Source organism: Macaca mulatta, chromosome 3 (assembly GCF_049350105.2).
Source record: "Macaca mulatta isolate MMU2019108-1 chromosome 3, T2T-MMU8v2.0, whole genome shotgun sequence".
Classification (NCBI taxonomy): Eukaryota; Metazoa; Chordata; class Mammalia; order Primates; family Cercopithecidae; genus Macaca; species Macaca mulatta.
The window spans coordinates 189,691,384-189,818,022 of record NC_133408.1 but is presented as its reverse complement, the minus strand read 5'-3'; the positions used below and the strand labels follow the sequence as shown (position 1 = coordinate 189,818,022).

The 126,639-nt window shown below is 50.1% G+C and overlaps 6 protein-coding genes and 3 long non-coding RNA genes across 50 annotated transcripts in view; 3 read left to right on the top strand and 6 right to left on the bottom strand.

Annotated features, from left to right (window-relative positions):
• Positions 1-18,749: 18,749 nt before the first annotated feature.
• LOC713120 (uncharacterized) lies at positions 18,750-30,948 on the bottom strand. Of its 9 annotated transcripts, none has more exons than XM_028846457.2 (4): positions 26,160-26,649; positions 23,000-23,904; positions 22,703-22,846; positions 18,750-21,344 (listed from the first exon to the last, which is right to left on the bottom strand). In XM_028846457.2, exon 2 carries the CDS (start codon positions 23,874-23,876, stop codon positions 23,265-23,267), a length of 612 nt encoding a protein of 203 aa, XP_028702290.1. In that variant the 5' UTR covers positions 23,877-23,904; positions 26,160-26,649; the 3' UTR covers positions 18,750-21,344; positions 22,703-22,846; positions 23,000-23,264. The 9 variants fall into 9 exon arrangements, with proteins under 9 accessions (XP_028702290.1, XP_028702289.1, XP_014990750.2 ...); XM_028846456.2 differs by having other exon boundaries at positions 25,999-26,194; XM_015135264.3 differs by having other exon boundaries at positions 26,036-26,194.
• A 2,187-nt stretch (positions 30,949-33,135) lies between these two features.
• ZNF775 (zinc finger protein 775) lies at positions 33,136-52,406 on the bottom strand. Of its 4 annotated transcripts, XM_077997702.1 has the most exons (4): positions 51,876-52,041; positions 43,908-43,987; positions 35,693-35,887; positions 33,136-35,260 (listed from the first exon to the last, which is right to left on the bottom strand). In XM_077997702.1, the coding sequence occupies exon 4, from the start codon at positions 35,244-35,246 to the stop codon at positions 33,678-33,680; it is 1,569 nt and encodes a 522-aa protein (XP_077853828.1). In that variant the 5' UTR covers positions 35,247-35,260; positions 35,693-35,887; positions 43,908-43,987; positions 51,876-52,041; the 3' UTR covers positions 33,136-33,677. The 4 variants fall into 4 exon arrangements, with proteins under 4 accessions (XP_077853828.1, XP_014990749.3, XP_028702282.2 ...); XM_015135263.3 differs by lacking the exons at positions 35,693-35,887; positions 51,876-52,041 and adding an exon at positions 52,344-52,406; XM_028846449.2 differs by lacking the exon at positions 35,693-35,887 and having other exon boundaries at positions 51,876-52,040.
• A 5,349-nt stretch (positions 52,407-57,755) lies between these two features.
• REPIN1 (replication initiator 1) lies at positions 57,756-62,971 on the bottom strand. Of its 25 annotated transcripts, none has more exons than XM_077997691.1 (4): positions 62,759-62,971; positions 61,925-62,122; positions 60,891-61,035; positions 57,756-60,547 (listed from the first exon to the last, which is right to left on the bottom strand). In XM_077997691.1, the coding sequence occupies exon 4, from the start codon at positions 60,531-60,533 to the stop codon at positions 58,830-58,832; it is 1,704 nt and encodes a 567-aa protein (XP_077853817.1). In that variant the 5' UTR covers positions 60,534-60,547; positions 60,891-61,035; positions 61,925-62,122; positions 62,759-62,971; the 3' UTR covers positions 57,756-58,829. The 25 variants fall into 25 exon arrangements, with proteins under 25 accessions (XP_077853817.1, XP_077853824.1, XP_077853818.1 ...); XM_077997698.1 differs by having other exon boundaries at positions 57,756-60,544; XM_077997692.1 differs by having other exon boundaries at positions 60,891-61,081; positions 62,779-62,971.
• Positions 62,972-83,122: 20,151 nt separating this feature from the next.
• Positions 83,123-87,743, bottom strand: LOC144340019 (uncharacterized). Its single transcript, XR_013415711.1, has 2 exons — positions 87,635-87,743; positions 83,123-85,763 (listed from the first exon to the last, which is right to left on the bottom strand). It is a non-coding gene; the product is annotated as an uncharacterized LOC144340019 (long non-coding RNA).
• Positions 85,763-89,650, top strand: RARRES2 (retinoic acid receptor responder 2). Of its 4 annotated transcripts, none has more exons than XM_077994993.1 (6): positions 85,763-86,053; positions 87,312-87,505; positions 87,734-87,838; positions 88,863-88,958; positions 89,227-89,353; positions 89,529-89,650. In XM_077994993.1, exons 2-5 carry the CDS (start codon positions 87,332-87,334, stop codon positions 89,341-89,343), a joined length of 492 nt encoding a protein of 163 aa, XP_077851119.1. In that variant the 5' UTR covers positions 85,763-86,053; positions 87,312-87,331; the 3' UTR covers positions 89,344-89,353; positions 89,529-89,650.
• Positions 89,651-89,796: 146 nt separating this feature from the next.
• Positions 89,797-105,101, bottom strand: LRRC61 (leucine rich repeat containing 61). Of its 4 annotated transcripts, none has more exons than XM_028844911.2 (4): positions 104,728-105,101; positions 103,622-103,682; positions 102,034-102,203; positions 89,797-91,240 (listed from the first exon to the last, which is right to left on the bottom strand). In XM_028844911.2, the coding sequence occupies exon 4, from the start codon at positions 91,079-91,081 to the stop codon at positions 90,302-90,304; it is 780 nt and encodes a 259-aa protein (XP_028700744.2). In that variant the 5' UTR covers positions 91,082-91,240; positions 102,034-102,203; positions 103,622-103,682; positions 104,728-105,101; the 3' UTR covers positions 89,797-90,301.
• Positions 96,682-97,775, bottom strand: ZBED10 (Putative protein ZBED10P). The gene is given in 4 exon segments (XM_077997706.1): positions 96,682-96,942; positions 96,944-97,100; positions 97,103-97,190; positions 97,192-97,775. Coding segments are annotated over 4 exon segments (708 nt in total). The 5' UTR covers positions 97,543-97,775; the 3' UTR covers positions 96,682-96,830.
• Positions 104,564-124,820, top strand: LOC114677066 (uncharacterized). Its single transcript, XR_013415710.1, has 4 exons — positions 104,564-104,819; positions 109,686-109,774; positions 112,387-112,505; positions 124,574-124,820. It is a non-coding gene; the product is annotated as an uncharacterized LOC114677066 (long non-coding RNA).
• A 1,566-nt stretch (positions 124,821-126,386) lies between these two features.
• Positions 126,387-126,639, top strand: part of LOC106997731 (uncharacterized) — a 4,437-nt gene continuing 4,184 nt past the window's right edge. The window contains exon 1 of the long non-coding RNA XR_001443931.3: positions 126,387-126,550. This is a non-coding gene — a long non-coding RNA (uncharacterized LOC106997731). The remainder of the gene's footprint in view (positions 126,551-126,639) is intronic.

The following is a 126,639-nucleotide window of genomic DNA, read 5'->3' as shown; positions in this document are numbered from 1 at the left end:
GTTGCAGTGAGCTGTGTTTGCGCCACTGCACTCCAGTCTGGGCAACAGAGTAAGATCCCTATCTCAAAAAAAAATGTATCTCAAGACTTGTTCACTTCAAGAAAATTTTAGAGTAGCCCAATCCCCTGAGGAAATTGGAACCAAGGGACAAAGGGTCATATCTCCTTTTTGGCTTCTCTGCAGATATGGTTCTTATCTGAGAATCATATAAACTGTTCCCAATGGGCAGAGCAACGGCACAGCCAGGAGTGTCTGGGGAAACTGCACCGTCCTGAGCTCCCTCCCAAGTCATCTGTGTCTGGGTTCTCTGCTTATGCCCCACAAATAACTCGTCCAAGTAGGACATTCGAACAGGCACCCCAGACGCAGAATGTGATCGGCACCACAGCTCAGCACATGACCTGGCTTTTTCTCTTCATCTTCATCCTTGTATATGTCTAAAGAGAAACGTTTGGGTGGGAGGAAATGACATTTGAGTTCATTAATTCAAAACACTGGTGGTAAGATGATTTATTCCAGGAACTTCAGTTCTGGATTTCATCAAATAAACTCAGGGGCTCAGCAGAAGAAAGTGACCGTCTTGTGAGTTCACTGAGCTCTGTCTCCGGAACAGAACCCCAAGGAGTCGTACACAAGAGCAGCAAAGTGCAGGCTGCCCACTGCACCTGCGCCAAGGGGAAGGCATGGTCTCTGCAGGCACCTGCCTCCTACCCCAGCAGCCGCACGTTGCTGCCAGCACCTGGGGACTGCTGCCTCAGATGGAGAAGCTGGAACTCGGATCCTAGACTTTTCCCCTGGGGGAATGCGATGATGGTTCCTAAACTTCACAGGTGCAGGCACGGTTCAAACCCCCACTTTGCCCTTCCTAACTGCCTGAACTTGAGCAAGTGACCTCCTCCCCCAAGTGCTTCAGGTTCCTGATCTGTAGAAGGAAGACCGTAACGATAATGGTCTTGTGGAGTAGGGTGAGGATTAAATAATCTCTCTCCAGTGGGGACTGTTTATTATATCATACCCCATGCACCTCAGGGACAGAAAATGGGGTTAGGGGGCAGGACATGGTGGTGCACACCTGTGGTCCCAGCTGCTCTGGAGACTGAGGCAGGAGGATCACTTGAGCCCAGGAGGTCGAGGCTGCAGTGAGCCGTGATTGCACCACCGCACTCCAGCCTGGGTGACCAAGGAAGACCCTGTCTCCAAAAGAAAATTCGGTTGGAGTTAGTATCTCCCCTTGCTCCTCACTATGGCTTTCAGGTCATACCTCTTTTGGGAACTAGTAAGCCTCTTCGAGTGTTAGCTGCTGGTCACTTCCGTTCATGCTTCGGGGTATGGGCATCCAGCTCAGTCCCCTCCTCTGTCCCCAGGCTTTGCCCCAAGACATGCCGGGTGTATTTGTTCCCCGTTGCTGCATAATAAACCGCCACAGACAGTGGCTTCAACAACACAGACTTACTCTCTTAGCGTTCTGGAAGTCCGGAGTCTGAAATGAACCTACAGGGCTAAAATCAAGGTGTCCACAGGGCAGGTTCCTTCTGGAGGCTGCAAGGGAGAATCTCACTGTTCCTTGTCTCCTTCAGCGTGAGATAGAGAGAGAAAGAGGGAGAGGAGGGGGGTTGGTGAGGTACAAGGTGCCACACACTTTTAAATGACCAGATCTCGTGTGAACTCAGAGTGAGAGCTCACTCATCACCAAGAGGATGGCCCAAGCCATTCATGAGGGATCTGCCCCCATAGCCCAAACACCTCCCATCAGGCACCTCCAACACTGCGGATTACATTTCATTCAACACGAGATTTGGGCAGGGACAAATATTCAAACTACATCAGATATTAAGGTCCCCAAACCTTCACTTTAGACTCAGCTGCTTTCCTTCAGCTTCTAGGGCAGCCTGCAGAGGGCAAGTGCCTTTACTCTGAGAGCAGCTGGGTAAGAACGCTGCCTTCTCTGACTGCACTGAGCACCAGCCCCCCATTCACCAGGCATCCCACCCTCTGCCTCCCAACAACTGCTTTATGTAGGCCCAGGGGCTGGGCCTGGCTTTTCTACACCACCCTTGGGAGTCCTTCCCATCTTTAAGGATTTTCTGAAAGGTCAAGCCTGGCTGCACTGGGGAAGGGAAGGCAGAAGCCACAGCCCCTCCCAGCCGGCAGCCTGGGCAGCAAGTGGAGGAGGTAGAGCACTTTCCTCTCTCTCTGGAGCTGAGGAATGTTCAGAAAATGGGCCTGGGGGTCCTTTCCAGGTTGCTCAGGAAGGGGTCTAGGGATGTATCTGAGAGGACAGGGGTTTGGGTAGGCACCCAGGCCAGGCCTCCAAAGCCGCAGTGCCCTGGCCCTGAGAGCTTGCCTGCCAGTGATTTCTACCTTGGCTGGAATGTACTTTGCCGTTCCCTCTGTAGACACTTCCTTGGGCAGGTGCGGCCATCTGGTTTACTCCACAGGAGGTGGGAGTGACAGCAGCAAATAAAGAAGACAGGAGGAAGGCAGCCAAGGGGTGCGTGAGTGAACACAAACAGCAGGAGGGCACTTTGCCCAGTGTGGCTTCTGAATCATGCCTCTGAAAGTCCCTGTGTGTGCACACACAGTGCTTATGTTTCTGTGCATGTGTCTGTGCAGAGTGTGGTTGGGGGTCGGAGGGGTACCTGTGAATTCCTTAGAGAATCCTGGAGGGTGGGATTCTACGGGACCTGCAAGCAAGTCCATTGGGTTCCAAATGTTTTCCGCAGGTTCTGGTGGGCGCCCCCGGACACCCAAGGGGCGGGCCCAGGAAAGAAGGTTGCTGGGGAGAGGGAGACCCATCCCATGCTGCAGCTGAAACACTCCTGGGGTGATCCATGGGTCTTCCCGGTGACATTTTGAAAAAATAAGATTTTACTTTCATTAAAAAAAAAACTTTGGAAGTAGTGACTTCCCATCCAACCTCCTCATTCTTCAGTGAAGAAACTGTAGCCCACAGGAAGGAAGTGACTTCCCCAAGTTCATGAAGGAACCAGCTGGGGGAGAGTCTCAGGCCTCCTGACTCCAAAGTGGGTGCCATCCGTAGTTTATCTTTCATCTCTCAGCCTGCAGGGCTGTGGAGGTACAGGTGGCTGGAGGGTGTGCTCTGCCCAGCCTCACCCTGGTGAGGACCAAGTGTCCTGGTTCTGAGGAACACAAGGCAAAGCCTCCCACTTCTAAAGTCTCTTCTTGTTTCCTGACCTGCCACACTGGTCAGGCCTCTGGTGAAAGGCATTCAAGGCCCTGTCAGCACCCTCATGTGACCTGGGCGCCCCAATATGCGTGGAGCTGTTGACACCACTTACCACTGCTTGGCCTGGAGAAGTTCTCATCAGCCCTACAGGGACATGGGACAGCGGGATACATAAGTTGTTGTGGATGGAGGATGGAAGATTGGCCCCATTAGCATCAAGAGCGTGCAGCTGCAGCGTCAGGTCACCTGACAGGCAGCCAGGTGGTGAGAGTTGGGAGCCCTGCTGGGCACTGATGCAGCCCATGCTGCAGGGCTGAGAGCCCTTCCTGCCTCAGGTGTGGCCCCCCACTAGGAGGATTTGCCCAGCGAAGGGCAGAGTGGGCCCACACACCTGGCGGGAAGGGCAGAGAGACACCATGGTTGGGAAAGGCAGAGGGTATAGCCCCCAGGGAACAAATCAGCAACATGAGGAGTCACCAAAGATGCCGAGTACTTTAGGCAGACACTGCAAAGTCAGGGATCGGTGTGAGCCATACACACACACACATTGCCATCATAACGGTTCCTCCCCCCACCACCACCACGTTCTCCCTGACGGGGCAGGAGGAGGCCCCAGCGCACAACTATTTCAGAGACACCTGTGCCTGTGCTTAAGCCCCAGCTGCTTTAGAATGAGACACAGCGGACAATGACTGCATAATTCCCCCTCCCCCACCCACCCACCCACCCACACACACACACACACACACACACACACCTTGAAATTGAGGAGAAGGGTCTGTCCTTGGGGAGACAATCAAGTGGCATTCAACATGGCAAAGGGAATGTTCTATTGATAAAACTACCTTCTCCTCCCAGCAAGTGAAGGGGCCGAGCCATCACCGGGGGCAGATCCAGGATTTCTGGAGCTTGAAGCTTATAGAACTTGAGGGGGGCCTCTTTTTCAAAAGATACGAAAATGGAAGTACTAAATTAGTGACCTTGTATCTATTGATTTCTTTTTAACCAGTAAGGCTTCACATCTCAAATTTTCCAAATTGAGTCCTCTTATTTTAATCACTTTGTTACTAATAATAATCTCCACACCTATTGAATTTCAAGTGCTACCAGCAGTGCTGATTTCCCTTTCTCTTTTATAAGATTGGGATTCACCATATATATCATAATATGCAGAATACATGAAGAATAACTCCATATCAAAAAGTCCTACACATTTAAACATGCAAAATCATTTTACACATAAGGTATTCAAGGTTATCCAAAACAGATAACATTGACTCCTTTCACAACATCTGTGCCTCTGGGTAAGATTGGCAAGAACTGTGTTCTTGGCAAGATACTATAAGCTATATTTCTGGAAAACATTAAGCAGGTTTATTTTTCCGAAAAAAGAGGTTCCCTGCCTTCCCATTGAATAGGTGTGGCCAAAATTAATCACTTAACTTCAATTCATATTGCTACGAGGCCAGGCAAGTGGCTTATGCCTGTAATCCCAGTACTTTGGGAGGCCAAAGTGGGCGGCCTAGGTCAGGAGTTCAAGACCAGCCTGGCCAACATGGTGAAATGCCATCTCTACTAAAAAAAAAAAAAAAAAAAAAAAAAAAAAAATTGCTGGGCGTGATGGTGAGCACCTGTAGTCCCAGCTACTCAGGAGACTGAGGCAGGAGAATCGCTTGAACCCGGGAGGTGAAGGCTGCAGTGAGTAGAGATCATGCCACTGCATTCCACATTCCAGCCTGGGTGACAGAGCCAGACTCCATATCTCTCTCTCTCTCTCTCTCTCTCTCTCTCTATATATATATATATATATATGTGTGTGTGTGTGTGTGTGTGTGTGTGTGTGTGTGTGTGTGTGTGTGTACATATACCTGAGACTGGGTAATTTATAAAGAACAGAAATGTATTTTCTCCTAATTCTGAAGGCTGGGAAGTCCAAGATCAAGGCGCCAACAGATTCAGTCTCTGGTGAGGGCTGCCCTCTGCTTCCAAGATGGCGCCTTCTTGTTGCGTTCTCACATGGAAGGGCAAAAAGAAGCCTAGCTAGTTCCCTCCAGCCCTTTCGTAAGGTTGCTAATCCCATTCATGAGGGCTTTGCCCTCAGGACTTAATCACCTCCTAAAGTTCCCACCTCTTAATACTGTTGCATTGAGGATTAAGTTTCAACATGAATTTTGGAAGGCACACAAGCATTCAAATCATAGCAGATGGTAAATGTTATGTTACGTGTATTTTACCACAGTCTCTAAAAAGAAAGAAAGAGCCCGGGCGTGGTGGTTCACACCTGTAATCCCAGCACTTTGGGAGGCTGAGGTGGGCGGATCACGAGGTCAGAAGATCGAGACCATCCTGGCTAACATGGTGAAACTCCGTCTCTACTAAAAATAGAAGAAAAAAAAATTAGCGGGGCATAGTGGCAGGAGCCTGTAATTTCAGCTACTCGGGAGGCTGAGGTAGGAGACTGGTGTGAACCTGGGAGGTGGAGCTTGCCGTGAGGTGAGATCCAGCCTGGGTGATCCAGTGAGACTCTGTCTGGAAAAGGAAGGAAGGAAGGAAGGAAGGAAGGAAGGAAGGAAGGAAGGAAGGAAGGAAGGAAGGAAGGAAGGAAGGAAGGAAGGAAGGAGAAAGAAAGAGAGGGAAAGAAAGAAAGAAGGAAAGAAAGAAAGAAGGAAAGAAAAAGAAAGAAAGAAAGAAAGAAAGAAAGAAAGAAAGAAAGAAAGAAAGAAAGAAAGAAAGAAAGAAAGAAAGAAAGAAAGAGAGAGAGAGAGAAAGAAAGAGAGAGAGAGAGAGAGAGAGAGAGAGAGAGAGAGAGGGAGGGAGGGAGGGGAAAGAAAGAAAGAGAGGCATAAGGAACCCCCAGTTACCTCTCATCCAGCTTCTAAATTGTCAAGGCATGGTCAATCTTGTCTTATCTGCCCCTCACCCACACTTTTCCAGAAAGAAGACCCAGAGGATTCCACGCCTGCCTGGAAACCATGACCAGTCTCCACTGGAAGTTGAAGTTAATGCTGCATGTCTTCATACAACCTCTAGCCATTTCTAGTGTCCCTCAGAATTTTTCCAAATTCAGGCAAACACAGAAATTACTTTCAAAAATTCAGCAGAGCAGTCACTTAGCCTTAATTCAGAGGATTCTGTTACAGATGGGCATCAGCATCTGAAATGCTGGCATGAGCTGGGCATTCCCTACCTGCACCCCCAATTTAGTATCCAAGCAACTGAGAGATCAGGTGAAGATAACAGTCATTTTAAAGAGCTGGAATGCTCAAAAAATATTTATATTATTTTTCCTTTTAAAAGCATTTAGTTCAAAACAACAGCAAAGACCATCAAAGCATCCCCATTTAGAACTGTCATTCTGGAGAGTCAAACGCTGGCACATGTCAAACTGTGAAAAGACATGGGGGAATTTTAAATGCATATTATGAAGTGAAAGGAGCCAGTCCAAATAGGCTACATACCATATGACTCCAACTCTAGAACATTCTGGAAAAGGCAAAACCATGGAGACAGTAAAAACATCAGTGGTTCCCAGGGGTTTTGGTAGAGGGAGGGATAAATAGGTGGAGCAAGGAGGAGTTTTAGGGCAGTGGAAAGACTGTACAGTGGATACGTGTCATTATACATTTGTCCAAGCCCATAGAATATACAACACCGAGAGTGAGCCCTAATGGAAACTATGAACTTAGGGTGATAATGATGTGTCAATGCAGATTCATCGATTGTATGAAGTGTACCACTCTGATAGTGGGGGAAGCGATGCTTGTGGGGACACAGAGTATATGAGAAATTGCTGTACTTTCTGCTCAAGTTTGCTGTGAACCTAAAACTGCTCTAAAAAATAAAGTCTATTTTTTAACAACAGTTGGTTCATACTCAACTATCCAATGGACAGCAAAGAGGTGTTTGATGCAATTCTATTTATTCAGTATTATTTGGAAAACCTTTCATGTTTTCTAGTGAATATAGAAAAGTAGGTTGTCCCCTGACTGGGGCAGTGAAGAAGAAAAGAAAAAAGAAGAATAAAAGAAAAGTGGATTCATCCTCCCATCAATTCAACCACAAAAAGTTATTTGGATCAATTATCTCATTAGTTTGCCTTTCCCAATCTTTCTTTTTTGAAAAGAGACAGGGTCTCACTCTGTTGCCCAAGCTGGAGTGCAGTGAAGTGATCATAGCTCACCGCAGCCTCGAACTTCTGAACTCAAGCAATCCTCTCATCTCAGCATCCCAAGTAGCTGAGACTACAAGCACGCACCACCACACCCAGCTAATGCCTTTCTCAATATTGAGGGGACTATTTTGAAATCACCCCATATATAAATTAAGCAAGCTGTGCTCTTAGCCTCTCCCCCTTCTCAGCCATCATGATCTCTTGGGCCAAAGGAAATAGCCCAAAACCAAAACTTCATTTCAACCAAAAACATTTCCTCTCCTCCCCGCAACACATTTGCTTTCTTAGGAGTATTAGGAGAGAAATTTTCAAAAGGAACAAAAAGATCATATACAAACATATATTAACTTGTCATGGGAAAGTTCTAGCATATGATGATCGTAGAGCAAAGTGCAATGAACGTTCCCTATCACCCCCCTTTGAAATTATCAACACAGAGTCAGTGCTGTTTCAACTCTACCCCACCCTCACCCACACCCCAGATGATTCTGAAGCAAATCCCAGAGAGCATTTCATTTAGTACATATCTCTGAAGGATAAGGGTCCTCGTATTTACATAAGTACAGCATAATTATAACTAAGAAAAATTAATAATCCTGGCCAGGCGCAGTGGCTCACACCTGTAATCCCAGCACTTTGGGAGGCCGAGGTGGGCGGATCACCTGACCTCAGGAGTTCAAGAACAGCCTGGCCAACATGGTGAAACCCCGTCTCCACTAAAAATACAAAAATTAGCCGAGCATGGTGGTGGGCACCTGTAACAGCAACTACTCGGGAGGCTGAGGCAGGAGAATCGCTTGAACCCGGGAGGTGGAGGTTGCAGTGAGCAGAGATCACGCCATTGCACTCCAGCCTGGGTGACAGAGTGAGTCCCTGTCTCAAAAAAAAAAAAAAAAAAAAAAAAAAAAAAAAAAAAATTAACAATTCTGTAATATCAAGCATCCCATTGGCTTTCAAATTTCCCCAGTAAACATATACATTTGAAACATGTACTTACAGATGAAAGCAACCAGGGCTTTTCAGCTGGCGTCTTCGGCTTCCCGCTGCCTCTCCACGGGGCCTCTCTCCTCCTGCAGTCCACTGGGAGTTGGTGCCTCACCTGAGTGATGCATACCCTGTTCGGTATCGTAGGTCTTAGTGAGCAAGTTTCCACTGCTGGCGTTTGGGCTAATTCTCGTTAGAAAGTTACCCTACGTTTTCTTCTTATTTCGTCTTTAAACCAGGAAAGAAACACATTTCTTTTTATGTTTTTTTTTTGTTTTTTTTTTTGTTTTTTTTTTTGTTTTTGAGACGGAGTCTCGCTCTGTCGCCCAGGCTGGAGTGCAGTGGCCGGATCTCAGCTCACTGCAAGCTCCGCCTCCCGGGTTTACGCCATTCTCCTGCCTCAGCCTCCCGAGTAGCTGGGACTACAGGCGCCCGCCATCTCCCCCCGGCTAGTTTTTTGTATTTTTTAGTAGAGACGAGGTTTCGCCGTGTTAGCCAGGATGGTCTCGATCTCCTGACCTCGTGATCCGCCCGTCTCGGCCTCCCAAAGTGCTGGGATTACAGGCTTGAGCCACCGCGCCCGGCCTATTTTTTTTTTTTTTTCTTTTTTTTTTTGAGAAGGAGTCTTGCAGTGTTGCGCAGGCTGGAGTGGAGTGACGCGATTTCGGTTTACTAAAACCTCCACCTCCTGGGTTCAAGCAATTCTCCTGCCTCAGCCTCCTGAGTAGCTGGGTAGCTGGGATTACAGGCGCCCGCCACCACGCCTGGCTCATTTTTGGTATTTTAGGAGAGACAGGGTTTCTCCATTTTGGTCAGGCTGGTCTCGAACTCCCGATTTCAGGTAATGCACCTGCTTCGGCCTCCCAAAATTCTGGGATTACAGGCGTGAGCCACCGCTCCCGGCCCGAGAAACGCCATTTCTAACTGCATTCCTTCCACCTTCTTGTCTCCTCTACCTCAGCTGTCAACCTTCCTTTCATCTCTAACAGGACCATTTATTTTTATGACTCTGCTTTTCGGACTCACTTCTTTAGGGCAGTCCGAAAAGCTCATGGTTCTAGACATTAATTCATTCGACAAATATTAACTGGACGCCTACGTGGTCCCTGACTTGCATTCTAACATCAATGCAGCCCCTGAGGGCACTGGAGAAACTGCCCTGGCTGCGGGTATCTCAACGTCAGATCTCAAAATGTGCACTAGAGGGCGCCGCTCTCCTCCCGGCACCTGTGAAAGTGGTACAGCCGCGCACCTCTGGTAACAGGAAGCCGTTAGGTCCTCTCCATCTACCCGCGCGGTCTAACAAATGAAGAATCTCACACAATCCGCACTTTTAAAATGAAATAAATTCCATCATTGGAAGCACAAACAAAGAGGGAGAGACAAACATGGCATAATTGCCCCAAACAGGTCCATTTTCCATTAGAGATGACAAGCAAAGGGCCTAGTTTACGAGTTTGGTAAAATTATGAAAAGGTTAAAGGTTGTTTTCATCCCAAAATACCAAAAGGAAACTGCAAAATCAAAATCAATGAATCTGAAACTCGTGTCTACAAAGTGCAGCTTATCAACTTTGCTGTTAAATGTAGTCCCAAATATTTCAGTACATTTGAAAAATTCATCGGTTTCATTTGCTCACATTATAAAAGTTCCTGAGAAGGCCCCATAATGGCCAAGGAAACAGAACCAGTTAATGGAGCAAACTTTTCTTTTGGCACCTGAAATGTGCCCGGTTTTGTTCTGGGCAGTGGAGAGACAAGGAAGGTCCCACTGTCCTGGACACTCGCGTTTGAAGTGCGAGATCCTGAATAAGCAAACATGTAAATGAACAAGGCAACGTTCGTCATCAATGTTCAGGGAGAAATAAAACTGGGCAACGTGCAATAGAGGGCTGGTTATTTAGAGATGGGTCTGACCAAGGCCCCAGAAGATGACAGCTGTGTTGATACCTAAGTGACAAGAGGGAGCCCTGGGAAGCTCTGAGAACAGAATATTCCAGAATATTCCATGCAGAGGGAACAAGGCAAAGGCACTACCCATGACAGCGTGTGAGTTTCTAAAGGAAAAAGAAGAGCAGGAAAGATACAGTATGACAAGGAAAGAAAGAAATGGACAGGAGCAGAGAACAGAGGTAATCATGGAAACCTGGGTGGTTTGCTTTTTGTTTTGTTTTCTTTGTTTTGGGTTCTGTTTTTTAACTAAATTTAATCGAATTATAGCTGTAGCAGAACGAGCCACGGACAAAACTCCTCTGACACCGGATTAAAGAAGGAAGAGGTTTTTATTCGGCCGGGAGCGTTGGCAGACTCGTGTCTTAAGAGCCCAGCTCCCCAAGAAAGAAATACTTGGCCTTTTTAAAGACTTACTACTTTAAGGGGCCCACGTGAAAGGGTTGTGATAAATCGAGCAAGCGTGGGAAACGGGACTGGGGGCTACATGCATCAGCTAACAGAACAGAAAGTTTTACAATGCTTTTTTTCATACAGTGTCTGGAATTTACAGATAACACAGGTAGTTTAGGCCAGGGGTTGATGTTATTATTATTACTTTGTTTAACTTCTAGGGCCGGGTGATGGTGCCAAGGTTGTCTGGCTATTTATCTTACTTGTGTTTCTTTCTCTCTTTACTCCTGTCTTGTGAACTAGGCAAGGTGGGGGGAGGAGGGCAGCAGGAGTAGTAGTGGTCTCCTTCCTTATAGTAAATGCTTTTTTTTAATCTCTTGAGATAATCATGTTGTCTCCTCCACTAATCTGCTGAAGTGGTACATTTCTTTAATAGATTGTCTGATGTTGAATCAACCTTTTGTTTGTGCGGTAACACCTTCCTTCCTGGTCATGTTATTTTTTTTTTTTTTTTTTTTTTTTTTTTTTTTTTTTGAGACAGGTTGTTGCTCTGTTGCCCAGGCTGGAGTGCAGTGGCGCGATCTTGGCTCACTGCAACCTCTGCCTCCCAGGTTCAAGCGATTCTCCTGCCTCAGCCTCCCGAGTAGCTAGGACTACAAGCATGCACCACTATGCCCAGCTAATTTTTGTATTTTTAGTAGAGACAGGGTTTTGCCATGTTGGCCAGGCTGGTCTCCAACTCCTGACCTCAAGGGATCCACCCTCTTCAACCTCCCAAAGTGTGGGATTACAGGCATGAGCCACCATGCCCAGCCATGCTATACTTTTAAATACATTTCTAGGTTTAATCTGCTAATATTTTATTTTGAATTTGTGCAATTCTGTTCCTAAGTGAGACTGGCTGAAAATTTCCCCACGTGGTGCTGTTCTGTTCTGGTTTCATCTTCAACATTTTACTAATCTACCTCATTAAATGAGTTTGGATGTGTTTTTCCCCCTGCTCACTGGAACCGTTTGTACATGAAAGCTTATCTTTTCATTAAAGGTGGGCAAACCTTCTCAGTAAAACTCTCTGGGCCTCCTATCTTAATTAACTTGAGGGAATGAAGGTTATATTTTTGACCACTGATTCAAGTACTCTAATGCTTACAGGTATATTCAGATTGGTTTAAGTTTCTTTAGTAATTTATATTTTTCTAGAAAATAATCCATTTCATATAAATGTAAAATAGTCATAAATTGTTTATAGTATTTTATCATGATTTTTCAAAGTCTCTATTGTATCCATGGTTATCATCTTCTTTTCATTCCTAGCATTGTTTATGTGTGACTTCTCTTTTTTCTTTTTGCAGAGGTCTGTTTTATTTGTCTTTTTGAAGAACCAGTTTTGGTTTTACTGAGTCTCTTTAATATTATTTTTGTTTTGTAGTCCATTAATTTTTATCCTTATCTTTTTTCCTTCTTTGGCTATATATTCTGTTATTTTTCTAACTTCTTAAGTTGAATTTTTTTTTTTTAAAGAGACAGCATCTCACTCTGTCATCCAGGCCACAGTGCAATGGTGCAAACATAGCCTCGAACTCCTGGGCTCAAGGGATCTTCCGAGTAGCTAGGACTACAGGTGCATGCCACCATGCCCAGCTAATTTTTAAAAAAATTTTTTGGCTGGGCGCGGTGTCTCACGCCTGTAATCCCAGCACTTTGGGAGGCCGAGGCGGCGGATCACAAGGTCAGGAGATCGAGACCACGGTAAAACCCCGTCTCTACTAAAAATACAAAAAATTAGCCGGGTGCGGTGGCGGATGCCTGTAGTCCCAGCTACTTAGGAGGCTGAGGCAGGAGAATGGCGTGAACCCAGGAGGCAGAGCTTGCAGTGAGCCAAGATTGCGCCCCTGCACTCCAGCCTGGGCAACAGAGCAAGACTCTGTCTCAAAAAAAAAAAAAAATTTTAGAGATGGGATCTTGCTACGTTGCTCAGGCTGGTCTCAAACTCCTGGATTCAAGCAATCCTCCTGCCTTGGCCTCCCAAAGTGCTGGGATTACAGATGTGAACCATTCCACCATGCCTGGCCTTAAATTGAACTCTTGACTTTTTGATTTTCAAAACATCTTCTTTTCTGATGAATACATTTAAAGCTAAACGTTTCCTCTAATTGATTTTAGTTGTATCCACAAGTTTTGAAATGTAGTATTTCACAGTAGTCATTAATTCATAAATATTTCATTATTTCCATTGCAATTTTTTCTTTGATTTGAATTATTAATAAATATGTTTTCAAAATCCCTGAATATACCAGCATGGGCAACAAAGTGAGAACCTATCTCTAAAGGAAAAAAAAGTTTTAATTAGCTGGGCCCGGTGGCACATGCCTGTAGTCTTAGCTACTTGGGAGACTGAGGTAGGAGGATCCCTTGAGCCCAGGAGTTTGAGGCTGCAGTGAGCCATGATGACACCACTACACCGCTCCAGCCTGGGTGGCAGAGTGTGACCCCATCTCAAAAAAAAGAAAAAGAAAGAAAAAAACCCTGAATGTATAGACACTTTTATTTGCTGTCTTTTGTTAATGACTTCTATTGCATTGCATTCACAGAATGTGACCTACCAGTGATGTGTAGTATCTGTTGGGACTTGCCTTATTGCCTAAAATAGGACCGCCATATTAACTGGCCCTGTTTCTTGATTTTCTCTTATTGTAAAATGTCTTGAATATGCTCCAACAACGACCAAGAAAACAGTCCCATTTTATAATACTCTCCAGGCACGAAGGTATTTATAAATACCTTCCCACCAGGGGGAGGCAATATGGAGCCTCAGGAGCTCCAGAAGTGGTATTTTGGTTGTCCAAGAGTCCAACTCTATGCCCGGAACAAGAATCCCATCAAGACAACCTTCATGCAACCAGGCCAGCCATCTCTTCATTGGGAGCTCACCGTGTCAGACACTGGGGGCCTCAGGCCTGCAAGATCACGTCCACACCCTCAAGTTACACATGTGAAAGTGAACCAGAAAATGATGCACAAATATGATTTGTCATTGATTGGAGATCAAGCCAAAAACACATGAGAAACTAATCTCAAGAAAATGGGAAAAAAGGGAACACAGGGCATGCAGGATAATTTACCAAATGACAAGTTTGCACAGCAAAGTGTGGGCTCTGAGCAGAGAGAAACCATAGTGTAGTAGCGAGGCAAGCCAGAGAGTGCCCCGGGCCTGATCGTAGACATCCCCTCTGAGAATAACGCTCACCATGCCCTTGTGAATAAGTCCCTGGGATTGATGCTTGGGACCTCTGTCACTCGGGCCATAGCTGTGGGACCAGGGCATGTGCCCCAGCCTAGGGAAGCCACCTCGAGGTTCACAGATGACACAAGCAGAGCCAGGAGAAAGGATTCTGCCTAAGAGATTCCTTAAACAAGACTGTGAGCAGCCACAGTACAACCTCCCTAGGGGTCCTTATGCATGCGGCGTAAGGAGAGGCGCCTGCAGAGAGCAGAGTGCTGAGGAAGCTAGAGGAAGAAGAAGGTAATTCCTATGGAAAGGTTCATGGCTGCTGGGTGTGGCGTTCTACACCTGTAATCCCAGCACTGTGGGAGGCTGAGGCAGTGGATCACTTGAGGTCAGGAGTTCAAGACCAGCCTGGCCAACATGGTGAAACCCCACCTCTACTAAGAATACAAAAATTAGCCGGGTGTGGTGGCAGGTGCCTGTGTAATCCCACCTACTCAGGAGGCTGAGCAGGAGAATCACTTGAACCCAGGAGGTAGAGGTTGCAGTGAGCCGAAATCACACCACTGCACTCCAGCCTGGGTGACAGAGCGAGACTCTGTCTTTAAAAAAAAAAAAAGTTAGTGGCTGAGACCCCCATAACAAAAGCCAGGTCAACAAGAGAACAGCATACAAATGTATTTACTATAAATTTCATGTGACACAGGAACCTTCAGAAATAAAGACCCAAAGAAACAGGGGAAACTGTCTTCATGCATAGTCATGCAGACATGGGATTGGAGGATAAGAGGGTGTGACTTATGCTAATAAACTGGGGGACTTAGCAAGGCCTGTTTATTCAGATTCTTCCTGGGGTCTCTGTAGGACACTCCTTTTCTCCAGGGATAGGGAGGATGCTTCTGGAATGAGGGTCTTATGACCTGCTTTAGAGAAAGATCCGAGAATTCTTCTATGGTCTGCTTCGGGGGAGACAGGCGAGGGGAAGGGGAATGTCGCCTTCCTGCTTCTGCTGTTTTCTTGATGCCAAGGTGCTATATTTTGGGGTGGCAAGTCCTGAACCCTGTTAAAGCCAAGAGCAATGGCAGAAAGGAGAAGAACAGGCATTGGCCACGTGCAGCAGACCCCATCGGCGAGCACCAGGCCAGAGGTGGGAAAAGCAGCAGCCAGTGTATCCGGCGTTGCCAGCCTGAAATACGGTTTTCACGATCTCATACAGAACCCTCCCCAGCCCCTGGGACTATATATAGTCCATTCTCCCTCCAGGATCCCCACATACTTCCTCCTGCTCCGTAATTTCCGGGAGCGCTCACATGCAGCGGAAGCTGTCACCTCCGTCCATCAGCCAGCGCCTCTCCCACCTCTCAGGATGCCTGTGCACCATCATGTCACCCTCTCCAGAAGACGCTCTCATCCCACACATCGACAGAGTTTTCACTACTCCTATAAACTCAGGTTCTCCTGAACCCACATGCTTTAAACCCAATCTCAGGGGAGGGGACCCTGCCATCCCCCAGCAGGTTTCCATGTGCCAGGGGAAGGATCAGCTCAGCCCCTCCCCACAGAGAGATTTTCAGGTCCTTCCCACACCCCAGAGGCCCCTGTCCCTGATGCTCTGCCTTACAACAGCCTTTTGACAGTGATTGTTATGAAACAGGAGAGCAAACACACCAGCCTGAAGTGTCTGTGTTTGAGATGATTTCCAAGTCCAAGGCCAGTGCAAGAGTAGCAGTGTGTATTTGTTTAGCATTGGTTTAACTGCAAAGGCCTGATGACCTTCCAGAAACAAAGAAGTTCCGCTCCAAGGGGACTTTCTGTGTCTGCTGCTAGAAACCGCTAGCAACTGCAGTTCTCCTGCTTGAAGAAAAAAAAAAAATCCAGTGTCAGTTCACCAAGCATCTGTACAGAGCAGAGATGGTGGTAGCCTAGCAGAGAGCAAAGCCTGAGTCACAGGAATGGTGGCAAGCCCAGAGGAGCAGGAGCAGTGTCCCAGGGACCTCTCCAGCCTACCCTGTGAGGCCTGGCCACTCAGCCGAGCTAGGGGGCCACCACCCAAAAGAGGCCCACACAAGCAGTCAGGGAAGCATCAGAGAAGAACCTGAGGTTGGCCAGTGCACCCCATTCATTTCATGTATCAGAAACTGAGCCTCGAGATGGTAAGGACCTTGGCCAAAGACACGTGATCAGACTAGACCCCAACCCTTGACCTGTGAATTTGACTCTTGTCCCATGTTTCCAGTGGAGAGGGGCTTCAGTGCAGCTGGTGAGGGCCACCAGCATTTAGGTCCTCTGACCTGGCCTCTCACCAAGGAGATGGTCACCTCCAGTCCGTTCATCCAGCAGCAGCTCATTGAAGGCTCAGAGGTAACCAGTGTCATAAAGAACTGCCAAAGAAAGGGGCGGGTCATGATCTACTGTGTGCAAGATGCTTTCAGCTTGTGTTCTTCAAAGACCTTGCCTTAGGGTGGGGATCCTAGACGTAGAGCCTGAGACAGGATTCTTGTTCAGGCAGGGAGGGTAAGAATGGTCAGGGAAGGGCTCTAGAGAGGGAGAGTGGCAGGAAGCAGCACAGGGCAGAGACAGAAGCCAACAATGTTCCCCCGGGAGAGGAGATTCAGTCTGATCCCTTTGTGTGGGCAGTCATTTGCCAGGGGCAGCCCCCAGGCTGGGCAGCTGTAGGCCATCAGCAGCCCACACTCACAACCACTGGAAGGTGGCTGGGCTGGGGCTCTGAGAGCATCACAGCAGGTGTCTCCACCATGGGCATGATGAGAAAGGTGAGGCTCAGATGTTAAAGAGGGTTGGGCACAGTGGCTCACGCCTGTAATCCCAGCACTTTGGGAGGCCGAGGTAGGTGAATCGCCTGAGGTCAGGAGTTCAAGACCAGCCTGACCAACATGGCAAAATTCCATCTCTACTGAAAGTACAAAAATTAGCCAGGTGTGGTAGCATGTACCTATAATCCCAGCTACTCGGGAGGCTGAGGTAGGAGAATCACTTGAACCCGGGAGGCAGAGGTTGCAGCGAACCGAGATAGTGCCACTGCACTCCAGCCTGGGTGACAAAGTGAGACTCCACCTCAAAAAAAAAAAAAAAAAGTTAAGGAGGCCTTAAGGAGGGTGGAGATGGAAACCGGGAGAGGGTTCCCAGACAGCGGGTGGAAGAGCCATGCTGTGCAAGCCGCCTGCTTCTGTGCCCAGGACTGGCCTTTCCCCTGGTGTTTCCCTCCTGGACTGCGTCTGTACTCCAGGAAATTTCTATACAGCCAGGCTGGGCAGGCCAGGTCAGGATGGGCCCTGCTGATGGGTGCGCCAGTCCTGGAGGGTGGGGGTGGCGGTGGCTGGTATCTGGGCCCCGAGACCTTGTCTCTACACCCCAGGAGCTTGCCTAAAAGGAAACCCCCATCATTGTCCTCCCGGCAAGCAGCAGGGCCAATGGAATGTCTGAATCAAAGGCCCTCCTTGAAGGGCAATGGCAAAGTGGCACTGGGTGTGACAGCAGATGCTGACCGCCTGGGATCTTGCGCACATGCAGTTTCTGATTAGAGTCTGGGGTGGGAATTGCAATTGTCGTTAATAACTCCCAGGTGACACCAACGCTGCTGGCCTGGCCTCTCCCTGCACCACCTCCACCCCGTCCCCGTAGCAAGAGTGTGGGTCTGCTGCCTGGAGTCCATCGACCTGTCTTCTCGTCTCTGGTTTTCCTCTGCTGAACAAAACCTTCCCGCTCTCAGCACGTGGACTCTAGGTGCAGCCGAGCCCCCTCGGCCATGGGTGTGCGTGTGACAAGGCCTTTCAGAACCCTGCACTCCCCTGGTCACCGAGACGGGTCTAGCAGTGGGCACTAACCCAATTCAGGCCAGCAAGAGTAGGCCCTCCGCTGTCTCAGATCCATTAGAGAAGGACTGAAGCTGCCAGGCAGAAGGCTGAGCTGCCGGCTGCTTCTTCCTGGCTGGGTCCGTGTGACCATCGAGTCACTGTACTTTTCATTTAGACGAGCTCATCATTTCCTTTTTTGAAATCTGAGTTGAACACAGAGCCCTGCCTGATTCACTCCCAACATCACCCACCCATGTTTCAAAGGCACAGTCCCTAAGTTCCTTACTCGAAGGACCCTCCTGGCTGACAAAGGCCATGGAAGAAGTCAGAGTCAGAGGGTGCAGCACAGGGTCATGGTGCCGAAGGGAGCCCACCGCACTCCAGCCAGGCATTCCATTGACAGGAGGGAAGTTACTTACCCAGGTCTCATGGCCACCTGGCAGCAGGCAGGACAGAGGGTCAGCTGTCCAGAGCGCTCTGCGAGAGGCGGACTGCAGCCAGGTCCTGCTTGGGGGTGGGGGGGCCAAAGAGGGACAGTAGAGTCTCTGTGCTGCGCTGTGCACTTGCATCCTTTACACATCTACTTGTTCACTCCTCACAACTCCATAAGGAAGAGAAGCAGGAGGGGGACTAACATCAGGAGGGGTGTGTGTTTGGCTGAGACCTCCCGTTGGAGATGGACCAGCACAGAGGCCTGGTCTCCTGACTCAAGTACTCTTAGCGGTCCACTGCTCAGGCACTGAGGGAACTGTCAGATGCTTCTCAGCAAGTCTGGCCTCACCGTGGGCTGAGCAGGCAGCAAGGGCTGCAGCCCCTGTATCTGTTAGTCAGATGCAAAGAGAAGTCACTGTGCAGGTGCCGGAAGCCTACAGCAGCTCATCACTGAGGCTTTCATGTGTGTCTTCTAGGGTCTTTGGTTACCAGGCAACCTTGAAACACAATTCCTCAAGAGATGATGGAGGCAGAGACAGAGGCCACCACTCTGCTCCCCACTAAGCCCCAAATGACCACTCCTTACACTAGCTGATGTCGAGAGAACATTTATTTCACTCAGGCAGCTCCCGCAGGCGTCAGCGACCTGTAGAAATATCCAGGCTGGACGACCACTTCTGTGCACTCCTGCAGAGCCGAGGGGAGGGGTCCCTGATGCTCCCACTGCCCCAAGGAGATAAGAGCCTGAGGCCTCCGACATCCACTTTTGGCCCAGGGGAGCCAGCCCACAGCCCAATAAAAGGCACCCTCGAGTTAACTCACATACCCTCTCCCCACGTGCACTGCCCATTACCGGCCACCGACAAGCTCCGGCACTTGAGGCAGTCGACAAGTGTTTCCTGAGAGTTAGAAGCCCAGTTCGGTGCTAGACCCTGGTAGGGCTCAAGAGGAAATGACAGTCCCCTGCCCTCAGGGAGCTCACTGTCTAGTTGGGGACTCAAAACACACAGGAGACTGGAGCATCTGTGGGACAGCACGCAGTTTGGGGGCGGGGGCTCACACAGGGCCTGTTCGGAGAGGGAAGGATGAATGTGGGCTGGGTTGTTTGGGAAGCCGGGCCCCGTGGATCAGAAGGGCTTAGCTGGGTAGAGAAGAGGAAAGGGGACATGTCCGAGCAATACAGGGGAAGGCACAGAGGCAGGAATGAGCACAGCACAGTGATGGGCAGAGGGGGACACAAACGGCACCATTAGCAGAGAAGGAGTGTGTGTGGAGGTTTCCTCTAGGTCAGCCAAGGATCAGAGCCGGATTGGAAGCTCCTGGGGCTGGGAGCACCTTCTCATTCTCGGATCTCCCCCTGAGCATTCCGCTATTCCAGGGTGAGGCATACAGTAGGATGTAAGAATGTATGATCCAAACGGCATCGAAGACAGCAAGACTCCAGTGCAGGAATCCACAGGCTGCCCTCCAACCACCCTGACCCAAACCCATCCCAGCCCTGGTCAGTTTTGCCTTTTCTGATGTTCATTCTGGGGAAGCAAGTGAGAACTTGTGGCTTCCAGGCTGACTGGTTCAGGTGTGAAGATGGGAGGAGTCCTCTCCCTGCTGCCAGCCTGGGCCCTGTTCCCTTCAACTGCACTGCTGCACACTCAGAGAACACACAGAAAGCCCCTCCACCGACCTCTCCCCCTGCCCAGAGCCACAGGCACCAGGAGCGAGGCCCTCATCCTCTTCCTCCCCAGCCCACTGGGTTGAACACTTGGCCAGCTGGGAGGCACCGGCTGACTGGGCTTGGTTGGTGGAAGCAGGATTCTTTCTCCCTGGGGCAGACTCGGACCAAACTCAAACTCCCACCAGCGTCCACAGCAGTCCAGCTTCCCCTGAGACCACACAGTGAAATCAGAGCCCAGGCCAGGAGCAAAGGGCTCCTTTATGGAAGCCAGCTGCCAGTCAGGCAAAACAAGAAACACAAAACCAGAAGAGAAAATCTAGCCCAAGGGACCTCTGCCAATGTCTGGGGAAGGGAAATGAGGTTCCAGAAACCTGATGCATCATTCTTTAGGTCTGGGAGAAGGGACTGACTAAAAAGGTCTCCTCCTCGGAATTCTTTATTCCTGAACAAGGGAAGGAGGCTTGGCCAGGGGGAGGGAGGGGCACTACTTGTACAGTGGCCTTGACTCGGGGCTCAATGTGTGACAGGTAAGGAAAGGGCAGCAGGTGAAGTCCTCAGGGCTGAGGAGTCCAGGGATGGGTTTCATTCAGGGAGTCCAGTGGCTCCTGAAATTGCCTGGGGTTTTTGAGTCTATGTCAGTTACCTGTCTTCCTAGGGAAGGTCCGTAACCTTCATCAGATTTTCCAAGGGCTTCGCGTCTGCACCGCTCAGAAAGGAAAATGGGCCGGGCGCGGTGGCTCAAGCCTGTAATCCCAGCACTTTGGGAGGCCGAGACGGGCGGATCACGAGGTCAGGAGATCAAGACCATCCTGGCTAACACGGTGAAACCCCGTCTCTACTAAAAAATACAAAAATCTAGCCGGCCGAGGTGGCGGGCGCCTGTAGTCCCAGCTACTCGGGAGGCTGAGGCAGGAGAATGGCGTGAACCCGGGAGGCGGAGCTTGCAGTGAGCTGAGATCCGGCCACTGCACTCCAGCCTGGGCCACAGAGCGAGACTCTGCCTCAAAAAAAAAAAAAAAAAAAAAAAAAAAGAAAGGAAAATGAAGCCTGCAGGTTTCATTCACATCTGGCAGAAGGTTTTGCCTCTAGAACCAGGTCGGCCACCAACTTGCTGTGTTAGCTTAGACCAGTCACTTCCTGTCTCTGAACTCTAGCCAAGTGGTGGACCAGGTGGGAGCAGAGAAGCCAGCTCTCCACACAAGCAACATCCTACCACCAGTGGCAGACAGTGGGGGCCTGTGACCAGGCAGCCAGGATGAGGTCTGCCCCAGCTGCGATTCCCACCAGGCCTGGGGAATCTGTCCACCAGAGCTTGGAATCTGCCACCAATTCCAGTCTCCAACCAGTCACCTCCACTGGTCACCGCAGTGCACCTCTTGAGGCAGGTCTTCTTACTGGATGTGCCCTCATGCCCAGGTGCAGTGCCAGCCAGGCCCCCGCAGCACCCCATTCCTGGTCTCCATGTCCAGATGGGTCCTGCACCTACCGGGTCATAGGATCCTGCCCACTCCGCATCTGTCCACAAAAACAAAGAGATCAGGATCAGGTGTGGTGCCATGACATGGCCCTGCCCAGCCACCCCTCTGGGGCTAGGAGGGAGCGATCAGCTGGCCTACCCTGAATCTGTCCTAGGGCTTGAATGAATGCTCTTTGTCCCCTACCCAGCACTGCAAGGATTACTAATCCCATTTACAGATGAGACACCTTGGGTTCAGGGCATTTTGGTGACTGACTCCAGGTGTCCCAAGTCCCTGTTTAATTTCATCTTTGCCACCAATGCTAGTCTACAGCACCTGGGAGTAGAAGGGAGAGGACAAACAGTCTCTGAGGAGCCATAGCCACACAGCACCGAGGACAGGCAGAGGGGGGCAGTGGGGAGGGACAAGTCTCCAGCACCCAGCACAGGACTGAACATGCAGGTCCGCTCGAAGACCCAGCTCCCTTCCTCCCAAACCACTCCCAAGGATGCCATGTCCCCTTCAAAAACCCATACCACCCCTGACACCCCTGCCCCAGCTCCTATCACGTGGCCCCAAATCCTCCCTGCTCCATCGTCCACTTTTTAGCAGTGGAGCTAAAAGGTTCTGGGATTCAGAAACCAAAACAAAGCCCTGGTTTCCACCCACTGTACCAGTAAGTACCAACTGTGGTGTAGGCAAGCTTGGCAAACCTGTTTCCTCATCTGCCAAAAGGCTGAAGAGGCCTGTGCCTCAGAGCGCCAGCTTGGAATCACAGGTCCTGGCTGCCCTCTTTCTCATTGCCAGAACTTGGCCAGGCCTCTTAGCTGGGGGCCTCATGTTCTCTTGCCCAGATGACCCAAGCCCCTCGAGGCTCCAGATCTTCCCACATCAGTCTGCCCTCACAGTGCCGCTGATTCTCCTCCTAAAGCCTAAGTCTGAGATCATAGCACTCATCTCTTTAAAAATCTCAGGGTCCCCGCCCCCTGACCACGAAGTCCTCTGTAGGGCAAACCTCCCCTTGGGACACCTGGAGTCAGTCACCTTGACTGACACCGCCTTGAAAACACCCTTCTACACACTTGCTCTTCCTAGAACAATTTTATTTGTCCCCATGACCTGGTTCAAAGCCATCAAACTCCCCTGGGTGACAAAGAGAAGCCAGTCACCCTTCTCGGTCTCACCCCAGAGCACTTTGTAGGTTGGCCCCACATCACACACCGAGTGTAAGCACCCCGTGACAGGGCCTGCGGTCCTCATGTGTGTCTCTGGGAGAGCCCCGCGTGGCACAGTCACTGGCACATGGTGTGGCAGAATCAACTAAGGCTCTGTGCACCAGTGACCTCACCCTCTCTCATCCAGTAGCTGCAATATATCCCAGCGAGGAAGAGCCCCTCATCTATATCCCCAACTTACAGATGAGCAAACTGAAACATGAAGTGAAATGACATCTCAAGGACAGCAGAGAGTGTGTACAGGAGCCAGGAGGCCTGGGGGCTGAGGTTGGGCGTGGGGATTGTGGAAAGTGGCCCTCTCCAAGTCTCTTTCAACTCTGACATTCTGGGGATGAAGATCCGGTAAGCAGCTTGTCACAGAGAAACCTACAGCCCAGGACCCAGACCGCCCCACCTGCCATCAAGAATTAACACCACCCACCCCACCCCCACCACCCCCAGCCCTGAGAGGGGCTCTGGCCAGCCCCGCAGGTCTCACCTGCTCTAGGCCGGATGGGCCAGAGAAGGAGAACCATGGCAGGAGACCGAAGCAGCTGTGCGCAGCCAGCCAGACGGTCCCGAGGGAGGAACGCAAGGGGGCGGCCGGAGCCTGGCGGCGGCCCACACCTTCAAGAGCCCAAGCCAACGCTGCCCCTCTCCCGGGATCCCATCCAGAGAGGGAGCTGCGGCCCAGGGCCATCTCCAGGGGTCGGGGACGCACGTGCGGGGCAGGAAGCAGCAGTCGGCAGCAGGCCCCGGGCGCATCATAGCACGCGTCCTAAGTGGGCCGCCTGGCCCTCGGGCCCGTGGCCGTGGCTGCGCTGATGGGTCTTGAGCGAGCCCTCGCGCGCGAAGCTCTTGCCGCAGCGGGGGCAGAAGTAGGGCCGCCGCTCCCCGAAAACGCCGGGGCGGCGCGGGTGGGGCGCGGGCATGCGCGCGTGGGTGCGCTGGTGGTTGAGCAGGAAGCGCGACTCGCGGAAGCAGCGGCCGCACTGCGCACACTGGTGCGGCTTCTCGCCGCTGTGGATACGCTGGTGCGTGAGCAGGTTCTGCTTGAGACTGAAGCAGCGGCCGCACTCGGGGCAGGGAAAGGGCCGCTCCCCGGTGTGCGTGCGCTGGTGCACCTCGAGGTTGTGCTTGACGCTGAAGGCCTTGCCGCACTCGGGGCACACGAAGGCAGCCGCGCGGCCCGACCCGGCGTGTGCCTTCTGGTGCCGCACCAGGCTGGGCTGCTGCGAGAAGGTCTGGCCGCACAGCAGGCAGCGGTACGGCTGCTCCTCCGCAGGGTGGTGGATGACCAGGCCTCGCTCGTCCCCCAGACCCTCCTCCCCGTCCCCCGCAGGGGACCCGCCCCCGGAGGACGCCAGCTCGGTCATGGGCACTTCCAGCTGCAATCACCAGTCCCTAGGGAGACAGAAGCGGGGGGGGGGGGGAGAGAGGGGTCGGGGGACCCGAGAGTTAGCCAACCCCCAACCTCACCTCCCACAACCTCCACCTTTCGCCCCGTTTTGTTTAAGCTCAAGTTCCCCTGCTGGGAATTGGTGTTCTTCCTCCACTGCCTTTTAAGTACGGCCTACACTCCTTTCAGGCCCTTCCCAAGGGCACCTTCTCCTAGAAGCCTTCCCCGACCTTTCCACCCCAGGCTTACACCGTGTGACACAACCATGTGGCCCTCACTCATCACACTGCACAAGGGTCAGTCATGCCACCTCTGTCCCCCGACTCCCAGCACCTTAAGGACAGAGCTGCCTTCTTTCAACCCCAGCACCTAGCAGCATGTCAGCCAGCCACACAAGACACTGGACAGATGGTGATGAGTTTCAGTTAGGAGTTTCAGTTTCAGTTTCAGCTAGGATTTTCAGTTACCTTCGTCTAGATATGTCTTATCCCTCCAACCAGATCTCAAGGACAGAGGGAGGTAGGGAAGTGCACCCCAAACTTGGAGAAAAGGGTGGGATTATCAGTGATTTAGAGATATTTTTGCGAAGCTTAAAACAGGAAACAAAAACACAACCCTGTAAACTTGAAAGTGACCTCAGTTAACATTAAAGGCAGCAGCTCTTTGTTTATCAAAATGAGGCATGTGTTCAAAAGGTTTCCAAGTCACTGAACCAGGGTGTGGGCTCCCAGGGGGACTGGTCTCAGTGTGATTCCTCTTGGTATCCTCACAGCAAAGCCTGACCCAGGGCTGAGCAGCACACTCAGTGCCCAGCCAACACCCCCAAACCCAGCTCCCTTCATGCTGGTTCTCCAAAGGATCCTCTTCCCAGGGTACTGTATTCCTCTTAAATTGTTTCCCATTGTCCTCACAACAGCCCTGAGAAAGGGGCGGAGCAGGGTTATTGAGCCCCACTTTAAAGTTGGGGAAACTGAGGCTCAGTGAGGTCAACATACTTGCCAAGGTCACAGAGCAAGGGGAGCCTGGACTAGGCCTTAAGTCTCCTGCCTCACTGTTGAAAGCTCTTTTCAATGTACTAGCTGCTCAACAACTAAACACTCCTCAAAACACACACACACCCACCCCCCACTGCCACCATCCCAGCTGTCACAGAGCCATGCATTCCAAAGGGCCACTTCTCCTGTAGAGGTACTGTCTACCGCCACTACTCCCACGAACCCCCACCCCCACCCCGCAAAACTTGGGCTCCTGCAGAGCCCCAAGGCCTGCCTCATCCATTCTCCCCAACCCCATCAGGGAAGCGGACTGAGTGTTCCACTGGACCTCCCCGAAGGCCTCTCTTCACTTCCAGCCTCAGCCAACCTATCTGCAGAGTGAGGTCTCAGAGCCACCTCCTCTGTCTTCCCTACCCTCGAGGCCAGGGTGGAACTGACACCCTGGGGAAGGAGACAAGTCCTACTTGCAAGAGACCCCACCCACAAGTCTTTTCCACAGGCAACTGCACTGACATTTGCAAAGACAAATCATCAAAGTCCCCTTGGCCAATCTCAGCCTGGCCCTGTGACTGGGCAGCCTCCTCACTCTCCCCAGTTATACCCCTGACTGAGGCCCCGCCTGCACGTCGAGAGGCCCCCCGTCTCTCCCCCAAGTTCTTTCATCCCATGCCACACTCACAGCCCAGTTGAGCCCCTGCTCCTCCGGTCTCCGGCCGCAGCTCTTTTCTCTACAGTCTGTGCTGCTCAACGCAAATACGGTAACTCTCCCGCAGCGACTCCCGTGCCCCTTCTCCCCGCCCCCATAAAGACAGCAAGCCTCCCGCGACGTTGCTTTTATCAAATAGCTGCATTAATCGGGAGAGCTGACCCCACCCCACCCGACCTCACACACAACCTTGCCAACTTCTGCGGCCTGAGCAACCCTGGAGAAATATGGTAAACTCTGCGTCGCAACCCCACCCCCACGAAAATACGTAGGCCTCCACCCTGCTGCCGCAACCCACCCCGCCCGACTGCAAGCCCCAGCTCCCGGAGGGAATGAATGCAGCCCACCCCCAGTGGCCGCAGCGCCCCCCGCGGAACCACGCAACCCTGGATAAATACGTAATTAAGTCGCGGCGCTCCCACTCCCGGAAAGGACCTGCGCGGGACCCAGCAAATACGGTAGCGCGCCCGCAGTGACCCGCCCTCGAGGGTCCGGCTCTGGCCTCGGTAAATACGGTAACCTCTCGCCGCGGCCCCAGCGCGGCCCCGCGCGGACTCACATGGCGCCGCCTCCCGAGCCCTCCGTCTCCGCTGCAGCGCCGCAGTCGCCGGCGTCGCTGCAGCCGCACAGCAGCCCCGTGAGGCTGGGAGGTCTAACTCTCCGGCAGCCCGGCTGGCGGAAAACGAGGCTGCTAGCGCTGCGCCCGCGCCTGAGCGGCGACCATGCGGGGGCCGGTTCCTGGGCCTGAACGTCCGATCCGCCGATCCAGACATTCCCCCTTTCGGGATTCTCTGAGGCCCGCATTCGGCCTCATCCCTAAATAGGCACCATCCCTATTTTCCTAATCCCAAGGCCAGGCCCACAAACCGCCCCCAGCGACCAGGAAAGAGGGTCGGACGGAGACGCCGGCCTTTCCGCGAGTAATATGGACTGAGCGCCGGAGCCCGGCGGCGGAGCGGCCCGGGGCGAGGGTTTCAGGACTGGAGACAACAGTCAAAGGGGCCGAATCGGGGAGCTGCCCTCGCTGACAGTTTTGCTGAAGTCTGTCTGACTGTATGGCCTGGGTTATATCACTAAGAGTGACCAGAGGGAAAGGAAGAAGACATCTGGTCCCTACTGACCACACCTCCTCAGAACGGAACCCGCAGTCAAGCCAGAGATATCCCATAGAAGAGCAACTTAGAATGTCTGAAGTAGCAGCGGGTGTGAGAGGGCAGAACCAAATTACAGCTTCCAGCTGCCATTTAATGATAATGTCCCTTAGTTGGACATAACTTGCCTTTTACAAAGCCCTTTTCCATGTATGATCTCGTGGAGACCTTCCAATAACCATGTGCACCCTAGCTTGTGTGGGTATAGCTTGTGTGGGTATTAATATTATCCCATTTTATAGATAGGAAAATAAAATTGAAACACAGAGTGGCTTCCTCCAACACCCACAGCTCTAAGTAGCAGAGCCCAGATGGGGACACGGCACCGTGACCCAGCTTGAGTTCCACTGCACCGCCCTGGGACTGAGACACTCAGACATAAATAGGGTGTGACAACAGGGAAGTAAACACCTGGGCCCCAGTGAGAACGTGCCTGACGGTGTACATTTGACAGACAAAGAAACAGAGGCCTGAGAGGAAAAGCGATTTTAAAAGTCACAAGTGGTAGAAGAACATTAAATTGGCTTTTTTCTCTGTGGCCTTTTTGTAGCTGCCAGGTGGAGAAAAGTGACTCTCCAAGTCCCAGGCAGGGATCCTTGCAGCAGACAGTGGATGTGGCAGTTGGAGTGGCGCTGTCCCTGATGGAGGGTGTTGAGAGACGCGGGCCTCCCGATATCATGAGGGCCCCCTCTGCAGCTCTGTAGGTGCCCACTGTGCCTTCTGGAGCCTAGGAACTGGAGAATTCCAGGTGGGAGCCCCTAGGCTGTAAAATCAGCCCCTTCCCCCAACACCAGGCGGGGAGGCCAGGCCTGCCTGCTTTCACAGCTCACTCGGAGAACCAGTCTGCCCCACCCGGCCCCACTCGTCTGCTTGTGGCCTCTGGAGAACCCGCTCCTACCCCAACCCCCACCCCATCCCTTCACTGCTCCTGGAGACACCTCACTGCTGGATGTGGGACTTTTGGAGTTCCTCGTCCCAAGGAAATTGGTATTTTAAACAGAGACAACAGGAAGGGAATACTGGAAAGACAAACGAGTCCATAAGGCAGATGTTGAGTTCCCACACATTGACACCAGCACCCCAGGTGCTCATGACCAACCCCACCTGTGCCTCCACTCAAAGCACATCAACACTGCCCTGCTCTCCAGCCCCTGCTGTCACCTGCCAGAGCTCCCAGTGTTCATCTCCTCTGCAGACCAAAGAGAAATGGGGACACTTGGTGAAGACCATGTTTTTCAAAAGCAAAATCAATAATATGCCTGAGGATGTCTCCCATATTTTTAGCAGCATTTTCTAGGTAAGCTGAACCAAAATAGAAAGGAAAAGAACACAGCTAGGGGATGGGGGTGGACACAGACACAGGCAATACCACCTCAAACCTGCCGTGTCTCAACAGGGAAGCTAAGGCCCAAAGGGCTCCCAGAGGCCTCCATTCTCTGCTCTGCCACTGTAGTTTGAGCTTAGGCACTTCACTTCTGTAGTTTCGTGCACACACACCCCCCTCCTGTCTCCCCCAAGGTTCCCCATCACCCCATTCTTAGGGGCTGCGGTGAGCACGATGGAGTGCCAATATGGAAATACCCTGCAAACACAGCCTTGCTTCATGCTTCCTCATACAGGCAGCGCAGTGGCTGGCACAGGGATCACCACTATCCTGACAGGTCCACGTGGCAGCTGGACTCTGGACCTTAACAAAGACCTGGAACACCCACAACCAAGGCGTCCTGGAGAACAGCAGACCCGGCTCCCGTGTGGGTAGACGCGTAGCTCATGGCTCCTGTAGAGCATGGGTAGATGTGTAGTTCAGGTGAACCCTGTCCCAGACTCTGCACTGTAGTCACTCTGGGGCACAACAGGTGGACAAACAGATCACCCCATGGGCCTCCTCAGGGCAGCTCCAGACCCTGCTCCCCTCATCCTCCAGCTCCTCCTGTGGGGCTGCGTCCCCAGGGCTTCCTCACTCAGTAGGGCAACCATCTCCCCCTTGAAAAGCCTCTCCCATCTCCCCAGGACTGGACATCAGTCTGATCTCTCTCTCTCTAAAGCACCTTATGCTGATCCCAGATTTGGAATTTAGCACACTTTTGTTTTCCCCACCAGGTTATGAACTTCAAAGGGCAGGGACTATTTTAGCGTCTCTGTGTCCCACACATCCAGCGTATAATAGGTCCTCAGTCAATGTCTGTTTAATGAACGTACGCTCCTCTGCAAGCTACTGATAGCTAAGGCTGCGCAGAGAGAAAAGATGGCCCTAAGGGTTTGGAGGAGAAGGAGTGCTGATGCAATGTGAGGAATGAGGAGGTACAGGCAAAGCTGCCGCCCCAGCCACAACTGTGAGGGCTGAGTGGCTCTGCAGAGACCTGGATGAAGATGTGAGGCTCAGCGTGAGGCCTCATCTGCTCCAAAGTTCTCTTTCCTTGGAATTAAAACCCAGTATGTGACCTATGACATCAATTCAAACCCTTAAACTTGCAGCAGGCCTGCTTCACACTGGGGATGGTTAATTCTTTGTGTGGGTTAAGCTAAACAAGGGAAAACCCTTTTTTCCCTTTCCATGGGCACAATTGCTCTGCAAGTAACCACTCTCGTTTATTAAAACAACAATAGCTACCGTTTATTGAGTGATTGCTGTGTGCCAGGCACTATACCCCCATGCTTTACATAAGTTACTTGCCCAAGGACCTATGGTTTAAATGACAAAGCCAGAATTGAACCCCAGAACTATCTGGCTCTCACCTAGGTGGTGAGCTGAGGGGAGAAGGTGAAGGGAAAAGAAACAATGTTTCTAGTTTCTTATCAATAGGAGTGTCATCCTATCATCCCTGGGGCTGTGCTGCCTGGTAGCTACCTGGGGCTATTTAAATTAATTAAAATTGAATAAAGTTCAGTTTCTCAGCCGCACCAGCCACATTTAAATTCTCAATAGCCATATGTGGCTAGTGGCTATGGTCTGGACAGCACAGAAATAGAGCGCTGTCATCATCTCGAAAAGTTCTCTGTTGAACAGCCTGTTTAGGACACCTCCTCCAAACCCAGTCAACCCAAGAGGCTGTTCTCTTTTTAACCTAAGGGATAACTTAAGGGAGTCCCTCTCTCACTGCCCCTGCCACAATCCAGGAAGAACAGTGATAGTGAGAACACGCTATTTTTGGCCCCAATACTCCTCCTCCTGCCTAAAGGCCAAAGATATTTCTTTACCAAATTCAAACCACTTAAAAATAATAACAAAAGGTTTCAGGAGCATCCCCCACTCCCACCAGTTTCCCTCTGCCAAGTCCCTGAGGGGCCTGTGCTATTGCATGGCTGAGCGGCCGCCTCTGGTCACTGCAGTCTACCCTCTGTCAGGCACCTCCCCTGGGGCTGGGCAGTGGGACACCAAACCCTCTCAATGAGGCTGACCGCCTTACCGGACGACTTGAAGCACGTGTCCCTTGCCAAAAAACAACCATTTTCTGAGAACTTACACCATTTTTCTTAGCTCCAGACTTGCTCCTAACAAAGAAATACAAGGATGACGTAGGCAGTTCCAGAAGCCCCAACATCACGAAGCTCACCTGGCTCCCCATGCCAGCCACTGCACTGCCTGTACGAAGCAGCGTGGCTGCGTTTGCAGGATGTTTCCACATCTGTGACCACGTGGCCACAGATCCCCACTGCAGACCTGCACTTACCTGGCCTTGGACAGGATACAAAGCTCTGCACTTACCTGGCCATAGACCTGATCTAAATCCTTTTAAGTCTTGATTTGTTTACTCATGGCTGTTTTCTGTTCCCTTGGCAACCACCTTAATCTCAGCATGCTCCAGAGTATTTTGGATTGTAACCCACTAGGATAACAAACCTGACCGTCTTGTCTTGGACTTAATGACAATGCCTCCTCCTAAATATCCTGTGACCCAGGTTTATCATTTTAAAATGAAAGAGAACGAAAACTGAGGAGGACAGTAGCACCCCATCCTTGCAGAAGGCTGCAGTGTGACAGCAGAAGCAGCTTGTGCTAACAGGAGGCCTGGGATCTCTGTCAATTTGCAACAGGACCTGGTGGACAGGTCACACTATCCCCACCCCCACCCTCCTTTCCCATGTATTACTGCCCTGCCTGACTCATGGTACGATTAAATGAGATAATGGATTAGAAAGCCTTGCTAAGAGAGCTGGGGCTGGGAACCATTTTTTAAAGAGTTGAACATAAAAAAAAAAAAAGAGTTGAACATAAAGGTCCCAAGTCGCCGGGCGCGGTGGCTCAAGCCTGTAATCCCAGCACTTTGGGAGGCCGAGGCGGGTGGATCACGAGGTCAGGAGATCGAGACTATCCTGGCTAACATGGTGAAACCCCGTCTCTACTAAAAATACAAAAAACTAGCCGGGGGTGGTGGCGGGCGCCTGTAGTCTCAGCTACTTGGGAGGCTGAGGCGGGAGAATGGCGTGAACCCGGGAGGCGGAGCTTGCAGTGAGCCGAGATCACGCCACTGCACTCCAGCCTGGGAGACACAGCGAGACTCCGTCTCAAAAAAAAAAAAAAAAATAAATAAATAAATAAATAAATAAATAAAGGTCCCAAGTCCTGTGCGTATCAAAATGATTTTCCACGAAGGTCCTTGAGCTCTTCAAGGGTAGGGGCTGTGTCATGGGCAGCATCCCAGAATGATACCTGGCACACAGCAGGCTTGTTTAATGAATGAATGCTGTGAAGTCCCGGCCTGGTCAGTGAGTCATATACCTCAGTCATTCTTTGCCTGAGGGATTTGACCCTGTCCCCTTTGTGACCCAAAGCACCCATTTGTGGGAGGTTCAGTCACCTGGGATCAGCGAGCAGGCATTCTCATGAATTGGTGCTGGAGAAAAAAGCTGCAATTAGGCCTCATTTTTTTTAACCCCAAGTCCTACCAGCAAAGCTATTTGACTTTTTTGATCATTAAACAAGCCACTTATGGAAAATAACACGTTCTGTTGTAAAGATGCTCCTGCAGGACTGATCTCGTCAGCATCTGCTCACATGTGCCCTCGGGCACCTGATTCACAGGGACCCAGTGTTTCTCTAACCCAGGAATGAAAGACAGGACTCAGTGAGGCCTGAAGTGGGTGGGCTTGCTCAACGTGATTTCAGAATTTGGCAAGTGGCAGAGAGAAAAAAGCAAATGACTCCTGAACCGCCCCCCTGGTTAAAGCAGGGTTTGAGGAGCTGCAAGGCAGTCAAGCACTCCCTGGTGCAGTGCAGGGTGGAAGGGGAGTTCCAGGAGAGAGGCAGGACATGAGAGTCAGGGGAGCCCCTAGGGCTGGTGTCAGGTGGAGGGTGCCCAGGAAAACCCTTCTGGTTTGGTTTCCCGTGGTCCTAAGTGCTGAATGCTCAAGCAGGTGGTAGCAACCCTGGCGTACAACACCCCGTGTGATTTCACACTGCATGGTTTGTGATCAAAGAACTGCTCGGGGATGCAGCAGCCCTGGCCGAGTGCTAACCATCATCGGCACTGTTACCCTGGTAAGCCGTAACAGTCAGGGCGGCCCTCCTGGTCCACCCATCACCTTCATATGTCCTTCCGTAGATCTACAACTGGAGTTTTTTCCAGATATAGAGGATTAAAGAACAGTGACCAGAAGCCAGGCTGAACGGTGGCAGCTCCCAGAAGATGACACTTCCCTGCATACAGAGAAGGATCTGGGCTGTGAGAAGTGGGCAGGTGTACTTCTTCCTTCTCCAGAGCCATGGTGGGGTGGTTTCTTCCTCCTACCTCCCAGCTACCCAACCCTGGCACCCCAACACCCATCACCACCCTCTCCAATTCCCTCCTCTCCTCTGGGAAGATACCATCTGCGGCCACAGCCTGGGCTGGAGCCCTGGGCTCTTCTGTCAGCACCAGGGGCTCAGACAACCCTGCTTTGGAAGTGTGTAAGGGGTGACCTCTTGGGGCAGGAGGCCGAGGAGGGTTTGTGGGAAGAGACACTAAACTGACTTGGAGAGGGGAAGAAGGAAAACACCCCTGGCGAGATCTGGGCATGGGGAGTGCTGTGCTCCTAGCCTTGGGCAAATGGATCTCTGAGCACACACAGACCCGGGCTTCAGCTTCAGCCAGGGTGGTTCAGAAAGACAAGTGAGACCATGTGGAATATTCCATCCATTTTCTCTTCTGCAACACCAGACTGATAAGGATCCAAGCCAGTCAAGTCAGCCAGCCCACTTCAGACATGCCCCAGACAGGAGTGGGAGCAGCGTGTCTGGCTCTCTCCTGCACAGCTACCTCCTCAGGTAGCCAAGCCTCAGCAGAGCCCACCCGGCTCGTGCCTGCCTGACCATCACACGCACACCAGTTCTACAGTCGGGCCCAACCACACACACACCTTGGGCAGGGGGCAGGCAGGGATGGAGAAGGACATAAAACCACTCACTCCTTCCAAAAATATTTATTGGATTCCTACGACGTGCCACCTCTGGCCCTAGTGCTGGGAATATGGTTGGCTCTCCCTCGCCACAGCTTCTGGCTCCCATCCTTGGTATCACCGAGTCTTGGCAACTCTCCTACAGGGGCAGCCCCTGGCCATCCTGAAGCGTGGGCAGGACCGGCTGGTGCTGCAGCTGACTAGTCCAGACCTCAGCCACTTCACACCAGGAGACTTTCCCAGCGTCCCCAACAGGCCCCTCACTCGCTGCTTGAAGCCTGGGGTCCAACCTCTGAAGAGGGTGGTCACATCCGGGCCCGCAGTGAGGAACTCGGATCTTCCCTCCTCCTCCTCCCTCAACCCACGCTGGGACCTTTCCCAGCACCCTCTTGGGCCCTTCTAGAACTATTCTCAGCCCTTCAGCGCCTTGAGGAATCTACCGGTCCTGCTATGGGGAGTTCTAAGAGCCAGCAATCCTGGCCACACCCACTCCCCACACACACCCCACAAACATCCCCCGCACCACCACGGGTCCGCTGAGGTCCCGTCCACTAGCGCGCCTCCTCCTTGGGGCTGCATGCAGGGGCCGCGCGATGTACACGCTGGTGCTTGAGCAGATGCTGCTTCTGGCTGAAGCCGCGGCCGCAGGCGGGACACAGGTAGGGCCGCTCGCCTGTGTGGTTGCGCCGGTGCCGCGTCAGATTGGGCTTCTGGCTGAAGCGGCGGCCGCACTCGGGGCACGGGTAGGGCCGCTCGCCAGTGTGGATGCGCTGGTGGATGGTGAGCGCCGACCACCACGAGAAGCTCTTGCCGCACTCGTTGCAGATGAACTGGCGCGGCTCGCCAGGCCCGGTGAGGCCCGCGCGTCCCCGGCCCCACAGCGCGTCCCGGGCCCCTGGGGACCGTTGGGAGCTCCGCGGCCGCGCGGCCAAGCCTGGGATGGCCTCGGCCTGCAGCTGGTCACCCGGTTCCCCGGCCGGAACGGCGGGCTCAGCGGCAGCGTGGGCGCGCTGGTGGGCGCGCAGTGCGGCGCGGCTGCGGCAGCTTTTACCGCAGCTGGGGCAGGGCGCGGCCTGGGCGCCAGGCAGGTGCGTGCGCAGGTGCTTGAGCAGGTGCTGCTTCTGGCGGAAGCCGCGGCCGCAGTGCGGGCAGGGGTGCGGGCGCTCGCCCGTGTGGTTGCGCAGGTGCCTTGTCAGGTTGGGCTTCTGGCTGAAGCGGCGGCCGCACTCGGGGCACGCATAGGGCCGCTCGCCAGTGTGGATGCGCTGGTGGATGTTCAGCGACGACCACCAGGTGAAGCTCTTGCCACACTCGTTGCAGATGAACTGGCGCGGCTCGCCCGGCCCCGAGGGGCCGGAGACCGCGGTCCGGGCCCCAGGCTGGCCCCACCAGCCCTGGCAGAGCCCCAGCCAGGCCCACTCGGGGCGCCCCCGCGGCGGCCCCGGCCGCAGGCGACAGGCCCTGCGCGCCGCCGCGTCCCGAAGCAGCTCGTGCAGGCCGGCGCGGGAGCCCTGGCGGTCCCGGGCGTGCGCGCGCTGGTGGATGCGGAGGCCCACCTGGTGACGGAAGCAACGCTCGCACTCGGGGCACGAGTGGGTGGCGGGCCGGGAGTGGGTCTTCTGGTGCTTCAGCAGGTGCTGCTTCTGGCTGAAGCGCCGCGCGCACTCGGGGCAGCAGAAGGGTCGCTCACCAGTGTGGTGCCGCTGGTGGCGCGCCAGGTTCGGCTTCTGGCTGAAGCTCTTGCCACACTTGCCGCAGAGGTACGGCTTCTCCCCGGTGTGGGTGCGCTGGTGGATTTTCAGGGACGACCACCAGCTGAACCTCTTCCCGCAGTCCAGGCACACAAAGTGACCCTCGCCGGCGGAAAGCGAGGGGCTCAGGGGACCGGAGGCTGACCCGGGAGCCCGGCCTGCCAGCCCCGCATCATGCTCAGTGGGAGGGGCCCACCTTGGACTCCCAGACTCCTCCTGTCCCCCCAGGGCTCGAGGCCGCCCCATGGTCTGGCATGGCGGGAGGCCCGGGTGCTGCTGGAAGATGTTCTCCTTGTCCTTCTCCGCAAGCATAACCTGCGGTGCCAGTATCTGCAGCAGCCGCTCCGGCTTCTCCTGCTTGACCTTCATCACCAGCCCAGCTCCTGCCAGAGGCAAGCAGGAGAGAGGAGGGAGAAAGGTCACTGCTGCTCCGCTAGGTGGGATGGAGAGAAGGAGCGAGAGGGAAGGGGTGTGGGAAGGCAGAGAAGGGCTGAAAAGAGAGCACGAGAAAAGGCAGAAGGGAAAGATTTTAAAACGAACAGAAGAAAACAGGGCAAGAGAAGAAAAAAGAGTAAGGAAGGCAGAAAGGACAACAAGGGCAGGTTAAGATATAGAAAGGAGTGAAGGAGAAAAATACAAGAAAGGAATCATAAATGAATTACTCGAGTGCCCAGGTCACAGGATCCCTGAGACGCTGGCTGCTCTACCTTCTCCACCCTGAGGCCCAGGAGATGCAGAGAAGGTTAAAGAAACCAATCCAGTGAAATCTGCTGACCCAAGGGGCAAGGAGAAAGTGGCCAAGCTGCAAAACATACCATTATTTTTCTAAGAGGATCCATGTGCTGGAAGCTTTCTAAGCAAAGGCATGCCCAGTCCTCAGTGGTCAGGGAGACCAAACCCTGGGTCACTGCATCACCGTCTATACCGGCGGGGCCCCTGCTCCAAGGCAGAAGCCATGGTGGGGGAACACTTCACCTGCTGGGACCTTGGCTGTCTGGCAATTCATCTTCCTTCAACAAAACCAAGAACAAGAAAGTAGGCCAGAAAGAAAGACCTCAGCATCCAAAAGAGGTGTCGCCTTGCCTTTGTGTTAAACCTAATCCACTTTGCTCTCGAGGGTCCCACACCCATTGCTCCCAGCCCACATCTTGGGCCATACACAAGTCTACAGAGGCAGTTTGTTTTCCTAGCTCAGAATAAGAAGCCATAAGGAAACCGTTTGCCACAGACACTAAAGAATGCTTACTGTGTGATTCCATTTATGTGAAGAGGAGAAGCCGGCAAAATGAAACCAAGAGTTAGAAGTCAGGATAATGCCCTATTACAGAGGGCACTGTGGGTGGAAGGCAGCATGGGCTCTGAGGTTCTGGCAATGTTCTCCATTGATGTGGGTGCTAGTTACAGGGGAATGTGTGCTGTACAAGAATTTATAGAGCTTGTGATCTATGCACATTTCCAAAAAGGTTTACATGTAATAAAAAGTAGGTGGAATAAAACAGCTGTGAACAAAGAAAAGAGAAAAATCTTTAAACAGATGTCAATGTTACAAAGACAACAAAATAACCCCAAAGGAGGTAGAAGAACAGCATTAATAAAGATAAAAACAGATTATAGATAACGGACATGTAGCTGCAAAAAGGATTCTGAAAATCCCCAAATACTATATATGGACTTTATATAAATAAATTTGAAAATCTATATAAAATAGAAGATTTTGCAAGAAAACGTAAATTAAAACTGACCCAAGAGTAGGTGGAAAATCTGACGACATAAATGACTAAAAGAGCCTGAGAACATCTCAGTCTACCTCAAAAATGGGTAACAGGCTCTGTAACTGTATAAACAGGTGCTGCTAAAGCCTCAAGGGAAGGACCATGTACACCTTATATAAACTACTACAATGAATAGGAGCAAAGGGAAAGAGAAATCTACAAGGTTAGCATAACTCCAGTATCAACCCAAGACAAGAATGGAGGTGGGCAAAAGGTTTATCATTCTTTGAACAGAGACACAAACATTAGCAAAGCAAGTTCAGTGGTATTAAAATAATAACATACCCTAACCTTGCTGAGATTTTCCCCAGGAAAGCAAACATGGCCCAATATAATTTATAATGTTACCTTATTAAAAGTGAAAAAACTCCGAATAGATGTGAAAAAGTCATACGATAAAATTGAACATTATTTCTAGAGGAAAGGTTCGAAGGAGGGAGAAGGTAGAGGAGGAGGAAGATGAGAGGGAGGGAGGAGGGTAGGAGAGAGAGGGAGGGAGAGAGAGACAGAGAGAGAGAGAGAGAGAAGAAAGCTCCTAGCAAACTAAGAATAGAGGAAACTAAGTTGACAAAGAATCAAAGAATGTACTCTAGAAATTACAGCAAACATTATAACCAAAGGCAAAAGATTAGAAGCCCATTACAGTCAGCAACAACATGCAATGCTCACCATCCCTGAAATCAGTTGGCTGTCCTTGAGGAACTAGCCAAGGCAGAGGGGAAAACAAAGAGAAATGCATCAACACGGGAAAGGAGAGGAAACTGCCATTTGCTTATGATTATTAACAACCTGGAATGTGCAAGGGAATCCACTGAGAAATAGAAATAAGAGTTCAGCAAGATTGCCTGGTACAAAACCATACAAAAATCACTTTTTAAAAAATGTCAACACAAGTAACTAGGAATATACCTAATAAACATGCAAAACTTATATAAAGAAAACTTTTAAACTTTACTAAAGAGATAAAACTAAATGAAAGGAGCAATATATCATATTCTTAGATGAGGAGCTAAGATGTTCTTCACTCTGAAATAATGTTTAAATTCAGTGTAATCCGATTTAAGTAAATTGTAACATATATCATCTATACAAATTGCCCAGAAAATCCTAAAAATGAACAAAGACGACTTTGGCTTATATGACATTAAAAGCAAAAATGCTACTACCCTACACATATGAATGGCTAGAATTGAATAGAATAGAATGAATGGCTGGGCACGGTGGCTCATGTGTGTAATCCCAGCACTTTGGGAGGCCGAGGCGGGTGGATCACCTGAGGTCAGGAATTCAAGACCAGCCTGGCCAACATGGTGAAACCCCATCTCTACTAAAAATACAAAAAATTAGCCAGGGCACGTGGTGGCAGGCACCTGTAATCCCAGCTACTCAGAAGGCTGAGGGAGGAGAATCACTTGAACCCGGCAGCAAGCTGAGATCACACCATTGCTCTACAGCCTGGGCAACAAGAGCAAAACTCTGTCTCAAAAAAAATAAAAATCAAATCAAATAAATGAGAGTGGCTAGAATCCAGATCACTGGCATGTGCATACAGTGAGGCTGAGCAGCAACAGGGGCTCGTTCCTTCCTGGTGGAAATGCGAAGTGCTGCCACCACTCTGGAAGGCAGTTCAGCAGTTTCTTACAAAGCTAAATACAGGCTTACCATCCAATCCAGCAGTCGCTTTCCTAGGTATTTACCCAAAAGAGCTGAAAACCTCTGTCCATACAAAAAACTACACATGGATTTTTATAGCTTTATTCCTAACTGCCAGAACTTGGCAGTAACCACAATGTCCTTCAATGGGTGAATGGATAACTCGCATGATGGAATATTCGTCAACAATAAAAAGAAATAAGCTATGAAGTCAAAAAAGCCATGGAGGTACCCTACATGCAAACTTCTAGGTGAAAGACACCAATGTAAAAGGCTACACACTGTATGACTCCAAATATATGACATTCTGGAAAGGGCAAAACTACAGAGAGAATTGAAAAACCAGTGGTAGCCCGGGGTTGGAGGGCAGGGAGAGATGAACAGGTAGAGCACAGGGGACTTGGGGGGCAGTGAAATATTCTGTATGATGCTCTAATAGTGATACAGGACATTATGCCTTTGTCAAAACCCATGTAAGGTACAAGATCGAGAGAACCCTACTGTCAATTATAGACTTCAGGTAATAAAAATGTATCTATATTGGTTCATCAGTTATAATAAATATACCACACGAATGCAAAATGTTAATAATAGGAGAAACTGGAGCTAAGGTATAGGAGAACTCTACTTTCTTCACAATTTTTCTGTAAAGCTAAAACTGCTCTAAAATATAAAGTCTAGGTTAGACACAGTGGCTCTTGCCTGTAACCCCAGCACTTTGGGACGCTAAGGCAAGAGGATTGCCTAAGTGCAGGAGTTGAAGACCAGCCTAGGCAACATAGTAACACCTGTCTATATAAAAAATTTATTAAATTAGCTGGGTGTGGTGGTGCACACCTGTAGTCCCAGCTACTCTGGAGGCTGAGGTGGGAGGACTGCTTGAGTCCAGGAGGCTGAGGCTGCAGTGAGCCCTGATCGTACCACTGTACTGCGAGAGAGAGAGAGTGAGTGAGCGAGGGAGCGACAGAGAGAAAGAGAGAGAGAGATCCATTTGGGAAAAAAAGAAAATAAAACCCAACTCTTGACTGACACCGTTGTTATTGTTACTGGCATGGCTGTTCCATGGTGGGCTTGGTGACTTAAGGCTGCAAGTCAGATTCTCATCCACAAAAAATAGAAGTAAAAATGCTAAATACAATCATTACAATAATGTACAGTACACATCATAGATAAATAGGCCAATGGAACAGAACCATTTGATACATGATACAAGAGACATTCCAAGTCAATGGAAAAAGGCTGTTCATTGACTTAGAAACAACCCTCTCTTTGGGGAAAATATTTAAGTTAGATTCTCAGTGCAGATTGCTTATAAAAATCAGTTCCAGATGGACTTAAGTGCCAGCTTAAAAAAGAAAATGGAAGTATTAGAAGAATTGGGAGAATTTGCTTAGAATCCAGAGATAATTTAAAAGCCTTCTTAAACAGGATACAAAAGATAAAAACTAAATTTAAAACATCTGTATGACAAAAGATACCATAAACATAAGTCCGACAGAAATGGAAATTTTGGCCAGATGCAGTGGTTCACGCCATTAATCCCAACAATTTGGGAGGCTGAGGCGGGAGAATCACCTGAGGTCAGGAGTTCAAGACCAGCCTGGCCAACATGGTGAAACCCCGTCTCTACTAAAAATCCAAAAAAATTAGCTGGGTGTGGTGGTGCGTGCCTGCAATCCCAGCTATTCAGGAGGCTTAGGCAGGAAAATCACTTGAACCAGGGAGGCAGAGGTTGCAGTGAGATGATATTGCACCACCGCACTCCAGCCTGGGCAACAAAAGCAAAAACTCTATCTCAAAAAAAAGAAGAAGAAAAAAGAAATGGGAATTTAGAGCAGCATTTTCCCATAGAACCTTCTGCAATAGTGGAAACAGTTTACATCTGAGCTCTTAAGCCACATATGTTTACTGAGCACTTGAAATGTGACTAGTGCAATTAAGAAATGACATTTTTAATTGTATTTAAGTTAATTAATTAATATTTATTTATTTATTTTTGAGACAGAGTTACCCTTAGTCACCCAGGCTAGAGTGCAATGGCGTGATCTTGGCTCACTGCAGCCTCTACTTCTGAGGTTCAAGCGATTCTCCTGCCTCAGCCTCCCAAGTAGCTGGGATTACATGCGCCCGCCACCATGCCCAGCTAATTTTTGTATTTTTAGTAGAGATGGGGTTTCACCATGTTGGCCAGGGTGGTCTCAAACTCCTGACCTCAGGTGATCCACCCAACTCGGCCTCCCAAAGTGCTGGGATTTCAGGCGTGAGCCACCGCGCCTGGCCATACTTAAGTTGATTTAAACCTAAACTTAAACTAGAAGAGTTCTATATGGCTAGGCCATGTGCTAGACAGTGCAAGTCCAGGAAAAAATATGTGCAGATATAGAACAAATGCTTAGTATCCAGACTATAAAACAGACTCCTATACATGATAAAAAGAAGTTCTGGGCCGGGCGCGGTGGCTCAAGCCTGTAATCCCAGCACTTTGGGAGGCCGAGACGGGTGGATCACGAGGTCAGGAGATCGAGACCATCCTGGCTAACCCAGTGAAACCCCGTCTCTACTAAAAAAAAAACAAAAAAAACTAGCCGGGCAAAGTGGCCGGCGCCTGTAGTCCCAGCTACTCAGGAGGCTGAGGCAGGAGAATGGCGTGAACCCGGGGAGGCGGAGCTTGCAGTGAGCTGAGATCCGGCCACTGCAATCCAGCCTGGGTGACAGAGCGAGACTCCGTCTCAAAAAAAAAAAAAAAAAAAGAAGAAGTTCAACCCCACTAGTCATCAACAAAATGCAAACTAAAAGTGTAGCATCTTTCAACCCCTCATACCAACAAAAATTTAAAAAATCAATAATACCTCTACTTTACAATATGCGTGGACACTACACAAAAGAACTAGTATACACATGGGTAATCTGAGAGCATAAACTGGGGCAGAATTTGTGGAGGACAATCTGACAGTGTTTATTAAAATTAGAAGTGTGGAGAGCCTTCTGGCCCTTTCCAGCCAGCAATTCCATCCCACGTGTTCACCTAAGAAATACTGACATACGAGTGTAAAGAGGAATGTCCAGGAATATTCACTGAAGTGTTCTTTGTAATTAGCAAACAATGAAAAATAACTTAATTATCCTAAAAAATAGTTCCCTTCATAATATGGAATACTAGGCATCGACTAAAAAGAATGGAAAAGAACTATGTATGCCAATATGAAAAGATTCTCAAAACATTTTAAGAGAAAGCAAAAAACAAGTTGAAAAACCATATGAATCATCTGATTGAATTCATAAAAAATGAAACCATTCGGCCGGGCGCGGTGGCTCAAGCCTGTAATCCTAGCACTTTGGGAGGTCGAGACGGGTGGATCACGAGGTCAGGAGATCGAGACCATCCTGGCTAACATGGTGAAACCCCGTCTCTACTAAAAAATAACAAAAAACTAGCCGGGCGACGTGGCGGACGCCTGTAGTCCCAGCTACTCGGGAGGCTGAGGCAGGAGAATGGCGTGAACCCGGGAGGCGGAGCTTGCAGTGAGCTGAGATCCGGCCACTGCACTCCAGCCTGGGCGACAGAGCAAGACTCCGTCTCAAAAAAAAAAAAAAAAAAAAAAAATTAAACCATATGTCTCTACAAATGCACACAGGGATGATCCAGGATGAGTTACACCAATCTGAGACTGGTGGTTGTGCTGTGCCCATCAGGTGGCTGATGGCTGGTTCCCCTCAGCCCTCTCCAGCCAGAAAGATGACTGCGGGCCAGAAAGCCCCAGGATGCCAGGACAGTGCCGTCACATCCACCTGCCAAAGGACCCCTGGCAGACATAAATGACTGGGTTGGGTGAGGTGCTAAGCCCAGCAGCATCCCTGGAGGCCCTGGAGCTGAGGTGGAGTGTGCTGGGGCTCCAGCATCCCCAGGCACACTCCCGAGGGTTCAGGTATCCATATGAAGAGCGCAGGCCACTGGCCTGCCCGTGGAGAGTCCTGAAATAATGGCACCACTCCTCAGTCATCATGAAAAGAATCATGTTTTAGGTTTTAATGGTTCCGATAAAATTAAAAGGTGCAAAGCACAGATTATTGCTTAATGAGTACAGTTTCCCAGGTGATGAAAATGTTCTGGAAATAGATGGCGGTGAAGGCTAAACACTGAATGTACTAATGCCACTGAACCGTACACTTAAAAATGGTTACAATGGTGAATATCATGCATATTTTGCCACAATAAAACACACACACACACAAATAAAAATTAAAAGTTGCTTAAAAGGGGTAAGCTGTCAATTGTCTGAAAAACAGGGTCCTCCAAATGAGTGGTTCCCTCAGTCTGGCCAGAGGCCAGTCCCCACACGCCTCCGTGTCTCCAGGAGTCTAGGCTAGTGTTTTCCAAACTCTTCCCTAAAACCACAGGGTTCCCCAGAAGCTGCCATAGAGAGGAGAGAGGGCCCCGGCTGACTCCACAGCTCACATCAACCAGAGCAACCTCACAGTGACTCAGGATCCCATGTATGAGTCTGTGTAGGGAAAGAGCCTTCTATAACACGCTGCGCTCTAAGTTCCACTGGAATTTCCAAAACACACGTGCAGCTAGGGTGCTCCCGTCACGCACCTGGCTCCTCAGACAGGCACGCAGGTGCATGGCTAGGCTCCCTGAGGGTCTGTGTCCACATACCACACTGCCACGCTTTGCACTTGTGGCCACGTTTCTCCTTCACCCCACTGCCTGATTTTTGTCTCAGTCTTGGGTCTCCTGACATGACATTCCTGGGAGGGGAGGCGGTTCTTCCCACAGGGGCAATGAGGCAGGGGCCCTGAGGTCTATGGGGCAATTCCCCGGGAGTGGAGAGGGAGGTAAAGAAACCCGAGTCACACTGTGCCGAAGGGCAGGGCTCCCAAGGGTGCCCGGCGTGCTCTGGACTCAACCCTGCTGAGGGGCCTAGAGCCCTTCTGCAGCCGGGCCACACGCCACTGCAGCCAGGCCACACACCACATGCGACAGGGCATGCCAGAAAGGGCTGCAAGTGCTACTCACAGACGCCAGGGGCTGCTCCACCTCAGGCACAGGGATGCTGGGCAGGGGCTCCAGTCAAAAGCACATGACTGTGCGGGGAAATTTTCCACTGGCAGCATGTATTTCATCACAACCAGCTCTAAGCGGCTTAGCCAATAAGGACCCTGAACTCTGAGTGACCTCCAGGAAGCATAAATGGACTGAACTGAAGACACTGTCCTGACTCATGAGCCACAGCTTTGTTCCAACTGTCCTACCTAGAGTGCCAGCTTTCCATGCCTAATTAGTATAACCCCACAAACTCCCTGTTCTAGCGTGTAAATAACACCTCAATTTCTACAAGGCATGGGTGCACATGTGTCCCCTTGCCAGGCAAGTTAATGGACCAGGCTTTGTCATTTTTTGAGCTCCCATAGCCTCTGTCATTGTTCCATTCTTTGACATGGCTGTCCAAGCCCTGGTCCCCACCCTCAAATTCTGCATCGATAGGATGTACTAGCTACTGGCTGAGGGCGTTGGCTTGCGCCTGGCTTCAGAAAAGATGAGGGCACGCGACCTCAGCGGAGGAGACCCTGGCTCCCCTGCCTCCTCTCTCTTCTCTCTTACCTGTGCGGTCACCAGCCAGGCCACCCTCCATCCCTGGAGGCCTCCCAGCATCAACACCAGCTGTGTCCCTTTCCTGTCATCTGTCAGAAAGAGAAGCAGAAGAAAGAGAATGGGCCTGTGGGACAAGGACAGAACTCAGGGTCCCCAGCCCCCCTCCCATCCCATAAAGCACTCTCTTTTCCAAAGAGCTTTTCTATCCATAGCCACATTCGACGTGGGCAGGGGCTCTTTCATTGTACGCATACCTGCTGAGAAAGTAAAAGAGCCCTAATTCCCATTTTACGAAAGAGGAAACTGAGACCATGAAGGACCCCTGATGTGCCCAGAGTCATGGAGGTGATGAACGGCAGAGCTGGACAAAATCCCAGGTCTTCTAACACCCACACCAGAGCCCACACCCTCAACATCCGCAGGGCAGCGTGTGATGGACGCCACACCTGAGAAGCAGGAGCCTGGAGTAAGGTTAGAGATATGTCTGCAACTGACCACGAGGAACGCACCTGGAAGGCAGAACGGCCCTACATGTTTCCTCAGTCACCAGCCCCCTCTTTCAAAGTCCTCATCCATGTTCTAGCACAAACCCCTCTGGGGAGCTTCGGAGCCAGCCGTCTCCATACAAGAACACACACGGTCAACTGGGCATTGCAAAGCCCATGCCCCGTTCGCTGATCTAGGATTCATCTTTTTTTTGTTTTGTTTTTTTTGAGATGGAGTATTGCTCTGTCTCCCAGGCTGCAGTGCAGTGGCAAGATCTCGGCTCACTGCAAGCTCCGCCTCCCAGGTTCACACCATTTTCCTGCCTCAGCCTCCCAAGTAGCTGGGATGACAGGCGCCCGCCACCATGCCCAGCTAATTTTTTGTATTTTTAGTAGAGATGGGGTTTCACCATATTGGCCAGGCCGGTCTCGAACTCCTGACCTTGTGATCCACCTACCTCGGCCTACCAAAGTGCTGGGATTACAGGCGTGAGCCACCGTGCCGGCCCCTGGCGCTTCTATATACAGTCACCAGCCTAACTCCACTTCCCGTTTGCTCTCTAACATTTTTGCCACCCGAAGTGATCTTAACTTGTCTATTCCCCACCACACCAAGGCCAGGAGCTCTTCATGCTTGCCACCGGATTCTCAGGGACCAGAGCAGAGGGCATACAGAGGGCCTGTAACAAACGCAGGTGGCAGGAATGTGCTGCTCCACCTGGCCAGGAGCTGTGCAGCCTGAAGACTCCTCCTCCTCACTGGGGGCGCGCCTCTCCTAAGGACACGGATGTGGTCCCGTGCGCCTGTACCCCCTAGCAGAGCAAAGACGTGGCTGCCCCACGGAGATGCGCAGCTCGTCCTTCCTGCTGCCTCAAGGGAGGGGCTCTTCCAGATTTCAGTCAGCCCTTCCTCCCAGGCACCCTGGTTCGGCCACCCTCACAGAAACACCCACCCAGGCCCCAAGAGCCTCGCAGAGACCCAGCCTACCTCTCCCGGGTCCCCTTCAGAGCCCAGACACTGGGGAGCACACACCCAGACTGGGGATCTGGACCCTGACAAGAGACATGGGGGGAGGGGTGAATATGAATCTAGAAAATGCAGAAAGTCATTTTCCCTCGTACAAAGAGAGGACGAGACACCCCCTTTTTCAAGAGCAGTTTAGAAACTTCTAATTAATAAGCTCTATCTCTGTCTTTTTGAGATGTATGTGATTTTTTTTTTTATTTTTTATTTTTGCAGTAAATGCTCCTCAAGTAGAAATAAATCTTTTTAAAAGTTAAATAAGGCTGGGCGCGGTGGTTCATGCCTGTAAACCCAGCACTTTGGGAGGCTGAGGTGGGTAGATCACCTGAGGTCAGGAGTTTGAGACAAGCCTGGCCAACGTGGGGAAACCCTGTCTCTATTAAAAATATAAAACTTAGCTGGGCATAGTGGCACACGCCTGTAATCCCAGCTACTCGGGAAGCTGAGTCAGGAAAATTGTTTGAACTCAGGAGGCAGAGGTTACAGTGAGCCGAGATTGTGACAGAGTGAGACTCTGTCTCAAAAAAAAAGCTAAATAAGCCTTCTGGCAACATTACAACCCAGGACTGTCTTTCCCAAGGTCCTGGGGGCCACTTCTTTGAAATGTAAAGATCAAGGAAGACACTACCCCGCCTCCCAGTCTCCATGGGAGGGTGGGAGCCTGACTTCAGCAGGCGCCTGGCTCCAAATCACAAGCCTGTCTCCTGCCATAAAAATGTGAGAGCTTTATCTTTGCTGTGGGTAAAGGCAATTAGCTAACACAGATGGTCACTCCAATTACCACGTGAATTTGGGATGACCTGCGTGTGACAAATGGTAATGTCCAGTCCTCTTGCTGGAGGGCTGGTGGCTGTTTACCCTCGGAACATGTCTGTAACGGGCTGCACGCGCTGGCTATATGCAGGCTGAGAGCTCCCGTCTTCGCAGTCACTCGGGGGATTGTCTGTGGTGCGCACCACATTCTGGTTTCATGCACATTCAATCTTTTAAAAACTGTTTTTCTCTTCTACTTTTGCAAAGAGCTTTTCTGGGTTTGCAAGCGATTTTGTTTTCACTTCTATTTCCCCTACAGGGGTCTGTAAGCATGCCTACTCTGGTTTCTTACCGACACTCGAACCTGCTTGTGGTGCAGGGAAAAGGTGAGCAGTGGGGAAGGGGGCTGGAGGGGCCCCTGGTGGGGCTCTGATGGGTGCTGGAGGCTCCTCCCTCCCATGCCACCCTCCTCCCTCAGGGCCACTCTGTGAGCTTCTGCATGCCACATCTTGGGAAACCTCTCACCAACTGGACTTAGCATCCACCTAAAGAGGCGCAAAGGGGCTAGTGGACAGAGAAGCCACCTTGGTAAGGGGAACTCAGACTGAGGAGGGCAGAGCCCAGGCCAGAAATTCAGGAGGACAGAAGGATGGGCCTGGGTCTACACAAAGTGAGACCTCCAAGGCAAATCAAAGACAGTCCTCCTTCACCCACCCTGCCTCCCAAGAGGTATTAGGACCTAACAGCCACTCCGGGTAGTAGCAGGCCTTCCACTGTCCAGGACCTCCCAGAGCAGCTCCTGCCTCAAGCCTCAGTGCCTCTGCCTCGGGCCATACCAGGGCTCGAGGGGAAGCAGCTTGTGGCTTACATAAGAACAGAAGTGGAGACAGAAGGAAGAGGACCCAAGAGGAAGAAGTGAGAAATTCAAGGGGGAAACAGAAGACAGGAATAAGGGGAGGCCAAGTCTTTGGGGACCCGCCTCTACCTGTGTGCTCAGGTGGGCTATGTCTGGGAAACGGCACAGCAGGTGTCCTACAGACAAAATCCAGGAAAGCCCTCCATGTGACACATTCTAGGCTGGCCAGACACCACATGTCTCCACTCTAAGCTTCTCTCCTATTCTGCCTTTCACTCTGCTCTGCGCATGGCGGGCCCCTCCTAACCCACCATCCTGACACGTCCTCAGCCACCTGGAGACACCCAGGAGCCAGGTGAGCAGGCTGCCCAGCAAAGCCCCCCGGCTGGAAGACAGGCATCAAGGGCCAGACGCGCCATCTGCCACCAGTGCCCACACCGAGTCTTGGAAGGCCGCTTCGTCTATCGCACAAGGGACCCTGGACCCCTACCGGACCACCTTTCTTCTCTGCTGCCCTTCGGGCTCTGGGAGCAGGACACACAGGGGCCCTTCCCACACCTGGCTCTGGCCCGGCCCTCCCCGCACCGGGTCAGGCTGCAGTTCAGTAAGAGCCCGACAGTGGGCAGGCCTCAGCCTGGGCCCAGCTGCCATGACAACTGAGGACCAACCACACAAAGAGGGGATTGAGCTAGCAGCAGGTGGAGAGGCCCGGGGCAGGGGCAGGCAACAAAGGAGCTTTCGTTGTGGCAGAGACTTGGGGGCGGGGAGGCCAGACAGCAGCTGGGGGAGGAGAAAGGCCACAGGCCAGAAAGAGGCAAGGTCGTCCCCATCGCCGCCCCTGGAACCTCCCACCAGCCCAGCACAGCTCTCACAGCCTCAGCGCCCCAGGTCGGGCAGTCAGAAGCAGACCATGCCGCAGGTATCATCTGCTGCCAGTGGAGCGCGAGCAGGATCCACCACCAGGCGCTAAGGCTTTGGTGGGTGGGGGCAGCTCCCCAAACCCCAGCCAAAGGCCCAGTATCAGGCCCTTCTCAGCCCTGAGGTCCCAGCAGGTCCTCACTTGCTGGGCACTGCTCAGCTGGTCTTCTGTAGGAGACCTCCACAGAAACTGGCCTCCCCAGTCCCAGCCCATGCCCAGCCAATGCCTCCCTGCCCATGCTGCCCCCTTCTATGGCCTCGTCCTTCCCAACTCCACCTGGTCCCCAGAGCCTCCCTGCCCTCTCCCCCAGCCCATTCCTGCTATGTCCTCACCTAGTTCTCTCTCCCTGTGAGACCCCCTCACTCAAGTCAGCCCCAGGGAACGGGGGCTTGCTCCCATGCCTGCACATCCCTCACATGTAGAAGGTGTGTAATGTGTATTCAATGAATGTAAGAATGAGTGAATGAAACAATGGAGGACTCAAGAGGTGGCTCCTCAGGCTCCAGTCTTCTGTCACTATCAAGAAATCCCTCAGGACCAGGCAATGGTATTCTCTGCCTGATTTCAGTTAACAGCAGATGGTTTTAATTTAAATATATGACCAAAGGGACATGAGAAACTGATGTAAACCACACACAAACATACCCAGATACAATCATATCTAAATACAGCTAAGTAAACAAAAGTTCAAAGACACAAAACTACACGAGAACACCTGCAAAACTGTCTATGCAAATAGAGAATGTGAGATATTTTTTTAAACTCACAGACACACCTACAGATCCACAGACACACAAATATGCCACTGTGAACCAGGTCAGCACAAATCATTGCACAGCACACCTACAAACACAGAAATGCAAAGTCACCCACGACACAAGTATCCTTGTACACCCATGGCCATCCTATCACGCCCACTTGCTCCAAGGGAAAGAACTCAGAGAGGTAGAAACAGAAGCAACATACCCTCATCGAGCCAGGAGGCTGGGCCACGAGTCACCATTGGATGACCTGTGCTGGGTGGGATAGGTCAGCAGGAGCTGCAGCTGGCTGGAGAGGCGTTACAGCAAGACAGAAAGCCCTAGAGACAATGAGCCTGTGTCCAGCAAGCCTGGTGCAGCCTGAGATCCTCCAGGGCCTGGCCTGTGGGCTCTGGCCCAAGGGGATGCAACGGGTCCTCTCCCCTTCCGTCAGCTTTGGGTGACCTGAGCCGCCACCTGGCTGGCTCCTCAGCCCTAGTCTCCCCCTTGAAGCCCACTGCCTGAGGCTGGCAGGGATGGCCTTCTCAAGGCCACCCTTCCTGGTTTCTCCCCTCAGGACCCCATGTCTTAGTCAGGAGTCCCAAGTCCCAGCCCACCCATCACTGAGCCGCTGCTAGTCCCTGGCCAGTCATTGTAGGGCTTTAAGCTCAGGTTCCTGATGGCACGGGTGAATGGAAATACCTGCTCTCTGAGTTTGGGAGGAGTACCACAAGGCAGCAAGCCTGAGCTGGATGCACCGGGCAGTGTCTGTACAAGCCTCTCTGCCACTGTCCCCGCTGCTGCTCACTCTTCCTAAGCCATTACTCCTTCCAGCCACTTGGGAATCTCAGAGGCCCCCAGCGCCACACAGGAGCCTCCACACTCCACCCCGCAGGAGGAAGAGGGTTTGCCACGGCTCTGGTTGTGGCACTGTCTGTAAAGCCCTCCACTTACCAGGGCAGTTCCGCATGCCCCTCCCAGAGGTCCCAGCCCAAACCAGGTGGGCATCCCCTCCCCCACCTGGAGGCCTCCATCCCCACATCCAGCATCAGCCTCCCACCACAACTCCCCTGTCCCACCCACCATGACCCACCCTGCTCCTCTCCAACTTCCCGGATCCCACTCAGCACAAGGCCACCCCCACTGTGACCACTCTCCCAACCCTGACCCTTCCCCTCTTTCTACTCCACCATCTCCAGACCTCAGTCTCTCAAACACCCCAGTCCTCAATCTGGGGAGGGAACAGAGGAGGGGAGCCAGGGGAAAGGGCAGGCCGCCATCCCACCCAAAGAGCAGGCCATAGTGGAAAAGGCCGTTGAAAAGCTCCAGAGAGGGACTGAGATTGGGTTTGCTTCTGGTTAGCCACGTGATCCCAGGCAAACCACTTTCCTTCTCTGGGCCTCAGTTTCCCCACCTAAAAATGGAAATAACACTTGCTCGTGGTATAGAATGGTTATATTGAGTGGGGCAGGGGCGGTGGGGGGAGGGATGGCGGGATACGAACAGTGTGAGAGGACTCTCAGAGACATTCCCAAGGTGCAAGACAAATTCGATTTAGGTCATTGCTGTTGCCATCACCCACTCCCCATTCAGGGTTATAAGAACTGCACCTCAGGGTATGAACAGCCAGCCAGGTTTCATGGCTTTAGTTTGCTCCTGTCAACATTCCCAGGAGACCTGATCTGCATGCAGCCAGGTCACTTGCCTTATCCACTCTGCCTGCCCACCTCCCAGAGGTCCCCAATTCAACCCCAGCCATGATCCTGAGGTACCTCCTTCCAAGACTTCCTTCACCGGCCAGAGGTAAACACCCTTGCTGGAACTGTCCCACCCACACCTCCCCTGCCCCACAGCCCTGCCCCCTCCTCCTCAGCCACCTCCCTTCAGAGGCGAGAGCTGCACTTAACATTCCTCCGCCCCAAGTCTAATACTCAGGAACCTGTCAGGGCCTGGATCTGAGCTGAAGGTCGAGGACAAACCCAGCTGCTAACAGTCTCTGAACAGGTGTCACATTTTAATTAATAAACACGTTTCCATCCCTTGCTGCATCCAAAAGATGGAGAAACTTGGAAAACGAAAGTGAGATGGAGCAGGGACCCCTTCAGGCACCTGCTGCACCCTCCAATCATGAAAATAAAGGAAAATCTTGAGTTCTTTCCAGGGAAATTCCAGGCACCTAGCTGGTCCTGAGAAGTAAATGTGCAACCTGATAAAGTAATTGTAGCTAAAACAACAGCAAGGAAGTCCGACCACACGAGATGTGTGGTTGCCTATACAAACTAAAGGTAACATCTTAGAGTGTGTCCTTGGGTTGTTTTTCAGAAACCCAGACCCCCACCAAATGGAATTGCTGGCACACACACCTCAGATAAGGGGGAACTGAGAATTCAACTCTGCTCATCTTTCCCCATTGCACCCCGACATGCCCCATGCTCTCGTGGCTCTTGAACTCACCATGTCCTCGCACCCTGTGACCAACGTTGGAAGGCCCTTGCTCAATTCTCCCCTTCCCAGTCCAGATTAGGGATCGCTTTGACCAGGAAGCCTTTTTGGACACACCAGGCTCAGCCAGGAGCCCCTTCTCTGTTTAACCTGTGCACCCAGGACCATCTACATGGAATCATCATCGTCATCAATATTTTATTAGTCTGCACAAGACTACATGCATCTTAACACGGGGTCTTTCTCGCTCCCCTGCACCCAGTACAGGCCCCACACACAGTAATCCATTAATAAAAACTGTCACAAGGGAACACTTAAAGAAATTTCAGTACAAAACAGATTTGAAGCAAGGAAGCATGAAACCTTCAGCCTGAAAGGAGACAACTGCCATCTAATCTCTTCATTTTACAGATGAACATGGGAACAGTTGGCTGTGAAGCCTTGGACTGTCGTCGGCCTCCAGCCCCTGGGGCTCTGACCACACCCAGCCCCAGTTCAGATCATCTTGCTCAAAAGGCTGAAGGAGGCCCCATCTCCACACCTTCCACATGTAGATAGATATCCTCAACGTTCTTCACAGAGGGGATGCCCGCACCCACCCCACCGAATTCGCGGCTGCTGTGCCCATCTTCCTGGGGAGGAGTTCTCCGCCACACTCGACACCACACCCTTCCAACTTCTGCGGTGCTTCCCTCTCACTTATCTCCACCCCCAATCCTTATCCCCGCTCGTTTAATCACACATTTATTGAGCACCTACTATGTGTCTGTCACTCTGCAGCGAGCACTGGGGTTCCCGCCCCCAGAAGCTGATCTATCAGGGAGACGGACAGGAACCGGGAACTCGGAACAACGGGACAGCCCAGGAGGGGCCGCCCGCGGGCGACCCCTCTACTCGCCACCGCGTCCTCCCTCCGTCCTCACTAGCCTCCCTCCCGACCTCGCTGCCCTGGCCTGGGGCCCTCCCCACCCTCGGCCGCGCCCCTTTCCCCTCGGCTGTGTGGGGGCAGGGGAAACGCTTGAGACCCGGGGCTCGGGGGACGCGCGGGCTCGGAGGACGCGCGGGGCTCGGGGCACCCCAGGTCCCCGCCCCATCACTCCGCCCCAGCCCGAGCCGGGCGGAGGCAGCACAGGAGGAGCGGGGCCGGGCGCTGGTCCATCCCTCGCACCGCCCCTCCCCGCCCGAAATGCAGAGGGACTCGGAGGGAGGCGACGGGGAAATAAATACCTTTGACTTTGTGGCTAAGGTTAACGGGAACTGCCACCCCGAGGGCGACTTGGGCACCGGGCTCCCGGCCCTGGCCATTCCCGGGGCAGGCGGGGCGGGTACGGGTGTCTAATTGGCTGGCGGGCCTGGCCATCCCCGGGGCCGCCCTGCCACCCCATTGGCTGCGCCGCTCAGATGACCCGGCAGGTCCTATCGGAGCAGCCCGCGGGGCGGCCCCTTTGTTCTCTGGAGCCAATAACCGAGGGGGGAGGGCTGACCTCGGCCCCAGTGGGCGCGCAAGGCCCGGGCGCCGTGAACGCGCTAGCAGCCGGCCGCGGGGTTGCTGGGCCCCGGGGAGGAGATCTCGGGAGTTCGGGCTCCAGATGGCTGGCGGCGTCCTGGCACCCCTGCCAGGCCCGGACTCAGACTGCGACCCCGTTGTAACGCCTGAACTCAGCGCACGTTCGCCGAGCGCCTCAGCGCACCGGACGCTGTTTCTCCCTGCTGGGGACCCATCAGGACCCGGACAGAAACCCCGGCTGAGGCTGTGGCTGCCCTCAAGCCGCGACAGCCCCACCGTAGAGTGTGATAACTTTTAGGGTTCACTACGAGGGACCTTAGAAATCATTATACTCGATATTTTCGTTTTCTGTTTTGGGGATGTGGTCTCGCTCTGTCCCCAGGGGCGCGATCATGGCTCAGTGCAGCCTCGAACCCGTGGCTCAGCCGATCCTCCCGCCCTGCTAATTTTTTTAATTTTTTGTAGAGACGGTGGTCTCGCCATGTTGCCCAGGCTGGTCTCGAACTCTTGGGTTTAAGTGACCCTGCGGCCTCGGCCTCCCAAAGTGCTGGGATTGCAGGCCCTCGCTCGGCCCAATCCCTTTGTTTTCTAGCTGAGGAACCGCTCTGAGGTTACGGTACTAGGTCGGGTTACTAGGTAGGGCTCCCATGAGCAGAATCCTTTCAGCCCAGCTGCCAACCCGGTCCAGACTGCCAGACCTTCAACGAAGAGTATCTTCTCAACTCCCCACCCCATTGTAAGGAAATTCCTCACACTTCTCCCTCAAAGGGGGCGCAGCTGGATCAACTCCTACTGGCTGGATTCTCTCCAGAGCTGCTAGAAGCTGCCTCTGGGGCATGAGGTAGATACAGACAGAAGCTGGGCCTCTGAGACTTTCTACAAACGGTTGCTGTTGGGCAGGCGGACCTTATTTTCTTCAGTCAACAGCTGATTAAACATTTGCCACAGGCCCGGCTGCGGTTTAGCCTCAGTAGCACAGCAGGAACTGGGGACTGAGATTCGATTTTGTCACTAACTTCATGTGTACTTTTTATAAAAGATACTTTTCTGTTTCTGGACTTTGACTTATTCATCTATAAAATAGGGTTAATAATTTTCTAGTTGCCTGCACACGTTACTGAGTTTTTACCGTTAATTTGGTTATATTATCTATAGAAGGATTTGTAAAATACAAAATCATACACACCCTATAAAGAGGCCACACATCACTAGCTATCAACACTTTAGAGTCTCATTCTCCTGTTTATTTTTTTAGAGACGGGGTCTTGCTATGTTTCCCCGGCTAAAGTACAGTGGCTATTCACAGGCACAATCATAATGCTCTTCAGCCTCAAACTCCGGGCCTCAAGGGATCCTCCCACCTCCACTATACCTGAGACTACTGGCATGCACCACCACACCTAGCTTATTTTCTGGAAGAGTACCTAGAAGAGGTTCTACAAAGGCTTGTGGAATACATTCCTGTTTCTGAGACCAGTATTCTAGTTCCAGATTTGCCACTGGCTACAAGTGTTGAGACAGAGCAGGAACCTCTCCTAGGGGTCTGCCACCAGCCCCCCATTCAATGTACGAAAATAAAGAAACATTTGAGTCCCTTCAAGGGAGATTCCAGGCACCTAGCTAGCCCTGCAACCAGCAGTTAGGGAAGTGAATGAATGACCTGCTAAGCAAGAAAGTAGTAATAGTTTAAACAATAGTACCCAAATAAGAGTCACAAAATGTTAGCTTCCTCATAGAAACTGAAGATGACATCTTGACATATGTCCTTGAGTTGTTTTTCAGAAATCAGGACCCCCACTGATGGGGGTCACTTCCACCCTCTGGGCCTGTTTCCTCCTTACAGAGCAGACTTCCTCCAGATTGGCATCCCATGACCAAGGGTATTTCAGAGGTGGAAAGAATGGAGAACCTCTGGGATCCTATTTCCATTAAGAAGAAAAAAAAAAAAAGCTGAGGGGAGAGGCTGCTTGTGTGTTTGCAAATTCACGGGAAAAAATGTTAGGAGAATATTCCTCAAACTTTTCACAGTGTAAACAAAAAGGATTTGGGGAGTGGAATAGGGGAATGAAGGAGAGCATTCACATTAAATAGATCTGAATTATTTATTTTTAAAGATAATTTAATGCTTTTGTAATTGTAGAAGAAAACAAAAACTGTGGATTCTTCAGAAGAGGAGGGCAGCTCCTGCCAGCAGACCCCTACAACCCAGGCAGTCCTCCCCAGTGACTGCTATGGTGATGAACCAGGCAGAGCAAGGGCTTGAGAACCACTGGGCCACCCATCAAGGAACTCAGGAAGGAACCATGCACAATTTGACTCTATTCCTGCTTTACCAGTCCCCTCAAGGCCACTTGTGTGACCTTTCTGTCCTGTGGACCTCTTTCCCAACCCCACAAGCAGCAGTGGGCAGCGAAGCACTGAGGACACCCACACCCCACTTTCCCCATATCCTAGACTATTTCCTTTAAACGGGATTTTTCAAAAGGTTAGGACCCCTGGTTAGATCCCTTCTCACCCTCATCCTTGTCCCTAATGCCTCCAATACTAACCTAGATGCCAACCCAAGGACCTGCCCCTGCTCCCTGCCCATCATTTCCAGACATCGGCCTACTCTTTCCTGGCCATCTCCCCTTCCCTGGAAACCCTGTGTTCCCTCAAAGAGAAAAAATGTGACTGGGGCTTTCTTGAGACCACACCCTCTGTTTCCAGGCTTTGACAGATAATTTGCCATCAATTACACAGGTTTTTAAGTGACCCCATAAACCAATATGGAGCTTTGAAGCTGTTCTTTCCATCCTACACACTTTAAGCCCCACCCACACAGTTGGCATTTAATACTTATCTTAACCAAAAACAGCAGCACACAGCATTCATCCACTAAGTACACAGCAGTTGTCAAGAGCACAGGTTTCAGGAGTCAGACAGACTTGAATTTGAATCTGCCTCTGGTGATTACCAGTTATATGACTGCGGACAAATGTTTTCCTATATAAAAGAAGACTACCTCCCACACAAGGACTCATGAGATAATTTAGGTAAACTTCACCAGGTGCCACTCACGTCAACAAGTTGTGGTTATTCTTATGTGCTCTGTGCTAAATGCTGGAGATATATGCAGAAATTACTAACACAGGCAAGAAAAGAACCTATTAATGCCTGGTAAAAACAGGTACTCAAATTTGTATGAAACCACCAATTCAGGGATGCATACAGGGTGACTGCTCACAGAAACCGGGAGTCCTACAACAGGCTGGCCAGGGAGGCACTGTAGGACAGAACCAAATCAGCCCCCCTTTCCTACCTAGCAACTGACACCTGAAAAGTCTGACCTGACCTTGAGATGGAGCAGAGACCCTCTTTTTTTCTTTCTTTTTTTTTTTTTTTTTTTTTTGAGGCAGAGTTGTTGCCCAGGCTGGAGTGCGATGGCGCAATCTCAGCTCACTGCAACCTCTGCCTCTGGGGTTCAAGTGATTCTCTTGCCTCAGTCTCCTGAGTAGCTGGGACTACAGGCATGCACCACCGCGCCCCGCTAATTTTGTATTTTTAGTAGAGACAGGGTTTCTCCATGTTGGTCAGGCTGGTCTCAAACTCCTGACCTCGGGTGATCCACTTGCCTTGGCCTCCCAAAGTACTGGGATTACAGGCGTGAGCCACCGTGCCCAGCCTCAGAGACCCCTCCTAGGAGCCTGCTGGGTTCTGCCCATCACTTGAAAAGCATGAGAATAAAGAAAAATGTGAGCCCATTCAAGGGAAATTCCAGGCACCTAGCTAGCCCTGCAGCCAGGAATTCGGGAAGTAAATAAATAACCCACTAAGCAAGAAAGTAATAATAGCTTAAACAACAGTCACTCGAGTAATAGTCACAGAATGTTAGCTTCCTCAAAGAAACTAAAGATAACACCTTTTTGTTTTGTTTTGTTTGTTTTTTGGTGTGTGTGGTTTTTTTTGGTTTTTTTTTTTTTTGAGACAAGGTCTTACTCTCTTGCCCAGCCTGGAGTGCAGTGGCACCATCTCGGCTCACGGCAACCTCCGCCTCCCGGGTTCAAGCAATTCTCCTGCCTCAGCCTCCCTAGTAGCTGGGACTACAGGGGCCTGTCACCACACCCGGCTAATTTTGTACTTTTAGTAGAGACGGGGTTTCACCATGTTGGCCACGCTGGTCTTGAACTCCTGACCTCAGGTGATCCACCCGCCTCAGCCTCCCAAAGTGCTGGGATTACAGGCATGAGCCACCATGCCCAGCCTAAAGATAGTATCTTGACATATATCCTTGAGTTGTTTTTCAGGAGCCAGGACCCCCACCAATGTCACCACGTGACAATCCCAGCACGTAGACTTCAGACAGACTGGAACCAGAAAATGGATAAGGAAGTTCCAGAAATTCCTCAGCCTCTAACTCACTTTGAAACCTCCCCAGTCCTGCCTTAAAAACTCTTGCTTATAAGCCATCAGAGAGTTTGAGCCTTAGCTGTCCATTCTCCTCGCCTGGTGCTCTACAATAAACGCCTTACTTTCTCTGGCTGCAAATCTCACTGTCAGTGTTAGGCTTTGCAAACACTGGGCAAGTGGACCCAGGCTGGGTTTGACAACAACCTCAAAGAAGGCTGAAGCCCGGGTGTGTGGAGTGTGGAAGCCGAGTGCTGTCTTAGCTGCTGGGAACCACCTCCCCTCCCAGAGGCTCCTTCGTCTGTCCAGCCTCTGAAGGGCTACTGGAGGCAGAGTCCAGGTATAACCAAAGTCTGTTAACACCCAGCACCCCTCAAAAGAGCTCATAGCGCTTGCTGGAGTTTCATAAAGGCCCAGGTGGTGAGAAAGATTCGGCGTCACTGGGCCCACCTAGGAGGGCAAGTGACCAAGAACATAAATCTTGGGACCAAGCTGAGAGCATTCCACCCACCACAGTTCTCCGGAGCCTCGGCCCACCACCCAGAGAATTAGCCCAACTGCCTGGGTATGCTCAGGGAAGAACTGAGGCCGGGTGCCAGAGCTCAACAAGCTGGGCATGTGGCCTGTGGCCAGAGCCCCACCCACAGTACTCCTCCACCCACCCTGGCCTTCTAGGGAGGAGAGCATGCTGCTCCTCCTGACATGTCGCAGCTCCCCAGGAAAAAGGAATACTCCCCAGACACTAGTTCTAAAACCAAATCTTTATTCTCTAGTTTGAAAAGGGGGGATAAATGGTTGTTCTGTTTAGTTCCAGAGAACAGAACAAGGCCCAATAGGTAGAAATTATAGGAAAGCAGAATTCATTCATTATAAGGAAGGATTTCTAACAATTAGAATCATCCAGGGCCTCAGGAGGTGGGGAAGTTCCTGTCACCTAAGTGCTCAAGCAGAGGCCAGGTGTCCATATGCTAGAAATGGTGAAAAGGAAACTCGCCGGTAACTTCCCCTCAGCTGGCCCTCCATCACCAATGGGGCCGTCCTTGCCATGACATGCTGAGCTCTGGAAGGAGCAAAGGAGGGGCTGCGGTGTTCAGAGCCTGGACACAGTGCTGCTGACAGCCAGGGGAGGCTCTCAGTGCTGGGAGGGGCGACAGATCAAGCGAGACAGACCAAGGAGTAAACGCCCTGGAGGTCTGCTCTTTGGGAAGGAAGAGGATGGAAGTGCTAACAGCAGATGGGTCTCTCCAAGTCTGGGAGCCTATGCGGGGGGCAGGTGGGAGGGGAAAGGAGAGGTTAGAATGGCTCGGCTTCACCTCTTGCTGCTGGCAAAGGCCCAAGTGCTGTCTAACAAGGCCAGCAGGTTCTCCAAGCTGTATCTAGCCCAGAGCATTCATTTACAGGACTGTACCTCGCCTACTTCCAAAAATGATCTGAAGTAACTTACAGTAAAAGACAGGGACATTAAGGCGTTAACACCAGAGGATGGAAGGTTTTCCTTTCCACTGGTGGCTCCTCTAGCCAGAGGGCTCTAAGGGGCAGATGCTATTGCTACTTTTCCAGGGCACAGGGCAGTCAGGATGGAACCTCAGCACACACCAGCTGGAGGCTGGCGTCCCTGCACTTGGAAGTGGGTTCCCTAGCCACCGGGGTTGACCTCTCTCGCTAACAGGGCCCACCCAGATCACTCCCCGCGTCTTCTGTCCCCTCTGGGATTCCCATTGTCCCCTACTCCAGCACCAGACAGGCACCCCCAGGCCACTGCGACTCCCACCACGAAGGACCCCAGCCCTCTCTCAGCCAACACCGCCCCGCCCACCGTCTCAGACATCGTGCTTCTTCTGGTGGGCCAGGAGTCTCTCCTCGTCATCGAAGGTCTGGCCACAGATGGCACAGCAGAAGGCGCCGTCCCGGATGTGGCTCTTGCGGTGAGTGATGAGGTTGGACTTCTGGCTGAAGCTGCGGTCGCAGTCGGGGCAGGCGTAGGGCCGCTCGCCCGTGTGGATGCGCCGGTGCGACACCAGGTTGGACTTCTGGCTGAAGGCTTTGCCGCAGTCGGGGCAGACGTAGGGCTTCTCGCCGGTGTGGATGCGCCGGTGCGCCGCCAGGTAGGGCTTGTGGCGGAAGGCCTTGCCGCAGTCGGGACATACGAAGGGCCGGTCGGGGGCGTGGTCGCGCCGGTGCGCAGCCAGATGGCTACCCTGGGAGAAGCGGCGGCCGCACTCCTCGCAGGCGAAGGGCCGCTCGCCGGAGTGCACGCGCGAGTGCGCCACCAGGTGCGTCTTCTTGCCGAAGTTCTTCCCGCACTCGGCGCAGGTGAAGGGCCGCTCCCCGGTGTGCTGCCGCTGGTGGGCCCGCAGGAAGCGCTCCAGCCGGAAGCTCCTGCCGCAGTCGTCGCAGCAGTAGAGGGAGGGGGGCGCTTCGGCCCGGTCCTGCGGGGGCTCTGGCGGGGCCCCCGGCGGCGGCTCCTGGGCCGGTTTCAGCGGTGCCGCCGGGGTGGGCTCGGCCGCGGACTCCTGGGGGCCGGCTGGCGGCTGGGGGCTCCCCGGGCCGGGGATGGCTTGGGCCGACCCCTCGGATCGCTTGTGAATCTTGCTGTGAGACAGCAGGTTGGGTTTGTGCCGGAAGCGGCGGCCGCACTCTTTGCACGGGTAGGGCTTCTCGCCAGTGTGGATGCGCCGGTGGGAAGTCAGGTAGGGCTTATTGGTGAAGCGCTTCCCGCACTCGGGGCACTGGTGAGGTCGCTCGCCCGTGTGCACGCGGCGGTGGGCGATCAAGTTGGGCTTGTGCCGGAAGCGCTTGCCACAGCAAGCACACTGGAAGGGGCGGTCGACGGCATCCCCACCGGGCCGGGGGGCGGTCACCGCGGGGCGGCCCCTGGGCCGGGGCCCCAGAGCCTTGGCTGCGGCCTCCTCCAGGGCCTCGGCTACGTGCACCCGCTTGTGGGCAACTAGCTGGTCCCACTGGGCAAAGCTCCGGCCACAGTTGCCGCATATGAAGGGCCGGGCCTCCGGGGCGGGAGGGTGGCACCGCCGCAGATGAGCTCGAAGCTGCTTTCGTCGCCAGAAGCGTCTCTCGCATTTAGGACAAGCGACGGGCCGCTTTGCAGCAGAATGGGCCCGCAGATGCAGAACCAGGGCCACCCAGCCTCGGAAGCTCTGCCCACAGAGGTGGCAGGCGAATCCCAGGTCTGGGGTGGCAGCAGCATGGACCTGGCGGTGCAGTGCTAAGAAGGGGGCATGGCGAAAGCGACTGCCACACTCAGGGCAGGGCAAGGGCAGCCGGGCCTGGCAGCGGCGGGCGTGAAGCCACAGAGCCACCCAGCCAGAGAAGTGCCTTCGACAGTGGGCACAGCGATGGGCCCTGCCTGGGGCTTGGGCACCAGACTGGGCCACTGACGTGCCTTGTTGCCTCAGCCTGCGGGGCTCCTTCTCCAGAGTCTGAGGTGACTCCTGGGAGGGCCCAGAAAGGAGTCGGGCCTGGGCCGGGCCCATGGCCAGGGGGCCCCTGCAACGACGTTCCAGCATCGGTTCTTCCTCTGCTGAGGGTGGAAAAGCACAGTCACTCCAGAGACCAACTTACCCTGCCCCTGTTTTTCCCCTCCCAACCTCAGCCCCGGACAGGAGCTGCCATCTATGAACCCCTAGAGCCCTGGACACGGAGCTAGACTACTCTCCTGTTTCCTTGTGTGATACGTATTATTTCAATCTTGGGTTTTTAGATAACATTTCAAGGATGTTTGTCTTATGTCTTTATTGCCCTGGAAACTTCCAGAAGGGAGGGACTCTGATACTAGAATCCCCCTCATGGCAGCTACCCCAGTGTCAGACAGGGAGTAAATGCTCCAGCGCTGAATGCACAAACATTCCTGCCACAGGACTCACCAGAAAACGTGGCCACTGCTCCCTACAGTGCCTTATGCTTTTCCAAGCGCTTTCCTGCTGCCCTCTCCCTGTGTCTGCTATTTTCTGTGCCACATCTGAGCTGCACAGCAACTCTGTGAAGCTGGACAAGCAGACACTGAGCTTCCTGTTTGACAGATGAAGCAACTGTGAGGCATCAAAGATGAGGAGACCTGCCCAAGGTGACACAGTAAGCCAACAGCAGAACCAAGACTAGGGAACAGGTCTTTAAACTTCCAGGCCAGTGCTCTTTCCTCTAAAATGCCTGGGTCTGCAAAGATCTCAGAGATGAGAGTTTCTATAGCCTTTCATTCCTAGCCCCACAGGGGAGGCACTTTCAGCATTACTAACTGCAGTCTCTGCAGGAGGCTGGAGGACAAGTGAGAACAGCCCTTCTCGGGGAACAGAAGTGGAGCCCTGGGTGCTACTCCCACCAGTCTAACGCCAGACCACTGCCTGCCCAGACTGTGCCCACATTCTGCCCGCCTGCCCTCTTCCACCCACACAAATTAGGACATTGCAGGAAGGAATGCTCTCCCTGAATCCAAGGAACACCCACAGCCTGCTGCCTTCAGGGTCTGATCACTGGCTCTGCCTCCCTCGGGGTGCTGGAGATTACTGGGGCAAGAGAAGGGGAGGGAAGATGAGATTGCGATCTCGGTCCCCTGCCCGGTCCTGCCCCAGCCTCGCCAGGGGCTGCCCCGTGTTCAGCTCTTCCACAGCTCAGGGGAGCCCAGACTCCTGCACAGGAGCCTCCTCCGCGGAAGGAGGAAGGAAGCAGTTAGGTTCCTAAGGGCCCTTCTGTGCCTGCTCACAAGCTCCAGACACATCCTTCTAAATTCCCTAGAGCCCACTCTCTTCTCAGGGAACACAAAGGTCACTCATTCCCAGTGTCAGACTGTGCACAGCGAAGACCCCAGGATATGAGAAAGGGCCGTTTCCTTCCGCAGGGACGGGGACGCCTGTGCACCCCAGTTGTGGAGTGGTTTGGGAGCACAGCAAAGGACAGACTCTACCCTGGAGACTGCAGAGCTGGGGATGAGGCTTTTTCCAGCTCCTCTTGGGGATGTTCCTGGGAATACTTCCGCGGCTGCAGCGCCTGCTTCGGCCCACACTCCGGTAGCCCCCAGGTGTCAGAGAAAACTGCAGCAATAAAGACACCCCTACCCCCATGGCAGAGCTCAGACCTCTGACTGCAGAGAGGCCAGCCTTACCTGTGGGGAGGGGAGAGAAAACAGGAGTGAGGCTCTGAGCTCCTCTAGGGCAGTCAGCTTTGTGTCCTCACCAGCCACAACCCCTCCCCCCACAGAGCCACAAGCACCAGCCATAAGCCCCACACCCTGCCTGGCAGAGTGACCTTAATGGACATTGGATTAATAAATGAATGTGCCCCTTCAACAAGGAAGCACACTGCTGTCTTTGGGGATCACTTCCTTCCCTGCTAAGGTCACAGAACGAATTCTCCATTCTGTGGCCAGAGTCTGGGCTTTCCCTGATGGCCAAAGGCCGGCCTATGGCAGGAACTCTGGAATCCCTGCTGGCTCCCCTTCCCTCAACCTCCTCCCGACAGGAATTCCAGGCCTATTTCCCATGGGGCTGCGCAGGGCCAGCTGCTGTGACCAGGACTCAGTCAGAATCCCCTTCCGCATCGTGGCTGCCCGCGGGTGGCAGAACTCCCACACCGCCCTTTTGTACTGATGCGTGTCCTCCGTCCACGCTCCCGGGCACACAGGTCCCGTTCTTGCGAGTGAGCCATTTCGGGTCCCACGCACGGCGCAGCTCGCGGAGCCTGTGCGCAGGTGCGCTCCCCCACCCCCGCAGATCCAGCAGCGTCCCCCCCGCGCACTCACACACGGTCGCGCACACTCACGGTCACGCGCCCCGCAGGTGGAGCGGCCCCCCGCGGGCCCGCGGTGCCCCCCGCGCCCCTGCCGGGGTCGTACCTCTGCGGCGGGCTGTGCAGGGGCGCGGCGCCCGTCCATGTAGCCCGAAGGCCGGCCTCCGCGGCCCACTCCCGCTCCCCGCCCCGCCGCGGCGACAGCGGCAGGTTCGAGTTCACAACTGCCAGGCCCGTCCCCAACCTCCCCCCGCCGGGTTCCCAGCGCCACGTGACTACAGGAGCTGCCGAGGGTCAGTCGCCGGCTCCCGCGGCCGCGGCCTGGGGGCGGGGAGGGACGGCCGGGGCCCGGGCGCGGGCCCCCACCTAGAGCGGGCCGGGTCACCCCCGCCGCTGCTGCACCAGGGCGGCGGATCTCGGAGGGCCCGATTCCGTTGCCATGGCGACCACTAGCCCGGGTCTCTCCGGGACTGGCCGGAGCTCAAGTTTCCCGACCCTTTGTCCCTGCGGAGCACGCGCGTCCCCGGGCGACCGCGTGGCTGGCCTGTGGTCACCGGGGCTGGTCGGTCTTGGCTGGCTTATGAGAGGCTCGGAACCCGTCGGGAGACTTCAAAGAGGGCTCTGGCCGCCCCCGGAGCGTCGTGCCCCGGGCCTTTCTCAGGCCGCGCACCCCGGCCGCAGTGCGGACGCTTGCGGGAGCGGCGGTCCCGTCCCGGGACGGCGGTAGCGCATCTGGAAGTCCCTAGCTTCCGATTTGTTCCAAAGTGGAGCACAAAATGGCCCGATCCTGCGAACTTTGAAAAGGCCTCTCTTCCCTGTTTTCCAGAAATTAAGAAAGAGCAGAAGTTGCTGGGCTTCCTCTGGCTGCGGGCCAGGCGCAGGACGACGGCCGAAGTGGCCGTTGGCACACGTGGGGCATTTCGCTTGGAGAGGCGCAGCAGCCTGTGTGGCGTCTGCGGTGGCAGGTGCGAGCCTGTGCCCATGACTCACCCACTAGCAGGTGGCCCTGGCTTTCCAAACTAAACACTTTCTGGGGTTTCCAGGGTAGTACAATTTCATGTACTTTCATGCTTTTCAACACAGGCAATTTTTGAATTGTATAATTAGTCGTAAAAACACTTTTTAAATCTATTGCATAAATAGGAAATAGGGGAACATAAAACACTCAGTTTTACCTCCTAGAGTCAAGTATATTTAATATTTTGGTATGTTGTCTCCGGTGTTTTCTCTATGTCTATCCATGGCATGTCTGGCATAATTGGGATAATGCCTTGCAAAGATGTATTCTGCCTTCTTCACTTAACACGATCTTGTGAATTTTCTTCCATTTTATTATTCTTTTAAACATGATTATGGCTTTATAAAAGGAGTATATTTTTAAATGTTTTCTAAATTATCTTACAGGAAAGCTTATTAGTTTTCCCTGAGAAATGCCCATTTTCCATATACCTGACATCACAGACTTTTAAAAAAAAATTAGTTTGGTTATTTCTCATCTTTTGTACTTGCATTTCTTAGAGTACTAGTTAGCTGGATTGTTTTTTCACATGGTTATTTTTTGTCAGTTTTATTTTCTTTTTTGTGAATTTATGTCCATTTGCCCACTTTTCTATTTGCCCATTTTAAAAGTTGTGAAGTTGGTTTATTGTTTGGGGGGCACTCATAAAGTACAGGTATTAAAGACTTGTCATGTTTGTTGCAGACGTATTTCCTCCATTTGTACTTTAACTTGTTAACTTTTTTTTCTTTTTTGAGACAGGGTCTCACTCTGTCACCCAAGCTGCAGTGCAGTGGCACGATCATGGCTCACTGAAGCCTGGACTTCCTGAGCTCAAGCAATCCTCCCACCTCAGCCTCTGAGTAACTGGCACTACACGGTCACATCACCACATCCAGCTAATGATTTTATTTTAAGTTTTTCTTTTGTAGAGATGGGGTCTCACTGTGTTGCCCAGGCTGGTCTCAAACTCCTGGACTCAAGTGATCCTCCAGCCCCAGCCTCCCAAAGGGTTGTGATTACAGATGTGAACCACTGCATCCGGCCTACCTTTTCAGTTGTTGATGTGAGAAAGTTTTGTTTTAGTCTATGTGCTGCCGAAGCAAGCATGAGAAAGTTTTGTTTTATTTTTATTTTATTTTTATTTATTCATTTATTTATTTTTTGAGACAGAGTCTCGCTCTGTCTCCCAGGCTGGAATTCAATGGCATGATCTCGGCTCACTGCAAACTCTGCCTCCCAGGTTCACACCCTTCTCCTGCCTCAGCCCCTTGAGTAGCTGGGACTACAGGCACGCGCCACCATACCCCAATAGTTTTTTCTATTTTTAGTAGAGACGGGGTTTCACCGTGTTAGCCAGGATGGTCTCGATCTCTTGACCTCGGGATCTGCCCGCCTCGGCCTCCCAAAGTGCTAGGATTACAGGCGTGAGCCACCGTGCCCAGCGAGCAAGTTTTGTTTTAATGTGCCAAAACTTAGAGTTGTGTTTAGAGAGGCTACCCCCAACCTAAAACTACATTTAATGTTTGTAGCTTTATCACAGAAAATAAGTTTTGGTAGCTAGTAGTTCAAGTACTTCCCCTACACACAGATTCTGGATTTTTTTATTCTTCATAACTTCTTGGCTAGAATCACTTCATTTATTCTTCCAAACTGAGGTGGAGCCTGCGCTCTTCTTAGAGGCCTGCAGGAAGTGGGGAGGGGGCAAGCATGGAAATAAAGGAAAATCTTGAATTCCCTCAAGGGAAATTCCAGGCACCCAGCTAGCAACCTAGTAAACAAGAAGGTAACTGTAGCTTAAAACAAGGAAGTTAGAGTCACAAAATACTTGGTTCCCTATAGAAACTAAACATCTTAATATATGTCCATGAGTTGCTCTTCAGAAACCTGGACCCCTCTCCCAAATGGATGCTCTGGCCTGTAGACCTCAGAGAAGAGGGAGCTGAGGACTGAACTCTGCTGTTCTTTGTTCTAAATTTCTTCCTGAGGATCCTGATGGAAGTTGGGCCAAACCTAAACATTCCTTTCTGCTGACCCCAAGGTTTTAGACAAAGCTTGGCTTCCTTAACTTATCCCAAATCAGAGTCTTTGAATTCACATATGACCTTTAAGGCTCCTCCTTCAAGATATCCTGCCCTTTGAGGCCAAACCAGTGCATAACCTCCATGTATCGATTCACAATTTTGCCCATAACTTCTCCTTTCCTGAAATTTACCCCTGCTTTTAAAAACCCTTGCTTGTGGCCGTGCCCAGTGGCTCATGCTTTTAATCACAGCACTTTGGGAGGCTGAAGTGGGCAGATCACAAGGTCAGGAGTTTGAGACCAGCCTGGCCAACACATTGAAACCCCGCCTCTACTAAAAATACAAAAATTAGCTGGACATGGTGGCAGGAACCTGTAATCCCAGCTACTCGGGAGGCTGAGGCAGGAGAATCACTTGAACCCAAGAGGCGGAGGTTGCAGTGAGCCAAGATAGTGCCACTGCACTCAAGTCTGGGCAGCAGAGCTAGACTCCGACTGGGGAAAAAGAAAACACCTTGCTTGTAAGTCATTGAAGAGGTCGGATCTTAAGTATGACCCGCTTCTCCTCACTTGGTGCCCTGCGGATAAATGTGCTCTTTTCTCCGGATGCAAAACCTCAGTGTTGGTGTTTCCTCTTAATGCGCCGGGCAAGTAGACCTCAGTTCAGTTTTGTAACAAAGTGAACTTTAGAATTTCTTGTCAATATTTTAAAAACCTGATTGTCTTTAAGATTCATGGCTCTCCATTCATTCAGGTCTTATTTTACCTATCCCAGTTAAGTTGACTAATTTGTACATTAACTACTTAACTTTTAAACTTTTTTTTTTTTTAGACAGTGTCTAGCTCTGTCACCCAGGCTAGAGTGCAATGCGCAGTATCAGCTCACTGCAACCTCTGCCTCCCAGGTTCAAGCGATTCTCCTGCCTCAGCCTCCCTAGTAGCTGGGATTACAGGCACGCACCACCACACCTGGCTAATTTTTGTATTTTTAGTAGAGATGGGGTTTCGCCATGTTGGCCAGGCTAGTCCTGAACTCCTGACCTCAGATGATCGGCCCACCTCGGCCTCCCAAAGTGCTGGAATTACAGGTGTGAGCCACTGCACCCAGCCCGACTTTTATACTTTACAAAATAAAATTCACAAATATGAAAAAAAATCTTTGTCATATCACATAGTTTGGGGGTTCTGAAAATATCATCATAGCATATTGTAGAATATAGGCAAAGTTTAGTAGTTATGGAAGAATGAATTTTTCTACCAACAGTGCAATAAGAAGATGCTCCAGTTTTTACCTAAATACTTAGTAATTTAATAGTTAACATTTTGGGAGGCTTTACTTTGTGTCAGGCATGGTGATAAACTCCTCACATACATATCTTATTTAATCCTCTCAACAACCCTATGCAATACTCTTCTGGTCCTTATTTTACAAATGTAACAACCGAGACTCTGAAATGTTCAGGAACTTACCGAAGGCCACTCAGCTGGATAGTGGCTGATTTGAACTCAAGCAGTGCCCCTCTGTCCTCAGTGTTAACCACTAAAGTTGCATGTGTGCTGGCCTGGGCACAGAGTAAGTGTCGGATCCCCCGGGGTTAATGAGTGAGTTTGGACATCTAATGCTTCTCCATTCCTAAAATTCAACTTGATTGCTACCTTCCTGCAAGAGCCTGCGAAGGAGAATTCCTTCATAGACTCACTTCTTGTCTGTAATCGGTCTTTCATAACAGAAAAGTTCTTCATTTAAACAAGGCCCTAACCTTCTTCTCTCTGCCCAGCCTCCACTAGAGGAAATGTCTCTCCTCCCAGTCAGGAGTTAACCACCTGCTGTAACTTCCTCTTTAGGCATAGCCAGAGGAAACTAAGTATGACTGTGCTTTCGCTCTGCAGAAAGAAAATGAGTAGCGAAGGAGTTGTGGAGGGATTCCTGAGCCTTTATGCCAGCTGGAAGCTTAAGGCCTTGGTATCTGATACTTCACCCTTCAAAATGTCTTAGAGGATGGCCCAGCAACCAGCCAAATGGCCCAGTGGCCTAGCCCAGTGGAGACGGTCTCAGCTTTTGACAATCTAGCTAGAGAAAGGGCTGGACAGGAAGGGCCCACTGGACAGCGAATATTGATAGGGCCCCTGGGAGGATCCATTTTCCCCTCCAACAGCGCCTGGCTCCCATTATCGGATTAGATGCAAAGTGGGCTGGCATGCCAGGGGGTGACAGGAACAGTGTCTCCAGAAATCCTCTATGAAGACACCCAAGATTGTTTAGAAGCAGCTCTGTATCTGGAAGATGGAAAACTGCACCCACTTCTTGCAGACATACAGTTCCAGTTCCCCCTACAGGACTTGCTCATACATGCAACAAATATTTAATCAGTGCCCACCATCTACCACTGTGCCAGGTGCCCGGCCTCATCATGAGTCAGGCAGAGGTGGTCCATGCAGTTTTCCCACAATGTGAGAGGGTGTTGAGGAGACTGTTAACGCTCATTTAACTACAGAAATATCTCTTGGTTTGGTACTTACTACAAAGTAAAACCAAGCACTTGTTAGTAATTTCTGGATGGATGACTGTGGAAAAGCTGGAGGAGACTGAGGATCAAGTGAGGAGAGATGGAGACTTCGCTTTAATGAACCTGCCCTTAACTATCATCACCGTTACCCCCTGCCGCATCCCTATAGCAAATATGCAAGACTGTCACACAGCTAATTTCCAGGGGTTTACAGTTTGGGGAGGCAGCAGAAAGCACGTCCCTCACTGACCCTGATGGGGGACAATTCGCTGGTAGCAGTCACAGGTACACATTCCCCATCCTTTGAGCCTTCCCAGCTGGAGGGCACCAAGAGAACAGCTGGGGAGGCCCCGAAATATGAAGGGTTGTTGAGCTGAAGGCAGTGAAAAAGTAAATGGAAGAAAGCTCTCTGCCCTCCACTTGCCTAAATGCAGGATATAGACTTAGAAGCATAAAAGGTGTCCGCTCCCTCTCTCTACCAGGGAAAACAAGTTAACCACTGAAGACAACTTTAGACTCTCATGGGCCTGGAGCTGGAGCCAGAGGAATCGACATGAAGGTGCTTTACTAACTCTATTTATCTGCCGGTTACTTACCTTTCTACAAGTTCCCCCCTTAGACACTCAAAGTTCTTTTCCTTTGTCCTATCACTTCCTTAAAACTTGGCTTTTCTTTGTTGAAGATGCTATACAAGTAGCTGGAATTCAAAGCTACCTCTTTGAGAACTACTCAATTCCTGCGTGTCTCCCAGGCAGATGTGAAATATACATGTTAATAAACTTCCACTGGTTTTTCTCTTGTTAATCTGTCTTTTGTAACAGGAGTCCATTCCAACCACAAATCTACAGGGGTTGAGGTAAAACCCCTACAGTGGCACACACTGAAGAAGGCCCCCGCACTTTCCAAGGTTTCCCTTCTCAGGTGGAAGGAGGCCTGCTAAGTCATGTGGCAATTATTCAGGAAAAGTTCAAAGTGCTTCTACTTCTGCAGTTCTAAACATATCTTTAAGTGCATGAAAACATGTATAATGCATGACAGGGACACGCGCTGTAAGAGAAGCCCTGGGCTGAGATCAAATGTCAATCCCCAAATTCCACCACACAAGATGCTTTCCTGCCGCATATCTAGTTCCCAGCGTCTCTTGCTAAAAGAAAAAGAATCCAGCTGGTAAAACGAGTATCAGGTAGATGGCTCAGATTTCCTGCAGAGGAAACTGGTACATGTGCATGCCCCCTAATGGTGAGGCCTGCTTCCCACCCTTATCCCCCACCCCTGCACCATAGTCTCCCTCACCGGGACTCTGCAGTAGTGGCCAGCCACTCCTCCTGCCTCCGCTCTGGACCCGTAAAGTCCGTCTCCACTTAACCAGCTTGGCCCTTTAAACATGAATCAGATCAGGCAACTCCCTTGCTGGGGAACTCCGAAGCCTCCTGCTAACATTTGGACTAACATCCAAGCCGCTGCCATGGCCTGCAGGGTTCCTGCAGACCTCGATGCACCTGCCAGACACTGCCCCAGCGGCCACCACTCATTTCCACCTTAGGGCCTTTGGAATTGCTGCTGCATCTGCCTAGACAATCCTCCTCTAGGTCCACATGGCCTTCCGTTCTTCACTGTATTCAGATTTTGGCTCAAACCTCCTCGCCTCAAAACACGCTTCCCAACAAACCCCTCTAAAATAGCTTCACACCTAGATGAGATTCCTAGGACTGCTCTAACAAACGACCACCAGCTCGGCCTGAAAGAACTGGCATTTATTCTCTTACAGGACTGGAAGTCAGAAGCCCAGAATGTTTCACTGGGCCAAAGTCAAGGTGCTGGCAGGGCCCTACTCCCTCCAAAGTCTCTCAGGGAGGATCCTTCCTTGCCTTTTCCGGCTGGAAGAGCTGCTTCCCTGGCATTCCTGGGCTCGAGGCCCCTCATTCTGTCTCCCAAGCCCACAGTGCAGCATCTTCCTACACTTGTCACTTTGCTGGCCTGTGCTGCAGCCGAATCTCCCCCTGCACCCCCGCCAACACAAAGACACATGTAATTACCCAGATAGCCAGGAGAATTGTAAAAGCAAATACAAGTCAAAAAGAAAAATAAGTTTTCTTTCTCCCTGGTGAAAAAAGGCAGAGATGCTCCTCACCAACACCCTCTTTTCTTAGCACATTTACGTTAGAAAGCTTGTGGTTGTGAATTTTCTTCTGCCCATGTGAGCTATATGTAAATCCTTCATTTTATTTTATATTTTTATTGTTTTTTAGAGGCAGAGTCTTACTCTGTCACCCATGCTGGAGTACAGTGATGCTCACTGCAGCCTCAGACTCCTGGGTTCAAGTGGTTCTCCTGCTTCAGCCTCCCAAGTGGCTGGGACTACAAGCATGCACCTCCACACCTGGCTAATTAAAAAAAAAAAAATTTATAGAGACATGGTCTCGTTATGTTGCCTAGGATGGTCTCAAACTCCTGCCTTCAGGTGATCCTCCTGCCTTGACCTCCCAAAGTGCTGGGATTATAGGCGTGAGCCATCACACTGGGCAGAGAATTACATAAATATTTTTGAAAGCTAAGAAAAAACTTTTGGCAGCTTTACAACTCAGAACTGTTTTTCTCAAGGACCTGAGAGCTAGCTCTTTGAAATGCAAACATCAGTAATCCCAGAACTTTGAGAGGCTGAGATGGGAGGATTGTTTAAAGCCAGGAGTTCAAGACCAGTCTGGGCAACACAGTGAGACTTCGTCTCTACAAAAAATAATGGAAAAAAAAAGTAACTGGGCATGGTGGTGCACACGTATAATCCCAGCTACTCAGGAGACTCAGGTGGGAGGAGCACTTAAGCCCAGGAGTTTGAGGTTACAAAGAGCCATAATTGTGTCACTACACTCTAGCCTAAGCAACAGAATATGACCCTGTCTCTAAAATATATACATACACGTGTGTGTGTGTGTGTGTGAAATGTAAACATCAAGGAAGACAGTGTCCCTATCTACCAGTCTCCATGGGAGGGAGAGGGTTAGTCTCCTAACTTTGGCTCTAAATTGCAAACTTATCCTCTGTCATAGATATGAGTTTATTTTTCCTTTGGATAAAGGCAATTAGCAAACACAAATGGTTATCCCAATTACCAAGTGAATTTAGAATGAACTAAGTGTGACAAATGGCATTGTCCAGTCTGCTCACTGCGGATGAGTCACTTATTTTTGTGTGTGTGGTGTTTGTGTGTGGTGGGCTGTGTGTGTGTCATGTGTGTGTGGTGGGTTGTGTGTGTGTTTATGTATGTGTGTGGTGGGTTTTGTGTGGTGTTTGTGTGTGTGTGGTGTGTATTTGGTGTTGGCGTGTGTGGTGGGTTATGTGTGTGTGGTGTGTTGTGTGTGTGGTGGGTTGTGTGTGTGGTGGGTTATGAGTGTGTGTGGTGAGTTGCATGTGTGTGGTGGGTTGTGTGTGTGTGTGGTGGGTTGTGTGTGGTGGATTGTGTGTGTGTGGTGGGTTTTGTGTGTGTGTGTGGTGGGTTGTGTGTGTGGGGTGAGTTGTGTGTGTGGTGGGTTGTGTGTGTGGTATGTGTGTGGTGGGTTGTATGTGTGTATGTGTGTGGTGGGTTTTGTGTGTGTGGTGGGTTGTGTGTGTGCGGTGTTTGTGTATGTGTGTGTAGTGGGTTTTGTGTGGTGTTTGTGTGTGGTGGGTTGTGTATGGTGTTCGTGTGTGTGTGGTGGATTGTGTGTGTGTGGTGGGTTGTGTGTGGTGTGTGTGTGGTGGGTTGGGTGTGGTGTTTGTGTGGTGGGTTGTGTGTGGTGTGTGTGGTGGGTTGTGTGTGGTGTTTGTGTGTGTGTGGTGGATTGTGTGTGTGTGGTCTGTGTGTGGGGTGTGTGTGTGGTGGGTTGTGTGTGTGTGGTGGGTTGTGTGTGTGTATGGTGAATTATGTGTGTGTGGTGGGTTGTGTGTATGGTGGGTTGTGTGTGTGTGCTGGGTTCTGTGTGTGCGGTGTGTTGTGTGTGTGTTGTGTGTGGTGGATTGTGTGTGTGTGGTGGGCTGTGTGTGGTGTGTGTGGTGGGCTGTGTGTGTGGTGGATTGTGTGTGTGTGTGGCGGGTTGTGTGTGTGTGGTGGGTTGTGTGTGTGGTGTGTGTGTGGTGGATTGTGTGTGTGTGGTGGATTGTGTGTGTGTGGTGTGTGTGTGGTGGGTTCTGTGTGTGTGGCGGGTTGTGTGTGTGTGGTGGGTTGTGTGTGTGTGGTGGGTTGTGTGTGTGTGGTGGGTTGTGTGTTTGTGTGGTGGGTTGTGTGTGGTGGGTTGTGTGTGTGTGGTGGGTTGTGTGTGTGTGGTGGGTTGTGTGTTTGTGTGGTGAGTTGTGTGTGGTGGGTTGTGTGTGTTTGGTGGGTTGTGTGTGTATGGTGGGTTTTGTGTGTGTGTGGTGAGTTGTGTGTGTGGTGGGTTGTATGTGTGTGGTGGGTTGTGTGTGTGTGGTGGGTTTTGTGTGTGTGTGGTGGGTTATGTGTGTGTGGTGGGTTGTGTGTGTGGTGGGTTGTGTGTGTGTGTGGTGAAGTGTGTGTGTGGTGGGTTGTGTGTGTGTGGTGAGTTGTGTGTGTGTGGTGAGTTATGTGTGTGTGGTGGGTTGTGTGTGTGGTGTGTGTGTGGTGGGTTGTGTGTGTGTATGTGTGTGGTGGGTTGTGTGTGTGTATGTGTGTGGTGGGTTGTGTGTGTGTTATGTGTGTGGTGGGTTGTGTGTGTGTGGTGGGTTGTGTGTGTGGTGGGTTGTGTGTGTGTGTGTGTGTGGTGGGTTGTGTGTGTGTATGTGTGTGGTGGGTTGTGTGTGTGTTATGTGTGTGGTGGGTTGTGTGTGTGTGGTGGGTTGTGTGTGTGGTGGGTTGTGTGTGTGTGTGTGTGTGTGTGTGTGTGTTGAGTGGCTGTATAAAAGAGTGAAGTTTATTTTTGTCTTTGCCGTCTCTTAGTGGGTTTCCTGTGATGTGCATCTCATTCTGGTTTAACGGTTATTCAAGAATAAAACTTTTATATCTCTTCTACTTTTGTGGAGAGGTTTTCTGGGTTAACAGGACATTTTGTTTTTAATTATATTTCCCCACCATAAATCCACACTTCAAAATTCTTAGCTTAATTACATCTGCAAAGTACCTTTCGCCATGCAGGGTCATATTCAGGGGTTCCAGAGATTAGGACCCAGATATCTTTGGGGCTCTTTGAGGCTTCTTTTTTGAGGCTACGAAGCCCCTTCACCTACCCCATCACCTTACAGCCCCCACTCAGCTATATTGTTCATAGCATTCTCACCTACCTGAAACTAGTGACACATTTATTCACTTGGACAGTTTGTCTAGTTCCCACCGCAATAGAAACCACACAAAGGCAGGGATTTGGCCTGTATTTTCACCACAATCTAGCCAGTCTCTAGAAAGGTGTCTGGCCCGTGGTACGTATTCAGTAAGTGTTTGTGGTTAAAATGAATGAGCAAATGTAAGCGCAATCCCATGGTTAAGCTAATTTGATTAGACCACATTGAATTGCCAATGCATTATACAGCAGTGTGAACCTTTTTTTATTATTATTTTTTAAGAGACAGGGTCTCACAGTGTTGCCTGGGCTAGACTTGAACTCTTGGGCTCAAGCATTCCTCCAATCTCAGCCTCCTGAGTAGCTGGGACTACAGGCAAGAGTGCCCGGTACCCGGTATGTGAACCAATTGTTAGCAGTAAATTTCTAACTGTTTCCCTTTGGCTGCTGCTTGGCAAGCAAGTGATGAGAGTCTGGCAGAACCTGCAGTGAGAGGAAATACCATCTTTTCTTAGAGAACGATTTAAATCAGCATGTAAGTGAGGCAAAGAACAAGAACTTGGAGGAAAGGTTGTTTATAATTCTCTTCCTTGAAGGATTGATTATAGGTAGCAAGGCCTTCAATATACTCTTTTTTTCAGGAACAGTATTCCAGTTAGGATAACTGGAATGCAAGAACCTTTTAGGGCACCTCTCACACCAAGGGGGACATGACGTGGCCAGAGTCACCTGCTGCTGGGAGGAAGGCGCTCCGCTCCTTGCTGACCACGCTTACCACTGTGCCTCTTGGTGATTTGGTCTTGGGGACTGTACATTGCCAGCAACAATCTGCAACAAATCGTCTTGGTGCCTCAGTCAAGAGAGAACATGCTCCATTTTAATTAGAAATTTGCTCTGTTACTCTTTTAAGGTCAAATCTCATTTATGATTACAATACTGTGCCTCTTTCTACTCCAAACTGGTATGAGGTTTTATCTTCAACTCAAGTCAGAAGATGAATTTAGAGCCCAGGTGTACCTGTTCTTAAGTTTAATATCTGCTAACATCCAAGCTTGATTTGGAAATGCAAGGAGATTCTGAACAGACTCTGCTAAGTCTGTGATGCGGCAGAAGCAGGCATATTGTCAAGCGGTAGTTTCCTATGGGTGGCATATGGGACGGTTTATGAGCCATCTGTGCACATTTACCAAGTCACTGAAATACCACCGCTAACCTCAGCTCACTCCTGCGCAGACCCCTTTCACATGAAACCACTCGGTGACTTGGAGGAATCAGAGTGTAGACCTGGCTTCAACTCTTTACCCTCTCATCTGCTTCCAAGACCGAATCCTGGTCATCGTTCAACTTGATGCCTTCAGAGTTGGCCAGGAAAGTCCCAGATGCCTCCTAACTGGGTTGCGTTCACTTTCTTAAAACGTGAGAAGAGAATATCCTCTTAACGGGATTTAAGAAGGTTTATTTTTGGAAATTATTAGAAATTAAAACAATGTAACATGTTTACTACATAATAATGTTCTATTAAATTACTACAGTCTATAAATACACTAAAATTAAATTTTAATATACTAAATCTTAGTATATTATTAAATATATTATGTGTAATATAATACACAATATATTATATTATTGATATATTCAATAATATATTACAAATTATTTTTAAAAGAACACTTGAAAAGCATTTAATTTCACAGCATCTAAACTACCGTGGTTCCACTGGCTGAGATGCCACTCATGAGCTGGTTTATGGTTCTAACAAATATGCACATGGCATATAAAACCAGTGCAACAAATTGGCATGATTTTTGGTTAGAATGAAATTAGGAGAAGCTCTTTTTACTTTTTAATATTTTTTAAAGGCAGTCAAATTTAGCAGTGGAGGACTGTATACCAACTTTAATGACACTAATGTGAATCAATCCTGATAACTTAGTACCAGCCAAGAAGTTCTGAGGATGAAACCACAAATCAACAAGGGATGACAGAAGTAGGTAAGAAAAATAATTACACAGCGTTGTTATTTGAAAAACTATAGAACCCCCTAAGTTTAAAGAGTAATGAACACGGGTTGTGCTCAGCATCTCCATCTAGTGGTAGGTTTTTTGTTGGTTGTTTTGTTTTTGTTTTTGTTTTTGAGACAGGGTCTCACTTGCCGTGCCCTGGGGTACAGTGGTGCAAACATAGGCTGGGGTGCAGTGGTGCAATCATAGCTCACTGTAGCCTCCAACTCATGGGCTGGGATCCTCCTGCCTCAGCCTCCCAAGTAGCAGGCACCACTATGCCCAACTAAGCCTTTTTTTTTTTTCGGAGATGGGGGTCTTACTATGTTGCCGAGGCTGGTCTTGAACTCCTGGTTTCACGTAATCCTCCTGCCTCGGCCCCCCAAAGTGCTGGGGTTATAGGTGTGAGCCACAAGCCCTGTTTATAGCAGTGTTCATCTATTCATAAGGGCAGAGTCCTTATGACCTAAACACCTCCCATTAGGCCCCAACTCCCAACACAGTTGCATTGGAAGTTAAATTTCCAATACATGAACTTTAGAGGACACAGACCATAGTTGGGTTTAAAGATATGAATTTGGGAAGAATATAGTTATGGGCTAAATTATGTCCTCCCCCCAAAAATTGTGTGTGTGTGTGTGTGTGTGTGTATATATATATTTAAATGCAGTAATTTGTCTTTCTAAGTAACTCATAGACTTTGATTAAACATGGCGGATTACATACATATGTTTATCCCCACCCACTCCTGTCACATTTGCCATGGTGGACTCAGCTTGTGCACTAGGCCTCAACAGACCGCCAAAATGGAGTCATTCATGCTAAATGTGACATAATCAAACTGAAACTTTAAGGAAGCAGATAGGTCCTAAGACAGACCAGGTTTTGTTTTTCTATTGTAAACAGGAGATTCCAGCACAAGGAGGTCCCCTATACTCTCACCTTTATCCACCTTAGAAAACCCACTGTTCTACTATTTCCCAGTGGGATATGGTACCAAATAAGTACATATATGATGGTGACAGGGTGTCATTGATGCCTAAAGCTTTGAGACGTTGACTGAAAAGGGAAAATCATTAAGTTTAGCCCAAAGCTGCCTCCTAATGTGTTTTAAGTTTGGCCTCAAGGTTTCTCCTACCTAGTGAACAGTGAGCTAACTGGATGTATAAACAAACTATAACTTACTCTTGTGCCAAACACTAAGTTTCAGCCAATCAGAGGCAACCAACTGTTCAAACCAGGTTCAAATGAGGCAAACTCGAAGCTGTAACCAATCTGGCTGCTTCTGTACCTCACTTCTGTTTTCTTTCTGTCACTTTCCTTTTTCTGTCCATAAATCATCCTTGGCCACGTGGCAGCTCCAGTCTCTCTGAACCTATTCTTCTGGGTCAGGGGACACCAGATTCACAAATTGTTCTTTCTTTGCTCAGTTAGCTCTGTTAAATTTAATTTATCTAAGGCTTCCCTTCTTTCCTTTTTTTTTTTTTTTTTTTTCTTATTTTGAGATGGGGTTTTGCTTTGCTGCCCAGGCTGAAGTGCAGTGGTGTGATCACAGCTCACTGCAGCCTCAACCTCCCAGGCTTAAGTGATCCTCCCACCTCAGCCTCCTGAGTAGCTGGGACTATAAGCATGCGCCACCACACTCAGCTCAGCTAATTTTGGAAAAAAAAAAATTTGAGATGGAGTCTTGCGCTGTCACCCAGGCTGGAGTGCAGTGGTGCAGTCTCGGCTCACTGCAACCTCCGCCTTGGGTTCAAGAGATTCTCCTGCCTCAGCCTCCCGAGTAGCTGGGATTACAGGCATGTGCCACCACACCCAGCTAATTTTTTGTATTTTTAGTAGAGGCAGGGTTTCATCATGTTGGCTAGGCTGGTCTTGAGCTCCTGACCTCGTGATCCACCCACCTTGGCCTCCCAAAGTGCTGGGATTACAGGCGTGAGCCACTGCGCCCGGCCTGAAAATTTTTTTGTAGAGATGGGGTCTCACTGTGTTGCCCAGACTGGTCTCCCGCCTTGGAGTCCCGAAGTGTTGGGATTGCAAAATTCACAAGGAGAAAGATGGTGGGGAAGCAATGGTGGTAACGGACTGAGCAGAGCAGAGTCCCTGCGGTGGGGTGTGGCGCGGGGTAAGATAATTGAATTCATTGACCCCTGAAACGGGTCTGAACCAAGAGACACAAGGTGCAGGAGTGACAGAGTGAAGCTGGGGACACTGGAGAACGCCCCCTGCAATGCTCCACTGCTGCAGGAGGCCAGAGTATACTCTGCGGGAATGGAACAGGTAAGAGCAAAAGGCTCATACAGGGAGGTAAAGTCAAAGTCCCTGTGCTAAATGGTGGCTGTCAGCCTCCTGACCCCACTTGGCCTCCAGAACACAAACAGCCTGGTGGTGACAAAAGCTCTGAGGATTCTTTGTTGGAAAAACTGCATAGGCCCAAAGACATGTAGGTAATACTGACATTTGGGATCATTTAAATAAACAAAAAATCAGCCTCACTACTTGATCACCCTACAACACAACCCACCAATTAACAGGGCCCCACCTTCCCATGAAGCTTTCAATTAGGCTTTTTAGGAATGACTCCAACATGAAAGACCAAAACCACAGCTGAAATAAGGAGATGAATGGAACTTTAAAAAAGAAATCCTATATTTATAGGATGGTATTTTAAAAGTAGGAATAAACTTTTAAAAAGGAAAGAGGTAGGCCAGGCATGGTGGCTCATGCCTGTAATCCCAGCCCTTTGGGAGGCCGAGACGGGCGGATCACAAGGTCAGCCATCCTGGCTAACATGGTGAAACCCCGTCTCTACTAAAAAATACAAAAAATTAGCTAGGCGTGGTGGCTGGTGCCTGTAGTCCCAGCTACTTGGGAGGCTGAGGAAGGAGAATAGCCTGAACCCAGGAGGCGGAGCTTGCAGTGAGCCGAGATCGCACCACTGCACTCCAGCATGGGTGACAGAGCGAGACTCAGTCTCAAAAAAAAAAATTCAAGCATTTCAAAAGGAAGTAAAAACTAATTTCAACTATAAGACATTCTAGGAAAGGAAAAACTATGGAAACAGTAAAAAGGCCAGTATTTGCCAGGGTTTTGGGGACAGAGAGGGATGAACAGGTGGAGCACAGAGGATTTTTAGGAGGGTGAAATCAATTCCTATGATACGGTAATGGTGGATACACCTCACTGTAGAATGTGCTACAGGGACCAATCTCTAATGTAAACTGTACTTCAGGTAATAATAATGTATCAATATGGGTTCATCAGTTTTAACAAATCTACCACACTAATGCAAAATGTTAATAATAAGAGAAACCGGGAGGGCACTGGGGGTACGGGGAACCCTCTGTACTTTGTGCAGTTTATTTGTAAACTTAAAACTGCAGTAAAAAATCAAGAAAGAGAAAAAAAGGACCTGAAAGTTTCCTCCTCCCTGTAGTCCTGCAGTTAGCCTCACTAGAGTCTGCTGTTCTTGCAAGTTCCTTGTAAATCTTTCCAAAATTACCCAATGCGATGTGCAAGCATGTGTGCACATTCCTAGTTTTTACACAAATTGAAACATATCACATTGGATACATGGCTTTATATCTTTCTTTATCTTTTTATTTTTTAGAGATGGAGTCTCGCTATGTTGCCCACGCTAGAGTGCAACTGCTACTCACAGGTGTGGTCATAGCACACAACAGCCTTAACTCCTGGGCTCAAGCCGTCCGCCTCGCCTGTCTCCAAAAGTGCTGGAATTACAGGTGTGAGCCACCATGCCCCGCCTATGCTGATTTTTTTTTTTTATCATGGAGAAATGTTTGATAGTCATGAAGTCAAATTCATCAATCTTTTATCTTATGGCATTGGGTTTTGTATTATACTTCCCCAGTAAAAAGTTATTAAGCAAACAAATGAATAAAATCCTCAAGTTGTCATCTGGTACATTTAATTTCATTCGTCTGGAATTTATTATAGTGTAAAAAGCGAGGCAGGAACCAACATTAATCATTTTCCTCCACAAGGCTAGCCATATATTCCAACACCATTTATTGGTTAATGCATCTTTTTGCTTCTTTCCCTCTGCCCTCCATGTGCTTCTACACTCATTCCGCACTGAGACAATTCTTGCTAAAGTCACTCCTGGCCTCACTAGGTCCAGTGCTTTCTGGCATCATCTTCCTAAACCTCTGGGCACACACTGCCAGCCCTGCCTCCCCCTCCCAACATCCCCTTCCCCACTTCTGTGATACCACATGTTCCTGACCGGCCACTGAGCTCCTACCGGCTCATCTTCATCCACCCACCCCTCTTACTCCATGTTGGATCCCCTCCCAGTGAGGCCCTAACCTCTTCCCTCCTCACACTCTTCCGCCAGGGCTAGCTACTTCCTGCTCCAATCCCCAATCTCATCTCTGCTCTGATCTCAATCTGCATGCAGATAACACAATTTCCCATCTGCAGCCAGAGCTCCACCAGCCCTGCTCACTCAACATCTCCACTGGCATATCCCACAGACACCTCACACTTCTCTCCTCACTGCCCTCCTGAGTCCCTCTCTCCCTGAGGATCATCACCATGCCTACAGCTGTTCAAGCCAGAAACCTGGGATTCACCCCCTCTGTTGACCTCGATCCCAACATCTGATCAATCACCAAACCCTGGTGCTTTAGTCCCGAGGTATTTCTGGACTTTGTTTTTCCCAACTTCACTGCCCCCAGTTTTGTCCCAACCACATTCATCTCTCACCTGGACAATCACAATTGTCTCCTGCTAAGATTTATTCCCTCTTATCCGCTCCGCACAGCAGTCAGAGTGAGCTTTCAGAAATGCTGTTGGGACCAGGTGCCGTGGCTCACACCTGTAATCTTAGCAGTTTGGAAGGGCGAGGTAGGAGCTCAGAAGTTCAAGACCAGTGTGGGCAACATAACAAGACCTCCTCTCTCCTGAAAACAAACAAACAAAAAACAAAAAAACAAAAAACAAAACTAGCTGGGTGAGGTGGTCCTGTAGTCCTAGCTACTGGGAGGCTGAGGCAGGAAGATCAGTTGAGCCTACAAGATGGAGGCTGCAGTGAGCTCTGATTATGCCATTGCACTCCAGCCTGGGCAACAGCATAAGACTTTGTCTCAAAAAAAGAGAAAAGAAAAGAAGAGAAAAGAAAATGCTATTGCTTTGTTTTTTGATTTTAAAAGTATTAAGGCCAGCTATGGTGGCTCAAGCCTGTAATTTCAGTACTTTGAGAGTCCAAGGTGGGTGGATTGCTGAACCCAGGAGTTTGAAACTAGCCTGGTCAAATGTGACAAAATCCTATCTCTACCAAAAAAAAAAAAAAAAATTAGCCTAGGATGATGGCATGCACCTGTGGTCCCAGCTACTTGGGAGGCTGAGGTGGGAGGATCACTTGAGCACAGGAGGTTGAGGCTGCAGTGAGCCATGATTGCGCCACTGCTCTCCAGCTTGAGCAACAGAGCAAGACCCTGTCTCAAAAAATAGTTTTAAAAGTTATTTTTATATTTTAATAGACAAATTATCCACGAGTTATACAAATTTAAAAGTACAAAGGGAGTACAGTTTTCCTGCCTGTGTTTTCCCCAGCTGGACAGATCCTCTTCTCATAGGCAAACACTGTTACAAGTTTCTTGTTTTTCCCTTCTAGAAACATTCCATGCATTTACAAACACACAAATTTGTTCATTTTTAGTTTTAGTTTTTACTCACATAATTGATAACACATGCCCTACCTGCACTATCCAATATGGTAGCCACCTGCCACAGGTTTAGGAACACTTGCCATGTGGCTGGTGTGACTGAGGTATTTATTGGATGCTAAAACAAGAGATTGATGCTTCCAGTGTTGCTTCATTTCACTTCAGGGTACATATTGAAGATACTTGTGCTCAGTTTTCTGACATTTATTCTATGCACGTCTCATGGCTACATCCATTAAAACTAATTCAGTATTTAAGTGGAAATGCTGTGAATCATTGCTGGTTTTATGGAACTGTTGAAAGCAATGAAATATATGCATTTAATGATCTTTTCTTTACCAAAGATAATTTTCAGGGTGGTGGAAGAATTCTTCTAAGATTTACTGTACTTTTAACTAACTCCAAGATTTTCTTGAGACAGAAACCATGACTACCAAATATACAATAGTAAGTATTATTATTATTTGTTTTGGGGACAAGGTCTTGCTCTGTGGCCAAGGCTGAGAGTGGTGACTCAAGCCTATAATCCCAACGCTTTGGGAGGCTGAGGTGGGAGGGTCATGTAGTGGCATGATCATAGCTCACTGCAACCTTGACTTCCTGGGCTCAAATGATCCTCCCACTCCAGCCTCCTGAGTAGCTAGGACCACAGACTAGTGCCACCACACTCAGCTAATTAAAAAAAAAATTTTTTTTGTAAAGATAGCCTCTCTCTATGTTGCCCAGGCTGTTCTTGAACTCCCGGGCTCAGTGATCCACCTACCTTGAACTCCCAAAGTGCTGGGATTACAGGTATGAGTCACTACTCTCAACCCAAGTATTCAATAATTAAAAATTAAAAAGTCAGTATTTTCTCACCAATATCACACTACATATAAATGGGCTAAATTTGAATATCCAGGGAAAAGAAACCTCATTTGTGACCTAGCCAGACAAATATAAGCATTTCAAATTAAATATTTTCATAATGGTGACAAATAATTACAATTTACATACTTTTGTCACAAGAATCAACATACAGAGGTTTTAATTATAATATACAGCATTATGTAAATTGGCAATATTTCAAGAAAAATTTAAAGAATACTTAGTTGATACTGAGAAATTTAGAGTGGCTTTTGAATTTATGCAATATCATTTTTGAATTTATGTTAATGGTACCAAACTGACACAAGTTGGCAAATGTACTTAACTTGAATAGGTATAGTTTTGCAACTGATATGCTCTTGCTTCAAAGTCAAATCACTTTTTCTAAAAGAAATAAACTATTTTTGTCAATGTGGTTGCAAACATTAAAGGACAATATTTTTTGGTACTCAGTTCAGTTATTGGAAAACTAAGCTTGGAACAAGTTAGATATGTGAGTCTACTTTTTTAGCTGTGATGACCAGGAGGATCATTAACCATCATTAAATAGTTAAGTCCTGTTGTTGCTCCCCTGGATTGGGACATGTTACCTGGAGATGAGCTCATGAATATGCCCTAAGTAGTCCTTTCACACATCTACACCTATGAGTGCTCTGCAGTAACACCATCCACCTCTTTAGGGTGCACCTCACATACCTACACCCAAAGTGAATTTTGTGTGGCCATTTAAGTACAGCCAGACTGGCTCCTCCCTCACCAACTCCTACCACCCTGCTCCCAACCTACCTCCCCATCTCAACTGCCTCACCTCCCCTGCAACAGGCCTGATGCAACTTTCCCCCCAGCCCCCACCAAAGTCAGGATGAGTTTCCTGCTTTGCTCAGCTCAAGTCCCACCTTGTCCTGGAAGATTTCTCTCCTCACCCATCCTCAGAACATCCCCCAGCATGGGTCTGTGGGGGCAAGGGAAAACTTCCCCTTTGCCTTCTGAAGGTTCACACTGAAAAATCAGTTGATGAAAGGCAGATTAATAGAATACATTAATTTATTTATATTTTAGAGACAAGGAACCATTTGATATTTGACAAACCTGACAAAAACAAGAAGTGGGGAAAGGATTCCCTATTTAATAAATGGTGCTGGGAAAACTGGCTAGCCATATGTAGAAAGCTGAAACTGGATCCCTTCCTTATACCTTATACTAAAATTAATTCAAGATGGATTAAAGACTTAAATGTGAGACCTAAAACCATAAAAACCCTAGAAGAAAACCTAGGCAATACCATTCAGGACATAGGCATAGGCAAAGACTTCATATCTAAAACACCAGAAGCAATGGCAACAAAAGCCAAAATTGACAAATGGGATCTAATTAAAGAGCTTCTGCACAGCAAAAGAAACTATCATCAGAGTGAACAGGCAACCTACAAAATGGGAGAAAATTTTTGCAATCTACTCATCTGACAAAGGGCTAATATCCAGAATCTACAAAGAACTTAAACAAATTGACAAGAAAAAATCAAACAACCCCATCCAAAAGTGGGCAAAGGATATGAACAGACACTTCTCAAAAGACATTTATGCAGCCAACAGACACATGAAAAAGTGCTCATCATCACTTGCCATCAGAGAAATGCAAATCAAAATCACAATGAGATACCATCTCACACCAGTTAGAATGGCAATCATTAAAAAGTCAGGAAACAACAGGTGCCGGAGAGGATGTGGAGAAATAGGAACACTTTTACACTGTTGGTGGGATTGTAAACTAGTTCAACCATTGTGGAAGACAGTGTGGTGATTCCTCAAGGATCTAGAACTAGAAATACCATTTGACCCAGCCATCCCATTTATACCCAAAGGATTATAAGTCATGCTGCTATAAAGACACATGCACACGTATATTTATTGTGGCACTATTCACAATAGCAAAGACTTGGAACCAACCCAAATGTCCATCAATGATAGACTGGATTAAGAAAATGTGGCACATATCCACCATGGAATACTATGCAGTCATAAAAAGGATGAATTCATGTCTTTTGTGGGGACATGGATGAAGTTGGAAACTATCATTCTCAGCAAACCATTGCAAGGACAGAAAACCAGACACCACATGTTCTCACTCATAGGTGGGAATTGAACAATGAGAACACTTGGACACAGGAAGGGGAATATCACACACCGGGGCCTGTTGTGGGGTGGGGGGAGTGGGGAGGGATAGCATTAGGAGATATACCTAGTGTAAATGACAAGTTAATGGGTGCAGCACACCAACATGGCACATGTATACATATGTAACAAACCTGCATGTTGTGCACATGTACCTTAGAACTTAAAGTATAATAATAATTTTTAAAAATAGATTTTAGAGACAAGGTCTTGCTCTATCCAGATAGGCTGAAGTACAGTTTCGCAATCATAGCTCACTGCACCTTCAAACTCCTGGGCTCAAGCAATCCTCCTGCCTCAGCTTTAACAGGAAATGTTTATTAACATGCATGAGAGAGAACCACAGAGTGATTACCCCAACCCCTCAATGGGATACAGAAGCTTATCCACCATTTGAGTTTACACATATATGGGGGCTCAGATAGTGGCAAGACAGGTTATGGAAGGGAGGGAAGAGGAGGCCTGGTTGGCAAAGGGAGTTTTGTTAGGCAGATGACACCTCACAGGTAGCAGCCCTCAGAAGGAATACAGGGTAAATGTTTGTTTCAGACCTGTAAAGGTTGTCAGCCTCTCAGTTACTCTTTCCTACATCCAGACAAGGGAGGGCCTCGCAGAAAGCCTGGCTACATCAATGTAGATTTCCTCTACAGATGCAAATCTCTCCACAAAAGACAGCTTTTTCATTATTCTTCTATTTCCGGCCATTCTGAACAGCCACCTTGGGTCAAATAAGTGTTTTTTGGGGTGAAATATTTTGGTTTCCTTCAAGTTCTTGGGCTGGGAAACATCTTTGGGTGTATCTTTTCTCTCTAACCCCATCTAAAGCTTTCAGGGAAGGCAGATCCCATCTCTTTCTGCTTAAGGAAGTCTGAGTAGCTCAAGCTGGGGAGTGAACTGCCCTAAGTAGTGGTGGGATTTCACGCACCCGGAAGTGGTTAATGGAAGTCGAGTTTCTTTCTGGTGCCCCCAGAGCACACTGTTAAGGAAGCTTTCAGCTCTAAGTGGAGAACCCTGGCCAGGGGTGCATAAGTAGGGGACAAAAGCCTTGTGCCCGGTACTAGACATCAGTTGCTTTTCATGTTTCCTCATTTAATCCTCAAAACAACTCCTTAAGACAGTTTCTGATCCCCATCTTACAGATAAACAGAAGTTCAGAGAGAGCCATGAAGTTACATGAGATCCTCTACTTCAGGTGATCCCTGTGCTGTGGGAACCAGAGGCATGGTGGTGGTGGTTACTGACATGCGAAGTCCCAGAGCTTCTTCGTCCTTGCTCCAGCATACCCCGGAGTCCAGCCGCTATTTGCACAGTTTTCCTTGGGTTTCCTCTCACTTTATGAATTCCATCATGCTGTTCTGCCACACCGGAAGGCTCCTCCACTCCCCATGAGAATCTACCCCACGGATAATGAGACACGAGGAATTGTCAGGAAAGGCAGATGCAGGATCCACACTGGACATCTTTGCTGTCGATCAAGGTTGCAGGCGCCAGAGTCCTCCCTAAAGGAGAGACCTTCCTTCTCAGTGTGGCTCAGGGAGTGGGAGGCGGGGACAGGGGTAGGGACCTCATCGAGGTCTCATTTGGTTTGAGGATGTCTGTATTTCGGGGAAGAAATCCCAGGATGAGTGTCTCAGGGACGCTGGGGAATGGTCCCCCGTAAAGGACCCAAGACAGGGCAGCCCTGCCTGGGCAGGAGTGGGGCACAGAAAGCCCCTGGGGGAGCAGAGCAGCGGAGAAGAGGCCCAGGCCGGCCGAGACCGCGGAATGCTCAGGCCGGAGCCAGAGGGAGGTGGGACCAAGGGCTGCGCGCCCGGGCTAGCCGCCTGCAGCCGCGGCCGGGGTCAGGGTCATGAGGGCTGGACTGAGGGGAGGGAGAGGGGTGGGATGGGGAGGAAGGGCGCGGGACGGCATCCCGCCCCAGAGGCCGGTCCCACGGGGCAGGGGAGGAGCCGGAGTTGCTGGAGAGGGTCCAGGAGGTGGGGGTGGGAGGAGGTGGGGGCCACCCCTCGAGAAAAGCGGGAAGAGGCAGACAGCGAGGCCAAGATTTCAGCTGCGGGACGGTAAGGGGAGACCTCCAGGCGCAGGGAAGGACGTGAGGAGGGGAAACGGGCTGGGGCGGCAGCCGGGCGGAGGGGCAGCTGCGCAGGCGGAATGACGAACGCCTTTGGTCTAAGGCGACCACCCTGGCAGCTCTTCACTGAGGGGGCCTCGGTTTCCACATCTGTCTCTTTCCGGTCCCAAGACCACCAGGACCGACGGGGCTCGCCGGGAGGGTCAGCCCCTCCGGTGGCCCCAGTCATGCATCAGGGGACTACTCAGAAGGGCTGGGAGAGGGGTCATGGGGAAGGCCCTAGAAAAAAGAGGAAGGAGGGAAGATTTTGCTTGAAGCGGGAAAGCCAAGGGCTGGGTGGCGCGAGACGCGCATTCCTAGCGACTGGGGCGGGCTGGTGGCCCGAGGCAGCCCCCGCGCGGGAGGGTGAGGCCTCCCACGGCTCCCACCCGTCGGGCCCTCCCACGTGTTTAGATCCTCCCAAAAGTATTCGACCTCCGACCCCTGCCCCTCCCCCAGGCTGGCCTGGACCTCGGAGACTGGGGACCCCGTGGGAGCACGATGATTCTGAACAGGGAGGGAGTCGCGGTCTGGGAGAAGGTTGAGCGGGGAAAGGAGAGAGGGGCTCCGGAGACGGCAGGGAGGAGAGGGGGTCGTGTCAGAGACCCAGGGAGAGGGAGAAAGGGCAAGATGAGGGGTGGAGGGTGGGAGTGGGAACTGACTGATTCCTGGCATGGGCAGGGAACTTTGCTAAAACTGCAGGCCCCAGGGAACAGCGCGGGCAGGGTGGAAGGGAGCGGAGAGGACCAGGAAGACCCCAAGATCAATTTGGAGAAAGGGCCATTTCCAGGCTCCTTCACCTCTGCCCAGCGTTCTACATGCCTGTCCCCCCCGCCGACCCCCCCGCCTTCCCCCCCGCCTTCCCCCGAGAGCAGGGCGCGGGAGTAGGCGGCTCGGGCTGGCTCGGAGAGCTGAAGGGCGCACACCCGCTTCGCAGGGCCGGAGTGACACGGAAGCATGCGACGGCTGCTGATCCCGCTGGCCCTGTGGCTGGGCGCGGTGGGCGTCGGCGTCGCGGAGCTCACAGAAGCCCAGCGCCGGGGCCTGCAGGTGGCCCTGGAGGAATTTCACAAGCACCCGCCCGTGCAGTGGGCCTTCCAGGAGACCGGTGTGGACAGCGCCGTGGACACGGTGAGTAAGCATGGCCCTGGCGGGAGCAGGGAGGCTCGCATCCCGGGAGACCAGCGCATTCCCAGGAAGCGAGACAGAAGTGCTTGGGCTCTGAGCCCCAGCCCTTTGGAGAAAAGGCCCCAGTCCAACCTGCTGGGATGTGACTGCGTGAGGGAGGCGCGGGTCACACCAGGGCTTGCTCTGCACGCTCAGCTGGTTACCGGCCATCCTCTGCCTGCCTGTCTGCAGCACTTCCCAGCTGGAATATTTGTGAGGCTGGAATTTAAGCTCCAGCAGACAAGCTGCCGGAAGAGGGACTGGAAGAAACCCGAGTGCAAAGTCAGGCCCAATGGGGTGAGTGAAGGGGTGTGAGAGCAATGGGCGCATGCTGGGTGTGAGTTCATGGACTTGGGGTTTGGCGTATGGGGCACATGCCTGGGTGTGCCTGCATAGAATTGGGAGGTCTATTAAGAAGCCCTGAGGTTAGAGACCCCACTGTGAGGAGCCTCCTTAGAGGTGGAGCGGCTCAGCCTGAGCCCAAGGTTGTGAGGGTGGTTGGTGGGGAGCTGGGGCCTGGCAGACAAGAAGAGGGTTTGGTTACCCCTGGACTTATCTTCATCAGAGCAGGGCTCACTTCTGTCTGAGTTCCTCTCTCAAGCTTCAGGGCCTGGGTGGAAGGAGCTCGCTGTGTGGATGTGTCTGGTGCCCTCCTAGCCTAGCAGGGCTCCAGTCATCAGCCACAGTGGGGGCAAACCCTCCAGCATGGGGGTGATGCCCGGGATGGGAGTGCAGTGACTGTTCTAGTTCCCACTCTGTGAGTACTGCCTGGGCTCTGTATTACAGGTTCTGTAAAGGCTCCAGTTCCCTCTGTCGGCTCAAGGAGGGCACTGGATTATAGCAATGATTCACCAACCTCAAATCAAATCTTACAAGAAAATGTAATAAACAGAATAGGTGACAGCTGAGCCACTCTGGAGGCGCTGGGTGGGAAGAACCCATCGGAGGAGGATTCTTGCCTTCACACGAGCACAAGTGGATACGTCCATGCATACATCACACACCCATCCACCCACACTCCTGCATACAAACCACATACATGTGTGTTCATGCATGTGCCACACAACCCATCTGGGAAGGACTCCTGCCTGCACACACACGAAAGTTCCATAGTTTGAAAACTGCATGGGTCTAACTTCTGACATTCTAGGGTGGGCTGTGCCTAAAACCTGCTGGCCTGCATGACCTCTTGCTCCTGGGCTCGAGGGCCTAGCTGGGAATCTGGTCCCATAATGGGCAGCACTGGCTCCCACCCTCATGATGCCCAGGCCTCCCTCACCCCTTTCCTCTGCTCACCCCATGCTCCCCCCCTCCCCCACAGAGGAAACGGAAATGCCTGGCCTGCATCAAACTGGGCTCTGAGGGCAAAGTTCTGGGCCGGATGGTCCACTGTCCCATAGAGACACAGGTTCTGCGGGTAAGAAGGGGCAAAGGTGCAGAGGTGGGGACAGGGCTGGGAAGATGGATGGAAGCTGAGCCTATGGGCCAGTCCCCAGGCAGAAGCTTGGCCAAGGGGGAGGGAGAGTGGGGGCTAGAAAGCGCTATGCCTGGTTTGGACGTTCTCCAGGGGACGTGCAGGTGGGCCCTGCCCAGGATGCTGGCAGCCCTCCACTGGCACGGCCTTCCCCTCTCCCGGGCACTGCCTGCCCCTCCTACACTGCCTGAACAGTTGTGGGTCCTGGCAGGAGCCTGAGGAGCACCAGGAGACCCAGTGCATCAGGGTGCAGCGGGCTGGTGAGGACCCCCACAGCTTCTACTTCCCTGGACAGTTTGCCTTCTCCAAGGCCCTGCCCCACAGCTGAGCCAGCACTGGTAGGCACCAGGGGACAGAGAGCACCATCTGGATGGGGCCAACCCTGGGAATGCTGAGGGGCTGCGCTGGGCTTTGGGAGCCTGGGAGGGGACAGGTCAGGAGCCTAGGAGGAAAGCTGGAACTGGGGCCGAAGCAACCTCCCTCACTCCCAAACCTGTTTCCTCTTTTGTCTAGAGCTGCATGGTGCCTCTGGGACCGCTGTCGGTGGTAACCAGTGGAAGACCCCAGACCCCCAGGAGAGGACCCCGTTCTATCCCCGGCCATGATAATAAAGCTGCTCTCCCAGCTGCCTCTCAGCTCCTTGTGTTGCTTGCCTTCCTCCTCAACATAGCTCAGAGGCGGCCAAAGAAGGCAGGGGGACAGCACCCTTCCTGTGGGCAGGGTGAGCAGAGCCTCCTGTGCTCCAGAGCCAGAAGTGCCCCCATGAAATGCCAGGCAGGGATGCAAATGAAACAGAAGCATTTAATAGATGTGTGGACGAGAAAGGGCAGAGAAGGTGCCAGGGCGGGGCGGGAGGGAGTACAGTAGCAGTCTGGAGAGGCACATTTGCAAGGCAGGGGAGTCCCGCTTCTGCTTCCAGGAGTGGTCTGGGCCACTCAGCCTGCCAACTCTCTCCCAACAGCTGGGAGGAGAGGCTGGCCCAGCCCTACCTTTCTCGCCTGTAGCCTCCGGAGGAAGTAATTCCTTCCACCAAGTCGCAGGCTGGAGCAACCCGGAGTGGTAGCAGCTGCGGACACAGGCTCACGGGTGGTGAGAGCCTTTACACCTGCTCAAGGCCCTTCAGTGCCTCCTTGCAGCATGTGGAGGGATCATGGGGAGGGGCTGCTCTCAGGATAGGGATAAAGCAATGGCCCAGCACTCAGGGCCAGTAACCAGGGTGAAGCAACCAAGACGAGTGTGGGGGCAGAGAGGCCACCCGCCAGGCTGTCCTGGGCCATGGGCCACGTTCAGAAGACGAAGGAAGAGGTGGGGCCCACAGAGCTGAGTGCCTGCTCCGCCTGGGCCAGGCTGTCGCTGGCCTGGCGTTCCAGGTCCCAGCACTCCTGCAGTGTGTCCTGGAACTGCCGGCAGGCCTCCTCCAGGATGGAGCTGCTCCGGCTGGGCCAGGACTCCCAGTAGCCTGGCTCCACCCAGGGCTGGGCCTCGGTGGCTCTGGGGCCGGGACTGGAGCTGGGACGCAAGGAGCTGTCCAGGTCTCGGCACAGCTGGTAGAACTCACTACCGCGCCCAATCACACGCTCACCATCGATGACTTTCAGGCCAGGCAGCAGCTCCCGGACTGCAGCCCGGTAGGAGGGGCTGGCACAGAGCGGGTTGCTGAGCCGGGCCAAAGGGTCTCGGAGCCGCAGGTACTCCAGGCACGGTAGCCCAGCCAGACACTGCAGCTGGCCCGGGGTGGCCAGTAGGTTGCCTGCGGCATTGAGACTCTGCAAGTTCTCACAGGTGGCCAGCGGCTCCAGGCCCGTCAGCTGATTGTTGGAGACATTGAGCACGGCCAGCTGGCGCAAGGAGGCCAGCGGGCCCAGGTGGGTGAGCGCGTTGCCTGATAGGTCCAGCCACTCCAGGCCCAGGCACTCTCCCAGGCAGCCCAGGTCGGCCAGTCCCAAGCAACGCAGCTTCAGCAGCAGGATGGACTCCAGGGAGAACTCGCCTGTGCGCAACTTCAGCAGCTGGGGCGTGATTTGCAGCCCGCCAGCCTCTCCCGGCTTCTCCCCTGGAGGCTCCATGAGGTGGAAGTCGGCTGGGATGGCCTGGGCCCTGGCAGGACTGTCACGGGGTTCCACTGGGGGTCAGCTGGTGCTTGCCCCGAAGCAGGCACCTTCCGCTCTCCCCAGGCCAGTGCCAGGAGGCCTGGTTCCAATTCCCTGCACGAAGCCAGCCAGTCCCTGAGGAGAGACAGTCAGTCAGCAGGCAGCACTTTCTGTGTCTTATGCAGCAGGTGACGGCAGGGAGTCTGACCCTGCTTTTACCATGAAAACCAACAATCTCGGCCAGGCAAGACCTGAAGACCAAGCTGGGACACAGCCCACAAAAACCATCTGAGTGACAGGGATGGGGTGCAGGCCCAACCCAATGGGAGCAGCCCAGACTGGCCCCGGCTGCTTAGGGCCATGCTGGATGGATTCAGGCCCAACATTACCAGTTCTTTCTGTTAAATCCAAACTAGCGGCAAAACATCATTATTTTACTTTTTCAGTAACCACTCACAATCCATCCCTATTAATTTGGGGGTGTACTTTAAGCCGTTATGTTTGAACAGGCAATAGGTAACCACCATCACCAGTTTGTTTTCTTTCTGGGATAATCAATATATATGCAACGCAAATGAGAGCACATGTGCCTTGTTTGATTCAGTCAGTATTACTGCAATTCTAACAGCAATGAATTCAAACTTGTTTCCAGATTATATGGGTCAACTGGTGCCTCTGGTTGGAGCTGTAGAGCATAAGAAGTTGGCCTTTAGTCCTAAAGGAGGAAACTGAGGTCAAGGTAGCGAAGGGTCAGGGAAGGCTGGGGTAAGTGGCCCGGCTAGGTCCCACACCCTTGCTCCTACCACTTCACTGCCCGCCAAAGCTAGCTCTTTTACTCTGGCCTCCGCTGGACAGATCAATGGAACAGCACTGGTATATGTGCCAGACAGCATGGTGCCAGCTGCAAATACAACATAAATTTCCCAAAGGGCAGGCTGTCTTGGTGGGAGGGGAGGGTGGCTCCAGAAAGCCAGGATGGGCACATCAAATTGCCAGGGGCTGCAGGACCAGGTGAGTCCAGGTGCCAGTGCATGACTGTGGCACAAAGCAGGGGTGGCCTGGTGGAGGGACCGCAAGATTTAAGCAGGAAGGAAAATAACAGACCTCTTCCAAGCGCAGCTTTCCCAACCTGGCAGACTTTGGCCAGGTCCAGTCCCAGGAGTCTCACCCAGGCCGGCGGGGTGATGCCTGCCCTGAAGATCTGATGCAGGGTGTCGGCGACTCCCGAGTCTGAGTTTACACATCAACACTTTTCATTTTCCCTTCTCCAAGGAAACCAGGCCCAGAGCCTGGTCCACTTAGCTCCTCCCACACCATCAACAAAGATATTTACTATGTTCCCAACCAGGGAACTAGCGAGGATGTAAACAGTCTTGCCATCCTTTTGTCCTCTCCACCCCGTCTGGGAAGGGGAGTCCTTGTGCTTATGGCCCCCATTTCTTTATCTAGCTCCCTTCTAGTCTGCAACACTCCAGTTCATTCTCTTTTATTTATACCTCATTTCTTTCCAAAAGGAACAGGAAGCATCTGCCAAGAAGTGTGGATTCCCTCCATGGGAATGGAATCTTTTGGGGTTTGTAAACAGGGAGTGATGCAATCAACTTTGCATTTGATTAAAGCTGCTCTGGCCCCTAAGATGGGGGGTGCAGGAGGAGTACCAGGTACTAGAAACCTGTCTGCTATGAAAACAAAAGATACAGGCCCTAAGGAGGGCAGGAAGCAATGAGGAGGAGGAGAAAGAGTCTAGGACAACTGGGGAATCTGGCTGGGTGACTGTATGCAAGGGGCTCCTTTCTTTTCTTTGTTTTTTTTGAGACAGAGTTTCACTCTTGTTGCCGTGGCTGGAGTGCAGTGGTGCAATGGCGTGATCTCAGCTCACCGCAACCTCCGCCTCCCGGGTTCAAGTGATTCTTCTGCCTCAGTCTCCCAAGTAGATGGGATTACAGGCATGTACCACCATGCCTGGCTAAATTTTGTATTTTTAGTAAAGATGGGGTTTCACCATGTTGGCCAGGCTGGTCTCGAACTCCCGACCTCAGGTGATCCCACCTGCCTCAGCCTCCCAAAGTGTTGGGATTACAGGCATGAGCCACCCCACCTGGACTGGGGCTCCCTTCTCAAGCATGTGAAATACAGGTGGGACAGGTTGGAGACAAGAAGACATCCAGCTACACAGCACTCAGCTTGAGTGAGTGTGGCATGGGGCTCAGGAGGCAGCTGGAGCTCCAGGCTGGAGGGATCCAGGCACCATCAGCAGGGAGATGGCAGCTGGCATCAAGGAAGGCATGCAGTGCACAGGGCCAACCATGCTGGGGACACAGAGCTCTCTAAGAACCCGCAGGCCTCTCTCCAGGAGCAGGCACCCCTCCCACCCACCCACCATTTCAGGAGTGAATGTGGAAGATGTCCTGTACACAACAAGCAGCAGAGGTGGAGGCTAACCTATGAGGCTGAATGAATGAGTCTGTGAAGGATTCTGCCAAGCAGCCAGAGGGAGGAGAACACGGAAGGCTTTTAAGGAGTGAGACCAACACTGCTAGGATGCCCCACTGGACTCAGATGAGATGAGGCTGGGGAGACAAGAGCAGCCACTGGATGAGCAGTCCTGGGCACAGGTGAGGCCAGAGTGGGACTGCAGAGGTTAAGGGAATGCCCTGAGGAACTGGGTCAGTGGCTTTTTAGATGGAGATGATGGCTCAGCAAAGGGAGAGACCAAAGACGCAGGCAGACAGAGGCAGGCAACTGTGCATGCTCACACCAGGAACATGGTTTACAGAAGAGGAAACGGAGCAGAAAGACCCCACTGGGACAGAAATCAGCCCTTCCCTGCTGCCCTCCAACACACAGCCCTGCACCAGTGTGGCCCCGTCCTGCCCTCACCACGATGCAGGCCGCCTGGGTCTTGGTGATGGGTTGTGCAAAACCCTCATTCTCTTGGGGATCAGTGACCTCTGCTGTGTTTCTGGTCCATCACCTGCACACTGCAAACAGGTAGCCCAGTAAGACCGAGAACCAGCTGGTGCCCACCTGTGCAGCCCCAACTAACATCAGGCTGCCCACAGACATAAGGAGGATGGCTTCCCGCACGTCCACCAGGTTCAGCACTCCTCCAGTGGGAGCCGTCCTTTTCCTAACTATGGAAATGAAGGGAACAGAGACCTCCTGGCCCAGCAAGAGAGTCTGGAAAGAGGACTGGTGACAAGGATGGCACTTGGGCCCTTTGAGGGAGGTTGACTGAGAACCAGGGAAGACGGTCCCAGGCCTTGGTGAGTGTCTTCTACCTGGGAAATGATGTGCAAAGGGCAAAGCTAAGTCTAGGGGGAGGAATGCTTCAACCCAGAGCAGCCTGGGGTGGACTAGAGGCTCTAACGCTCTAGAAGAGGGGTTCCCAACCCTGGCATTACTGCCATCTGGGCAGGCTAAGCCTTGGTTGTGGAGGCTGTCCTGTGCACTGAAGGGTGCTGAGCAGCATCCCTGGCCTTTGTCCACTAGACACCAACAGAACCACTCCCTTTACCCCACTTGGAATAACTAAAAATGCCTCCAGACATTGTCAATGTCCACTGGGGGACAAAACTGCCCCTCGATGAAAGTGAAGGTTCTAGAGCCCAAGCCCCCTGGTTTGGTGCCATCAAGCTCTCTCACCCTTTTCCTTTCACCCCCACCCAATCTTCTCACATTCTTCTCCCGAGCCTCGCTGCCTCACCAGTCCTCTCCCGGAACATGAGCCCGCTCAGTGATGCCACACAGCAGAGCCACGATGCCACTTCCAAGAACAGTTCCGACTGCTCAAGGACGGAAGTACAGACACGCACGCCGCCTAAGGCAACCTGAGGATGCATCACATTCCCGGATCCTCTGCGCTCCGACATGTGAGTCAGGATCCTGAGAGTGAGGTGCAGGACACTGCAGGGAGAGGTCCAGCAAGCCCTGCCCCTCCTATCCAGATGCAATGGCATCAGAGCCAGGGACAGTGGTAAGGCCCCTCCCCAAGACAAACCCGGCCTCCTATCACCTGTGAATGTGTCCCCATCACTCCACTTCCACACCTAGTGCTACAGGCAGTGGAGTGATCTAAGCAATCTGGAGGCCAGACTTTAATTCAAATCATACTATTCCAGTCATTAAAAATGTTTACAAAACTTTATTTAACAGGTGCAGTTATTATACTGTGAAAATGAAAATATCACATACTAAACAGTACCTAGGGTATGATCTCAATGTAAAAGAGGGGAAAATGTCAAACTATTGATAGAGGCTATCTCTGAATGAAAGGAGTATAGTTAATTTCTCCTGCTTCCTTACATTTTCAGTAATACCCAAATGTCAGAATGAATTGGTCACAGTGAAACACAGGGCTGGCAACCCATCTAGGAGAAGCAAGGGAACAGGTTCCTGGGGCTGCCAGCCAGTAAGGGGAGAGTCTGTCCCTTCACCTCCATGGCCAGTGACACGCTGCAAGTTAGGCCTGGAGCGTTCCCCTGCCTCTTCCAACCTGCATCTCAGCAGCCACCCTACCCAGTGACCAGGAACCCTTAGGCTACCTGGATGTAAGTCTTGTGGGGTTGACGGGCCACCCCCTTCTTTCTTCTCCTGTCCAATCCCACTGGTTCCTGGATCCCAGGCCCTCAGCTCTGCCCTACAGGAACTCTGAGCAATCCATGATGAGTATGTGCTACACACATCCTTTCTCTCTTCCAAATAAGGAACTTCCCCTTTAAAAGTGGTCCACGACAAGCAGGGGCAAGGGTGATGGCGGGCGGGGTGTACAGCCGGCCGCTGGGAGCCCAGAAAAGCTACTGAGGCTGCTGTCACTGGAGGAAGAAACCCCAAGGTGTTTCCAGCAGTCTGGAAACAGACTATTGGTAAGAACACCATTTGAGGACTGGCATCTCAGCTCTCCTAGCTAGCCGGTCAGTCCCATCAGTCGGGTTCTCTGGCTACTCTGATACCCCCCAAAAGACTGGTGTGTGGGGTATGTGAGCACTCTGGAAATGGCTATTCTACCTTGGGATTTCCTTCTCCCTACACTGCAAGCCTCAGAAAGTGCTGCAATAGCTTACCCAGCCCCCAAGAGGCTGAGGACACATCCTACCTGCCAGCACACGCCCACTCCACATCCTTGGCCACTTTTTGAGAAAGCAAGCCTCTTAAGGGCTTGTATCCACTTCTCCACACAGACAAGGTGTCTTCAAGGACCTTCACACCCACCTATGTTTTAACAGAGCATCACATGGACAAAGCCACGTAGTACAAAATTCAGTCACCTACGAAGAGAGTAAGCCTCTTCTCGGCACATACTGCTAGACATAAAGAAAGTAACGGGGAGATGGAAAATGACATCTCCCAGAAAAAAAAATATATGGCAATCTGTCAAGTGACAAACTGACCCTTTCTTACCAAATAGGTTTAAGATTCTGGCCATGGGCATGTGGCACCCAGGATGCAACACCCGGCTCTCTGCTTTGACCTACTACAGACAGGGGCTCTCTAGGAGTTCACCGGCAGGGTGAGCACTGGCACCTGCCATGTCTGCCATCCCACCCTGAGTGGACTGTAGGGCCTGTATCCCTTTGGCCAGGTCACCACTAGAGCAGATGAGGGGAGGCGGGGTGTAGTTGGGGAACTGCTCCAGGTTGGTCTTCAAGTATGCTCAATGGCCTCCACCTTGAGAAAAGAGTTTCGCTCTACAAGGGTGGGGCTGTTCAGGGAGGCAAACATGCTTTCAGAGAAGCCTCTTGTCGGGGGTAAGACAGATAGATGGTGGCCAGGCTTCTTGCTTCTTCTCCCAGGAAGCCAGGGGGTCGTCCTGGGCTCCGACAGTCTCATTCTCCCAGATACGTCTTGACAATGATGCTGGCCCAGTGGCTCTTGGTGGACAGCGAGTCCCCACTCCTCTCGGAAGCCAGCAGACCCACGCTCTCCAGCAAGCCCTTCTCCCTCTGGGCCACCAGGAAGGCCCCAGAGCAGCCACTGCTCTGCAGAGGCTCCCCCGGCTCTTCCCCTCCACCCCGCAGCTCCTGGCTACCCTGGTGGGGTCCACGCACAGACCCCTGGGGCTTTGCAGGGGGCTGGGGGTTGGGGACGGTCAAAGAGTATTCAGACACCCTAATCTCCTTCACCTTGTACACAAGGACTTGCTTCCAGTGGTCAATGTCAGCCCCCACAGGAAGGATGGCCTCAATCTTGCCCTTGAAGCAAGGGTCCAGCAAAGTGGCCAGCACAAACTCCTCGCGGTAGAAGAGCTCATTGAGCTGACAGTCGGTGCAGAGCTGCAGGGCCAACCCCTTAGCCAGCTGGATGGCTGCGCCCGCCTCCCCAACACTCTGCTCCTGAAAGTGTCCGTGAACCTGCTCCAGGAAGATGTGCAGGGAGCGCAGCTGGGGCAGCACCTGGCTCAGAGAGGCCTGCACCACACTGGCCTCGCGGACCGCCATCTGGAAGGGCTGCAGGAGCTTGCTGAGGCTGTCTGCCAGGCTCCAGAATGTGGCCGACAAGGCGACACCAGCCTTCCCCAGCTGGTGCCTGCCCTTGTACTCTTGAAGGGGCTGCTGCTGCTCCACCAGCCACTCTGGCAGGTGGTAGGCCGAGACCCAGTGGACCAAGAGCTCCTCAAGAGGCTGGCAGGCCGGGAGGGCATGCTGGCGCTGGAGCTGGGTGAGGAGCCCCCGGGCCTCCACAGAGCTTTAGAAATGGCTGCAGATGGCCTTGGCAGTGCCCAGGATGATCTGGACACTGTGATGGTGACACAAAAAGTTTCTCACCAGGGAGTCAAGGCAGTGGGTGAAACAATGGATATGGGTATAGCCCTTGCCCTTGGCCACCTGCTCCAGGCTGGGGCAGCCGCTTGATACCAGTAAGCCCGCCCGCAGGGAGCCACGGCCCAGCCACAGGCTGGCCTGCTCCAGCACCTCCAGCTGCCAGTCCTCTGCAGCTCCCTCCAGGGGCAGGCCTCGCACCCAGAGCATGGTTCCCAGCATCAGCCCTTCTACCCTCTTGGTGTGGGAAGCAGGGAGGCAAAGGAACTCCAACCAAGCTCTATCCAAATGCAAACGAGGGTGGCTGGGGGAAATCGCTCAGAAGCCTACGGGCTTTGTCTGAGGCACCACCCCTAGAACCTCCAGCTTTCAAAAGTGGCCTGGACAGGGAAGTTGTTTTCCTTTTTAAGAAGGACAGGTAATCATAATATTTCCCATGCTGGACTGAAATGATTAAGCAAGCATGAGACCAGATAATGGACCCAACCCACAGCCACTACCTTCTGAGGGAGGAAGTCCCTCATGGGCAAGCCGGGCTTTATTAACATCTTGTTTCCTCACAGCCCACTCTTGGGACAGGGTGCTGGGAACTGGGTGGTGGAGACAGGCAGACAGGGTGGCCGAGGGCCGCTGCAGACCTACGGCTCCCACACTCACCCCAGGTGGACAGGGTGGCTGAGGGCCGCTGCAGACCTGCGGCTCCCACACTCACCCCAGGTGGACAGGGTGGCCGAGGGCCGCTGCAGACCTGCGGCTCCCACACTCACCCCACCCAGCTCCGGGCCAGTGTGATGGGACTGATTTGCTCCCTTGGATACTGCACCTCGGTCCCTGTCTCCCGGGTGCCCACAGCACTGGCTGTGTTACCGATATCTCCAGTGCATCTTAGCTTTTATTCCCCTTAATGTTGTTTGTGCTGCTGTCTATTTTAATCTCGGTCCCTCACTCCCTACTGTTCTCAGGTACCGAGCAACCTCAGGGATAAGTCAGCAGAAGCTCCAAGCCTGCATAGCAGGAATACTCCTGGTTGTTTTTCTAACCACGAAGAGCAACTATATGGAGGACCCAGCCTGTTGAACTACATGTTTGCCAGAGACTTGCTTTTTCTGCCATAGTGTCCTCCTCAAACTCCCCCACCTTGAAAATGTCTCATAGGAGACTAGGGTTCAACTGGATTGCCCAAGACTTGATCTCTGGCTACTGGAAGACTGAAAATTAGACTAAGGTGCTGAGACACCCAGGGACACCAAGGTTAGGTGAGGGTTTCCTAATCCTAGGGCATGGGACTTGCTTCATACCCCAGATCCTTCCTCCACTGGATTGGGCTAGGCCTACCATCCATAACAGGGGGTATGTGTGTGTATTCATAGAAAACGTGACTTGGGAAGGCTAAATGTTAAGACCAGTGCCCCTGTACCCCTCCTGTGCTGTCCAGGGAAGGATATATGAAGCAAGGACTAAAATTCTTAACTTTTCCAAATTCTTGGGTTCAAGGGAGCCCCGTAAGGGAGGGCCTCTTCATGTGGTGTGCACAGCCGGCGTCCTGCCCTGCTGCAGCAATGATTCAGTATCACGGTAACTAAGGAGAAAAAGGGGCCTCATTTACATCCTGTAGGATCACCACGAACCTCCCTTGCTAGGCTGAAATGGGACAAGTGTGATAGAACGTGTTCAGGGGTGCACATCTGATCCTGGGTTTGTTTTCCCCTGATGCTGCCCCCTCTAGTTCCTGTATTTGTCTGGACTTTGTAGCAGTTGGTGACTGCTAGGTGGCCTAGTTTGTGTAAATATACTGTGTTGGTCTTTCTCCATGTTCTTTTGGGGTTTTATTGTTTACAAACTTTTTTGTATTGAGAGAAAAATGGCCAAGGCATCTTTACAGAAAGTTCTGAACCAGGCAAGAAGGATGTAAAACATGAGTTTGGGGGACCCTCGTATTGAAGTAGGGATCTTGAACTATCCTTTCTTTGTGTTCCCCTTCCTCTATTTCCTATTTTGGACCAGATCTTCTGCCCTAAAAACTTGACTTCTATCCTACCTAGTTCTCCATCCACCTCCCCCAAAAGGAAACCTACATACCCACACACGCATATATTGAATTCTTGGGCTGTCTCTGCAACTCTTAAATGATGTATGTGAACAACCTGAAGAAATTAGGAACCCTCCATCTCTTGTTCCCAACCTGAGTCAATGTGGTTCACCCCAAACACTTAAGATACTGCTTTATTTGGATGGATCAAACCTACTTAATCTGTAATCTCAAAGGAGGGAGAAGCGACCAGGGGCTTCCACATAGAAGTGGGGTCAGGAGACCAGGCAAAGGAATATGAGTATATATCCAAGTCACTTGGGAATTTTGTGTAGGAGCAAGAAACCTTTTTTTTTTTTTTTTTTTTTTTTGAGACCAGGTCTTGCTCTGTCGCCCAGACTGGAGTGGAGTGGCACAATCTTGGCTCACTGCAGCCTCAACCTCCCAGGCTTAAGCAATCCTCCCACCTCAGCCTCCCAAGTAGCTGGAACTACAGGTGTACACCAACACGCCTGACTAATTCTTTCTATTTTTTTGTAGAGACAAGTTCTCACTATGTTGCCCAGGCTGGATTCCAACTCCTGGGCTCACGTAATCTTCCTTCCTTGGCCTCCTAAAGTGCTGGGATTATAGGGGTGAGCCACCACACCCGGCCCAGTGCAAGAACTTATGTCAAAGTGGCTTCAAGATTGTTTAAAAGGAGACAGATGAATGTAACCCCATGTTTAATGCTAGAAACCAAAGCTTTATGTGAAATCTTGAATTTAGGGGCAGGGAGGGAGGGTAGAAAGGCTGTACCTTCCCTAATCCCTGGCCCCTCATTCCTGAACTGCAGGAGACCAAGCCCCTTGGGTTTTGGTTACTCCATCTCTGGGATGCATCTATTGGATGACTGATTTTTCTGTACCGGGTACTTCCTTTCCCATTTCCTAATCACTTTGTAACACACATGCTGACCCTTTTCACTTCCCTTCTCCTTTCCCTGGAAAGATACAATGAATAAAGACTTTCTGGTACTGAAACTCAAAAAAAAAAAAAAAAAGATAAAAAAGATCTACAATGAGTGATGTTAAACATTACTCACCAGGGTAATGTTTAAAAAGAGTCACCAGAGATGGCAGGGCTGCCTGTATAAGAGGTAACAAGACGGCTAAGAAGGCTCAAGCAAGACTCTGGACAGAAAGAGGAGCTCCTTCCAGCCAGAAGAGCCTCAGAAGGGTTAAGTGGCAACAGCTTCAAGCCCATCTCAAAATAACTTTCAGCCACCAATAAATCCAAGAACTGAAGGCCTACTGCAGGGTGACGATTGTGGAGGGGCTAGGTAAAGCTGCAAAGGAAACACAGGCTGCTGTCCTGGGCCCACAGCTGCTCTCAGATGTCACACTGGAGGAACTCACACTTCATGACTAAGGAAACTGCAACCTCAGAGTGTGAACATCCAGGCCTCCACAGGCCGTCTGCAAAACAGGGTCACACTCCAAAATCTTTTTTTTTTTTTTGACTGGGTCTTGCTCTGTCACCCAGGCTGGAGTGCAGTGGCATGATCTAGCTTGTTGCAACCTCTGCCTCCTGGGTTCAAGTAATCCTCGCAACCTCAGCCTCTCAAGTAGCTGGGACTACAGATGTGCACCACCACACCCAGCTAATTTTTGTGTTTTTTGTAGAGACAGGATTTCACCATGTTGCCCAAGCTGGTCTTGAACTCCTGGGCTCAAGCGATTCCCTTGCCTCAGCCTCCCAAAGTACTGGGATTACAGGTGTGGGCCACTGCACCTAGCACACCCCAAAATCTTCATCTTAAGACCTATCCAGTTACCCCAGGACACCAATCTTGTTCTGTTTCCCAATTAGCTTTGTCTCATCATAAATGCTATACTCTGTAGATACTCTTGATTCACTCAATCATTTAATAGAAAGTCATCAAATGTCTACTATGAGCCAGCACTGTGCATTCAAGATATGAATAGAAGAGAGTAGTTGCCTGGCTGGCACTTGGGGCTCAGGATGAGATGACAACCTAGAAATGGGCTCATTACTAGACCGGGGGAAAGCAGGGTATGGTGCTACGAGGCGGGGAGGGATCCCTGGGGGGCCCCCAAGCTGACCTACTGAGAAATACTGTCTTGCAAGGGGTTGTTTACCTTAGGCTATTGCTTCACAATCTTCAATCCCCGCAGACCCATCAGGGAGATCTGGGATCTTGTGTCATCACTGGTACAACAGTAACACCACCATGTTCTCTTCCACGGGAGTACTTCAGGATGACAGTGCAGCTGGCACTGTTGAGAGTCAACCTTCAATCCAAATGAATCTAAAATGTAAATTTTAAAAAGAAAGTCACTGACAAATTCCAGTACTTTATTACTAAGAAGTTATTTGTGGCTGGGTGTGGTGGCTCACGCCTGTAATCCTAGCACTTTGGGAAGCCAAGGTGGGTGGACTGCTTTGAACTCAGGAGGTTGAGACCAGCCTAGGCAACATGGCAAAACCTTATCTCTACAAAAAAAAAAAAAACACAAAAAATCAGCCAGCTGTGATGGCCCATGCCTGTGGTCCCAGCTTCTTGGCAGGCTGAGGCTGGAAGATGGCTTGAGCAGGGAAGTGGAGGTTGCAGTGAGACGTGATCGCACCACTGCACTCCAGCCTAAGCAACAGAGCCAGACCCTGTCTCAAAAAAAAGAAGTTACTTGTGACACACATCACCACAGCTGACAACACACTGGAGGCCTACAACCACAACAAGACAAGATTCCAAGGGCTTCTAAGCTGAGGCATGGCCTTTTGGGCTGCACGCCTGCCCACAGTCGATCACGTGAGCGGCAGTCAGGAAAGCGCCCTAGCCAGACCTCACAGGAAGCAGGCACATCCCTGGGAGGCAAAAGGGAAAGAGGGCCAGGCCTGGGTGAAGGCAGGGCGGTGTGATGGCAGAGCGGGTGGAGGAGACTGTGGGGAGAGCTGTTCAGGAGGTGGCCCATGCCTAAGCCTTGAGTGGAAACGATGGAGAGAGACTCCATAGTGATCCTCTTTACTCATACAGGTCCATGTGGGCTATTTTGGGGCAAATCTTCAGGCAAGTTTCTAGAGAAACTGAGGGAAAACACCAGAGGGTGCTGCCCAGGTAATGCTGACAATATAGGGAGGTGAGAGGATGAGCAGATCTCAAAGGTGACTGAGAGGCAGAGGAGAGAGACAAAGAAAAACCAAAGTAAAGTGAAGTTAGGAAAACCAAGAAAAGACTTTCCAAAAGCAGTGGTCAACGGGGTCAAAGGTCCCTTCAGTGGGTGGTCCAGCAGGAAGTAGGGGAGAAGCAGGAACCAGGAATGCTGGAGATGGGGGTGGGAGGGAAAAGGCTTGGCTGGGTCCCTAAACAGAGAGAAGATGCCCTGGGAAGAGCGGGGAGACTAACTACACAGGGAAGAGAAGCTTCCTAGAGAAAGGGATCCAGGGCACAGGCGGTGGAAGGGATCGGCCTCAGAGACCAGGAAGAAATCTTATTTTTCCTGACAGAGGAAGTAGGACGGGTCTGGTGACAGGCAAGTCCTGGAGTGCAGTGCAGGAGGGAAGTGAGGCAGCTTATGCCTGAGAGCCAGGCGTGTTGATTGTTCAGGGGGAGCCGTACATCTGTAAAGGCAGCCAGCGGCTGGCTGAGTGATCTGGCTTATCCGGGGCTGGGAAGCACCTCCGCACACTGGTTCAAGAAATTAGACACTTTCTTCTCATTGGTCTTACCAAGCCTTTTCCCAAGTGCGTGCCCAGAAGGAAAGGGGCCACTCTTCTACTTCTCTTGTGCCTGCAAGAGAAGTAGAACCCCACCCTGGGCATTCCATGATTATGCCAGGCCTTTCTCACTCCTCACTCCGCCCAGGCCCTCCCGCCCCTCTGCTCTCAACTCCAGCACTGCGTGGGGGAGGGAGTGTCTACTCCACTCCCAGCAGTGGGCCTTGCTGGGCCCACAAGTCTCATCTTCCTCCACAACATCTGTGAGAAGATTGAAAGGTGGTGAGAGAAAGGGATTGGAAGAGATGAACGTGTGAAAGGAAAAGAGGAGAGCAAGCCACTATGTTTTGGGGTTTTGTCCCACATGCAAATATGACTACCTACAAAGCCTAAGCGGCCGGGCGGCGGTGGCTCACGCCTGTAATCCCAGCACTTTGGGAGGCCGAGGCGGGCGGATCACGAGGTCAGGAGATCCAGACCATCCTGGCTAACACAGTGAAACCCCGTCTCTACTGAAAATACAAAAAAAAAAAAAAAAAATTAGCCGGGCGTGGTGGCGGACGCCTGTAGTCCCAGCTACTTGGGAGGCTGAGGCAGGAGAACGGTGTGAACCCGGAAGGCGGAGCTTGCAGTGAGCCGAGATCGCGCCACTGCACTCCAGCCTGGGCGACAGAGCGAGACTCCGTCTCAAAAAAAAAAAAAATCCTAAGCAAGATGTTTTGAATAATAATCATGCATCATTGGGTTTCATACTGTGCAAAAAAAATGACACAAAGTGAGATGTGATTCAAACGACATGGCAGCACTCTGCTTTTTTCTGGAAGCTTAGGGCTTAACAATGGAGTCAGAGCATATCAGAGCCTCGTCTACACTATGGCAATAGTAACAGCACCCGCCTCATGAGATTGTTAGGGTTAAACGAGTTAATATCATAGTATTTCAGGGCAGTTCTCTGCACAGAGGGAGCGATGGGTAAGCGCTGGCTGTTCCGGAAGATTCTGGCCTCGCCCAGTGTTTGGGAGCTGGGGCAAGGCTGGCCAAGGAGGTGGCCCCCGGCGCCGGCACGGTCCCGACAGCCGCCCCCTCCCCTGAACCTCTGCGGCCCAGTCTCCGCTTACCTGAGGGGTGGAGTCGGCAGCCCGCGGAGCCACTGGCCAAGCTGGGAAGTCCGGCGCAACTCCGCACCGCAGAGCCGGCGCCTCGTCAGCAGGTAACAGCCGCAGCCCCGCCGCCAGCCGCTTACCGGCCCCTGACCCCTGGGCCCCTTGCCCACCACCCGACGGGTTGGCCAACGTGCTTCTCCAAACGCCGCAGGCCTGAGCTCCTGGAACGCACCCAAGGTCCTGGCCAAAGGCCGTAGTGGGCGCCCTGGATTCCGGGATGCACCAGGGGTTACTTCCGGGAACGCAGCTCGCGGGGGTCTCCGCGCGCACCCCCCGCCCCGCAGTTGGTACGTTCCTCCTGCCTGCGGCCCCTGAGTGCGCAGGCGTAGGAAGCGCGGCAGTGCGGCCGGAAGCGAAGGGGCCGTGAGGTTGACAGTTGGTAATCGTTTATCGGTGCGGCCTTAGAGAAAGGACCTCCAGGCCCTTATTCAATACATGTTGGTGGGTGGTCACATGTGCCAGTCTCCGGACAGATGGCGGCCTAAATTTCCTCCCGGACTCGGTGGCACCCAAGGACCCCTACACGCTGGCGCTGTGCGTTCCAGGCTGACCACCCGAGTGCGACCCGGGCCTCGTCCGCACGTGCAGACGGAAGGAGCCACAAAGACGATAAGAATCCAGGTCTCCCCGCGTGGAAGGCTCATCTGTCGGTTCAGGAAACCCATCCAGGGTGTTTCCTGGTGTCCCGATCCAGGCCCTAAGAGAGGGTTCTTGGATCTCATGCAAGAAAGAATTAAGGGCAAGCCCATAAAGTGAAAGCAAATTTATTAAGAAAGCAAAGAAATAAAAGAATGGCTACTTCATAGGCGGAGCAGCCCCAGGGCTACTCGTTACCCATTTTTGTGATTACTTCTTGATTATATGCTAAACAAGGGTTGGATTATTCATTAGTTTCAGAGAAAGGGGTGGGCAGTTCCCGGAACTGAGGGTTCCTCCTCTTTTTAAACCATATGGGTATTTCGCGATGGTGTCATGGCATCTGTAAACTGTCATGGTGCTGGTAGGAGTGTCTTTTAGCAGCTAATGCGTTATAATTAGCGCATAATGAGCAGTGAGGACCACCAGAGGTCCCTCCCATTGCCACCTTGGTTTTGGTGGGGCTTAGCGGGCTTCTTTACTGCAACCTGTGTTATCAGCAAGGTCTTTATGACCTGTATCTTGTGCCAACCTTCTATCTCATCCTGTGACTTAGAATGCCTAACCTCCTATGAATGCAGCCCAGTTGGGCTCAGCCTCATTTTACTCAGCCCTTATTCAAGATGGAGTAATTTTGGTTTAAACACCTCTGACACTGGGGCAAATACCTGCTGCCTGATGACTCCCAGAAGTTCTAAACACCCAACCCAGAGAACACGTGGGCCTGCATCCACTCGGGTACTCTGCCACTCCTGCAGGCTACAAATTGTGCGGGAGCCAAAGAAGTCACGTTCTCTGGGCGAGCGCAAAATGCCTCTTCGTCCCATGTTGGTTCCACATGTGCACCAAATGAACAACTTTTGTCTCCCTGGCTACCTTGAATTTCTTTCCACCTCCTGAGTTGCACATATTCAAGGGGCTGTCCTGGGGGCAGGCTTCCCTAGTCTTCCCAGGCGCAACCTTAGCTTTTCCCATCTCTTTCAGATGACCCTCCTCCTGTCCCAAGCAAATTAACGCCAAGCCAGTCTAGTTCTCCAGCTTGGGCTACAGCTGGGACCCCTGCCCAAGAATAGTGATTTTTATCTTTACATTTTATCCAAGTAATTTGTTTTTATTTTTATTTTTTTTTAGATGGATTCTCACTGTCTTGCCCAGGCTGGAGTGCAGTGGTGTGATCTCAGCTCACTGCAACCTCCATTTCCTGGGTCCAAGCGATTCTCCTGCCTCAGCCTCCCAAGTAGCTAAGACTACAGGCATGAACCACCACACCTGGCTAATTTTTGTATTTTTAGTAGAGACAGGGTTTCACCATATTGGCCAGGGTGGTCTTGAACTCCTGACCTCAAGTGATCTGCCCGCCTTGGCCTCCCAAAGTGCTGGGATTACAGGTGTACGCCACCCTGCCCAGCCATACCCAAGTTATTTTTAATCTCACTTGATCTTCTGTATGCCTTAGAGATGGAAGTATTAGTTTCCTCCGTTATACAGATGAGAAAACTGAGACTCACACAGTGTGTTACAGTAGGAAATGGGACTAAAAGAAAAATTATTCAAACAATTGTTAAGGTGAGAGACTTTATTCAAGAACAGCTACAATAGGGGCTATGCAGTAGAGGCAAAAAGATCAGGCTTAACATCAAATACAAGGACAGGTGGAGATTTATAGTTAAGCAACAGGGTGGAGGTCAGCAGATGGAAAATTACTGAGAGGACACACAAAGGCTAGGGAGATTTTTTGCTGAATGCAAGCCAAGGTGATCAGATACCAAGGGTAGGGGATTTTTGCTGAACTGACTCAGCAGGATTCTTGCTAAAACTGAACTAAGTGAGCTAAGGGCCAGCCCAGGGTCAGGGCCTATTCAAAAAGAGGACTGAGAGGAGACTGACTCAAGTTTAGCCAAGGAGTGAGTTCTTTTCATGAGCCACCAATGATTTGGGTTGTACTGTCAGTGGCGTCCTAACCAGAGTGACTCTATCCTAAATAAAGGTTGGGGAAGGCAAGACCTGCTGGGGAAGGCAAGACCTGCTGGGTTGCATTCCCAGGAAGTTAGCACTCTTGATCACAAGATGTTTATTGTGGAGGAAACAAGTTAATGGAAAAAGGCATTCTTGTTTTGTTTTGGAGTCTCACTCTGTTGCCCAGGCTGGAGTGCAGTGCCACCATCTCGGCTTACTGCAATCTCTGCCTCCCGGGTTCAAGTGATTCTCCTGCTTCAGCCTCCGAAGTAGCTGGAATTACAGGTATGCACCACTTTACCTGGCTAATTTTTATATTTTTAGTAGAGACGGGGTTTTGCCATATTGGCCAGGCTGGTCTCGAACTGCTGACCTCAAGTGATCCACCCGCCTCAGCCTCCCAAAGTGCTGGGATTACAGGCGTGAGCCATGGCACCCAGCCTGGAAAAAGGCATTCTTAATTTAAACTATGTTTTGCTCTAAAGATAATAGTCCACTCATAAATGTTTGCTGAAATTAATTGCACAAGAGAGTAACAATACAAATAGTCTGTCACAAGCCGATCACAAGCCTTTATAATAAAATACACTATTCTTAGCTCTAATATCCTACACAAGGAAGCATTACATTTGAGGTAGGGCAATCCTCCTCTTGCTTCCTGAGGACACCCTACTCTAAGAGATTAGTTTCTAATAAACCATTTTAACTTTACTGTACTCTGCGACTCACCCTAAATTCTTTCCTGTGCAAGATCTAAGAACCTGCCCTTGGGGTCTGGGATGAAACCCCTTTTCTGGTAAGAGTACCGTTACATGGGATCCATACTATTGGCTCAGAGCTGGTCCCTTTCTAGCGTTAATCCAGAAACACTCTAAAACAAGGAGTTTCTTACTCAAAAGAGGGCAAAAGACCAGTCAGGGATGGATTGGGAGAGGACGAATGGAAGGAAATGCTGATCTTCCTGTAGGTGCAAAACTTTTCACTGCAGCCAAGCCGAGTTTCAGGAGGGAGGACCTAAAATCATCTCGTTTTGGTAGGTGTTTTACAAAAGGATAAATAGGACTGGCTCCTGCCTCTAGAGCTTCCAGATACAGCATCCCTGTTTGCCCCGTTTGCAGGGGTGACAGAAAGTGGGAAGTAGCTACATTAGCTGCTAACTCTGTCTCGGGTCAGGGGAGAGGCTGGTGGGGTTAGTCCCAACAGTGTTTTAAAATGTAGAGTAATTGTCAAGACTGGAGTCAGGGCGAACAAGCAATAAATAAATACAAAGTAATTGGATGGACAAAGTGCTTTGCCTCCATCTTCCCAAAGGCAAAGGCACCTGAATTTGCTAGCCTCCCCTAACTCTTCCTGGACCATTTCATAGCCTTGTGGAATGTCAGAGCTAGACAGACTCTTAAGAAGTCTGTTCTGGGCCAGGCGTGGTGGCTCATGCCTGTAATCCCAGCACTTTGGGAGGCCGAGGAAGGTGAATCACATGAGGTCGGGAGTTCGAGACCAGACTGAGAAACAGGGAGAAACCCCGTTTCTACTAAAAATACAAAATTAGCTAGGCATGGTGGCGCATGCCTGTAATCCCAGCTATTCGGGAGGCCAAGGCAGGAGAATCACTTGAACCCAGGAGGCGGGGCTTGTGGTGAGCCGAGATCACGTCATTGGACTCCATCCTGCCTGGGCAACAGAGCAAGACTCTGTCTCAAAAAAAAAAAAAAAAAAAAATCTGTTCCACACCCCCAATTTTACAAATGCTGTGCAGTGAATACGTGTCAGAGTCACTCGACTTGGAACTGGGGATTTTCCCAGTAGAGTGTATACTTTAACTCTTACTTGCTCAGTAACAGACCAGGTAAAGATTAAATCCAAATTTTTGTCTACAGCCCAGGTATCTACCTACTTCAGCAGTGGTTTGGGATGTAGAAGGACCTCGGAAACTTGTTTGAAAATGCAGAATACAGGGCCCACACCCATTCTGTGGGTCTGGAATGAGCCCAGAAAATGACTTTTAAAATAAACCCCTAAGGGAGTGAAATGCATCAGAATCACACGGTATATGTAAGCTTTTGAAAAACACTGATCTAAAGCAAACTTTTGGGCTCACAGGCCCCCTAGAAGAATCTTGAAAAACTCTGTACATTTTTTTGTTTGTTTGTTTTGTTGTTGTTGTTGTTGAGATGGAGTCTCATTCTGTCACCCAGGCTGGAGTGCAGTGGTGCGATCTTGGCTCCCCGGGTTCAAGCGATTCTTCTGCCTTAGCCTCCTGAGTAGCTGGGACTACAGCTCCGTGCCACCACACCTGGCTAATTTTCGTATTTTTCGTACAGACGGGGTTTCACCATATTGGCCAGGCTGGTCTTGAACTCCTGACCTCGTGATCCGCCTGCCTCGGCCTCCCAAAGTGCTGGGATTACAGGTATGAGCCACCACACCTGGCAACTCTGTACATTTTAAAGTTGGCATCTTTATTAGTTTTCCAGGACTACAGTAAGAAAATACCACAAACGGGATAGCCTAAAAAACAGAAAGGTATTGTCTCTTGGTTCTGGAGGGTAGAAGTGTGAAATCAAGGTGTTGTACTCTCTCTGAAAGCTCCAGGAAAGAATCTGTTCCATGTGGTTGTCTTAGCTTGTGGTACTCCCAGAAATCCCTCGTGTCTTTTGGCAGAGATAAGACCACTCCATAATGATCTCTGAGCACAGACAAAACAAGAACATTATCCAAACCACAGGAAACCTCCCTATCCTGGCTGATACAAATGACTACTGCTTTTCACCATCATAGCTTTAGCCTCACTCTATTCTTCTCGTCTTCTCCATAAGAATTAACTAAAAAATACACAATTATAGAATTGCCCTTACTTCCCGACATCATCCCATTGAGAGGAAATCCCCATTTTCTCGCACCCTCCCCCAAATCTACTAAAACAAGCTCTGTCCTATAGAAAGTCCTTTTTAACACCCTCTTGTGAGACACCCCATAGTTCCTCTTGGTTTACTTTCTTCCTCCTTGCAAGGAGCCAATAAACCCAACCCCATTCAACTGCAGATGTATTCTTGGTGGTCATAGATTTAAAGAGAAAAGTCATAATCCATTTCCTCAGCTACTGAAATGGATTCAACAACACTCAATATCCATCTGGATAATAACTAGATTGTAGTGAAATAGAAATAGATGTTTCTTAGCATGATCAAATATATCCACCTCAACCTGAAAGGTAGTATAATGCTTACATGGAAAACATGAAATGTATTCCTGTTGAATTCAAGAATAAGAGAATCACATATACTATTACTGTTATCATTTAACATTGTTCTGGTGGTTTTAGTCTACACCAGTAGTTAAGAGAGAGAAATTAGAGGCTTATTAACTGGAAGATAAGAGGTAAAATTATCATCATTTCAAGTGACTTGATTGCATAAATGAGAAACACAAGATAATTAACTGACAAAAATTACTAGAGCTAATAAAATAATTCAGTAAGGTGTCTGGCTTTAATATCGATAAATGGAAATCAAAAGCCATCATCTATGCAAACAACAACCAGTTAGAAAATGTAAAGGAAGGCCAGACGCAGTGGCCTACACCTGTAATCCCAGCACTTTGGGAGGCTGCCAAGGCAGGCAGATCACTTGAGCCCATAAGTTCGAGACCAGCCTGGCCAACATGGAGAAACCCTGTCTCTACTAAAAATACAAAAACTTAGCCAGGCATGATGGTGCATGCCTGTAATCCTAGCTACTTGGGAGGCTGAGACACGAGAATCACTGCCAGAAGGCAGAGGTTGCAGTGAGCTGAGATCGTGCCATTGCACAACAGAAGGAAATTCATTAAATAAATGAAGGAAGGAAGGAAAGACTCCAGCTGTTTACTAACAATAAAAAAAGATTAAGCATCAAGGAAAAAGCTTAGCAGAAAATGCACAAAATCTATGTGAAAAAACCCAAACTTTTAAGCATCACTAAAGACAACAAAAAGAAGACCTGAATAAATGGAAAAGTGTATCACGTTCAGGGGCAGGAGGACTAAATATCTAAAAGATATCTGTTCTCCCTAAAATAGGCTACGTAATCCCAGGAAAAATTCCAACAGGAACTTTTAAGAACCAGATTCTCAGCCAGGCATGGTGTCTTATGCCTGTAATCCCAGCACTTTGGGAGGTAGAAGCAGGTGGATCACGAGGTCAAGAGATAGAGACCATCTCTTGCCAACATGGTGAAACCCTTTCTCTGCTAAAAATACAAAAATTAGCTGGGCATGATGGCACACACCTGTAGTCCCAGCTACTGGGGAGGCTGAGGCAGGAGAATCACTTGAACCCAGGAGATGGAGGTTGCAGTGAGCTGAGATCGAGCCACTGCACTCCAGCCTGGCAACAGAGTGAGACTCCGCCTCAAGAAAAAAAAAAAAAAAAAAAAAAAAAAAAAGAACCATATTCTAGAGCTCAGATGGAAAAATAAACATGAATAGCTAGAAAAATTCAGATAAAGAATAGCGATAGGCCGGGCGCGGTGGCTCAAGCCTGTAATCCCAGCACTTTGGGAGGCCGAGACGGGCGGATCACGAGATCAGGAGATCGAGACCATCCTGGTTAACACGGTGAAACCCCGTCTCTACTAAAAAATACAAAAAACTAGCCGGGCGAGGTGGCGGGCGCCTGTAGTCCCAGCTACTCGGGAGGCTGAGGCAGGAGAATGGCGTGAACCCGGGAGGCGGAGCTTGCAGTGAGCTGAGATCCGGCCACTGCACTCCAGCCTGGGTGACAGCGCGAGACTCCGTCTCAAAAAAAAAAAAAAAAAAAAGGAATAGCGATGGCCGGGGGTTGGTAGGAACAAGCCCTGACACATATCAACATATATTTAAAGCTACTACAGTCGAAACACTATGTATTTGTGCAATGTATTGACAGCCAGATTAATGGAATGGAATAAAAAGTCTAAAAACAGGCCCAGTATATTGCATAAAGCATGGTACATCCACATGATGGAATAGTAGACATTCATTTTTGTTGTTTGTTTTTTGAGACAGAGTTTCACTCTTGTTGCCCAGGCTGAAGTGCAATGGTGTGATCTCAGCTCACTGCAACCTCCACCTCCTGGGTTCAAGGGATTCTCCTGCCTCAGCCTCCTGAGTAGCTGAGATTACAGGTATGTGCCACCATGCCCAGCTAATTTTGTATTTTTAGTAGAGACGGGGTTTCTCCATGTTGGTCAGGTTGGTCTCGAACTCCTGACCTCAGGTGATCCACCCACCTCAGCCTCCCAAAGTGCTGGGATTACAGGCATGAGCCACCACGCCCGGCCTATGCATTCATTTTTAAAAATAAGGAAACTGTCGGCCGGGCGCGGTGGCTCAAGCCTGTAATCCCAGCACTTTGGGAGGCCGAGACGGGCGGATCACAAGGTCAGGAGATCGAGTCGAGACCATCCTGGCTAACACGGTGAAACCCTGTCTCTACTAAAATACAAAAAAAAAAAAATTAGCCGGGCGAGGTGGCGGGCGCCTGTACTCCCAGCTACTCGGGAGGCTGAGGCAGGAGAATGGCATGAACCCGGGGGGCGGGGCTTGCAGTGAGCTGAGATCCGGCCACTGCACTCCAGCCTGGGCGACAGAGCCAGACTCCGTCTCAAAAAAAAAAAAAAAAAAAAGAAACTGTGTACTGATGTAGACTGACTTTTCAGGATACGTCGTTAAGTGAAAAAAAAAAGAGTATAGTCTTGGGAGTGTTTGTGTCTGTGTTTTAAAAAGGGGAGAATACATGCATGTATGAATATACATAAGCGTGTATATGTTTACTTCTACATGCTAGAGTCTCTCTGGAAAAGACATACAAGAACTTGCAACAATGACCCAGGGAGGGGAACTGTTGTTGAGGGGCAAAGAGGGCATTTTCACTGTGAGCTAATTTGTACCTTTTGAATTTTATTTCATAGGAATGTCCTTCCTAATCAAAAACTGCAGTAAAATATGTTGAATGCTAATAACGAATTAGTATATAAAACGTACAACATATTTTCCTTATAATTTTTTACTCCTTCCATCCTGAGCATCTTTTCTGTATTTTTTGGCTATGTGCATATCCACTTTGGAAGTGCTGTTCAGTATTGGGTTGTCTTTTCCTGACTGATTTGTAGGCGTTGCTAGCATCTTCGGCTGCATATCCTCTGCCAGGTGTATGGATTGTAAAGATCCTCCCCAGCTGTAGCTTGCCGTTTCCGCCTTCATCGTGTGTTAGCAGGACAGAAGTTTATCATGATGACGTTCGATTTTAATGAATTTTGGTTTTAATGAAGTTCAGTTTGTCAGTCTTTTATAGTCATTGCTTTTTGTGTCCTTTTAGAGACATCTTTGCCTACTTCATCACTTATGTATTTTAAAAATAATAATAAATATATATAATAATAACTAATAAATATTATTTTTAATAATAATAATATTATCTGTTGAAACAAGGTCTTGCTTTGTTACCCTGGCTGGAGTGCAGTGGTGTGATCACAGTTCACTGCAGCCTCGACCTCCTGGGTTCGAGCGAGCTGCTCGCCTCAGCCTTGCGAGTAGTTGGGACTATAGGTGTGTGCCACTGTGCCCAACTAACTTTTGTGGTTTTTTTTTGTAGAGATGGGATTTTGCCATGTTGCTCAGGCTGGTCTTGGGCTCAAGGGATCCACCCACCTTAGCCTTCCCACGTGCTGGGATTACAGGCATGAGCCACCAAGCCCAGCCTTAAACATTGTTTTTAAATAATAAAACATTTTAAACATCTAGAAAAGCACAAAAAATATTGTTTCAGATACCCACAAAAAACACCTCAAAGAGTAACTATATGTTTGCCACATTTGCTTCAGACATCTTCCTGTCTTTTTCAAAGAAAAAATTGTGACATACCCAAAGCTCCATCGCCCCCACCCTATTTTCTTTCCCTATTTCCTTCTTCTGAGCCAATCAGTACTCTGAGGTAGAGGCTGATCACTCTCTTCTATAAGCCAGGGTTCTTTGGTGCAAACAATAGACATAACTCTACCTATCAATAGTTTAAGGAAAAATGCATTTTCTAAGGTGTATTAAATAGTTCAAGAATCCTTGGCAGGGCTAGAGGAAGAGCTTCTAGGTTAAATCCAGGAACAAGGCTGACAACTATTCCGCAAAACTGGTCACATAAAGTCACTGACCCCAGATACCTTCAGCTCCTGCCACAGTGACGGAGCTAACACTGCTGCCACTTACCCTAGGAGACACGCATACAGCCACAGTGCCACATGAGCAAGCTGCCACCACCCCTACCACCACAGCTTAGCATGAGTGACCTGGAGACTAGACTACATGCAGAACCTCACTCGCCCTGGAGGGGCCATATGGCTCCAGTACTGTGCTTGCCAGAAGAGCTCCATCCTGTCCGTGGCCTCTGCCTCAAGTTGCTCATTTCTGCCACTAACATTTACCCAGGTGCATCTTCTTCACAATCCCCAAGTGTCTTGCAAAAGCTGGCTCCAAAGATTTCTGGGAAATGTTGTTTTTCGCTTTCCAGGCTCCAGGTAGGTCCCCAGGGAGCTGCCAAGAAGGCTCAGTGAACCCTTCCAGTGTCTGTCAAATAATCCAGTATGTGTGTATCCATAACAACACACACACACACTCACTCTCTCTCTCTCTCTCTCTTTCTAGGTAATGTAAACCAAAAATAAAATTCTAAGGCCCTCGAACCATCTGAATGCAACCAACCTCCTCTTGGCCAGGGCATTCCAAAGTTAACCTGAAACACTGGTTCAGGCCATGATGGGAAGGGAGGGTTGGATATGCCTCACTGTATCCTCCTCCCTTTTGGATTTCAGGAAGAGCTAATAGGAATTAACATCAACATAGACCTTAAGTCTGATAAGAAACATTTACAATCTATTCTGTGAAGCCTGCTACCTGGAGGCTTCATCTGCATGATAAAACCTTGGTCTCCACAATCCCTTATCATAACCCAGACATTTCTCTCTATTGATTCCAGGTCTTTGGATAATAACTTGACCCTTTCAACCGATTGCCAACGAGAAACTTTAAAATCTACCTATGACCTGGAACACCCTTACCCACCCCACCCAGCCCACCCCATTTCAAGTTGTCCCACCTTTCTGAACTGTCACATGTGTCCGTAGAGAAGACCACCTAAACAAGCTTTGTGTGAGCAGCAAGGCTGTTTATTCACTTGGGTGCAAGTGGGCTGAGTCTGAAAAGAGAGTCAGTGAAGGGAAGTAGGAGAGAGGCAGATTTATAGGACTTGGGTAGGCAGTGGAAAGTTACAGTTAAAGGTAGTTTTCTATTGTTAGCAGAGGAGGGGGTTACAAGGTGCCTGGTCGGGGGATCATAAGATTCATCATCCAGAAGAATGTCACAAGGTCAATTGATCAATTGGGGCAGGGCCAGAACAAGTCATAATGGTGGAATGTCTTAAGTTTGGTCAATCTGTTAAGGCAGGAGCTGGCTGTTTCACTTCTTTTGTGGTTTTTCAGCTACTCCAGACTTAGCTCCTGCAGGCCATCTGGACATATATGTGCAGGTCACAGGGGTTACAATGGCTGAGCTTTGGCTCAGAGGCCTGACATTCCTGTCTTTTTATGTATAAAATATAAAGTTATAAGAAAAGATAAAGAAAATACCATTTTTTTCTGGGGATTATTGGGGTAGGGGTGATGTTTCTCAGGACTGCTTCAAGCATGACCAGGGACTGCGTGGACACCTTAAAGAAAATTTTATAATGAGTTAGTCCAGTAAGTTTCGGCTCTAGGGTGCGTTTCTATGTAGCTAACAAGGTGCCAGTTAGCACATTTTTGAGCTTGGAATTGCCCTAATAAAATAAGTTCTCTAAAAACAGTTATCAGGCATATTAGCTTTAATGTAGGTGGCGATGAGTTTTTAGGCCAGGGAAGGAATAATGTTTTACATACCAAAGCTTTTTGTCCGCATTTTCTGTCATATGAGTGGGATTCCCTGTTGTTAAGCCAATGATCTATTATATTACCCTTTTCCCATAGGTATGAGCAGCGGTCTGAATGGAGAAGTTCAATAGCTTTTATTGCAGAGCCTATGCAGGAGAGATGATAAGTAAAATAATCTTTGTCTCCTGGATTAAGCTATGGAAGAATGAATTTTCCATGATCTAAGAACCACTTGCCCTGAGTTGGAAAAGACTGGTAGAGCAGGTTTTTAGAAGAAGAGTAGGTGAGAGTGATAAAGGAGAAAGAAAAATACTGGCGTTCTGGAGTGGGGGCTGGAATATTAGCAGGTGTGGAGGCATTGGTTATTTCCTTGGCTGTTTTGTTGGCATAAGCATTTTCTTTAGCAATAAGATCAGTTGGTTTCTGGTGTCCTTTACAGTGAATGACCCCAGCCTTGGCTGGCAAGAGAGCAGCCTTAAGGAGGGCCTTTATTAGAGAGGCATTGATAATGGAAGAGCCTTGTGTGGTGAGAAAACCTCTTTTGGTCCAACAGGCAGCATGGTTATGGAGGATGTGGAAAGCATATTTGGAGTCAGTGTGAATGTTAATGTTCATTCCTTTGGTGAAAGAGAGTGCATAGGTTAAAGCAATCAGTTCAGCTTGTTGGGAAATAGTGGAGGGAGGAAGTGCAGTGGCCTTGATAATAGAGGTATGGGACATGACAGCATAACCAGCTTTAACTGGTGAGATTTGGCTGGGTTTAGAGGAACTGCCATCAATAAACCAAGTGTGGTCTGGGTTTGGGATTGGAAAAATAGAAATATGAGGAAAGGGGGAAGATGCTATGTATATTAGGGAGATACAGTCATGTGGCTCAGGACTTGTGCTGGGTGCTAAGTGAGAAGCTGGGTTGAAATCAGGCCCATGGGCAATAGTTACTGTTGGGGTTTCAATAAAGAGTGAATAGAGCTGGAGGAGTCGAGGGGCAGACAGTAAGTGTGAAAGGTGTGAGGAGGATATTAATGCTTGAAGGTTGTGAGAACTGTAGAGGGTAAGTGGAGCATAGCTTGTGATTTTGAGGGCCTCTAGAAGTATTAAAGCAGTGGCTGCCACCACATGTGGACATGAGGGCCAGCCGAGAACTGTGAGGTCAAGTTGTTTGGATAGAAAGGCTATAGGTCATGGGCCTGGCTCCTGTGTGAGAACTCCAGCAGCACAGCCTTGTATTTCAGCTGTGTGTAAGGAAAAAGGTTGAGATGAGTCAGGGAGTGCCAGTGTGGGAGCTGTTTCTAGGGCCTTTTTGAGAGAATGAAAAGAAGAATGGGGAAAGGACTTAGGGTCTATGGGATCAGTTAAGCGGTTTGGTTAGAATGGCAAAGCCTGGTACCCAGAGTTGGAAGTATCCAACAATGCCTAAGAAGGAAAGGAGTTGTTGTTTGGTGGTCAGGATAGGGGTCTGGGAGATTAACTGAATACGGTCTGCAGGAAGAGCATGTGTATGTTGATGGAGGATTATGCTGAGATATGTAACACTAGGGGAAGAAATTTGAGCCTTAGAAGGGGATACTTGGTACCCTTTTGAGTAGAGATGTTGAAGAAGTAGGATAGTGTTCTGCTGGGAAGATTGGTAAGAGGGGCTGCAAAGAAGAAAGTCATCAACATATTGAATAAGGTGGGAGGCAGACAGGCGGAAAGAAAGGAAGTCATAAGAGAGGGCCTGACCAAAGTAGTGTGGGCTGTCCCTGAAACCTTGGGATAGGACAGTCCAGGTGAGTTGCTGGGACTGGTGGGTGTCAGGGTCAGTTCAAGTAAAGGTGAAAAGAAGTTGGGAGGAGGGATGCAAGGGGATGGTAAAGAAGGCATCTTTGAGGTCGATAACAGAATAGTAAGTTGTGGAAGTGGGTATTGAAGAGAGGAGAGTATAGGGGTTTGGCACAACAGGATGGATGGGAAGGACAATTTGATTTATGAGGCAAAGGTCTTGGACTAGCTGGTAGGACTTGTTCGGTTTCTGGATGGGTAGGATATAGGAGTTGTAAGGAGAATTTGTAGGTTTTAAAGGCAAAGGTCTTGAATTAGCCAGCTTCTGAACGGGTAGGATAGGGGAGTTGTAAGGAGAGTCTGTAGGCTTTAAAAGGCCATGCTGTAACAGGCAAGTAATAATAGGCTTCATCTCTTTAAATCTTGCTGTGGGATGGGATACTGGTGTTGAGAAGGGTTAGGGTGATTAGGTTTTAATGGAATGGTAAGGGGTGCATGGTTGGTTGCCAGAGAAGGAGTAGAGGTGTCCCATACTTGTGGATTAAGGTGGGGAGACACAAAGGGAGGATGTGAAAGACGCCTTGAATTGGGCAAAAGGACAGCAATGAGGTGTGGCTGTAGCCCAGGAATAGTCAGGGAAGCAGATAATTTAGTTAAAATGTCTTGGCCTGATAAGGGAACTGGGCAGGTGGGGCTAACTAAAAAAGAATGCATAAAAGAATGTTGTCTAAGTTGGCACCACAGTGGGGGAGTTTTAAGAGTTTAGAAGGTTGGCCGTCAATACCCATAACAGTTATGGGGGCAAGGGAAACAGGCCCTTGAAAAGAAGGTAATGTGGAGTGGGTAACCCCCGTATCTATTAAAAAGGGGACGGACTTACCCTCCATTGTCAAAGTTACCTGAAGCTCGGCATCTGTGATGGTCCAGGGGGCTTTCTGAGGCAATCGGGCAGCATCAGTCTTCAGCCGCTAAGCCGAGATCTGGGAAGGAGTCAGCCAGAGAGCTTTGAGCCAGAGAGCTTTGATCCAGAGAGCTTTGATCCATAGCCCTAGAAGTGGCTATGATATTAGTAGGACAGTCTGATTTCCAGTGGGATCCCGCACAGGTGGGACACAGCTTCGGAGGAATTCTGGGCTGCAGGCATTTCTTGGCCCAGTGGCCAGTTTTGCGACACTTGAAGCAAGGTCCATGAGGAAGGCTTAAAGGAGTAGCTGGAGGCTGTCGTTTAGTTGTTCTGAAGTTTGTATGTGCTGAAGGCATGGCTGGGGTTTCTCTTACAGCAGAGGCAAGCAGTTGCAGCTCTAAAATACATTGCCGCTTGGCTGCCTCTTTATTGTTGAACACCTTGAAGACAAAGTTGATTAATTCCTGTTGTGGGGTTTGAGGGCCAGATTCCAATTTTTGAAGCCTTTTTCTAATGTCAGGAGCTGACTGGGTGATAAAATGCATGTTGAGAATAAGACGGCCTTCTGGCCCTTCAGGGTCTACGGCTGTAAAGCATCTAAGGGTAGCCGCCAAGCAGGCCAAGAACTGGGCTGGGTTTTTGTCTTTACCTTGGGTGGCTTCTTTAAGCTTGCCATCACTAACAGCTTTGTATGCTGCCTTTTTTAGCCCTTCAACTAGGCAAGAGACTATGTAATCTCACCTAGCTATACCTGGGGAGCCTGTCTGGTATTCCCATCGGGGATCATCTCAGGGAACTGCCCTGATGCCTTCTTGGATATCTGGCACATAATGCCGGCAGGTGTCAGCATGAGATTGGGCTAGGGCATAAACTCTTTCCCGCTCATCTGGGGAGAGGGGAGAGATCAGGATGACATTTAAGTCATTCCAGGTTAAACTGCAGGACTGAGTCAAATATGGGAATTCCTGTATATATTTAGTGGGGTCTGATGAGAAAGAGCCCAGATGCTGACTGATGTGGGAAGGGTCTGATAGAGAAAAAGGTACACGAACCCTTACTATGCCCTCAGCTCCAGCCACCTCTCTTAAGAGGAAACTGTTGGGCAGGTGGGAGAGAGCTAGTCATGGAATGAAACTGTAAGCCAGACTGAGTGTGAGAAGGGGAGGTGATAGAAGAATTATAAGGTGCGGGAGCGGAGGCTGAGGAAGAATTGGGACTTGATCCAGCCTGTCGAGGAGTGGCCTGGGGAGGGGGAGAGAGGTCAGAGGGGTCTGCAGAAAAGGGGGATTCAGAGGACTCTGAGGTTGCGATAGAGACTGAAGAAACGGACAGGAGAGAAAGAAGAAAGATTTGGGATGAATCGCATTGGGAGCAGAGGCTAGGGAGGGAACGAAGTGTAAAAAATGCCTGGATGTAAGGCACCTCAGACCATTTCCCCATTTTTTGACAAAATTTATCCAGGTCTTATAGGATGGAGAAATCGAAAGTGCCATTTTCTGGCCATTGGAACCATTGTCGAGTTTGTATTGGGGCCAAGCAGAGTTGCAGAAGAAAATAAGACTCTTAGGTTTTAGGTCAGGTGAGAGGTTAAGAGGTTTTAAGTTTTTAAGAACAGAGGCTAAGGGGAAAGAAGGAGGAATGGAGGCTGGAAGGTTGTCCATAGTTAAAAGGTAAGTTTAGAGAAAAGAGGGGGTAGAGACACGGGGTGGGGGGTGGTACTTGTCACCCAGGGGAGGTGGTACTTGCCACCAAGATGGAGGATCAAGGCATGTGTCCCCATAGTGATTAAACGCCTCTGGAATGCGGGTGAATAATCCGCAATGACAGACACCAAGGGAAGACTGTCTTCCTGAGTCCGTGACTGGCACTGGAGTTTGGGGTCCACAGATAAAACGTGTCTTCTCTGTCTCTACCAGAAAGGGAAAGAAAATGAAGGGAAGGGAGACATCAAAGGGAGACATCGAAGGGTGACGTGGAAATTGAAAGGAGAAAGAGGTTGAGGGATAGTGAGAGAGGTTGGAAAAGAGAATAAAAAGAGGCCACTTACCTGATTTAAAATTGGTGAGGTGTTTTGTCTGGGCCGGTCTGAGGACCCAAGGTTGTAAGTGGATTTTCTCATGGAGCAAAAAGCGGGAGGACAGGGGATTGATCTCTGGAGGGAGGTCCCCCGATCTGAGTCACGGCACCAAATGTCAAGTGCCTCTGTGTGAAGAGACCACCTAACAGGCTTTGTGTGAGCAATAAAGCTTTTTGATCACCTGGGTGCAGGCAGACTGAGTCTGAAAAAGGAGTCAGCGAAGCAAGATGGGGAAGGGGTTGCTTTATAGGAGTTGGGTAGGTAATGGAAAATTACAGTAAAAGGTGGTTATTTATTGTTAGCAGAGGAGGGGGGTGCAAGGTACATGGTGGGGAGATTATAAGACTTATTGTCTGTAATCCCAGCACTTTGGGAGGCCGAGACGGGCAGATCACGAGGTCAAGAGATCGAGACCATCCTGGCTGACACGGTGAAACCCCGTCTCTACTAAAAAATACAAAAAACTAGCCGGGCGAGGTGGCGGGCACCTGTAGTCCCAGCTACTCGGGAGGCTGAGGCAGGAGAATGGCGTAAACCCAGGAGGCAGAGCTTGCAGTGAGCTGAGATCTGGCCACTGCACTCCAGCCTGGGCAACAGAGCGAGACTCTGTCTCAAAAAAAAAAAAAGACTTATTGTCCAGAAGAATTTCACAAGATCGGTTGATCAGTTAAGGTAGGGCAGGGACAAGTCACGGTGGTGGAATGTTGTAATGTTGGTTAATCAGTTAAGGCAGGAACTGGCTGTTTTACTTCTTTTGTGGTTTTTTGGCTGCCCTGGACTTCTTGGCTTCTGCAGGCCATCTGGATGTATATGTGCAGGTCACAGAAGTTGCAATGGGTGAGCTTCGGCTCAGAGGCCTGACATGAACCAAATCAATGTACATCTTACATGTATTTGATTCATATTTCATGTCTCCCTAAAATGTATAAAACTAGGCTGTGCCCCACCCACATGATCTTAGGGTCTCCTGATGGCTGTGTCATGGGCCATGGTCACTCATACTTGACTCAGACTAAATCTTTTCAAATTTTTTACAGAGTTTGACTCTCCAGTGACAGTAATAAGGGTTAGAAATACACATATATGAAACAATCTATATATCATTTTATAACTGCTTTTTAAAAAAGCTAAGCATTATACTTTTAGTTTTCCCTATGTTGACATATACAGTTCCAGTTCATCATTTTAATCATCTTATAGTATAATACTCCCTTGTATGAATAAACCACTGTTTGTTATCCATCTCCCTATGAAGGAGCCATTCAATTGTTTTCTTTTTTTTTTTTTTTGCTACACAAATATCATTGTCTATGTCTCATCACACATATATACAAGAAATTTTCTAGGATAGACACCTAGAAGTGAAGCTGCTTGTCTTTGGGTCTGAGGTGTTCATCTTGGCGAGGTATTGCTAAATTATTTTTCCAAACTGGTTGACTCCATTTGCACCCCTACTTACATTTCCCCCATCCTCCCCAGCCTTTTGTGCTAGCAGACATAACTTGCCCATCTAATGAGTGTGAAATGATGTCTCATTGTGACTTTAATGTGCATTTCCCTAATTACTAATGGGGCTAAGTATATTTTTCACCTACTGATTGGCCACTCAAGTTTCGCTCCTTGTGAGTTGCTGGGAATATACATGCCAATTTTTCAATTGTATTTTTCAGATTAATTTGTCAGTGTTGTTTATATAATCTGGATGGCAATCTTTTATAAATATGTACCACAACAATCTTTTCCCTGCCTTATTTAGAAAATTATTCCCTTTTCTGATGTCAGGAAGTCATTATCTTATGATTTACTTTAAACACTTTGACATATTGCTCTTTGGGGTTAGGTCTCTGACCTTCTTGAACTTTATTTCTGTGCATGATCTAAGGTAGGGCTGCAGTTCTTCTTTCGAAGTAAGGGTTCAGATTTGCCCACTTTTAAAACTTGGGTTTGTCATATTGTTGAAGTATGAGTTCTTCATATATTCAAGATACAAGTCTTTTGAAAGATATATGCATTACAAATAGTTTCTTCCACTTTGTGGTTTGCTTTTCATTTTTTTTAACAATGGTTTTGAAGAGCAGAAAAAGAAATGAGGCTGTCTGATCTTGCCCTCTCTCCCCACCTTCTCCTTCCTTCCCTTTTCCTGGCACTAGATTCACTAGGAGTAGGGGAACTTGTGGCCAAAAATATATAAAGAACTTCTATAAATCAATAGGGAAAAGACCAAAAAAAAGTAATAGAAAAGCAAGCTCATGATTTGAGTAGACAAATTAGAGAAGTGGAAACCGAAATGTCCAATAAACAGGTGGAGTCAAGCTTAGCAGCCATTAGGGAAATGCAAGTTAAACTACCAGCCAGGCGCTGTCGCTCATGCCTGTAATCCCAACACTTTAGGAGGCTGAGGTGGGCAGATCACAAGGTTAGGAGATAGAGACCATCCTGACCAACATGGTGAAACCCCATCTCTACTAAAAATACACACAAAAAAATTAGCTGGGCATGGTGGTGCACACCTGTAGTCCCAGCTACTCAGGAGGCTGAGGCAGAAGAATTGCTTGAACCCAGGAGGCGGAGGTTGCAGTGAGCTGAGATTGTGCCACTGCACTCCAGCCTGGCGACAGAGCAAGACTCTGGCTCAAAATAAATAAATAAAATAAAATAAAATAAAAATAAAATAAAATAAAACAAACTACCATTTCACACACATCATCTGACTGAAAACATTTAAGAAGATGAATAGCAAATGAAGTCCAGAAACTCACACAAGGTTGGTTGAGTGTAAACTGAAACAATCATTTTGGAGAGAAATTTGGCAATCTCTTGTAATGTTAAAAGCTCTTTGACTCCTAAATATATGTCCTAGAGAAATTCCAGCAAATGTGCACAAAGACATATAAAAGATGCTTACTATTTGTTAATCTGGAAGTAACACAGGGGTCATTAATAGGGGGGTAGAAAAAGAAAGTGCATATCACTAATGAACTAGATCTATATGTAACAGCACTGTATCAGTCAGATGTATTGCAATAATGCTGCATAACAAAACACCCCAAAACTGACTTATAACAACAGGTATTTAATTTTGGCTAGTGTGTCTCTGCTTCAGCTGGGCTGTAGTAGTCTGTTTTCACAGTGATGATAAAGACACACCTAAAACTGAGGGAAAAAAGAGATTTAACTGGACTTACAGTTCCACAAGGTTGAGGAGGCCTCAGAATCACGGCAGGAGGCAAAAGGTACTTCTTACATGGCAGCAGCAAGAGAAAAATGAAGAAGCAAAAGCAGAAACCCCTGATAAACCCACCAGATCTCTTGAGACTCATTCACTATCACGTGAATAGCATGGGAAAGACTGGTCCCCATGATTCAATTACCTCCCCTTGGTCCCTCCCACAACACAGGGGAATTCTGGGAGATACAATTGAAGTTGAGATTTGGGTGGGGCCACAGCCAAACCATATCATGGGGTTTGGCCAGTCTAGCCTAGGATTGGCTCGACTTGGCTCAGGTCATTTTGTGATTAGTGTGCTCCTCACATTTCATCTTCTCTGGGCCCAGTAGGCCATCCAGAACATGTGTAAGCCAGTGACACTACAGGCAGCTCTGGGAGCCAGTTTATATACCAACTCCTGATGGTACGTCCAGCCTGCTGCCCAGGAAGGAAGCCAGTGCTGGCAGCTGGAAGGCGCCTGGCGTGTATGGGAGCATCAAGAGCATGGGGAGATGCACTGCAGTGGCCAGCACAGACCTCCAGTCTGTTATCACAGTCTCACTCTCTGTAATAAAAAGGTTAATAAGGTAACAAGGAGGTTACGTTGCTGTTTTAATTTTCTTTCCTTGACTAAATTATGTTTAACATCTCTTCATGCTCAAAAGTTTTTTGTATGTCTTCTGTGAATTCTTTTGTGTCATTTGCTCATTTATCTACTTGTGTGGTTTTTGCCTTGAAGAAAATTTAAATTTTAATTTAGTTAAATGTATAAAGTTTTATCTTCATAGCCTCTGGATTTCTTTCTTTCTTCCCCTGAGATAGACCTTCCCTATTACATGATAATTTTAAAAATTCTCCAATGTTTTTTTCTAGTACATTTATAGTTTCCTTCCATTTTGTATTTGTTTTGCTGCTGGGACTCTGGACACTGTTAATTGCCCTACTCATCTCTTCCTTATGTATTTGGTTTGCTATGTTTATCATATTCATTTTTTTTTTCTTCCAGTCAGTCTCGCTCTGTCGCCCAGGCCAGAATGCAGGAGCACAATCTCTGCCCACTGTAGCCTCAACCTCCTGGGCTCAAGTATTTCCCCTACTTCGCCTTCCTGAGTAGCTGGGACTACAGGCTCACACCTCTACACACACCCAGCTCATTTTTGTATTTTGAGTGGAGACAGGGTTTCACTATGACGCCCAGCCTGGTCTCGAACTCCTGGGCTCAAGGGATCCACCTGCCTTGGCCTCCCAAAGTGCTGGGATTAACAGGTGTCAGATACTGTGTCTGGCTGTTTATCATATTCTTAATTCCTGATTGTAAAATTATTTCTGGACTCTTATTTTCACCCCTTGAGTCATCTATATGTTCACGTGCCAGCCCCACTGCTTGCATTTCTGTAGCCTTGCAGATGGTATCTTTATCTTAGACTTTTTAGTAGCTGGGAGTGCCAGTGTCCCTCTCAATGCTCTGCTTTTCCAGGAATATCTTGGTTATTTCTTACATGTTTGTTTTTCCCAGAGGGCTTTAGAAACAGCATGCCAATTCCAGTATCTGCTTCCTCCCCCCGTCCTCCAAAAGCATTTGTGTTTTTACTGAGAAGATGCTACATTTATACATTAAAGACATTTGACAGGAAACACAAAAATACAGATACCTAAGCAGGCCCTAGGTATTTTTCATGGCACTTATTTGTCAGGTCCTGCCTCACATACAAAAGCACGCAGGGCACTTGCCACCTTCTCTTCCCCAAAGTGCATCAGTGTGGTGACCATGACGGGAACAGAAAAGGGGAAGGAAGCTGAGATCCTGGCAGAATAAAATGGGGCATGGAATTAAATAGTTAATATGTAAATATAATGAAATTAATAGCATTTATCGACCACATAAGCACTTTAGTCGATTATCTCAGTTCATAGTCACAACTCCTATGAGGCAGGTGCTACTAATATTATCCTGATTCATCAATAAAAACGAGGCTCAGAAAGATTAAGTCACTTTCACTCAACTAATCATCAGTAGAGCTGGAATTTGATCCAGGTGTAGGCTCCGCACTCTTAACCTCCAAGCTGAGCTGAGCTGCTAAGTGAAGTTCAACTGCTTCTGGGAGGCTGGGTAGAGAAAAAAAAGAGAAATATGTTTGCTGAATCAATTGCTGCCGGCCAAGGGCAAGGCCTTTGCACCTGGCATTGCAGCTGATTGACGCTGCAGAATCTGCAGGAATTCAGAGCCTGGGGCTCCTGCTGTATGGGACACGGAATGGGAAGATGAAGTCATCACGCCAGTGTGTCCCAGGTCTTTGTCAGAGGACGAAATGCTGACATTTCAGGTGGGCGGAAGACCCTTGCTGCTATCATGACCCTTAATCCTGAGGTTAGAGAGCCAAGGCGGGGGTCCTGTAGGGGTCTGAAAATATCC

Excerpts from the sequence above, each read along its gene's own strand:
- LOC713120 (XM_028846451.2), bottom strand. The coding sequence starts at position 26,373 with ATGTCTGGATCGGCGGATCGGACGTTCAGGCCCAGGAACCGGCCCCCG. Across the intron at positions 23,905-25,998 it reads GAGCGCCGCGACTTAATTAC|GGACTGGTGATTGCAGCTGG; the intron begins GTATTTATCCAG and ends CTGTCTCCCTAG.
- ZNF775 (XM_015135263.3), bottom strand. The coding sequence starts at position 43,938 with ATGGAGGGTGGCCTGGCTGGTGACCGCACAG. Across the intron at positions 35,261-43,907 it reads CCTGGCTGGTGACCGCACAG|GAGCTGGGCTGGTGATGAAG; the intron begins GTAAGAGAGAAG and ends TGCCTCTGGCAG.
- REPIN1 (XM_077997681.1), bottom strand. The coding sequence starts at position 62,890 with ATGGACGGGCGCCGCGCCCCTGCACAGCCCGCCGCAGAGGTACGACCC. Across the intron at positions 62,123-62,778 it reads CACCTGCGGGGCGCGTGACC|GTAAGGCTGGCCTCTCTGCA; the intron begins GTGAGTGTGCGC and ends CCCTCCCCACAG. Across the intron at positions 60,548-61,924 it reads CCAGCTCTGCAGTCTCCAGG|CAGAGGAAGAACCGATGCTG; the intron begins GTAGAGTCTGTC and ends TTCCACCCTCAG.
- RARRES2 (XM_077994993.1), top strand. The coding sequence starts at position 87,332 with ATGCGACGGCTGCTGATCCCGCTGGCCCTGTGGCTGGGCGCGGTGGGC. Across the intron at positions 87,839-88,862 it reads GCAAAGTCAGGCCCAATGGG|AGGAAACGGAAATGCCTGGC; the intron begins GTGAGTGAAGGG and ends CCTCCCCCACAG. Across the intron at positions 88,959-89,226 it reads TAGAGACACAGGTTCTGCGG|GAGCCTGAGGAGCACCAGGA; the intron begins GTAAGAAGGGGC and ends GGGTCCTGGCAG.
- LRRC61 (XM_028844911.2), bottom strand. The coding sequence starts at position 91,081 with ATGGAGCCTCCAGGGGAGAAGCCGGGAGAGGCTGGCGGGCTGCAAATC.